The sequence below is a fragment of the Protopterus annectens genome, chromosome 13.part0, assembly GCF_019279795.1.
Source record: "Protopterus annectens isolate FY-2018-M chromosome 13.part0, PAN1.0, whole genome shotgun sequence".
NCBI classification, from domain to species: Eukaryota; Metazoa; Chordata; order Ceratodontiformes; family Protopteridae; genus Protopterus; species Protopterus annectens.
This window is the reverse complement of record NC_056747.1, coordinates 1306336008-1306480186: the sequence shown is the minus strand read 5'-3', so window position 1 is coordinate 1306480186 and position 144179 is coordinate 1306336008.

Here is a 144179-nt window from a genome sequence, read left to right as displayed (position 1 = left end):
CAAAGTAGATCATAAGCAACCACAACCTTCAAACATAGCACATGCAACGAATAGTATGCAAAGCTGGTGTGCCAAACAGTCACAGGCTCGAAGGAGAAACAACATGCCTGATACAGTCGTAATAGGTGTCTGTATAGGCAGACACACAGCTGTCCCACTCACCAGACTGAACAAGGGAAAGGGTAGAGTAAGCTGCTTGTAGGTTGCCACAAAATGCCACTTAACACAAGTATGCAGGTCACCCCAAAGCAATCAGAAATATGATGCACCCAATGTCCATGCTGGTGTGAATTACCTGAGATGTACCTCCCTGGTCAACATCAAATGAGACATGGATGGTCCCTCCGAGTATGTACCCCAGGGCAGGATGACACTGGCTGTGTGCAGCATCCAACCCTCACCAAGAATGATGCCACAGTACACAGAATGCTCATGTTTAACAGCTGGCACAGTTACAGCTGTCAGTCCAAGAGGGTGCAATGTGTGTCTGCTTGAGATGTCAAGCATGACAAGCCATGCTGCTGTTACAGGGATGGCTGTCAGCTGTTACCCATGTGCATCTGGATACTGGATAAGGCCTATGCTGCCTCCATAGAGCTGTATGTAGGCAAGGCCAAAAAGACTACCCACCACCCTAGAAAACATAAGTGGTAGGAAACATAAGGGTAATGCTGACCAATGCCAGATGTGTAAACTGCAATATGCATGCCCCTGAGACACTTCCCGTTATGGAGAACATTGATGCCTGTCCAGTGACAGAAGCCTGCTGCAGGCCTAGTGATAGCACACCAGCACTACTAGGTTATACCACATACCATGTGTTATGGCCCCAACACCTGCACCAAGACATCAAAGGAGGGGGAGTATCCATATGCAGCACAGACACCCATATAGCCAAGTAACTGACAATGCACAAAGCAGCGGACACCACCCATGTGCACATAACTTTAGTCAAAACTGCTGTACAGTCTGTAGCATGCGACAGAACACACTCTCACACACAAGAACCCCACCCAGACATCCGAAGACACTGGACAGTATGAATGTCCCACCAAATACCAGACAAGGTACACAAAGTACCACATAGGTGTCAAACCATTATGTATGCAAGGAGTCATCAGGGACCTAGGGACACAGGTCGACATTAATCTGTCATGTGACAGCCACAATGCCAATGTGGCTATGAAGACTGTTGATACTGGACACTATATCATGAAAGGATTCACATCAACATCAACAGAGGTCACTGTGCCGCTGTACTGTTCCCTTATCAGACCCATAATCTAGTACAATGACTCATATGGGATGTACCATACGTGACACCTGCAGCGGTTCAGAAGGCCTCATAGTTACCCCACCAACAGGATAAAGGGTGTGAAATATATGTCATATGCTGCCTGGCTGTAGACACCCCAGCTGACTGCAGTCACACACTGCCTACACAGAGGCATTGTATGTCTGTTGTACCAGGCCATGTCCAACACAGGAGTAATGGACATGCTACACCACAGGAAATCAAAGCCATTGGAGCTGTGAGAGTCACAGATGTCAACCTCAACACATAATGAAATAAGATGTGCTGGAGGGACAGATACATAACCCATAGGCTCCCCACACCCAGAAACAGGATCCCAATCCATGGTAGGCAGAGCCCCTCATTGACACCCCTCAACAGGAATATTGCCAAGTGGATGGATGACCGCACATGTATACTGGGGGTCCCCACTGTGTCACGACCAGACAGAGGCACAGTGAAGAACCTCATAAATGGCCATAATTGAACATAGCAAGGGGTGGCGAAAGACACACACACTCTAGCTAGGCTTACTAATGGCCTAGGCTGTCTAGCCTACTTTGAACCCATGAACCTATGAAGATACAAAACGTACAGGACACTATGGATAATCACAAGGCATACCCAACTGATGGTAGGAAACATGTTGGGCATCCACAGATATGCTCCGAATCACACAGATATTACAAACAACATACCAAACACACACACATATTGCTAACATACAACCTGTCAGGTGCAGTGCAAACACCCCCCCCCCCGAGTGCAGAATACCTATCCCAGCAGATGGTCCCCTGACATTGCAGATGCTGTGGTAACAGCCATCATCTGCAAAGCAGAACACACAGCAGTAAAGGTATGTGATGGTGTCCTGTGCTGAGGCCAACATGGACCCCAAGAGTAATGGAATGCAAAATCACACTACTGGCCAATGTCAGCCTTACCATAGGATATGTACCCAAAGAGCAGTGTACAACAACAGTGGTCCATCACAACAAAGGTGTTGCCTGAATGGATACTCCAAACTACCACCCCAGGATCCTGACAAGCTTGTTCTGCACAGCTATGGAAAGGATCAGTATGTACTGCAGACAGAAGGCTAATGTGGACCTACTGATACTGGACCCTACACACTGTGGCTGTTGTAACTGCAGAACCGGCCCCTAAACATGTCTGACCCATTTGAAGCAGTCATTAAGGTCATTGATGAGGGCTATGTGGTCCACACAGCGTAGCTGGACTGTGCACATGCTTCTAGACAATACCGTACGTGTTCAGTATGGATATGTTCACCAGCTTAAATATACACCCCTATGCCCCTATGTCAGTAGAGGGGTTGCAAAGCAGACCAAGGACAGAACTGACGTGGTCAGACATGCCGCATCCATGTCAGACTACAAAGCGGATATGAGTGGCATCCCACAAGGCCTGGTCTTGGCCCCCCCACCCCCAATCTGTATACATGTCCCATAGGTATAGGCCAACATGGAAGGACTGTGACTGAGCATGTATGCAGAGGAGTACAAACAGCCCACCATATCTGACCCCCAGCTGACACAAGCAACCCACAAAAGGGCCACCTACAAACAGACAACTGTAGCCATAGCCATGTCAGCAAGCTAATCGCAGAAATGTGTATAGACAACCACCGTGGATATACAGTAAGTGCCACAAATTACCACACAGGTGTTAACCCATGAGGTACCTAACATGTAATGTGAGACCTGGGTACAAAAGGTGATAAATATCCTGCACTGGACAAACATGTGTCTGTAGTGTTCGCAGAAACATGTACCATATACCCACCCAAACATGAAGGCTTGCAGATGTAGATAAGGGGAACTCACGCTGGCTCTGCAGCCATCCTCCATCAGCATCACAACTGACTACAATAGCCCCTGTGGGATATACCGCAGCAGACACCTCCATCAACTGTAAAGTCCACAACAGTACCCCACCAGGGTAGCAAAGACATGAACAGATGCCATGTGTTGCCTGAGTAAACAAACTGCAGCCCCACACACTGCCATCCTTCCCAGCTACAGGAAAGCTGTGCCTGATGTATGAAGCCATGTCCAACATGGAATGAATGAACATGTTGCACCTTGTACAATCTGAATGGCAGTGAGCTATGCACATGAGAGAACTGAACCCCAGCACTGACATACATAGGACAAGCTGTACAGAATGATCCATAACACAGAAGGCATCCCCACACTTCAGTAAACTCCTGGTACAGGTCAGCCAGAGTGCCACATATCGACACCCCTAAAGAGGCATCCTGATGAGTGTATGGGAGATGGTAGGCTACCCTGGGTATCACTGTTATGTCAGAGGTAGACAGAGGCACAGTATACCAACCATGACATATGTAATGGCAAACTCCAGTTACAATGTGTGTCGAAGGACAAACACACCCTGTGACTACCATCAGAAATGGCCTACGGAACATTGCTAGTGTTTGCCAATGTCCACCCATGTTGTGGAATACACTAGCAATGATGGACGAGCCTGGTGTAGGTAGTCCATATCTGAACATATGTGCACAACTGGCCCCTACACAGTCTGTTGTGCTCACTATAAAGATGTCAAGCAGTGATAGGACTAAAGCCCAGGATACTGTCCACCACAGTGAAAGTACCGAACCAGTACACTATACGGTACTACAGTGTTAGGTCATTATGAAAGTATGTTGAGAACTGTCTGCAAACTATCCCATGCAATTCCTGCAGGCACAGTATAATCCCTGTTGTGGCAGACATGAAGTAGTTGGCCATTTAGTACACAACATGACACCCAGCACACAATCATAAACGTGCGATAATGTCGAAGGTCACACACACCCAAATATGTGGTGGACTTCAGAGTGCAACATATGGAAAGCTCACACTGGGCATGCTCACACACTTTGATAAATGAGGCATATGTCAGACAACATGCCATGGAAAGGCTGAACTGGGCATGCTCACACACTTAGGCCATATCTCCATGTAGCAGTTGGCCACACATATCTGGTATTTGTACGTGTCAGTCCAGGAACCAACCACAGCACAGCAATCAGCCTAGTGCACACAGTAAATGACCACAGAGACATAAGTGATATAGTGGATCGTCATCATATGCAAACATCTGCCACAGATACACAAGTTGGTCATAGGAACAGGGAATGCTATGGCAATAAAGACCTGCAAACAGTAGAACAGCACAACAAATATTGTGCATCCGACAATTGAACATATGGGTGTAGAGGTCAATACTAGGCTTCTTGCCCCAGGGAATGACAGCTCAGCCAGAGTGTGCTTGGCATCTGCATCCCCAGGATAGTAGACTACCATGCCACTGTAAAGTAGGTCACAGAAGGCAACATGTGAGGCTAGTGAGCTGTGCCTCTGTCAAGCAGGGGCACCGTGGAGGTCTCAGGGATTGAATGTGCTAAGCCACAACCATGTTGTCGGTGTGTGCTGTAAGAGGGTTGCTGAGGATCTCTGACAGTAGGTGTCTGTCAATAACAGACTGAGGGGAGCCCTATCTGCATTCTCTGTACGATTCCACTGTCAACACTGTGTTGTAATGAGTATGTGTGAATGAAGTGCCGTGCTGGAACTGTCCACAGATGTCCTCCCTCTGTGGGCTACAGCTCTGCAATGTATTAGGTCACTCTGTCTGTTGAACGGCGCATATATGGTCAATGTACAGCTGACAGGTGTCTTGTTGTGGAGCAGTCATGGGTATATGTGAGATAGCATGACCAATGCAAATTGTACACATGCTCATAGGATGCAATTGTCAAGGATTATGCTGAGTGGCCAGTATAGTCCTCCAGCATGGGTCCTCTGAAGTCATCCACCCCAGTCTATACAAGTGTAGAGTCTGCTTGTGCTAAACACAGTTTGTGTGCAGTGACAACCTTGCCTGGGGGTGGAGATGAGATATGGATGTCCAGGGAAAGGTGGTTATGGTCAGATATCAACAATGGTGGTCTACCTCTGGTGTGGAACAGTGAGTTCCCACGTTGCAGATGGACAGGTGCAATATGCATTCACCCATGTGGCTGTGGTGTGTGGTTCTGCCATAGCACATGGACCCACAAATTGTAGTGGCTGTAGGGTAAAGTGGTAGAGGCCTGAGTAGTTCTCACACACAATATGCCTGTACCTGATGTTAACAACTGGAATGGTGTATGTGAATACCTGCATATCCTGACACTGTTCCCAGGGAAGATAAGTGTGTGTCCTGGATGTGGGTGTGGTGTTGTGTGTTACAGGTCCTGTGGTCCCAAAGTATGGTATAGAACATAACCTGCCAGTGTGATGTGCATATCTGACCCTGACGTAGGTGGCTGCAAATTCATATATATGCTATCCCCCACCTGACAGGTAGTACTACATCTACATACCTCTGTGGAAATAAAGATGTCAGCACCCTAGAAATACTATAGGTGCAGAACAGATTCCCAGTAATTCGGATAGTGTGCTCTGCTAATGCATCTCCCTCAAGTGTCATAATATAGTTAGGTAGGGGTTCAAATCCTGCAAATGCTCTGTGTGTTTGTGTGTGGGTGAGTGGGGTTTGTGTGTGTGAAAGGCTGTGAGAGGGAAATGTCCCTTTTGGCAACTGGGAAAACACACTACAGGATGCACATTCCCCTTACTAAACACTGATGATGTCAGCACCCTATAAGTACAGCAGGAGAAGGGAAACCTCCCAGTAATGCGAATAACGCGCTCTGCTAATGCGTCTGTCTCGAGTGTCATAACATAGTTAGGTAGTGGTTTGAATCCTGCAAATGGCAAGTGTGTGTGTTTGGATGAGGGGGGTTAGTGTGTGTGAGGGAAATGTCCCTTTTGGCAACTGGGAGAACACACTACAGGATGCACACTCCCCTTTATAAACACAGATGATGTCAGCACCCTATAAGTACAGCAGGAGAAGGGAAGCCTCCCAGTAATGCGAATAGCGCGCTCTGCTAATGCGTCCATCTCAAGTGTCATAACATAGTTAGGTAGTGGTTTAAATCCTGCAAATGGCAAGTGTGTGTGTTTGGATGAGGGGGGTTGTTGTGTGTGTGCAAATTTGTGTGGGGAAAATCCGCCTTTTGGCAACTGGGAGAACACACTACAGGATGCACACTCCCCTTTCTAAACACAGATGATGTCAGCACCCTATAAGTACAGCAGGAGAAGGGAAGCCTCCCAGTAATGTGAATAGCGCACTCTGCTAATGCATTTCTCCCGAGTATCGTAATGTAGTTAGGTAGGAGTTTAAAACCTGTAAATGGCATGTGTGTGTGTTTGGATGTGGGGAGTTTGTGTGTGTGCATTTCTGTATGAAAAACATGTTAGCTTTGGCAATCAGGAGATCACACTACCTGATGCACATTACCCTTTCAAAATACTGATGTTGTCAGCACCCTATAAGTATAGCCAGAGAAGAGGAACTATCTAGTAAACCCGAATAGTGCGCTTTGCTAATCGTCTCTCTCGTGTCATGACTTAGTTAGGTAGGGAATGAATCCTGCAAATGGCAAGTGTGCATGTGTGTGGGGGTAGGGTGTGTGTAAATGCAAGTGTGAGCACAGATCCATTTGGCAAATACTACAATACACCAGATGCTGCATATTCCCCAGTAAACACAGGGGATGTCACCACACTATCAGCACAGCCAAACAGGGCTAGTTGGCTAGTAATGCCAATAGTGTGCTCTGCTACTGTGTCTATTACCATTGTCAGAGTACAGATAGGTATGTTTTGGTAACCCACAACTGTCACGTGTGGTTGTGTGACACAGTATGACCTTGTGTGGGTGTTTGTACATAACAATGCATGCCATTGCCTAAACCAGCAATGGCATTGCACACATGATGTATGTGTGACACATACACATAAATACCTGTGACCTGCAGTAGTTACCATGTCTGACACATGCTTCGAGTGGATAAATGGTATTTGCAATGTATACCAATATGACTGTGTCTTACTGTGCAGGGTCATGCGTGGTATGTCCCTATACAGTGTGGGTGTCTATGGTGAAAGACCTACAGCAGGGGATACACACCTGGTCTGGGCCATATAGTGTACATGTTGTCGATGTACAGGTGCTGCATGTCCCCACCTGTTGTGGTAGTGGTAACATGTCATTCCACTGCAATTCGGTGACCACATGCTGTGAACCCTTCAACTAGTGTGTTGTAGCTACAGTAATGCTCACACACAATGTTTGGCTGGATGCAGTCCGGCCATATAAACACAGTTCTTGAGACTGACATATTGCCAGTGTTGTTATGGAGGATAGGTGGTCTTCTTGTGTATGGGAGGTTGTGTGTGCCAGGCTATGAACCAGATGGCAGTCCGACACACTGTCAGCTGCACATGAGTAGGCTCTGATGGTTTGTGCTGTGCCAACAACCTGGAGGTGTGTGTATCTGTGTTACCTTGGGATACCACCCCCCTATCCATGTGTGTTACATGTGTAGGGGACGACAGGCATAGTATGGGGCATAACCTGTCAGTGATGGGTAACACCTGTGAGCCATGAATCATGAATCTGGTACTGCACAGACATTGCAGTTCACCATGCTGAGGGCAGTGTCTGGTGCATGCATCTTCCGGTGTACACTGCTGTTGTTGTGTAGCAGCACTGTTAGTGTCCTAACCTGTGTGATACCCACAGAGGTCGCTATGTAAACCATGTCCTGCAGCATAAGGCAGTATGTGTGTACCAAGGAGCTTTGCCATTATACATCGGGCCATGGGTGTCACGTGCAAGATGACCCGTGCACATCATTGTGGCTTCCCTAGTATGTAAGCACACATTGACAGCCAGTGGATACCCTATGAATGACAGTGGAGACTGAGCATAATGTAGACATACAACACCCTTCCCACACATAGTGGTAGAATACCTGGTGAGGGTATGTTGGCAACCAACATCAGGCTCATACTGGCCTGTGCCACATGCTGAGAGATCCATTCTATGTTCCCTATCATGTAGTCCAGGGAGGTATGTCTCAGGCAGCCACACTGGCATGGTCAATGAGTGAGTCATATCTGTCCATGCCTATGACTGACCTGTATGCATGTGTGCTGTGGTGGACCATAGTGCCCCTGAGGCATATCACTGTGACCTTCACCAGATACAGCCTGTTGAGCGGGATCCCAGTGCAGCACACAAGACAGGTACCTGACACGTCTGTAGCAGGTGTGTTGTGTAGCCCTACAGGCTGTGAGTGTGTGGCACAGGGGATGTGCGTGCCATGTGTGGCATGTGCTCTGTTCCGACAGAATATATGCCTGTGTGCCAGCTGCGGAGGTGTGTGATGCCCAGGCAGGCTGCTATTCTGAGTCCCCACGTATGCCCCAGTGTGTTCAGTATGCTGTCAGTGTGTGTCAATGTCTGACTGGTATTGTAGTCACTGTAATATATTTTATTGATTTATTTATTTATCCTACATTTGTTGACTGGGATAGTCCGACTGGATGCATGTCCATTTCCAGGGGAGGCCCGTGGAGACAAGCTACGAGGGTAGCAGATACAGTATTACATAATACTAGCATTACATATTACAAACAGATTATTTACAGAGATTACATAAGTAAGCAAGTCAAACATGTTCCACAGGTTAATGTTAGACCTGAGCACAAGTCAGGATTAAATTAAAATTACACAGTAAAGTGGTTCACAGATTTTACATATTCGAGTTAGCCAGGCTTGATACATTGACATAGCCAGTTAAGTGACAAATGTTGCTTGAGTCTACTGTTAAATTGACCTAAGGTGGACAGTAGGGTAATATCAGCTGGAAGTGAGTTCCAGGATCTACTTACAGGGTTTGCAAAGAGAGAATCACTGGCTGTGTTATTAAACTTGCTAGTCTGAAGTAGTACTTTGTTAGAGGATTGAAGCGGTCTAGGATTGTTATAGGGGGTGATAATATTTGAAGTGCAGGAGTATTGTCTGGATTATAGAGGATTTTATAGGCCATAATACGTTGGTTATACTGTATTAGGCTGGGTATTGCAAGCCAACCAAGCTGATTTAGATTGATGCAATGATGTGTCCTAAAAGGCAGCCCAGTGGCAAACCTGGCAATGTGGTTGTAGCAAATTGAGTGTTTGTTAAGGACAGTCTTGTTCATATTCGAGAGTAGAGAGGATGCATACAGAAGGGTTGAAACAAGGTGTGAGCGAGCTATGGCACCTTTAGCTGGAGGGGCTAGGAAGGCTTTAATTCTGTAAAGTGACCCTAGTTTTCTATTGATGGCTTTGATAATCTGGTTAACATGTATGTCACATTTGAGATTATTGTCTATGATGACACCTAATAGTTTCGGAGATGGGTCAGGGGAGATTATTGTGCCATCAGTTGATGTTATGGTAACGGTGAAAGTGGTAGACCTACGTGTTGGTGAAATAAGAGCAGTTTAGTTTGATTGGGATTTAGGATCAGACGATGTTCAGAAAGTCAGTTTTCTATTGTATTAAAGGTGGTCTGGGTAGCTGAACATAACTCTACTGGAGATGTGGCTGAGCAGATCAGAGTAGAGTATTCAGCATATTGGATACAGCTGACTTTTGGGATGACAGTATAAAGGTCGTTAATGAAGATGGAGAACAGCAAGGGCCCTAGTATAGAGCCTTGTGGTACTCTGAGGGTGTTAGGTAGAAGGTTAGAGAGTTTGTTCTGCCAGAGGCCAGCCTGCTGTCGACCATGCAGGTAGGATTGAAACCATTGGAAGGCTCCAGTATCTAGACAGTCTTTGCAGGGTGTGGAGTACAAGTTGGTGATCAACCATATCGTATGCCTTTGAAATATCCCAAAAAGAGGGCTGCGGATATATAATTATTGTTGCAAGTATGGCTTATGGTGTTAGTAAAGGCTAGGAGGCCTGACGTAGTGCTGTGATGAGGACGTAAGCCATGCTGAGTGTCTGCCATAATGCGAGTTTGGATTAGGTGGTGCATGACTTGTCTATGACGAAAGTTTCCATAATCTTTGCAAGTGGAGAGAGTATAGCTATTGGCCTATAATTGGAGACTTCAGTAAAGCTGCCTCCTTTGTGAAGTGGGATTACATATGACATTTTCCAGATGGTGGGAAAGTTAGATTCTAACATGGTTCCTTTGATTACCTTTGAGACGGGTAAGCAATAGCATCATCTGGTTTTGATAGGTACTTGGCAGGGAGTTGATCAGCAGAAAGTGTAGTGGGTTTCACTGTTTCAATCAAGGTACGGAGAAGTGAAGTGGTGACTGGTTGGCAGCTGGACACAAGTAGTTTTCTAGGGTGCTACTTTCAGGACCAGGGAGCTAGGAGGTAGAGGGCTAGCTAGGGCCTGAAATGTCTCAGTAAAGAACTGGTCAAAACTATCAGGAACATCTTCAGGGTATTATCAATAGTAGCAGCAGGGATTGGGGTTGACGTTTGTCCAGGATGTAGTATATATGACATGCCACCTGACAGGGTATGGCATTACTGGGTTCAGAGAGACCAGTCCCCAGATTGGCTGTGTGGTGGCATCCCACACATGTGTTGTACGTTCCTGGCCAAGGGTGATGGCTGACTGCATACATGTGGCAGCTGTGACAATGACACATGACTCAGATAAACCACAACTGGACCATAGAGGCGATTCACAGGTTACCTTTGCACATGCTACCCTAGTAGTGTGATTGCCATGGTGAGTACCAACACATAGGGCCAATGGGGAACAACATACTGAAGGTGTGTATGTGTGGGTGTACCGCTACTGTTTCATAGCACTGACATATATGACTGCACACGTGGGTAAATGCCAGGTAAGATGTGTGCAATGTGTCACAGGCAACGTACTTGCGTACAGGACAGACAGTGACGTTCTGTCATGTGTAAAGTTGACATACGTATGCACGCTATGAAGATGTCACTAGAAGTCTACAGAAGCACTGTAACTCTGCATTGCAGGTGTAAGCAGTGTTCCAGGGACTAAGCGAACATGCATGCAAACAAAGCTACAGTAAACAGGGCTGGAAGTAGTGCATTGTACAACAAAGAAGGGGTAACAATAACAGTAAGTAACAATGCAAATATGTAGGCACTATCAACATGTATCCAGGAATACGCAGCGCAGATGCCCATGGTAGAACCGATATTATGTCATACTTATTCGTGATTTGGATTACATTGGTAATGCACACATATCTACATGCGCGAACATCCACATGGCATAGTCGTTGTGGGCAACTTGACACCATTACTGTACATGTCCACCATTGCATATCACTACTTGCGTTAGCTTTCCCCCTGTGCTACCCATGTATGCAGCTATCTGTTGACAACCTTACCACCGCATGCAATTATGTGCAGCTGTTATACTTTGGTATGTACTATGGGTGCAGATAACAATTCAGGACATTCATGCAGTTACTGCAGCAGGCATGCTGGGATAAACACACAGTCATAGCAGCACACTGTACTGTTACCAACATGATACTACTAATACACTTCTATGTAGTCACCCTGTGCATCAGCAACGTGTTTACCTGTTCCCACAATGATGTTGGAGATTGCAGGAGGTGGCACAGTGTCATCATATGCACAGGGTGTGGATTAGGTATGCCTGAGTCAGCCACTGATACCACCAATTGACATGTGTGTGTATGTGTGTTGGTGAGGGGCAGCAGTACAGGGTGGGGCAGTGTTGGTGCAGTGTGTGCATGTATGTGGTTGCCCTAGGTGTTAACATTTTGCATGTGTGTATGCACGCACACAGTTCCACCTCATGGCTGCCATATACAGGGGTTTGTGGACAGCCACAGACTGCACCTGGCAGGCCATACAGATCAGTGTCTGTGTGCACGGACATGGTACCTGTGCCTGGCAGGGGTGCTACGGACCGTATCCAGTACAAAGCCAGACTGGGTATTGTCATCAGAAGCGGGAGTGTGTTGACTGGACACAAGTCCCTGTTGGGACTGTCCAGAGCCACGTGCGTGGTCTCCTGGGGCGTTCGATGACAGCACAGACCCAGCATTGCTGGGGCTGCTGCTGGCACTATGGGGCGTCTTGAGCCTGTTGTCGCGCCGACTGCCAGCTGCTGCTGCTGCCGGCATACGGCCACGTCGACGCCACAAACGCCCACCATTGCCCTGGCTCATGGACATCTGGTTGTGGAACTGCTGTAATATGTCCCCACAATGTCTGTCTATGACATCGGTGAAGTTACGGATAGCATCCGCAATGTCACGCATACTGTCTGTCATGGCTGTGCGACATGCTCTCAGCTCCCTCAGTCCCTGTCTGGTGTACCTTTCCATACGTGACTGTGCCTGCATGACAGTCCGAAACATAGCTGAGGTTGACAGACCTCTTTGGGCACATCGGCCAGAGGCAGTAAGCCCACGGATGCTCCCACGAGAACCCATGGGCAACTGTCTGTGTGGTACCATCAGAGGACCCTGTCCATGGCTGCTGTGTGGATGCATGTGCCACAGGTACCACATTACCCTGGTCTATGCCCACTGTATCCTGTCCATCACCTAGGGACAATGGTGACAAAGGATGTACAGGCAGGAAGACTGTGCGCAATAATGGGGTTGACAGCTGTGTACTGTCAATTGGCTGACCAATGGCAAACCCTGACACCCCTTCCTGTACCATTACACAAATATCATCATTACCAGTAGCCGTAGCATAGGATTCAGGTTCCCTGCTGCAGGTCACCAGAGCAGCCCCAGAACCTGTGGGATGAAGACAGGAAACACAGTTTACAGTCTCCAGACATTGTTACCAGTGATGCACTTATACACACATGCACACATGCACACAGGCACACATGCACACATGCACACATGCACACAGGCACACATGCACACAGGCACACATGCACACATGCAGACATGCACACGTGGACACATGCACACGTGGACACATGCACACATGCACACATGCACATGTGGACACATGCACACATGGACACATGCACACATGCACACATGGTCACATGCACACATGGGCACATGCACACATGCACATGTGGTCACGTGTACACATGCACACATGCACACGTGGACACAGGCACACATGCACAGATGCACACTGGACACAGGCACACCTGCACACATGCACACATGCACACATGCACACATGGGCACAGGCACACCTGCACACATGCACACCCCGCAGTATACACACAGAGCACTACTGAGTTACACTACTGTTACTAGCATTATCAGGACTATTATAGGTTATGTTAAACACACTCAGCACACAGCATGGATGGCCTATCTTGCTGTAACCCTGGAGAGACCTGCAGAAATGATGAGATCAATGTCAGTGGGCATAACTGTGCCATTGATATTGCATATAATACAGTGTACAGAACAGTCAGGTGTACATATGGCATATTACCTGCATGCTCCATGTCGTGCTGCTGTGTGGAACCAGCCTCCATCATAATGCAGGTGTGCTGCTGTTGGTGTTCTGGGGCTGGAGCCACAACACTTAGGAGTAGCCCCTCCAGTCTGGTGAGGGGGGGGGTGTGTGGCCACCCCACCTCCTGTGGCGACCTGTTGCCTGTGGATATCTGATGCACGCTGCCAGACGCTTTGGATTAAATCACTGCAGTGATGTCATACCTGCTCATATGTCCTGTTATGCGTGCCAATATCATTTACCCTACGGACAAGGTCTTGCCACAGTGCGGCCCTCTCCTGCTGATTCTGACTGGTGTGGGAAAACAGGATGTCATACTCCTGCACCAGGCTCTGGTGGATCTCCTCATCTTCCGCCACAGAGTAGGCGGGGTTACGCTGTTGCGCCATCTCCCTGGAAGAGAACGCAAACAGGATATCAGCAGACCATGTCAGCAATATATGGCACACATACTATACATGATACTCATGTGTAGTGATATACTACTACTCCCATATGTTGCATGTGTGTGTGTTGTGGTGGATACACAGGTACATGGCCAGATAGTGCTCAGCCAACACCTGTGCAACAATACCTGCCACATTCCACACAACATAGTAGCATGCCCCATCGGTCAGCACACACTGACAGGTGCAATGCACAACCTCACTCTGGGGGTTCATCCCAAGGTACTGTATGTGGGACACCGTCCACTACTGTGATGTGGACAGACGTTACTCGGCCTGGATATACATATTCCACCACCACCACCAGCACAGTAGACTACTTTGATATGTATGTGATTAGACAGTTATTCACTTGCTGGGACTGAGATGGTATCCATGCAGCACACTGGGGCAGTGGAAGACACAAGCCACACTGCTGACCCCTTTGCAAATGCTTACCACGGACATGCCACTGATTGCATGGAACTTGCACACACATTTCTAACCCAGACCCTATGCACAAAGGTTAGGCATCCTGTCCGGTGGACCCCAGACAGAGGCAGATTATATAACAATAGCAGGAGGCTACTGCAGGACAGAGCACATTCACATTAAGGGAAGGCATCTGTGGTCAGCACTGGTACTATGCTACGGTCCGTCATAACAACGGCCACGGCCTACTCTGGGAGGGAAATGGACACAAACACTATGGATGACCACAAGGCCTTCTTCAGTTATGTTACACATATGGACCACATGCCTCAGATATGCTCTGTGTTAATCCACACCTACTTAACATTCACCAAACACACGGATATTGGCAACAATCTTGCAGACATGTTCGGTGCACGTATCCCCCCTCCTTCTCCCCACCTTTAAAATATTTATCCCAGCTGGATGTAACCTCCCTATCATCTCACATGTCCAGGTGAGGGCCGCCCTCAGCAGAGAAGAACACACAGCATCACTGTGACCTCATGGTACCCCTGGATGTGTGCTACCGGCACTCCGAGAGGACATACAACTGCATATAACACTGATAGTTTATCTTGGCCGTACTACAGGATATGTACCTGGACAGTGGCATACAGCAACAGTGGTCCCACACCACTAAGGTGGCACCTCAACTGACCCTGGGAATTACCACATCATATGCATAACGGGCCTGGTCTGCTAAGCTATGGAATTATGCAGTATGGGATGCATATGCAGTGACATCGGGTACCTGCAGACACTTGTTCCCAGCCAGTGTGCCTTTGGGATGGGCTGATCCTGACTTTTGAACCTGGCTGACCTTTCAAAGCAGTCACTACAGCCATTGCTGGGCCAACGCACAGACAACTGCTGCCAGGATCATGGCCTAAGACTGATTGACATGTAATGTAGGGTCATCCCCTTTTGGTGGAACTACGTACACACAACATATCACATGGACATACCTATGGATACAGACCTATGACACATTTGGAGGGTTCACAGTATGCACACTATTAACCTGCTACTTTGCATTACCTCTGTTTGTCGCAGCTGGTTGCGTTACCAGAGCTTCTGCTTGCTGCTGCTACTGTCAGTGCTGACAGCTTCGGGTGACAGAGTCACAGTGTCTAATTTTTTTTTTTTTTGCTCTCTCTCTCTCTCTCTCTCTCTCTCACTTCTCACTCTCCCTCTGTCTGCTTACAGACAATGCAATGAATGTATTGCATGTGGGGAGTGTTAGCACTGGATGCTCTTGTAGGTATCTGCATAGGTCCATGTGATGGCCTCTGTACCAGTTGTAAGCCAGCATTTGCTAATTGCATACAGCCAGTTGTGTACTGATTGCAGTTCTCACTGTGATTTCAGGTCAGTGCTATAAAAGGGTATGTGGGATAGGCGTTGCCCTTTCAGATTGTGAGGGCGGGGACCATGCTGGTATGCTGTGGACAGTGTTCTGTGAGTGTAAAGGTTAGTATCTCTCTCATAATTCAGGCTGTGTTGTATATTCACAATTCTCCATTCCTCTCTCATGTTCCCTGTAGCAAGTGTGTATGCACATTGACTCCTACAACTATATATATGTACTTTAACTGACCTTATTATCTACAAGCTGCCCACTAGCATGGATGTTTGTTCACACACTACTATTATGGAAATCCAGTAGTTTTGACAGTAATTTTAAATGACATGCTTTGTGTACTACACATCCTATATTCCCTTTACATTCATCCCTACTATTACATGTTATATTTATTTTAGCACAATGTTTTTGTATAAGAGTCATGGCTTAGTGGTAGGTCGTACAGACTAGTGTTTCCAAGGTCCTGGGTTCAGGACTGACAGTGGGATTTTATTTTGCTTTTGAACTGAGTACAGGACCTGTCAATCAAAGTGACTAAGGCACTTTTAAGCAGTTGTAACCGGGTTAGTGCTGGTTTGCGCGGAGCTCACGCATGCGCACTGGCGTTTAGCTCCGCGCACACAAGCGCACACCCGCTTTCAACCGCTTAACGTGCTTACTCTGGCACACCCGCTATTTTCTTTGAAAGAAAAGAAAATGGGGAGACAGGAAAGTGGTGAAAAGGGGTCACAAAGAGGGTAAGACAGTAGGGAAACAAGCTTGGGATGTGCAGGAGGGATGTAGGTAAGGCCCATAGCTGCCCATTTCTTCATCAGCAACAGCTGTGCATATGTATGTAATTTGGTGTGACATTTGAAACCTTCCACCCCTGAGAGGTGTCAGGACAACAATAATACTTGTTGTACAGCCAATTGTAATTGATAGGTTCCATGTCCAGCAGATATGTGTGGAATGGGCAGCTATGTATGGGGCATAATTTTTTGTGGGTACAGAGTGCCCTTTTTTTTTTTTTCAGGTGAGAGTGGTATGTCAGGTGAAGGAAGTCGGTACAGCTGGAGAGGTAGGTTGGGTAGGTAAACAGACAAGACAAACAAGATGCATACAGGGGCGGTGTATGACATGTGTGGGGGTTACACAATTGACTGGGACGGAGGTTTGGATATCCAGAGCCCATGAGCCCACAGATGGCAACAGTGGAACTGATATCCCCACCCATAGGCAGTTGCCACTGTTCCTTCACTGCCCGGGACGGGGCTGTGCTGGGGGCTGGGGGCTGTGTAGGTGGGGCAACAGGCATGACCGTTAGTTGCACCACCCATGCCTCGAGCTGACGTAGGGGCTCAAGAACAGAGTCCCGAATCTCCCTACGCACCACAGTCCGGACGCTACGGAGGGTGAGTGGTGGTTCTCCTCTGGCCACACTTGCAGAGAGGGGGTGAGCCCCATCCCCTGCAGCGCTTCCACCCGCAGGTAGCACAGGGCCACCGGAGGAGGGTCCGGACTCGGCACTAGTGCCAGGTGCACTCACCAGCTGAGGTGGGAGAGGTGGGTCCGCTGGAACCCGCCTTCCCTGTCGTCCTATGTTTTGCATTATGTCATGACAGTTTGGGTTAGTGACATATAATACCATTCACAATTAGTTGTAACAGCATGCATTAGTATTCCCATTAACCAAACACCCAGATATTCACACCATTGAACAGCGTGTATAACACATGCATAATTTGAACAGAAATACACAGTCCAACAACATGCAGGGTTAATTGATGGCAGCAGGCCATCAGGTGCGGATGTATGAACAGGGCAGATGCATCAACGGACATGCAAATATATATGACCCAACAGGACAAACGTCCAGGGGTGTTAATTGTGATTGCACATACCATTTTCACATGGAATGGGTTATATGTGGTTATAGGGTGGGGTAAAGAAAGTAATATTAACACCTTCAAATAACAATACATATGCTGTACATTTCTAATAGCTACAATTATATACACACTACTGTTCTAACTACAGTTTCCTATATGATAACTATTTCAACTTGGTGATAGGACTGTTACTGCAACATCAATATACATTTTAGTGTTCTTCATACACATTCATATCTAGCTTTGTTCAGCTACATCATCCTGCTACATTTGCTTTATATAGCTGTAAACAAGTGTGGATGTTTGGTATATCAGACAATCATCCTATATGCATATTTCAGACTGAGAGCAACATATCCAGATTTTGTGATACACATTCCAGATGCAGCAACACTTTGAACAGATTTTGCTGTTTGGTTTTGAATCTCACATGCATTTCATTCTGTCTTGACTGCAGTATACTTTATTCAGGGGTTATTACTACTGTATTGCTGGATTCATGACACTTTCTCACACTCTCTCACTTGCTTTCATTTTACTATTCAGGATGGTACTTACTTCTAGGCTTTATTGACATGTTTTACCTGTAGTTATTACAATCCTTTCCAGCAGTCTCACTTCTGTCATGTTTCAGTATTTCCACAGGGATATATTTCACACATGTGATTTCATCATCTTCTGCAGCTATACTTTTCAGCCTGCTGCAGGTTGTGTACTATTTTCTTACAGGTAAGGCATTTTTATTTCAGAATATATGTCAGACAGTTTCATTTTTCGGTTTAACTTACAGGATGAAACACACTTTTGTAATCAAGCAAGACTTGCAGACACTTTCACACTGTTACTTGCAGATTTTATTCCTTACTGACTACACTGCACTCATTTGCTGACTGTCATACTTTTATATTTCTTTACAGTTACAGGTAGTGGATTACTGACCTGCCTGGTGGTGCAACCGCACCAGCCTATCGCCATAGGCTCTGCGGTTCACAGAACGGACACCTGCAGCTGTAATATAAATGAAGTAATATTGGAATACACATCTCCATAATATCAGCTAGTTTAATTTCTTACATACATAATTAAATATTACTTACTCAGTAGTGGGGCGTTGGGTGTTTGCCGGGCCTCCTGGATCCAAAGGTTCAGTTGGTCCTGCTTGCATCTCTTCAGGTCTGCATGGTGGTGACTGACCTGCTCACCAGTCCTTGGAATCCCTGTGGCACTGGTGAGATCATGAGCCAACCGGTCCCACGCCTCGGCCCTGTATGCTCCCCAGGGTACCTGGCCCTGCATGAGTTGGGCCTCATGATTATGGACTAGGAGCCAGACCATGTACCTGGACTCCTCAATAGCCCACCTCTCTGCTCGGAAGCAACTACCCTCTCCTACTCCTGTCATTCTGCCTGCAGGTCAGTTCTACAATCGTTTATGTTGTGTATTCCCGCCTATGGGGCTTATATAGTCCGTTTTTCCCGCACATATCTGTGATTGGCCATTTTGGAATTGTTTCAACTTCAGTAAACCTGCATTGTCATGCTGTAGTTTGTATTCATTCCTATATATTAGCTATTATTGCATTTCTAGGTACTGCTGTCATGGCTTAGTGGTTCTGTACCTTGACTATGGTGTATAGTATCCTGGGTTCGAACCTGGCCACTGCTTTTTATTTTTCATGACTGTCTAGACATGCTGAGGGGTGTGTCTGTGTAAAGGCAGTTTTGATACAGCTTGCTCAATGTTGCCCGTCGGTTAGCTTGTTTCGCAAGCGCGGCTCCGCGACAAATGCGCTGCTTTAAGCCTCATTTGGCTATTGGCACGCATATTACGCTCAGCTCAGTTAGGGGCACATAGATTTAGCGTGTTAGACCACTGCTCAGCTACGGCCACTCATTTTGCACCAGTTAAACCACTGCTCATCTACGGGCAGATGCACTCACTCTGTTAAACTGTAGCTCAGCTATGAGCACATCTGGCATTTTTTATTCTTTTGTTACCTCACATGTCTTCAATATAAATGGGCTATTTCATTACATTTTACATATATTTTGACTTTATGTGTACATATTTGTCAGGGACTTGTTTCCTGCTTATTTTGAAAAAAAAAATTGGTGTTGTGGGGGCTCGAACCATGAGTGGCTGCTCTCAGCCAACATCTCTACCGCTACGCTATTGCTTCCTGGCATATTTTGCATATTTAGTTCTTATATGCTTTCCCACTGACTGCTAACTGTAGCTGCGCTACGGGCATGCCAGTGCAAATGAGCGCACTCACGGTTAAACATTTTTACAATTTTAAAAAATATATAAAACGTGTTTATTTATATGTTTTCTGTTCATAATCTGTGGGGGCATGTGTTGTGTTCTTTTTATTCACATTTCCGTGGACTCTGTCATGGGTGTTTACTTTGGGTACTTTTCTTCTTCTGGGGGCGTGTCCGCTTACAGGGCTCGGCCTATGGACACGCCCTCTACTGACTTACATGGACCGTGTTGGCCTTAAGTGTGATTCAGCATGCTCTCATTAATATGCAGAGCATGCTGACATCACTCCGTTTAACTGCAGCCTCCGTGTATGAGTTATAACTCTTACACGGAGGCTTCGTGAATCCTGCCCAAAGACTTGCTTGAAAAATATTCATAGTTATTGATATGTTCATATGTTCATAGGCAAATACTAGGCTAACTGCCTTGAAAAGCCATTTTAAGCCTAGCCAGTAACCTGATGTCAGAATCAAATGCTGTACCTTGTGTTTATGAAGTCAAGATCTTAACCATTATACCAAAGCCACCCCACCATGGTTGATAATTATACATTACCCCCAATGAGAACAACTAGGATCATACCATAGATGATTTTAGGTAACCCATGCATGGAGTAAAGCACCCAGGAGCTGTACAGGAGGCAGTCCTGGGGTACACTTTCTGTTTCCCGACCACAGATCAAAGTTGTGCCTGGATATGGACAGGGATATGTATAACTTTGATGTATTGATCAGCTATGGACCTATGTAAATAGCAGTTTGTTTTATAATGGATTTGTTTATTTATTGTTTTAAAACCAAATAAAAAAACAAACCTACACGTAATCTGTAAGTAATGAGAAATTGCTGTCAAAGCGCATTGTACATTAACAAAGTTATGGAAAGATTATCACAATTCAGGCATCCTGACAGCTTTTTGGGCATATCTATAACAGAATCTGTCCAGTAAGCTTAAGGACAACCATAGAATATAAATGACTTTATCATTATATAAAAAGTAAAAATGCCAACTATCCCAATGTAACCCGCCTGTGATTCTTAATACATATTTTCAGAAATCTGTCCAGAAACATTACAGACAACTATGGATATTTCTGTAATTCATTTACTAACCAAATATACTTGCTTCAAAACCCCATACTCTTTGTAATACATATCTTCAGCAATTTGTGCAGTAAGCTCACAGACAAGTTTGGATATCTCTTTAAGTCATGTACTAATAAAATATGCCTGCTTGCACTTTCAGATTCTAATGGAATCTATAAAATGTCTAATAAAAAATGAAAGGTGACTGACAATCATGGCCCCCATCACCACAGTTAACATTAGCTAACAATGAGTTCAGGACTTGTGTGGGAAACACAAGTAATGCACACACCCAAGGAAGAGAGAGACAGAAAAGAAGATGTTAAAAAACCCCCATTAACCTGCCACATGCATAATTTGAACGGAAATACACAGTCCAACAACATGCAGAGTTAATTGATGGCAACAGGCCATCAGGTGCGGATGTATGAACAGGGCAGATGCATCAACGGACATGCAAATATATATAACCCAACAGGACAAACGTCCAGGGGTGTTAATTGTGATTGCACATACCATTTTCACGTGGAATGGGTTATATGTGGTTCTAGGATGGGGTAAAGAAAGTAATATTAACACCTTCGAATAACAATACATATGCTGTACATTTCTAATAGCTACAGTTATATACACACTACTGTTCTAACTACAGTTTCCTATATGATAACTATTTCAACTTGGTGATAGGACTGTTACTGCAACATCAATATACATTTTAGTGTTCTTCATACACATTCATATCTAGCTTTGTTCAGCTACATCATCCTGCTACATTTGCTTTATATAGCTGTAAACAAGTGTGGATGTTTGGTATATCAGACAATCATCCTATCTGCATATTTCAGACTGAGAGCAACATATCCAGATTTTGGGATACACATTCCAGATGCAGCAACACTTTGAACAGATTTCGCTGTTTGGTTTTGCATCTCACATGCATTTCATTCTGTCTTGACTGCAGTATACTTTATTCAGGGGTTATTACTACTGTATTGCTGGATTCATGACACTTTCTCACACTCTCTCACTTGCTTTCATTTTACTGTTCAGGACGGTACTTACTTCTAGGCTTTATTGACATGTTTTACCTGTAGTTATTACAATCCTTTCCAGCAGTTTCACTTCTGTCATGTTTCAGTATTTCCACAGGGATATATTTCGCACATGTGATTTCATCATCTTCTGCAGCTATACTTTTCAGCCTGCTGCAGGTTGTGTACTATTTTCTTACAGGTAGGGCATTTTTATTTCAGAATATATGTCAGACAGTTTCATTTTTCGGTTTAACTTACAGGCTGAAACACACTTTTGTAATCAAGCAAGACTTGCAGACACTTTCACACTGTTACTTGCAGATTTTATTCCTTACTAACTACACTGCACTCTTTTGCTGACTGTCATACTTTTATATTTCTTTACAGTTACTGGTAGTGGATTACTGACCTGCCTGGTGGTGCAACCGCACCAGCCTATCGCCATAGGCTCTGCGGTTCGCAGAACGGACACCTGCAGCTGTAATATAAATGAAGCAATATTGGAATACACATCTCCATAATATCAGCTAGTTTAATTTCTTACATACATAATTAAATGTTACTTACTCAGTAGTGGGGCATTGGGTGTTTGCCGGGCCTCCTGGATCCAAAGGTTTAGTTGGTCCTGCTTGCGTCTCTTCAGGTCTGCATGGTGGTGACGGACCTGCTCACCAGTCCTTGGAATCCCTGTGGCACTGGTGAGATCATGAGCCAACCTGTCCCATGCCTCGGCCCTGTATGCTCCCCAGGGGACCTGGCCCTGCATGAGTTGGGCCTCATGATTATGGACTAGGAGCCAGACCATGTACCTGGACTCCTCAACAGCCCACCTCTGTGCTCTGAAGCAACTACCCTCTCCTACTCCTGTCATTCTGCCTGCAGGTCAGTTCTACAATCGTTTATGTTGTGTATTCCCGCCTATGGGGCTTATATAGTCCGTTTTCCACATATCTGTGATTGGCCATTTTGGAATTGTATCAACTTCAGTAAACCTGCATTGTCATGCTGTAGTTTGTATTCATTCCTATATATTAGCTATTATTGCATTTCTAGGTACTGCTGTCATGGCTTAGTGGTTCTGTACCTTGACTATGGTGTATAGTATCCTGGGTTCGAACCTGGCCACTGCTTTTTATTTTTCATGACTGTCTAGACATGCTGAGGGTGTGTCTGTGTAAAGGCAGTTTTGATCTGCTTGCTCAACATTGCCCGTCGGTTAGCTTGTTTCGCTGTAGCTCCGCACAAATGGGGTACGCTGCTTTAAGCCTCATTTGGCTATCGGCACGCATATTACGCTCAGCTCAGTTAGGGGCACATAGATTTAGTGTGTTAGACCACTGCTCAGCTACGGGCACTCATTTTGCACCAGTTAAACCACTGCTCATCTACGGGCAGATGCACTCACTCTGTTAAACTGTAGCTCAGCTATGAGCACATCTGGCATTTTTTATTCTTTTGTTACCTCACATGTCTTCAATATAAATGGGCTATTTCATTACATTTTACATATATTGTGGTTTTATGTGTACATATTTGTCAGGGACTTGTTTCCTGCTTATTTTGAAAAAAAAAAATTGGTGTTGTGGGGGCTCGAACCATGAGTGGCTGCTCTCAGCCAACATCTCTACTGCTACGCTATTGCTTCCTGGCTTATTTTGCATATTTAGTTCTTATATGCTTTCCCACTGACTGCTAACTGTAGCTGCGCTACGGGCATGCCCGCGCAAAAGAGCGCACTCACGGTTAAACATTTTTAGAATTTAAAAAAATATATAAAACGTGTTTATTTATATGTTTTCTGTTCATAGTCTGTGGGGGCATGTGTTGTGTTCTGTTTATTCACATTTCCGTGGACTCTGTCGTGGGTGTTTACTTTGGGTACTTTTCCTCTTCCGGGGGCGTGTCCGCTTACAGGGCTCGGCCTACGGACACGCCCCCTACTGTCTTACATGGACCGTGTTGGCCTTAAGTCTGATTCAGCATGCTCTCATTAATATGCAGAGCATGCTGACATCACTCCGTTTAACTGCAGCCTCCGTGTTTGAGTTATAACTCTTACACGGAGGCTTCGTGAATCCTGCCCAAAGACTTGCTTGAAAAATATTCATAGTTATTGATATGTTCATATGTTCATAGGCAAATACTAGGCTAACTGCCTTGAAAGGCCATTTTAAGCCTAGCCAGTAACCTGATGTCAGAATCAAATGCTGTACCTTGTGTTTATGAAGTCAAGATCTTAACCATTATACCAAAGCCACCCCACCATGGTTGATAATTATACATTACCCCCAATGAGAACAACTAGGATCATACCATAGATGATTTTAGGTAACCCATGCATGGAGTAAAGCACCCAGGAGCTGTACAGGAGGCAGTCCTGGTACACTTTCTGTTTCCCAACCACAGATCAAAGTTGTGCCTGGATATGGACAGGGATATGTATAACTTTGATGTATTGATCAGCTATGGACCTATGTAAATAGCTGTTTGTTTTATAATGGATTTGTTTATTTATTGTTTTAAAACCAAATAAAAAAACAAACCTACACGTAATCTGTAAGTAATGAGAAATTGCTGTCAAAGCGCATTGTACATTAACAAAGTTATGGAAAGATTATCACAGTTCAAGCATCCTGACAGTTTTTTGGGCATATCTATAACAGAATCTATCCAGTAAGCTTAAGGACAACCATAGAATATAAATGACTTTATCATTATATAAAAAGTAAAAATGCCAACTATCCCAATGTAACCTGCCTGTGATTCTTAATACATATTTTCAGAAATCTGTCCAGAAACATTACAGACAACTATGGATATTTCTGTAATTCATTTACTAACCAAATATACTTGCTTCAAAGCCCCATACTCTTTGTAATACATATCTTCAGCAATTTGTGCAGTAAGCTCACAGACAAGTTTGGATATCTCTTTAAGTCATGTACTAATAAAATATGCCTACTTGCACTTTCAGATTCTAATGGAATCTATAAAATGTCTAATAAAAAATGAAAGGTGACTGACAATCATGGCCCCCATCACCACAGTTAACATTAGCTAACAATGAGTTCAGGACTTGTGTGGGAAACACAAGTAATGCACACACCCAAGGAAAGTGAGAGAGACAGAAAAGAAGATGTTGGGTATGGGTGAAGAAGGAAAATCTGAGGGAAAGTCAGAGAGACATGGACAAGTCTTTTTTTTTTTGGTGGGAATAGGACGTTTTTTTTAAGAATAGAAAGAAAGGTAAACATATGGGAAAAGGAGGAGAAGGCCATCACAGCAGGTATACCCATAGAACAAATAGCATGACACAAGACAGATCAGGTTGGAAAACAAGAATAAGTTCAGGTAAGTTACACAGACAGCGCTCTGCACATCATGGGCAATGAAAAGTTGTCAAACAGGGTGGGGATGCACACCAGCCATGGTTAAATGAAAAAAAAAAACATATCTGCATATGTAGCACCATGTTATGACATGTTGTAAACTGTGTGACAGTCATACCTGGATGTGTATGACCCATGGTATATGTGTGTTCCAGTGTAATAAAGTAGGTTTATAGCACATGTTGGATATTCAAGTAGTCAATCAGCAGTGCAAGTATAAGCCAAGCAACAACACAGATGAGCAAATGCAGCTGTAACAATGCTAGAGAACTCCAGCAGAGGACAGAGCCAAACCTATGACCATGCATGTAAAGGGAAAACAACCAAACACAGTGCCAAACAGAAGCACTGCAGAAAAAGCACCAAAATGTCTGCTAAATTCACAAGTAGGCTTACACAATCCAAACAAACATGTAATGGAATGTGTATATGTTACACACACATCATGTCAAAGGCAACACACAGGTATAGGTGCATATGTATGACTGTCAATGGCCTAACTGGAACTTTCATGAAGTCAAGGTCAATACACATACACACACACACACCAATGACATATAAGAGTATTTACAAAAATAAAACACAACAAAAAATGTATATCAGGTTGTACATATAGATTTCAACAACATACAATGGTTAACAAACAAGTACAATCAGAACAAAGATGCATTGCAAGTGGCGGACAGCAACTTGTGTGCTGATGTCCTGCAGCTGTAAAATGGCCATACATTTGGCACATATTCACTGTGTCAACAACATAATACATGGCAACGGTCAATAACATCAACAAAGGCAAACATATATGCAAAGTATAGAGAGGTGGACAACCTGGGCCCACATCAGGAAAAAGCAGGACAAGGTAAGTTGACACACTGCAAATGCATATGTACAGCACACAGCATGCTGTAGAAGCCAATCCAAAATACATTTAAGCAAATGGAAAATTTCTTCCACATAGGCAGAATGATTTCTGATGTTCACAGAAATGGAGATGTGCAAATCAGACAAACACAATAATGTGCAATCATATAACATCAATATGCATAGGTAAGCAAGCTAAGAACTTCAACTACATACACATATTCTGTCATGCAACTGAGAATACACATTTGTAGGTGTATGTCACCCACCCTGCTCATTACTGAGCAGAGGACAATCCTAGGAGCATCATTACAGCACATCAGCAGTAAGTCAGTGAGCGCTCACACGTTAAAGGTACAATGTGTGTCACTATGGATCTGACTATGTGCAGGCATATGTACAATCCATTAATGTGTACAACTACTTGTGGAAGGTATGAACTTATATGAATAAATAATGGATGTGGAAATTTAAGATACAGCAAACACGGCATAATGTACTGTTATTGAGTAAATTATCTGTACCACTGTGTATAGATTAATGCTACATTGATTTTTGATGCAGTCAGAAAAGACCTGCACAGAAGTATGATACACTTGTAAATGATCCCACATGGTATCAGCATTGCTAACACCTGTTGCATGAAACCACATCATGCCAGTGGGACATCATGACAATTGTCATCCAAAATGCATGGGAAATGACATGTCTTTCTTTTGCACATACATTATAGGGTAATATACAAATCTGAACCATGCCACAGTGGTAGGGCTAGAGTATGGTCAAAATCTGTTTTTGCCCTCAGTAAAACACATGTTTATAGGGTAATTCTTGCAGCACTAGCTGCAAGCTAACTGCCACAATGCATGGACAGCTGAATGTGGGAGGAAAGTGTAACATGTCATGCACACATTGAAACATAATTAAATGTTACATGACTATAGCCTTTACTAGGAACTGCCCCTGTCTCCATCTCTCTGCTCCCACCCTGAAAGGCTTGCTATGCTAGAAGAACATCACTCTCACTACGGCTTACATGGACAGCCCTAACTATTTTACTGTCCTCTAAAATCAGTTAATTCCAAGGTTATTATCTTTATTTTACAATCTGTCTATCTCTGTGTATACTAGAGAAATGCAACTGCACTGAGTCTATAGCACGGTTGGCTTTCTATTTTAATTTTTCAATTTAAACTCTTCTCTCCTAAAAATTGGCCTATAGACTATAACTACACCAGCTCAATACTAAAATTAAAGCCTTGTGAATACAAATAAGTATTTTACATTGCCTAAAGTACTTAACATTTTATTTATGGGCTCCTGGAATCTTGTGGTCTGGTTAAGCCCTGCTCTGCTCACCCTCACTATACTCAGGCTTGCTCCACACCCCACACTGCCCCCTATTCCCACCTGTCCCCAGTACTGCTAAATTTAAACTACCATAGCCATGCCTTCTTTATCATAGGTTCATAGGTTGGTACTAGGCTATTGGCCCTAGGGCCTATACAAACCTAGCCATAACAATTCCCTGGCTATGTCTTCCCACACTATTTACTTCCCTGGACCCCTGTCTAGCAGGGTGACTGACGTGATCCCTGGGGTAAATTTCCTTTCTCCCATCCAATTATCAAGGTTCCTTTTGAAGAGAGCCAAAGATGTGCTCTGCTTGACATGTATGGGCAATCTTTTCCAGAGTCTGGGGTGTGTCTGGGTCAGGAACCTATCCCTCCAGCATGTTTTGTTTATTGTGATGACAAGGTTTAGATCCCTAGAGCATGTGTCTCTGAGGGATTGGGATTTCTTTAAGTGTAGCATGTCCAACAGCTCTGGGTTTGACATGGCCTTGTATGTTAAGCAGAGATCGCCTTAGAGTAGACGATATGCCACAGAGTATAGCTGGAGGTTTTTAAGGCGGTCAGCATAGGGCATCTGCTTTAGGCCTGTGATTCTTTTAGTGAGGTATTTCTATGGCCTTTCCAGTTGTTGCAGATGTCTTGTGAGGTACATACCAAATGGGGCATTGTATTCTATAATGGGCCTAATGGGGGATAAGTACAGTGGGACAATGACCTCCTTCTTTCTGGATGAAAAGCCCTTAGTAATGAGGTGTGCCACATTGAAGGATTTCCTGACTGTTGTGGCGATGTGGTTATTGAAGGTGAGACCACTGTCCACCTGTGTCCCTAAGTCTCTTATCACACTTTTGGTGTTTAGTGTACTACCACATATATGGTAATTCATGGGTACATGTTTTTTTCTCAAAGGGGATAACTATACATTACTTAGTTAACCATCTGCTTACACATCACAAGGGAGTTTTCCACTTCTGTAAGCCAATCCTCTCTCTCTCCTTATAAAATCCTCTCCAATATAACTAGCTGTAAAATGTCACGCCCACTTGAAACCTTACCGCCAAAATACGTACTAGTATTTTCTCTATTACCTCTGATGATTGTTCTCTACCTCCTCACCATCTATGAAAACAAGTACTACCTAGGATTCGATTACCCAAAAAGTCAAAAAACCTCCACAATATCATCAAATATGACAGACCATTTAATAATTCCCCCTACAACTAATCCCCACACCCTATAACCTATCATCCCATTAGATCAAAAATAACAACTCCAGAACTAAACACTATCAAAAACTAATAAATAAATTCTTAAAGCTCATAGTCAGTCTACACTACAAACTAATAATGGATGGTGACATCCACCCACATCCTGGCCCATCTTCATCTGGGAATGTTGGCCTCCATTTTAACAACCCCACTGCCAAACAACCACTTAATAGACCCCTTGGTTCACTTCTGGCCCTTCACTTAAATATCAGAAGCATAAATAAGAAAGTCCGCAATCTGCACGACCTCATAGCAGTACATACCCCTGACATATTATGTCTTACAGAAACCTGGCTAAAACCTTCAACTGCTAACAATGACATACTTCCACCTGGGTATAACATTCTTAGACTGGACCGGTCTATTAGGAAGGGAGGAGGGGTAGCTATACTTTATAAAAATACACTAAATGTTACCAGAGATTCCCTAAAACCACCTCTATTCAATAATGCAGAAATTATTATACCAAATTACGAATTAATAACAACAAAAGTATAAACATTATTTGTATCTATATCCCCCAGGCAATAATACAAACACTCTAGAAGATATACTCTACTGGTTATCAAATACCTACCCACAAGAATCCCTCATTCTTGGAGACTTCAATATAGATTGGAACACCTGCTCCTCAGCAACTCCAACTACCCACATAAATAGAATTAGTAAACCCTCTAACAAAGAAAGTATCCTAGACAGGATATATATCAATAGTCATCCCCATATGTACAAGTCTGGGGCACTCCCTAATGACTTAAGTGATCACTCTCCAACCTTCATTATTAAGCACAAAGCTGATAACCCCACAAACCCACTTGGAAAACAATTAGAAACAATAAGAACTTCAATCCCATCAACTTCCAAAATGAACTTAAATTATGCAACTGGGCAATCCTAAAATAACTGCCACGTGAGGATGCTGTTGCCTACTTTAACACCAAATTCCTAACAATCCTTGACTCACATGCCCCTGCACATACTATTAGAACTAAAACAAAAATTGCACCATGGCTTACAAAAGATAGCAGAACAAAAATCAAACTTAGAAATAAAGCCTGGACCATCTGGCAAATAACTAAAGCTCCCCTAGACCAGCTGAAATATCGTCAGTTAGGAATGACTCAAAAAATCCATTCTGCTAGTCAAAAAAAACTACTACTATAATCTTCAACAAAAACACCAAAACAAACCTCAAAAGTTCTGGGCAGGTCTAAATAGACTTCTTCATCCAAGTCAAACTACTACTCCAACTCCATCCACTTCTACCCCAAAACCCCCATAAGACATTGCTAATACCTTTAATAGTTATTTCACCAAGACTATACAGACCCTTGCCAGTCAATTAACTCCCATTTGCTCTAATTCCCTTACAGCTATACCTTCTACGTTCCTCTCCTTTAGCTTCCAACCAGTCTCTACCTCACTTATTAGACCTCTTCTTAACAAATTAAAACCTACCACCTCAGCTGCAGACCTCCTCCCTGCAGAATACCTACAAAAAGCTGCAAATGCCATAGCATTCCTGGTCTCCATTTTGATCACTAGAACCCAAACAGAAAGCTCCATCCCCTCCATCTGGAAAAATCTCATGTTATACCACTCCATAAAAGTGGCAGCTCTACAGAACTGTCCAACTATAGACCCATTGCCATTCTCTCTCCACTGGCTAAAATAATGAAGAGTGCATCCATAACCAACTCTTTTACTATGTAAATCGTACCTGCAAATACAGCTGGTGCAACAGGCCATAAAAACAAACTGCAATTTCAAAAATAGGCCAGCACCAAAAGAGTGAATAAAGATCCAAATTATTTATTGTGGCACCCCAAACAGAATGTTAGTCATACTGGTTTTGGCAGTGATGCCTTCTTCAGTGACAAATACCTCCTCTACTACCCAGTTTTATAACCCTACAATACTTAAGTCATAATATCTCTCTCTCTCTAGTCCCTGACTCACTACCCCCCTCTATGCTTTCACCTTTCTATACCCTACCCTTACTCCCTAACCTTTACCTCCATTTCATGGTATCTGTCTCCCTTACTCATTTTCCCTTCTTTCTCTGCCAGGTATTCTGAATAAACTTGTTCGTATTGTTACTAGCTCCTTTCCTAGTTTGAAAAGGGCCTACTACTCTTCTGATACCTTTACATGAAGTCTATGGATTATTCCACTCTGCTGTTCCTAGACCACATCATCTCTACTTAACAAGCCTCTAATACTTGCTTTGCCTTTTTTTACATTCCGCTCTTTTGAATGTTTCATTTTTCTCCTTAACTATCGTATATATAGTAGTACTGCACACAATACTGACTTTCACTAAATGTCCTGTTATCTATCAAAGTCTGTCAACCTTACCTTACTAGTCTTACTGCACACAATACTGACTTTCACTAAATGTCCTGTTATCTGTCAATGTCTGTCAACCTTACCTTACTAGTCTTACTGCACACAATACTGACTTTCACTAAATGTCCTGTTATCTATCAAAGTCTGTCAACCTTACCTTACTAGTCTTACTGCACACAATACTGACTTTCACTAAATGTCCTGTTATCTATCAAAGTCTGTCAACCTTACCTTACTAGTCTTACTGCACACAATACTGACTTTCACTAAATGTCCTGTTATCTATGATAGTCTGTCAACTTTACCTTACAAGTCTTACTGCACGCAATACCGACTTTCACTAAATGTCCTGTTATCTATGATAGTATGTCAACCTTACCTTACTAGTCTTACTGCACACAATACTGACTTTCACTAAATGTCCTGTTATCTATCAAAGTTTGTCAACCTTACCTTACTAGTTTTACTGCACACAATACTGACTTTCACTAAAAGTTCTGTTATCTATCAAAGTCTGTCAACCTTACCTTACTAGTCTTACTGCACACAATACTGACTTTCACTAAATGTCCTGTTATCTATCAAAGTCTGTCAACCTTACCTTACTAGTCTTACTGCACACAATACTGACTTTCACTAAATGTTCTGTTATCTATCAAAGTCTGTCAACCTTACCTTACTAGTCTTACTGCACACAATACTGACTTTCACTAAATGTCCTGTTATCTATCAAAGTATGTCAGCCTTAACTTACTAGTCTTACTGCACACAATACTGACTTTCACTAAATGTCCTGTTATCTATGATAGTATGTCAACCTTACCTTACAAGTCTTACTGCACACAATATTGACTGTCACTAAATGGCCTATCTACAAAAGTATGTCAACCTTACCTTACTAGTCTTACTACACACAATATTGACTTTTATTAAATGTCCTGTTATCTATGATAGTCTGTCAACCTTACCTTACTAGTCTTACTGTACACAATACTGACTTTCACTAAATGTCCTATTATCTATGATAGACTGTCAACCTTACCTTACTAGTTTTACTGTACACAATACTGACTTTCACTAAATGTCCTGTTATCTATGCTAGTCTGTCAAATTTACCTTACAAGTCTTACTGCACATAACCGACTTTCACTAAATGTCCTGTTATCTATGATAGTCTGTCAGCCTTACCTTACTAGTCTTACTGTACACAATACTGACTTTCACTAAATGTCCTGTTATCTATGATAGTCTGTCAACCTTACCTTACTAGTCTTACTGTACACAATACTGACTTTCATTAAATGTCCTGTCATCTATCATAGTCTGTCAACCTAACCTTATTAGTCTTACTGTAAACAATACTGACTTTCACTAAATGTCCTGTTATCCATCATAGTCTGTCAACCTAACCTTACTAATCTTACTGTACACAATACTGACTTTCACTAAATATCCTGGTATCTATCATACTCTGTCAACCTAACCTTACTAGTCTTACTGTCCACAATACTGACTTTCACTAAATGTCCTGTTTTCTATGATAGTCTGTCAACCTTACCTTACTAGTCTTACTGTACACAATGCTGACTTTCACTAAATGTCCTGTATTCTATGATATTCTGTCAGTCTTACCTTACTAGTCTTACTGTACACAATACTGACTTTCACTAAATGTCTTCTTATCTATGATAGTCTGTCAACCTTACCTTACTAGTCTTACTGTACACAATACTGACTTTCACTAAATGTCCTGTTATCTATGATAGTCTGTCATCCTTACTTTACTAGTCTTACTGTACACAATGCTGACTTTCACTAAATATCCTGTATTCTATAATAGTCTGTCAGTCTTACCTTACTAGTCTTACTGTACACAATACTGACTTTCACTAAATGTCCTGTTATCTATGATAGTCTGTCATCCTTACCTTACTAGTCTTATTGTACACAATACTGACTTTCATTAAATGTCCTGTTATCTATGATAGTCTGTCAACCTTACCTTACTAGTCTTACTGTACACAATACTGACTTTCACTAAATGACTTGTTATCTATAATAGTCTGTCAACTTTAACTTACTAGTCTTAGTGTACACAATACTTGACCTTCACTAATTATCCTATCTATGATAGTCTGTCAACCTTACCTTACTAGTCTTACTATACACAACACTGAGTTTCACCAAATGTCCTGTTATCCCTGATAGTCTGTCAACCGAGCCTTACTAGTCTTACTGTACACTATACTGACTTTCACTAAATGTCCTGTTATCTATGATAGTCTGTCAACCTTACCTTACTAGTCTTACTGTACACAATACTGACTTTCACTAAATGTCCTGTTATCTATCAAAGTATGTCAGCCTTAACTTACTAGTCTTACTGCACACAATACTGACTTTCACTAAATGTCTTGTTATCTATGATAGTCTGTCAACCTTACCTTACAAGTCTTACTGCACACAATATTGACTTTCACTAAATGTCCTGTTATCTACAAAAGTATGTCAACCTTACCTTACTAGTCTTACTACACACAATATTGACTTTTATTAAATGTCCTGTTATCTATGATAGTCTGTCAACCTTACCTTACTAGTCTTACTGTACACAATACTGACTTTCACTAAATGTCCTATTATCTATGATAGACTGTCAACCTTACCTTACTAGTTTTACTGTACACAATACTGACTTTCACTAAATGTCCTGTTATCTATGCTAGTCTGTCAAATTTACCTTACAAGTCTTACTGCACGCAATACCGACTTTCACTAAATGTCCTGTTATCTATGATAGTCTGTCAGCCTTACCTTACTAGTCTTACTGTACACAATACTGACTTTCACTAAATGTCCTGTTATCTATGATAGTCTGTCAACCTTACCTTACTAGTCTTACTGTACACAATACTGACTTTCATTAAATGTCCTGTCATCTATCATAGTCTGTCAACCTAACCTTATTAGTCTTACTGTAAACAATACTGACTTTCACTAAATGTCCTGTTATCCATCATAGTCTGTCAACCTAACCTTACTAATCTTACTGTACACAATACTGACTTTCACTAAATATCCTGGTATCTATCATACTCTGTCAACCTAACCTTACTAGTCTTACTGTCCACAATACTGACTTTCACTAAATGTCCTGTTTTCTATGATAGTCTGTCAACCTTACCTTACTAGTCTTACTGTACACAATGCTGACTTTCACTAAATGTCCTGTATTCTATGATATTCTGTCAGTCTTACCTTACTAGTCTTACTGTACACAATACTGACTTTCACTAAATGTCTTCTTATCTATGATAGTCTGTCAACCTTACCTTACTAGTCTTACTGTACACAATACTGACTTTCACTAAATGTCCTGTTATCTATGATAGTCTGTCATCCTTACTTTACTAGTCTTACTGTACACAATGCTGACTTTCACTAAATATCCTGTATTCTATAATAGTCTGTCAGTCTTACCTTACTAGTCTTACTGTACACAATACTGACTTTCACTAAATGTCCTGTTATCTATGATAGTCTGTCATCCTTACCTTACTAGTCTTATTGTACACAATACTGACTTTCATTAAATGTCCTGTTATCTATGATAGTCTGTCAACCTTACCTTACTAGTCTTACTGTACACAATACTGACTTTCACTAAATGACTTGTTATCTATAATAGTCTGTCAACTTTAACTTACTAGTCTTAGTGTACACAATACTTGACCTTCACTAATTATCCTATCTATGATAGTCTGTCAACCTTACCTTACTAGTCTTACTATACACAACACTGAGTTTCACCAAATGTCCTGTTATCCTGATAGTCTGTCAACCGAGCCTTACTAGTCTTACTGTACACTATACTGACTTTCACTAAATGTCCTGTTATCTATGATAGTCTGTCAACCTAACCTTACTAGTCTTACTGTACATAATACTGACTTTCACTAAATGTCCTGTTATCTATGATAGTCTGTCAACCTTACCTTACTAGTCTTACTGTACACAATAATGACTTTCACTAAATGTCCTATTATCTATGATAGTCTGTCAACCTAACCTTACTAGTCTTACTGCACACAATACTGATGTTCACTAAATGTCCTGTTATCTATGATAGTCTGTCAACCTTACCTTACTAGTCTTATTGCACACAATACTGACTTTCACTAAATGTCCTGTTATCTATGATAGTCTGCAACTTTACAAGTCTTACTGCACACAATACTGACTTTCACTAAATGTCCTGTTATCTATTAAAGTATGCCAAGCTTACCTTACTAGTCTTACTACACACAATATTGACTTTCATTAAATGTCTTGTTATCTATGATAGACTGTCAGACTTACCTTACTAGTCTTACTGTACACAATACTGACTTTCACTAAATGTCCAATTATCTATGATAGTCTGTCAACCTTACCTTACTTGTCTTACTGTACACAATACTGAGTTTCACTAAATGTCCTGTTATCTATGATAGTCTGTCAACCTAACCTTACTAGTCTTACTGTACACAATACTGACTTTCACTAAATATCCTGTTATCTATCATACTCTGTCAACCTAACCATACTAGTCTTACTGTACACAATACTGACTTTCACTAAATGTCCTGATATCTAAGATAGTCTGTCAACCTAACCTTACTAGTCTTACTGTACATAATACTGACTTTCACTAAATGTCCTGTTATCTATGATAGACTCTCAACCTTACCTTACTAGTCTTACTGTACACAATATTGACTTTCACTAAATGTCCTGTATTCTATGATAGTCTGTCAACCTAACCATACTAGTCTTACTGTACACAATACTGACTTTCACTAAATGTCCTGTTATCTATGATAGTCTGTCATCCTTACCTTACTAGTCTTACTGTACACATTACTGACTTTCACTAAATGTCCTGTATTCTATGATAGTCTGTCAGTCTTACCTTACTAGTCTTACTGTACACAATACTGACTTTCACTAAATGTCCTGTTATCTATGATAGTCTGTCAACCTTACCTTACTAGCCTTATTGTACACAATACTGACTTTCACTAAATGTCCTGTTATCTATGATAGTCTGTCAACCTTACCTTACTAGTCTTACTGTACACAATACTGACTTTCACTAAATGTTTTGTTATCTATGATAGTCTATCAACCTTACCTTACTAGTCTTACTGTACACAATACTTGACTTTCATTAATTATCCTATCTATGATAGTCTGTCAATCTAGCCTTACTAGTCTTACTGTACACTATAATGACTTTCAATAAATGTCCTGTTATCTATAAAAGTATGTCAACCTTACCTTACTAGTCTTACTACACACAATATTGACTTTCATTAAATGTCCTGTTATCTATGATAGTCTGTCAACCTTACCTCACTAGTCTTACTGTACACAATACTGACTTTCACTAAATGTCCTATTTTCTATGATAGACTGTGAGACTTACCTTACTAGTCTTACTGTACACAACACTGACTTTCACTAAATGCCCAATTATCTATGATAGTCTGTCAACCTTACCTTACTAGTCTTACTGTACACAATATTGACTTTCACTAAATGTCCTGTTATCTATGATAGTCTGTCAACCTTACCTTACTAGTCTTACTGTACACAATGCTGACTTTCACTAAATGTCCTGTATTCTATGATATTCTGTCAGTCTTACCTTACTAGTCTTACTGTATACAATACTGACTTTCACTAAATGTCCAGTTATCTATGATAGTCTGTCAACCTTACCTTACTAGTCTTACTGTACACAATACTGACATTCACTAAATGTCCTGTATTCTATGATAGTCTGTCAACCTAACCTTACTAGTCTTACTGTACAAAATACTGACTTTCAATAAATGTCCTGTTATCTATGATAGTCTGTCATCCTTACTTTACTAGTCTTACTGTACACAATGCTGACTTTCACTAAATATCCTGTATTCTATAATAGTCTGTCAGTCTTACCTTACTAGTCTTACTGTACACAATACTGACTTTCACTAAATGTCCTGTTATCTATGATAGTCTGTCAACCTTACCTTACTAGTCTTATTGTACACAATACTGACTTTCATTAAATGTCCTGTTATCTATGATAGTTTGTCAAGCTTACCTTACTAGTCTTACTGTACACAATACTGACTTTCACTAAATGACTTGTTATCTATAATAGTCTGTCAACCTTAACTTACTAGTCTTAGTGTACACAATACTTGACCTTCACTAATTATCCTATCTATGATAGTCTGTCAACCTTACCTTACTAGTCTTATTGCACACAATACTGACTTTCACTAAATGTCCTGTTATCTATGATAGTCTGCAACTTTACAAGTCTTACTGCACACAATACTGACTTTCACTAAATGTCCTGTTATCTATTAAAGTATGCCAAGCTTACCTTACTAGTCTTACTACACACAATATTGACTTTCATTAAATGTCTTGTTATCTATGATAGTCTGTCAACCTTACCTCACTAGTCTTACTGTACACAATACTGACATTCACTAAATGTCCTATTTTCTATGATAGACTGTCAAACTTACCTTACTAGTCTTACTGTACACAATACTGACTTTCACTAAATGTCCAATTATCTATGATAGTCTGTCAACCTTACCTTACTAGTCTTACTGTACACAATACTGACTTTCACTAAATGTCCTGTTATCTATGATAGTCTGTCAACCTAACCTTACTAGTCTTACTGTACACAATACTGACTTTCACTAAATATCCTGTTATGTATCATACTCTGTCAACCTAACCATACTAGTCTTACTGTACACAATACTGACTTTCACTAAATGTCCTGATATCTATGATAGTCTGTCAACCTAACCTTACTAGTCTTACTGTACACAATACTGACTTTCACAAAATGTCCTGTTATCTATGATAGTCTGTCAACCTAACCTTACTAGTCTTACTGTACATAATACTGACTTTCACTAAATGTCCTGTTATCTATGATAGTCTGTCAACCTTACCTTACTAGTCTTACTGTACACAATGCTGACATTCACTAAATGTCCTGTATTCTATGATATTCTGTCAGTCTTACCTTACTAGTCTTACTGTACACAATACTGACTTTCACTAAATGTCCAGTTATCTATGATAGTCTGTCAACCTTACCTTACTAGTCTTACTGTACACAATACTGACTTTCACTAAATGTCCTGTATTCTATGATAGTCTGTCAACCTAACCTTACTAGTCTTACTGTACAAAATACTGACTTTCAATAAATGTCCTGTTATCTATGATAGGCTGTCATCCTTACTTTACTAGTCTTACTGTACACAATGCTGACTTTCACTAAATATCCTGTATTCTATAATAGTCTGTCAGTCTTACCTTACTAGTCTTACTGTACACAATACTGACTTGCACTAAATGTCCTGTTATCTATGATAGTCTGTCATCCTTACCTTACTAGTCTTATTGTACACAATACTGACTTTCATTAAATGTCCTGTTATCTATGATAGTCTGTCAACCTTACCTTACTAGTCTTACTGTACACAATACTGACTTTCACTAAATGACTTGTTATCTATAATAGTCTGTCAACTTTAACTTACTAGTCTTAGTGTACACAATACTTGACCTTCACTAATTATCCTATCTATGATAGTCTGTCAACCTTACCTTACTAGTCTTACTATACACAACACTGAGTTTCACCAAATGTCCTGTTATCCCTGATAGTCTGTCAACCGAGCCTTACTAGTCTTACTGTACACTATACTGACTTTCACTAAATGTCCTGTTATCTATGATAGTCTGTCAACCTAACCTTACTAGTCTTACTGTACATAATACTGACTTTCACTAAATGTCCTGTTATCTATGATAGTCTGTCAACCTTACCTTACTAGTCTTACTGTACACAATAATGACTTTCACTAAATGTCCTATTATCTATGATAGTCTGTCAACCTAACCTTACTAGTCTTATTGCACACAATACTGACTTTCACTAAATGTCCTGTTATCTATGATAGTCTGCAACTTTAAAAGTCTTACTGCACACAATACTGACTTTCACTAAATGTCCTGTTATCTATTAAAGTATGCCAAGCTTACCTTACTAGTCTTACTACACACAATATTGACTTTCATTAAATGTCTTGTTATCTATGATAGTCTGTCAACCTTACCTCACTAGTCTTACTGTACACAATACTGACTTTCACTAAATGTCCTATTTTCTATGATAGACTGTCAGACTTACCTTACTAGTCTTACTGTACACAATACTGACTTTCACTAAATGTCCAATTTTACTATGATAGTCTGTCAACCTTACCTTACTAGTCTTACTGTACACGATACTGACTTTCACTAAATGTCCTGTTATCTATGATAGTCTGTCAACCTAACCTTACTAGTCTTACTGTACACAATACTGACTTTCACTAAATATCCTGTTATCTATCATACTCTGTCAACCTAACCATACTAGTCTTACTGTACACAATACTGACTTTCACTAAATGTCCTGATATCTAAGATAGTCTGTCAACCTAACCTTACTAGTCTTACTGTACATAATACTGACTTTCACTAAATGTCCTGTTATCTATGATAGACTCTCAACCTTACCTTACTAGTCTTACTGTACACAATATTGACTTTCACTAAATGTCCTGTATTCTATGATAGTCTGTCAACCTAACCATACTAGTCTTACTGTACACAATACTGACTTTCACTAAATGTCCTGTTATCTATGATAGTCTGTCATCCTTACCTTACTAGTCTTACTGTACACATTACTGACTTTCACTAAATGTCCTGTATTCTATGATAGTCTGTCAGTCTTACCTTACTAGTCTTACTGTACACAATACTGACTTTCACTAAATGTCCTGTTATCTATGATAGTCTGTCAACCTTACCTTACTAGCCTTATTGTACACAATACTGACTTTCACTAAATGTCCTGTTATCTATGATAGTCTGTCAACCTTACCTTACTAGTCTTACTGTACACAATACTGACTTTCACTAAATGTTTTGTTATCTATGATAGTCTATCAACCTTACCTTACTAGTCTTACTGTACACAATACTTGACTTTCATTAATTATCCTATCTATGATAGTCTGTCAATCTAGCCTTACTAGTCTTACTGTACACTATAATGACTTTCAATAAATGTCCTGTTATCTATAAAAGTATGTCAACCTTACCTTACTAGTCTTACTACACACAATATTGACTTTCATTAAATGTCCTGTTATCTATGATAGTCTGTCAACCTTACCTCACTAGTCTTACTGTACACAATACTGACTTTCACTAAATGTCCTATTTTCTATGATAGACTGTGAGACTTACCTTACTAGTCTTACTGTACACAACACTGACTTTCACTAAATGCCCAATTATCTATGATAGTCTGTCAACCTTACCTTACTAGTCTTACTGTACACAATATTGACTTTCACTAAATGTCCTGTTATCTATGATAGTCTGTCAACCTTACCTTACTAGTCTTACTGTACACAATGCTGACTTTCACTAAATGTCCTGTATTCTATGATATTCTGTCAGTCTTACCTTACTAGTCTTACTGTATACAATACTGACTTTCACTAAATGTCCAGTTATCTATGATAGTCTGTCAACCTTACCTTACTAGTCTTACTGTACACAATACTGACATTCACTAAATGTCCTGTATTCTATGATAGTCTGTCAACCTAACCTTACTAGTCTTACTGTACAAAATACTGACTTTCAATAAATGTCCTGTTATCTATGATAGTCTGTCATCCTTACTTTACTAGTCTTACTGTACACAATGCTGACTTTCACTAAATATCCTGTATTCTATAATAGTCTGTCAGTCTTACCTTACTAGTCTTACTGTACACAATACTGACTTTCACTAAATGTCCTGTTATCTATGATAGTCTGTCAACCTTACCTTACTAGTCTTATTGTACACAATACTGACTTTCATTAAATGTCCTGTTATCTATGATAGTTTGTCAAGCTTACCTTACTAGTCTTACTGTACACAATACTGACTTTCACTAAATGACTTGTTATCTATAATAGTCTGTCAACCTTAACTTACTAGTCTTAGTGTACACAATACTTGACCTTCACTAATTATCCTATCTATGATAGTCTGTCAACCTTACCTTACTAGTCTTATTGCACACAATACTGACTTTCACTAAATGTCCTGTTATCTATGATAGTCTGCAACTTTACAAGTCTTACTGCACACAATACTGACTTTCACTAAATGTCCTGTTATCTATTAAAGTATGCCAAGCTTACCTTACTAGTCTTACTACACACAATATTGACTTTCATTAAATGTCTTGTTATCTATGATAGTCTGTCAACCTTACCTCACTAGTCTTACTGTACACAATACTGACATTCACTAAATGTCCTATTTTCTATGATAGACTGTCAAACTTACCTTACTAGTCTTACTGTACACAATACTGACTTTCACTAAATGTCCAATTATCTATGATAGTCTGTCAACCTTACCTTACTAGTCTTACTGTACACAATACTGACTTTCACTAAATGTCCTGTTATCTATGATAGTCTGTCAACCTAACCTTACTAGTCTTACTGTACACAATACTGACTTTCACTAAATATCCTGTTATGTATCATACTCTGTCAACCTAACCATACTAGTCTTACTGTACACAATACTGACTTTCACTAAATGTCCTGATATCTATGATAGTCTGTCAACCTAACCTTACTAGTCTTACTGTACACAATACTGACTTTCACAAAATGTCCTGTTATCTATGATAGTCTGTCAACCTAACCTTACTAGTCTTACTGTACATAATACTGACTTTCACTAAATGTCCTGTTATCTATGATAGTCTGTCAACCTTACCTTACTAGTCTTACTGTACACAATGCTGACATTCACTAAATGTCCTGTATTCTATGATATTCTGTCAGTCTTACCTTACTAGTCTTACTGTACACAATACTGACTTTCACTAAATGTCCAGTTATCTATGATAGTCTGTCAACCTTACCTTACTAGTCTTACTGTACACAATACTGACTTTCACTAAATGTCCTGTATTCTATGATAGTCTGTCAACCTAACCTTACTAGTCTTACTGTACAAACTACTGACTTTCAATAAATGTCCTGTTTTCTATGATAGTCTGTCATCCTTACTTTACTAGTCTTACTGTACACAATGCTGACTTTCACTAAATATCCTGTATTCTATAATAGTCTGTCAGTCTTACCTTACTAGTCTTACTGTACACAATACTGACTTTCACTAAATGTCCTGTTATCTATGATAGTCTGTCAACCTTACCTTACTAGTCTTATTGTACACAATACTGACTTTCATTAAATGTCCTGTTATCTATGATAGTCTGTCAACCTTACCTTACTAGTCTTACTGTACACAATACTGACTTTCACTAAATGACTTGTTATCTATAATAGTCTGTGAACCTTAACTTACTAGTCTTAGTGTACACAATACTTGACCTTCACTAATTATCCTATCTATGATAGTCTGTCAACCTTACCTTACTAGTCTTACTATACACAATACTGAGTTTCACCAAATGTCCTGTTATCCCTGATAGTCTGTCAACCTAGCCTTACTAGTCTTACTGTACACTATACTGACTTTCACTAAATGTCCTGTTATCTATGATAGTCTGTCAACCTAACCTTACTAGTCTTACTGTACATAATACTGACTTTCACTAAATGTCCTGTTATCTATGATAGTCTGTCAACCTTACCTTACTAGTCTTACTGTACACAATAATGACTTTCACTAAATGTCCTATTATCTATGATAGTCTGCCAACCTAACCTTACTAGTCTTACTGCACACAATACTGATGTTCACTAAATGTCCTGTTATCTATGATAGTCTGTCAACCTTACCTTACTAGTCTAATTGCACACAATACTGACTTTCACTAAATGTCCTGTTATCTATGATAGTCTGCAACTTTACAAGTCTTACTGCACACAATACTGACTTTCACTAAATGTCCTGTTATCTATTAAAGTATGCCAAGCTTACCTTACTAGTCTTACTACACACACTATTGACTTTCATTAAATGTCTTGTTATCTATGATAATCTGTCAACCTTACCTCACTAGTCTTACTGTACACAATACTGACTTTCACTAAATGTCCTATTTTCTATGATAGACTGTCAAACTTACCTTACTAGTCTTACTGTACACAATACTGACTTTCACTAAATGTCCAATTATCTATGATAGTCTGTCAACCTTACCTTACTAGTCTTACTGTACACAATACTGACTTTCACTAAATGTCCTGTTATCTATGATTGTCTGTCAACCTAACCTTACTAGTCTTACTGTACACAATACTGACTTTCACTAAATATCCTGTCATCTATCATACTCTGTCAACCTAACCATACTAGTCTTACTGTACACAATACTGACTTTCACTAAATGTCCTGATATCTATGATAGTCTGTCAACCTAACCTTACTAGTCTTACTGTACACAATACTGACTTTCACTAAATGTCCTGTTATCTATGATAGTCTGTCAACCTAACCTTACTAGTCTTACTGTACATAATACTGACTTTCACTAAATGTCCTATCTATGATAGTCTCTCAACCTTACCTCACTAGTCTTACTGTACACAATATTGACTTTCACTAAATGTCCTGTATTCTATGATAGTCTGTCAGTCTTACCTTACTAGTCTTACTGTACACAATACTGACTTTCACTAAATGTCCTGTTATCTATGATAGTCTGTCAACCTTACCTTACTAGCCTTATTGTACACAATACTGACTTTCACTAAATGTCCTGTTATCTATGATAGTCTGTCAACCTTACCTTACTAGTCTTACTGTACACAATACTGACTTTCACTAAATGTCTTGTTATCTATGATAGTCTATCAACCTTACCTTACTAGTCTTACTGTACACAGTACTTGACTTTCATTAATTATCCTATCTATGATAGTCTGTCAATCTAGCCTTACTAGTCTTACTGTGCACTATATTGACTTTCAATAAATGTCCTGTTATCTATAAAAGTATGTCAACCTTACCTTGCTAGTCTTACTACACACAATATTGACTTTCATTAAATGTCCTGTTATCTATGATAGTCTGTCAACCTTACCTCACTAGTCTTACTGTACACAATACTGACTTTCACTAAATGTCCTATTTTCTATGATAGACTGTGAGACTTACCTTACTAGTCTTACTGTACACAATACTGACTTTCACTAAATGCCCAATTATCTATGATAGTCTGTCAACCTTACCTTACTAGTCTTACTGTACACAATATTGACTTTCACTAAATGTCCTGTTATCTATGATAGTCTGTCAACCTTACCTTACTAGTCTTACTGTACACAATACTGACTTTCACTAAATGTCCTGTTATCTATGATAGTCTGTCAACCTAACCTTACTAGTCTTACTGTACATAATACTGACTTTCACTAAATGTCCTGTATTCTATGATAGTCTGTCAACCTAACCTTACTAGTCTTACTGTACAAAATACTGAGTTTCACTAAATGTCCTGTTATCTATGATAGTATGTTATCCTTACCTTACTAGTCTTATTGCACACAATGCTGACTTTCACTAAATGTCCTGTATTCTATGATCGTCTGTCAGTCTTACCTTACTAGTCTTACTGTACACAATACTGACTTTCACTAAATGTTCTGTTATCTATGATAGTCTGTCAACCTTACCTTACTATTCTTATTGTACGCAATACTGACTTTCACTAAATGTCCTGTTATCTATGATAGTCTGTCAACCTTACCTTACTAGTCTTACTGTACACAATACTGACTTTCACTAAATGTCTTGTTATCTATGATAGTCTGTCAACCTTAACTTACTAGTCTTACTGTACATAATACTTGACTTTCACTAATTATCCTATCTATGATAGTCTGTCAACCTTACCTTACTAGTCTTACTATACCCAATACTGAGTTTCACCAAATGTCCTGTTATCTCTGATAGTGTGTCAACCTAGCCTTACTAGTCTTACTGTACATAACACTGACTTTCACTAAATGTCCTGTTGTCTATGATAGTCTGTCAACCTTACCTTACTAGTCTTACTGTACACAATAATGACTTTCACTAAATGTTCTGTTATCTATAATACTCTGTCACCTAACCTTACTAGTCTTACTGCACACAATACTGTTGTTCACTAAATGTCCTGTTATCTATGATAGTCTGTCAACCTTACCTTTCTAGTCTTATTGCACACAATACTGACTTTCACTAAATGTCCTATTTTCTATTATACACTGTCAAACTTACCTTACTAGTCTTACTGTACACATTACTGACTTTCACTAAATGTCCAATTATCTATGAAAGTCTGTCAACCTTACCTTACTAGTCTTACTGTACACAATACTGACTTTCACTAAATCTCCTGTTATCTATGATAGTCTGTTAACCTTTCCTTACTAGTCTTACTGTACACAATACTGACTTTCATTAAATGTCCTGTTATCTATGATAGTCTGTCAACCTAACCTTATTAGTCTTGCTGTAAACAATACTGACTTTCACTAAATGTCCTGTTATCTATCATAGTCTGTCAACCTAATCTTACTAGTCGTACTGTACACAATACTGACTTTCACTAAATATCCTGTTATCTATCATACTCTGTCAACCTAACCTTACTAGTCTTAATGTACACAATACTGACTTTCACTAAATGTCCTGTTATCTATGATAGTCTGTCAACCTAACCTTACTAGTCTTACTGTACACAATACTGACTTTCACTAAATGTCCTGTTATCTATGATAGTCTGTCAACCTAACCTTACTAGTCTTACTGTACATAATACTGACTTTCACTAAATGTCCTGTTATCTATGATAGTCTGTCAACCTTACCTTACTAGTCTTACTGTACACAATACTGACTTTCACTAAATGTCCTGTATTCTATGTTAGTCTGTCAACCTAACCTTACTCGTCTTACTGTACACAATACTGACTTTCACTAAATGTCCTGTTATCTATGATAGTCTGTCATCCTTACCTTACTAGTCTTACTGTACACAATACTGACTTTCACTAAATGTCCTGTATTCTATGATAGTCTGTCAACCTTACCTTAATAGTCTTACTGTACACAATACTGACTTTCACTAAATGTCTTATCTATGATAGTCTGTCAACCTTACCTTACTAGTCTTACTGTACACAGTACTGACTTTCACTAAATGTCTTGTTATCTATGATAGTCTGTCAACCTTACCTTAATAGTCTTACTGTATACAATACTTGACTTTCATTAATTATCCTATCTATGATAGTCTGTAAACCTTACCTTACTAGTCTTACTGTACACAATACTGAGTTTCACTAAATGTCCTGTTATCTCTGATAGTATGTCAACCTAGCCTTACTAGTCTTACTGTACACTATACTGACTTTCACTAAATGTCCTACTATCTATGATAGTCTGTCAACCTTACCTTTCTAGTCTTACTGTACACAGTACTGACTTTCACTAAATGTCCTTTTATCTATGATAGTCTGTCAACCTAACCTTACTAGTCTTACTGTACACAATACTAACTTTCACTAAATGTCCAATTATCTATGATAGTCTGTCACCCTTACCTTACTAGTCTTACTGTACACAATACTGACTTTCATTAAATGTCCTGTTATCTATGATAGTCTGTCAACCTTACCTTACTAGTCTTACTATACACAATACTGACTTTCACTAAATGTCCTGTCATCTATTATAGTCTGTCAACCTTACCTTACTAGTCTTACTGTACACAATACTGACTTTCACTAAATGTCCTGTTATCTATGATAGTCTGTCAACCTTACGTTACTAGTCTTACTGTACACAATACTGACTTTCACTAAATGTCCTGTTATCTATGATAGTCTGTCACCCTTACCTTACTATTATTTTTAATGTGTGTGTTATTATCTACTATAGTCTGTAAACCAAGCGTTACTTTTTAATTGTACCAAGCGTTACTTCTTAATTGTATTTTATTGTCTGTATGACTGGAGCTTTTCTCTCCGGGCCTCTGCTGAAAATGGACATGTATTCAGTTGGACTATCCCAGTCAACAGATGTAAAATAATAATAATAATAATAAATAATAGTAACACATAAGCATATCAGATACATGGTGTGCATGCCTTAGAGTACATATACAGTCCATTCAATTATATGACAGTTAGCATGTTGGCAGGATAACACAATTGGAGCACACAGACAATACAGACCATAGGGTCCAAGCTGATGGGGCTGAGCCTCATGAGTGATCTCACAAGCTATCTCCCTGAATGAATTGCTCATAGTCCATACCATATCCTGGAACAATGTTCTTATTATTTTCCTCATCTGTGTTTAGAACACATCATGACTTCCCAGATCTCCTCCTGATAATTGTCTCTGTTCTGGTTTTGGCATAATCTCGGGATGCAGCAGGCATGATGGCTCAGGCAAGTGCAGGTCCAGCTTCCTCATCATTGTCATCATGTGAGGAATCTAGCAGTGGCCTGGCATGTGCTCGTCTTCAGCGTCTGATAGGTGAGCGTCCATGGATCCAGAGGTCAAGATGAACAGCAACAGAAATTAAAATCAAATGTCTATCATGCAGAACATTGCCATGTAGATCATAGTTGATCTTAATATGAAACTGATGTGCATATCTACAATATAACATACATAAACAACATACCATCCACTGGTAGGTTGTGCGAATGCAAATATGAGACTGAAGGTGTAGTATATACATCAAATTTCTTATTTAAAACACAGTTCAGTTTTAAATGTTTCAAACATTAGCAAGTAGCAGAGCTATATTCAAAACAGCTGCCATTGATTGGCTCCTAATGCACATAACACATTCCGTGTGTCACTTTACCTATAGTTACGGACATGAACAATAACAGAACATGTCAGGTTGAATCTATCCATCACAATGTGAGCAGTACAAACAAAGATGTGCAATGGCATGCATAACACAGCTTACCAGTGGGAATCATGACATCACCTGTACATTTGAATACTGGCCGGCATGAAGCATGACAAGCACATGTAATATATCCTGACATTTGAATGGCAGCATGCCTGACACTGCCTCATGACACATTAACATAACTGAACTTTGAAAAACAAATAGCTTGCAAATGTCACCATGACATTATGATTGTGACCTGCAATGTTGACTAATGTTGCCTGCCTCACTAGTGTTCATCTGATGTCTGGCAGTGTGTCATATTTCCCTTTCCTTTACCTTTACATGGGTTCCCTCAACAGTTATGTTTGTATGTGAGTGTAAATGTCAGCTTCAGCTGAGATTTCTCCCCCACTCCCCACCTGATAGCCCAAAGGAAATACTGTATACACATTCCACACAACCATCGCTAGGGAACAGCTTTTCAAAGTACTTTCCAAGGCAAAATACACGGCATCAATAGGCCCCCAAAATATCCAAGAATGCTTACTACATAGCATGAAACATGACTTCTCTGGTTCACTTCAATCACTTTTCAACTGTAGCCTACAGTCAGCTTTTGTGCCCAAATAATGGAACATGGCTATAGTCATTTCACTTACACAAAGGATTTCAAAACACTGATTTGGGAAAATACCGGTCCATAAGTCTGACTGGCCTCATAGGTAACCCCATGTAAATGGACATGATAAATGAGGACATGGATAAAATGCAAACACTGGCCCCATCACAGGTTGGCTTTGTAAAAGGAAGGTCATGCATAATAAATGTGCTGGACTTCATTGAGAGTGTCACCAAAGCAATAGATGTGGCCAAGACTGTGCACACAGCTTACAAAGACCTGTCCAAGGCTTCTGAAATAATACCCAACTCAGACATAATAGAAAAGCTCAGTAAGAAAAGCAGAAACTATTTTATCTCCCTGCTGTATAGCCAAATGGCTCACTGATATGACCCAGGAGGTCAAAATAGATGAGACCATATCCACCAAGTCACTAGCAGAGCCCCCATGGCTCACTGCTTTTTGGCATGTATTTTTCTGAAGTGGAAGTAAACAGTGAATGTTTATGGCTGACTAACTTTGCAAATCATTGCAAGCTGGAGGTTATCATTGATTCCTATGCAGACACAAGCACTCTTCAAGAAGGCCTATCTATGAGTAACAGATGGTGGCAAAAGCTATGCTGTTAAAATCAATTGGAGAATTACATAATTGTACCATTTGGAAAGTCAACCATCACAGATAATTAACATATTGATAATACACCCCCCACAGTCAATCCAGTGATAAGGAATCTGCATATGTATGCAGATAGTAGCCTTACCTTTGATCATCGTGTGGCCAAAGTAGTGAGGAAATCCTTTTGTGTTGCACAAGTTTTGAGTAAGGGCATGGCAACTAGGTCCAAAGAGGTCATTGTCACACTGTGGTCTGCCCTTATCACAACAATCACAGAGTACAATGCGCCTTTCAGTATGTACCTGACCAGGCATATGTAGGTACTACAACTACCTCAGAGTTTATTTTATTATTTTATTTAACATTTCTTTACTGGGAAAGTCTGAGTGGGACAGAGCCCATTTTCAGTGGATACCCAAGGTGAAACACCCCAGACACATGTCTTTGGAATGTGGGAGGAATCCAGAGCACAGGAGGAAACCCACATGAATGCACAGAGGATATGCAGACACCACACAGAAGGCACCCCAGCTTATAATCGAAAAATAGAATGTCTTGTTGTGAGGTGATAATGTTAACCACTGCACCACTGGATATCAACAAATATAAGGTGCAACAAATCTGGCTACACAGAATGCCTTGAAGACATTTCCCTCTACTCTGTCTGACATACATTTGTGAGGGGTGATGCGATGATTGGATTACAAGGCAACAACAAACAACCCAGTTATGACTCTCCTGCATAGTCATAGCTCAAACAGCACCAGAAATACAAGGTCTAAGGACCAGAATTTTGTCTGTGGTTTAAACAGAACATGATGGAGAGACAGATATGTGTCCCACAGACTGCATATTCTATGAACAGGCTTCAAATCCATGTGAAGCTGATTTTGTATATTACACAATTTAAGGACAGTCTAAACCAATATACAGTGATTTGTAAATTTACACCAGGACTGTCATGCTTGTCCACTTTGAAGAGAGGTACCTTATAAATGCCTGCCCCTCAATGTCCTATTTGTAAACAGACCATCATTCTTCTTTCATGAAAACTTGTCTAGGCTTAGAAAGGCCCACCCGGGTCATTACTCTAGTAACAATCTATGAATGTAAAAATCTATAAATTGTAGTTTTTGCATGTAATGATGAATATGAACAGCCACCAAGGTCATTGTTAAAATTAAGAGAAAGTGAGATGACAATATTGTGGAAACTAGCCAAGGTATGTGACAAACATCTGAACCAGGCAGGATGATAACTGGCAAAATACGCATAATATAATGAATACAACAGTAACAAATATTTTATATGTTCAGTCACCACAACCTATGACATATGAGTATGTAATATACATTATTCTAAGAGTATTGTATACGTACAACTATATGCATTACCTTCCTACAATTAGTACCAATCAGTAGCCTGCAAAATGCAAACATCCTAATGATGACTGCTGATAATAAACTGCTGCAAATAAATGTCTGCCTATACAAGTGTCAGTAAACCTAGGCTACAACTGTTTTAACAAAAACACCCAAGATGCTGTAGTCAGTACCAATGTTGAACTGAAGGGCTTGCTGATTATCAACTCTTACAAAGAAACGTCTATCTGCACAAGTGTCAACAAACCTAGGATACAAGCATGTTGCAACAAAAACACCCACGGTGTTGTAGGCAGATGCAATACCAATGTTGAACTGAAGAGGGTGCCACATGGTCAGCAAATGACCATGCAAACAAAAACACAACAGGCACCCATGCAGTCTGTGAATAAAAGCAGGCTACACACAACAGATCAATCACTGAAAAGCACAGCCACACAGCCATGCATTATAAGCATCAGTCTAAGCACTAAGACTCATACTTAGAATATATGTGACAGATACACCAACCCAACTGTTACGGTGTAGATTTCAAAAAATGTGTGCTGAAAATGGCTTAATACTACATGACTTTTCAACACTTTGGGATTTAAAAATCACAGTTTTACTTGCCTTACTGATGCATGGTGGGTATTCCAGTATTCTAAGAAATATACATGGTAATGTGAAAAAACAGGGTTTTAACAAGGATCAGATGCATTTCATTTAAAAACAGAAAAAGTAATTAACATATGTCTCTCCCTCCACTGCACAGTTTTTGGTCCTGTCTTCATCACCTGAAAAAAGAAAGGAGAAACTATGAAGGGTGTATTCCTCAGATAACAGTGATATATATTTACCAAAGCATCTTCTAGAGAAATTCACTTCTGAAGAGCAGTACATGATCACCATATATATCTTTGATGTTACATACAGGTCTTAACATCTTTAAATGTAGTTTGGAGGACATGAGATTCAAACCTGCAACTGCAATGTATAGCCTCTAACTCTAACATTGACAACTACCTGCCTAGCTAATCCATCCTTACTGCAAATTGGAGTTATGAACGCAGTGAAAAGACTTGGTGTTATGACATTACCTGGATGTGGGATGGTCTTCTAATATGGATCCTGGTTTAGGATTCCAAAGAATGAACATGTGTTGTGCATGTAAGTAAAGAGTTAGCAAAAATCAATTCAGGTCAGAAACATTAACAGTAATAGAAAACATGCATTCCTCAGACAGTGGGACAGTGTCATGTTCATAGGTTCATAGGTAGGTACTAGGCTATTGGCCCTAGGGCCTATATACGCCTAGCCAAAGGTACCCTGGCTTTCGCCACCCAAGTAAATTATTTTCCTGTGCCACTGCTGAGCAGAGCCACAGAAGTGATCCCAGGGGTGAATTTCTATCTCCCATCCAACCATCAAGATTTTTCTTGAAGAGTGCTAATGAGGAGCTTTGTTTGATATAGATAGGTAGTTTGTTCCAGAGTATGGGAAGTCTCCGGGACAGAAATCTATCCCTCCAGCATGTTCTGTTTATTGTGGTGATGAGGTTTAGGTCCCTAGAGCGTGTAGCTCATAGGGATTGGGATTTCTTTAAGTGGAGCATGTCTAAAAGCTCTGGGTTTGACATAGCTTTGTGTGTTAGGCAGAGATCGCCTCTGAGTAGGCGATATGCAACGGAGTAAAGCTGCAGTTTTTTGAGATGGTCTGCATAGGGCATCTCTTTGAGGCTGGTAATCCTCTTTGTGAGGTATTTCTGTGGCCTTTCCAGTTGTTGTAGATGTCTTATGAGGTACATACCAAAAGGGGAATTGTACTCTATAATGGGTCTAATGAGTGATGAGTAGAGGGGAACAATGACCTCTTTTTTCCTGGATGAGAAACCTTTTATGATGAGGTGTGCCACATAGAAGGATTTCCTGACTACTGTGGCTATGTGATTATCAAAGGAGAGACTACTGTCCACCTGTGTCCCAAGGTCTCTTATCACACTTTCGGTGTTAAGTAGACTACCACCTATGTGGTAGTTCAGGGGTACTGAGTTTTTACCAAAAGGGATGACAATGCACTTTTTGGCATTGAGCTTGAGGCCATGGCTTTGACACCAGACATCTTTCTCAGCGAGGCCCTTTTGTAGGATGCCCACATCTTTTGGAGTTTTGACTATCTCATCTGTGAACTTCGTTAGCCAAAGACCTTCTGTGTTGGCCTGTACTTCAGAGAAGTAGATACCAAACAGGAGAGGACCCAGGACAGAACCCTGTGGTACTCCACTTGTCACTGGTCTGAAGTTGGATTTGGAGTCTGCTACTTTCACAGTGTGGGTTCTGTCAGTGAGCCAGTTGGCAACCCATCTTGTGACATAGGGATTTATACATAGTTTAGTGAGTTTATCTATAATTCCAGAGTGAGGGATGGTGTCGAAAGCCTTGGCAAGATCTAGATAGGCTGTGTGAACCACCTTACCTTCATCTATGGCTTTGGTGACTGCTTCAAAGAAATCTATCAGGTTTAGGAGACATGATCTGCCTTTTACAAACCCGAACTGGGTGGGGTCCTGAGTTTGGAGATTACCAATGTCATTGTTTATAAGTTCCATGATGATACGCTCCATAGCCTTGCAGACCAGGCTCATTAGGCTAATAGGGCAGTAATTTCCGGGGTCTGTGGTGGCTTCCCCTTTGTGGAGTGGGATAACTGTTGCTGTGCACCATTCAGTGGGCACATAGCCTGCCAGGATGTTGGCAATATCAGTTGGTTCTGTATATTTAGTGCCATTGTGCTGTAACTCAGAGCAGATCTGAGTGTTGCCATTGAGATTCTTGACATAGCTATAGAATGCTTTGTGGTTGTCTTTAGAGTCAGTGGTGATTTTGTTTTCATAACTAGTTTTGGAGGATCTTATGAGGGATCTCAGCTTCTTACTGAGGCTGACCAGGGAGTTTCTCCAATCATGGGATTTTACTCTTTTTTGCAACAGTTTCTTTCTTCTGTTGTAGAGTTTGTTTATGGCAGGGGACCACCAGATTGGCTTCCTTTTTTTGGAAGATAGCATCTTGGTTCTATTAGGGATTGCACGATCCATGCACTCGTGTAAGTGCTTATAAAGTGCATTTGTGTAGGATTCAGCAGTCATACCTCTATTGTCCGTCAGCATGAGTGTCGTGAAGTTTGCCACTTCTGTCTTAAGAAGCGTGAAGTTGGCTTTGGAGAAATTTTTTTACTGTGGTTTCCCTAATGGGGGGTGGGGGAGGGATGTGGATGTCTAGGGTGATTAGCTTGTGCTTGGATCTGTCCAACGAGGAATTGACCTCTGATGTGGAGCACCGGTTGGCCATGCTGGTAATAACCAGGTCTAGGATATTGCTACCCCTGGTGAGGGTGTGGATAAGTTGATCCATGGCATTGGAATTTATGAATTCCAGGAAAGGTTGAGCACAAGAGTTGGTGCATGAGTAGTTTTCCCAGTTAATGGTAGGGTAGTTGAAATCACCCATTATTAGGGTGTTAGGTTGTACTCTAATATTTTCCAGTGTATTAAGAAATGAGGAGTGGGAATCCTGAGGCATGGTGGGGGATCTGGAGCAAGCTACAATTTGGATTGTGGTCTTGCCCAGAGTTAGTTGCACTTGGATAATTTTGGATGCATTATGCTGAGCAGCTAGCCTGGAGGTGTGGATATCCTTAATGAATATGGACACACCTCCACCTTTAGTGTTTCAGTCCAGGTTAGGTGGCCGAAAGGTGTGGTATGAATTTTAGCCTGGTAATGCAGGGGTACTCTCTGGAGCCTTGAACCAGGTGTCTGTCACTGCACAGATGTCGATGTTCTCCATTTTAAGGAGTGCCTTGAGAGAGTGCATTTTGAGGTTTAGACTTCTAGCATTGAGTAGCAATACCCTCAGATTCAGATGTATCATAGTGCTTCTGTTAACAGAATCATAAAAGTTGCTGTACAAGTATGTGTGAGAACTAAGATAGTCCTTTGGCAAAGTGTACAGCGCTAACAAATACATACATCTCCCCTGTTCTGCATTTCATGTGTAAGTCTGCCCATCCCACTCCCTGAAAAGATGAGGATGATGTTCTCGAATTGAGTGCAATAATGATAAAACAAAATTTAATAGTACTTTTAAAAATAATACCATATTGCCAAAACATTTGTCAGACATATAACGGTCTGTTGCAAAATTTACTAATGCTGCACTTAGAGAGATGCTGTTAACAGAGCATCATGGGTTACGAATATATTCATAGGAATTAGACAATAGCTGAGCTGTTTGTAACCATGCACAAAATAAATGTTAATATCAAGAAGTGGAATATTCCTCTCTATATAACTGCTATGTGTGAAGTAGGCCAAGATGACAGTTTCAGCTATGTTTCCCCTCTGTGGATTGGAACCCATAGCACACCAGAATGTAAGCATGCTGTCTGGTTTCCTTATACACCAAGCTGACAGGCAGCACATGCTTCTGCTTAACAAACAGGTACTGCTTTACTAACCTTGCAATTAAAGAAATTATGTTAACAGAGCACTACAGATTACAAGCATATTCATAGGAATTCTCTGAATAACCAAGTTATTAATAACCATCATCATCTTCTTTCGCCTGTTCCCGTTAGGGGTCACCACAGCAGATCATCTGTTTCCATTTCTTCCTGTCCTCTGCATCTTGCTCTGTCACACCAATCACCTGCATGTCCTCTCTCACCACATCTATAAACCTTATCTTAGGCCTTCCTCTTTTCCTGTTACCTGGTAGCTTCATCCTTAGCATCTTTTTCCCAATATACTTAGCATCTTTCCTCAACACATTTCCAAACCAATGTAATCTTGCCTCTCTGGCTTTGTCTCCAAACCTTCCAACCTGGGCTGACCCTCTAATATACTTATTCCTAATCCTGTCCACCCTCATCACACCCAGTGCAAATTTTAACATCTTTAATTCTGCCACATCCAGCTCTAACTCCTGCCTTTTTGTTAATACCACTGTTTCCAACCCATATAACATAGCTGGTCTCACTACCCTCTTGTAGACCTTCCCTTTCACTCTTACTGGTACTCATCTGTCACAAATCACTCCTGACACTCTTCTCCACCCACTCCATCCTGCCTGTGCTCTCTTCTTCACCTCTCTTCCACACTCACCATTACTCTGAACTATTGATCCCAAGTATTTAAACTCATCCACCTTCACCACCTCTACTCCCTGCATCTTCACCATTCTTCTATCCTCCCTCTCATTCACACACATATATTCTGTCTTAGTCCTGCTGACCTTCATTCCTCTTCTCTATAGAGCATATCTCCATCTCTCCAGGGTCTCCTCCACCTGTTCCCTACTCTCACTACAGATCACATTGTCATCTGCCAACATCATAGTCCACGGGGACTCCTGTCTGATCTTGTCTGTCAACTTGTCCATTACCATTGCAAATAAGAAAGGGCTCAGAGCTGATCCTTGATGTAATCCCACCTCCACCTTAAATGCATCCGTCACTCCCACTGCAGACCTCACCGCTGTCACACTACCTTCGTACATATCCTGTACCACTCTTACATACTTCTCTAACACTCCCGACTTCCTCATACAATACAACAACTCCTGTCTAGGCACCCTGTCATATGCTTTCTCTAATTTCACAAAAACAGAATGCAACTCCTTCAGACCTTCTCTGCATTTCTCCATCAACATTCTCAGAGCAAACATTGCATCTGTAGTGCTCTTTCCCAGCATGAAACCACACTGCTGATCACTAATCATCACGTCCCTTCTTAACCTTCCACTATTCTTTCCCATAACTTCATGCTGTGACTGATCAATTTAATCCCTCTGCAGTTACTACAGCTCTGCACATCACCTTTATTCTTAAAAATCGGTACCAAAACTCTTTTTGTTACCATGCACAAAATAAACATGAATATCAATAAATGGAATATGCTTCCCTAAAGAACTGGTACGGGTGAAGAGAACAATTTATTGATATGTTTTCCTTATGTGGATTGGAGCCCACAGCACACCAAAATGCAAGCATGTGAGCTGGTTTTCTTATAGACAAAGCTAACAAGCAGCAATTACTTTGTCTTAACAAACAGGTACTGCTGGTGTTTATTTGAATTCTTGCAGAGAATGGATAAATATGGAAACTTTCTTCTAAAGGTATAACAGCTATCAACACATAACTGAAAATATGTTTCTAAGCAGTCAGAAAGGTATTTCTTCTGGCTTAAATAAACAGGACTGTATTAAGAATATTTACTTTATTAGAAGGAATGAATTAAAGATGTTAAGTATGAGTTTTTATTCAGACATATACCATGACAGTAGGTGATACTGTGGTACTATAATGGACAACTATGAAAAAGTGCGGTCATTGGAGGCCTCAGTGCTCTAGGCATCAGTGATGCAGAAGGACAGTGAATGTAAGAAATTATGTCATTATAGGTTGTAAAAATCAAATGTACATCTACAAAGTTCATAATTATGTATATTTTAAACATTATTAAACAATTTAACAGCAAAGGAATCAGACCTATACTTAGACGGAGAGCAGTTACCGTGTCCACTTAATTATCCCCATGAGTTAATTGTCACAATATCTAGTTACTGGTTATAAAAACATCCATCTGATATGTATGGGACAAAAGTATATCTCTAAATTCCACAGGAATGCTAAGGTACACATAGTACTTTAGGGACCCATGGGCTGTCTCCACACCGTGGTGACCCTCGGACGAAGCTCATTAATGTCACTCCAATGCAGATAATCATAGCCGTGGTCAACCTGTACTCCCTGTATGTCTTTGGTGCTCATTTGCAGTCCAGTTCCAGATATCTATCATCACAAAGTTCCTTGGACTGGCTATCATCTGCTGCTGCACTCCAGCATTGATGGACAGCATCTGTGTTGTCTCCTTGTCTGTCAGTTGGGCACACAGGCACATCTCAGCCTCCTTAAAGCAGCCATCTCGATCATCCAATGGAAAATGTAGGATACATGTAAAATCTGCAAAATGCTCACTGAGGTCCCACTCAGTTTGCAGGTAGCTATGGTCTGATCTTTAAATGTATCAAAATCAATATTTGAAAGTGGTGCTGATGTGGAATCAAATCCCTGGAAGATGACTGTCACATGCCAGACGTGGTACCACTTATCAATACCTATTGGGTATTTATTATCAATACCTATTGGGTATTTATTATCAATACCTATTGGGTATTTACACATTACACACTGGAGTTAAGCTGCATGTAGCCAGTTTACACGGAGGTGCATAAATGGTATTGCAAAACCTAGACATTTAATGAACTTCATTAATTATGTATGGTGCAAATGGTACTTAAGGTGGTTGCATATTAGGTGCTCTTACTTTCAGTGGTTCAGAGTGAGAGGTGCATCAGCAAGTGGTAGCATTTCTGTTTTGGTGAATATTACATCTGTTAAAGTTACTCATTCTCAAAGGTACCTGTTATTTTTTTTAAATGTGTGCTTTAACAGAAATTGTTGCAAGTTACTGGACTGATGTTTTATGCACACAGGCGGTGCTATTTTCATTAATTGATTTCAGTGCTATATGCAGATGTATAGACAGATTTACTTCACAAATGTGAACAGTATATAAAGACAGACTTACAGATGATCCATATTTCTTACTAGTAATTCCTTACACTCTGTGGTGTAACTACAGAAACTATGGATTCTGACATTATCCGTATGCACTATATTCGTTAAACTATGGATTCTGACATTATGTACTATATTCGTTAAACTATGGATTCTGACATTATGCGTATGTACTATATTCGTTAAACTATGGATTCTGACATTATGCGTATGTACTATATTCGTTAAACTATGGATTCTGACATTATATGTACTATATTCGTTAAACTATGGATTCTGACATTATGCGTATGTACTATATTCGTTAAACTATGGATTCTGACATTATGCGTATGTGCTATATTCTTTAAACTATGGATTCTGACATTATGCGTATGTACTATATTCGTTAAACTATGGATTCTGACATTATGCGTATGTACTATATTCGTTAAACTATGGATTCTGACATTATGCGTATGTACTATATTCGTTAAACTATGGATTCTGACATTATGTACTATATTCGTTAAACTATGGATTCTGACATTATGCGTATGTACTATATTCGTTAAACTATGGATTCTGACATTATGCGTATGTACTATATTCGTTTGATGTTACAGGAATTTTTTCATTGAGGGTTCATGACAAAAGTCTTATAACTACTGGCTCAATAAACAAAGGATCTGTACTGTCCAAGGCCTGCCTACAGATCCTGAGGTTTTCCCACACTTTCTGTAAGTTGTTAGTTTGTGTAGTATTTGCATGTGAAATGCATACAGACTTAGGTGGTGTGATGCTGTTGTCTTTGAAATTTCATTCAACAGATATGTAGTGGAAGGGATTGCAATCTCATCTACAGCCTCTAAAGATATTACAAGTCGTGTTTATTTTACAACTGGTATGTATGCAGGCATCGGTGTTACTTTTTATATATGTCACACTAGTATTTGTCACAGTGTTTACAGACTTTTGTACTGCACAGGAGTGCATACTGTTTATGTTGACATATGCTGTCCACAAAATCTTCTGCATAACTGGGCTCACACAGGAATATGATCATGTGCATGTCACTATATTTCAGATGGCCAACCATCCTAGAGTTGACAATTCCTCCCCACAGGAAAATGACATGATAATGGATGTTCTCTGACAACATGGACAAAGACTCCTTGGCTGTTCTGGGAATGCAGTTTGGAGAAATGAAGTCTAGACTAACTTTACCAACATAATAAATGTGGTTGGAGGTCACAACAGATCCCATGAGGCCTGTCGATGATGCTGTTCAGACATGGCCCTCCATGCAGTCAACATGTTGAGATGATATGAGAGACTGAGAGATGTCACTAGTGGTGGATCATCATTGATCCCCCCGTGGCATCCCAATATTTCTGGTCTCCATGCATGCAGCAAGAGGGGAGTGATGCATACCTGTGGGTGGGATAGAAGCTGGAGTTCCACCCAAACATGTATGTCTTTCCTACATTGACATGGCTGAATATAGAGAAAATCGCTGCATATTGCTGTAGCATGCATATTCATGTATTGTCATTTTTGATTTATAGCAGCAGATTTCAGCCATGCACACAGTTCCACACATAAGTTTAACTACATGTAGTCATACAACTGCAGTACAGACAGAACACTACAACCAACATGTGTAATGCTGTCTGCATTAATATTCACAGGTCTATCTACCTCTGGACAATACCAGGGAATGACAGGTGAGTGTTTCCATACATTGTTACTATGACCACTACCTGTTATTGCCTTAGCCTCATGTCATGGCACTGCTGTTTACTGTCACACTGATATTCCCCCAACATTATACACTACAGGTACATCCAGTGGGTGCCAAGCTATGCAGATACAAGTACAGACAGCCTAGGTATGTTACTGCAACAGATCCATAGTTTGCAGCAATGTGTAGCAAACCTGTGATACATGACATTAATGCAACAGGTTTTCAACACAGGGCCATCTGGGTAACAGATGCAATGTCTGTTATGTGAATATCTGCAGCCCCTGTTACTGTGTTGTATATTCTTGTCTCAATATTCTGTTACCTGCATGCATAACTGTGTTGCCTTTCTCTTTGTCTTCCCACTGCATGATCCATAGTACATCCCACAAACTCTAGACAGCGGAAGTCTGTCAGTGGTCGGTGGTATGCTGTTACCTATCTTTCTTACAGGTCATTGCTGTTGTTCCTGTTGTTGCCCTCCATTAATACTGGGGTCTCTTTCCATTCCTAGGCCAGACTGCATTGACCTCATCAACTGCACAAACAAGTGGTATGTCTATGTAAATCATATCTGTTTTAACGGTTTTCAAATGGGTCATGCTGGCAATCATGTGATTAATAATGCTGATTTTTTCACTGCAATAGTTGAAATTTATCCCTCTTCAACAGCACCGTCTTCTCAGGAGAAGTTGTCAGGTGAGTATTTTGTTTGTATTCATCACATATGTCATGTATGTTGGCCATGTAACCTAGTTGTATACTCCGTGTTATATAGATTGCATGAACCATACATATCAAAGACTTCATGTAAAGTCATTATTACCTGTAATATTGCGGTGAGATATATGTCATATGTCTATAATGATATCCATATATCAAGCAACAGGAGCTGATTATGAATCCAGTGTACTTCAAAAATTTAACAAGACAGAAGAAAAGCAGTGTTCAGAACCACAAGAGAACTGACTTATGAATGCTTTAATAACACACAATTAAAAATGCTAGTAAAACTTTTGGCGGGTGGCTTCATCAGACTTGTAAATAACATCAATCTCACAATCCTTTTAAATAAACAATAAACTCCTGTCACATAAAAAATGAAATTAAGCTAATAAATTGAATGAATGCACCTGCTGTTGTAATTCCATCAAAAGAGGTTTTAAAGTGACAGTGCAATTTAGTCCCAGCTGTACGTGAGCTCTAAGTCCCAAAAATCCATTTTAAACTCTTCCATTTGAGTTATGTGTACTATGTCCCCACTTTGTAATGGTACGTAAAGTATTTTTTAAAATCATAAATTTAAAATTGTGTGTTTGACCAGTGTCATTAACATGTTTAAAAAGTGCATTCTTAGGATTGCCTCAATTAATATCATACAAATGATTACTTATTCTTTCTTTCAGCTTTCAGTTGCTCACACCTACATAATACACTGTGCATTTTGTGTATTTTGCCATATTAAATTACAGGTATTACAATTACCGTATGCTTGAAGTAGAAATGATTTGCCAGTGACTGGATGTTTAAATGTTTTGTCAGTATATATATATATCTATATTTAAAGTTAACACATTTATTACATTTGTAGGTGCCTTGTTTAGAACTGTTCAATATAAAAATATTCTTAGGTTGTTCCTTACAGCATATTTGAGTCTTCAAGGTGGTATTTCTTTTATAACAGAAATCTGGTTTATCATTAAAATCAATCCTTAATTCTGTTGTGTCCAATAGAATGGGTCAGTTTATGTATTATATTTTGCACTGCTGCTATATTTTTATTAAATGCTAGCTTGCATCTCTGAATATTATTCTTCCGTCTGCATGTAATTTGTACAGGATTTCCATTAAAAAAGATCGACTGAGCTGATGTATTGCATACTTCCTTAACATACCGCTGAGTGTGATAAATATAATCATTCTACAGCCTCTGTTAATGAAATCTCGAGCTGTATTATCTAATGGTGTATCCATGTTATCAGCTGTGCTATTTAATTTGGAAACATGCAGCATCTAATTTTTCACCACATTCCTAAGGACAAATGAAGGATACATGCTAGTCCTATGAAGGTAGAAAGTTCGCTTGACAGATTTTTTAAAAAGCATGGTATCAATACACCCATGCTCATCTTTTATTAAAGTCACATTCAAAAAGTTAATAATTTGTGATGAAATGTTCTTTTTAAACTTCAAAAACTGCATGATTTATGATCTATACTCACAGAAATGAATAAAAGTATCTAATGGAACCTGACAGACTATAAAAAGGTCATCCACAAATCTTCTGTAAAACTTAACCCTACTGTGATAAGGATGTTCAACTCCCAAAACATGTTGCCTTTCCCAAATAAACATCACTATGTTGGGGTATGTGTTGGCAACTGGAGTGCCCATCGCTACACTTTTTCTTTGTTTGAAAAAGAAAGATGTTATTTGTGAGTACCAAATGCAATAGTTCACATAGGAAATCTATGTGTACTACCGCCTTCAAGAATCAACTATGCTATAAGGAACAATCTAAGAAACTTTTTATATTTAACAGTTTTAAAACAGGCGGATACAAATGTAATAAATGTGTTAACTATGAATATATATATATATATATATATATATATATATATCTAGGACGTTTGCTCGACTGAGCAAACGTCCGAATCCATAAAACCCGAACACACTTTAACGAAAGCGCATTTATCGAAAAATCCCTTTCATTAAAGCGTGTGACAAAATTTAAAAAAAACACTAAATTTACCCCCCTACTTTAATATTCTCCCTCCGAGACTGCACTACAATGGAGAAAAGGGAAATTTCCCTTACCTGCACAGTAGTACAGCCTCGGCAACAGTCATACTTACACAAAAGTGCTTCTTCAGTGAAAAGCACATTCGAGTAAGTATGCCCGGCCATTTGGATTTTGGTCGTTTGCTCAGTCGAGCAAACGTCCTAGATCTATATATATATATATATATATATATATATATATATATATATATATATATATATATATATACACACACACACACACACACACACACACACACACACACACACACACACACACACACACACACACACAACACACACAGACACACACACACACACACACGCACACATATATATATATATATATATATATATATATATATATATATATATATATATATATGTATATATATATATATATATATATATTTTTTTTTTTAAATCCAAGGCACTAGAAGTACTTCTTAAGTAAGGTAGCCACACCAAATAGTTCCAAGAAAGGCTGTATAAGTGCTTAGCTATCAACAAAACAGAACTTCATCAGATTCAAAAAAGTCACATCATTTCCCTTTCTTTAAATACCCTTAAAGGTCATGTGATCCACAGAAATTACATAAACATTCTTCTTACATTGTAAACAGTACTCAATCAATAATAAAAACCTTTTCATTGTACTTTAAACAAAATAAAACAGCATTACTAAAACTACTACCTGGAACCTCCTAACCTTGTATTTTTAATATAACTTTAGTATGAATAATAATAGTTAATGTGCAATTCCCGCCGACATACTTAAACTACACCCCCCCATCTAAAAACTAAAACCTAAAAAACAACCACCCACGCAATAAAATATCCTTGCATTTATGGTCACATTCAGTGGTTGTGTTTTTAATCTGTTTATTCTTAGTTGTTAAATTTAAATTTAAATGTTTTCTGCTCTAAAATTAAGCAAACTACTAATTAATATTCTATCATTTAGGCCAGGCTTCATGGTTGCATTCAATAACACCTGCCAAAAGGTCTCCCTATATTCAAGAAACTTTGACCAGTTACCCCCTCTCTCATGTTTTTAACCTTCTGCAACACACAAAATCTATATTTTTTAAAATCCTTACATAAAACACTGTGCCTATATAGGGCATTAGTACTCTCCTGTTTTTAATAGCATAATTGTGTTGGTATACCCTCTTTCTCAATTAATTTTTCGTTTTACCTATATAATAGGCTTTACATGTTTGGCATAGGGGAACATACAATACCCCCTTTGTCCTACAGTTGTAATTACCTTTTATCACAAAATGACCCTATCATAACCTTCAATGACCACATTTTTGGTGTCGTACATAAATCTACATTCCCTACAACTTCCACACATACTCATCTTTCCCAACATCAATCTATCCTCTCTGTTCTGATATCTTTCAAAAGGGCCTTAATATTGTGTCCCTTTCTATACACTATCCTTAGGCTAGGGCCTAACTTGTCAATAAGACCAAAGGCACCAAACACTCCACTCCAATTTTTCACCAATATCTTTCGAATTTCTGGTGAGTGCTCATTGAATGTTAAAGTACAACTAAACGAGCCCACTTGTGTGTTTTGGCCACCCACTGGTACATTAGGATTTTTTTAACAAGGGTGGATACCATTCCATCCTTCTATCAGTAACATACTTTTCCTGTCCCTCAACCAGTGTTTTAGGGTACCCTCTAATGAATAACATCTCCTTCAAGATGCCAATCTCTTCCACAAATTTTTCATATTCACTAGTTAGTCTAGATACCCTTATCATTTGCCCTTTGATAAGGTTCCTTTTCTGCCAAAATGGATGTTCACTCTCAAAATGCAACAACATATTTGAGTATGTTGGTTTTCTGTAGATTGATGACTCATAACTTCTGCTACCTATATTTTTGTAAAGGTGTACATCCAAATAGTTAACCATTTCCTTTCCCTTTGTACTTGTGAATGTTAAAAAAATTAGTTGTATTATTAGCATACTCGAGGAACTCATCTGCCTCCTCATCACTCCCAATCCACAAAATCAAAATATCATCTAAAAATCTGTAGTATCTGTAAATATTGATTCCAACACAAATTTGGTCTCCCTGTACCATAGGACAATATTTGCAAAAATAGGAGCTGCTATAGCTCCCATCGCCACTCCTCATGTCTGTTTAAAATATTCACCCTGAAACCAAACAAAGTTATTACTAAGTACCAGTTCCATAAGGGTTGATAGTACATACACTGAGTCATTGGAAAACTTAGTATCCTCTCTAAGCACATTCTGGAACATTTCCATACCTTCCTCATGGGGGATGCGCAAATACAAATCCTTAACATCAACGCTTAAAAAAATCACCTGCTCATTGAATTCAACCCCTGCCAAACTCCTCAACAGGTGCCATGAATCTTTCAACATGTGATCTTTTCCATCAAATTTTTTTTAAAATGAAAATCAACCATCTTGGCCAAGGGTTCAGTTTTACTTCCTCTCCCTGCCACTATAGGTCTCATTTGTGGATCTACAACAGATTTATGGATCTTGGGGATCCCAAAAAATGAGGGGACCTTTGGATGTTCAACTTTCAAAAATTTAATTTCCTCATCTGTAAAGCTGTATTCCTGGAATAGGTCCTCCAGAATAAAATCCAATCTCTTGATAAAAATATTAATCTCATTCAGGGAAGCTGGACTAAAATATTCACTGTTATTTAAATACCTTAACATTCTACTAGTGTACTCATACTGGTCCATTATAACAACTCCACCTCCTTTGTCGGGTTTCATAACCCTAATGTGATGATTCTTCATTAATTCCCTCAATACACGGTCTTCGTCTTTAGCAAAATTATCACACCCGTGTTTTCTATGCTTACTTAATTTGTTTGTGTCTTTCGGCTTTTCCCGGTTAGGGGTCGCCACAGCGGAACTCCATTCTGCTAATGATTGGCAGTAGATTTTTATGTGCTGGCTTGCCGGGCCTAACGCACAACCTTCAATGAAGGAATGCCCATTCACGCATGTCGCCACACAGAAGACGCTCTAACTGAAAATCGAACGGGCAACATCTAACTGTGAGGCGACAACGCTACCACAGCACCACCACCGCAGTAATATTACTTAATAAATTCCTAATTTCCATTTCAGTTAATTTTTCAAAAATGGCAACTGGGGGAAGCAAAGTGGGGGTTGTACTTATTCCTTCTTGACACAGGATTATTTGTCCATGTGTGGTCAGTGTCTTCACTCCTATCATTCTTTTCCAACAATATTTTTGAATTAATTAATCTAGAGAACAATTCAATATCTAAGAAGGTGTCCACCCCATAGTTCTGTCCCTTAGGTACAAAGGTGAACCCTTTTGACAGTAGTTCACCATGATGTATTTCCAAAACCTCATTAGTATAATTGTATATCTTAAGCCCTCTATATTCACTAACCTTAACATTTCTTTCATCTGCCTCTGAAGTACCCATTATCACATCAAACTGCTCAGTTTCAATAGGCACAAGCATATTAGCTCTATCTAATATCATCCCTGGACTTTCAAGTAGGTGTGGTACATTTTTACAAACATCTTGAACCATAATATCATCTTGCACTGTTCGGTATACGTTATCAACATCATAATAATATTCAGCCCTTCCAGACCACAACAGAGTGTCATTTACTGGACCATCCACAGCAACACAATCCTCACAGTACACAGGGCTGCTTGCTGTAGGTACTTTAATAAAGTCATTGATAGTCATTACCGTTATGTATTCAAATGGCTCACTTACTGCTGGTGATATCGCAGGGGTCCCCCTTGCCATCTGCCCCGACCCCCCTGCTGAGCTCGATACCTCCCACGGTTCTGGCCTTTCCTTTGTTTCTAAGCATCCACTGGCCGTATATGCTCTTCAACTTGCTGAGCATCTCGGCATTTCTTAAAAATCCTGCCCACCATTGATATTAACATTTAAGTCATTAAACACTTCCCTATTATTGTCCTCCTCTCCAAACAGTAAATGGGTGTTGTGTTCCTCCACTTTTGCAAATGAAACCCTCAGCTGTACATTAGTCCTAGGGTTGGGATATGCCTTCTTATGTTTGTAATCTTCTTCATCTCTCTTAAATTTTATACCTTTCCTGGCCTTAATAGTTTTTTCGTGCTGCTCCACTCTTCCGAAAATACTACGGTACAGCCCTTTGTTACAACTGAATGCCTCGTGTTCAGTAACCTCTTTTTGTAACTGAACAATTTCCTCTTTAAGCTCCATCAACTGCCGTCAGTTGTCATGGATCAGTAACCGCATATATTCAATCCCCATGTGGTCAAACAGTTCCAATAATTCTTGATGTAGAACTGAACTGTTTACCAGGTTATTCGGAAAGTTCCACATCCTCAACCCCTTAGGCACCTGACGCACCTTAATGCAGTCCTCAAAAAATGCTATATCCAATTGTAACCCTCTAAATCTGTTTAGGGTTTTCTCCAGATGGTAAATCTTTTGTCTTAAATCCACCGCAGGTTCCGATTCCGTACCCTCACCAGCTTGAGAATTAATCGTTGGCTTCGGTTCCTTATTAAGCCAACTCAGGAAGTCACTGTTGTTAGTCAAGGGGGTTAGCACAGGCAAATTCACTTCCTCTTGAGGCCTCCTACTCCTACCATTATCACCTATAGGGGGAACTCCTTCCACCAACGCCCTCGAATAGGATACTCCTCCAACAGATGTTCCACCATTAAACGAACAAATATTATCACTCGTTCTTGTCAACCTCTCGTTCTTGTTGGCAAAATCCTTCATATTGTCACATACCAAGTCCACCTTAGCATTAGTTTCATTTATTAATGCTAGTAGTTAGGTTAGGGTAACTTCTTCCTTGGGCTGCATGCTTTTCTTATTAGCCAGTCAGAAACACAGTCAGTGTAATTCTAAAAACAGCGGGATTGCACAATTCCAAGTTCACAGGTGCACTCTCCTTACCCGAAACCTTCCTCGTGCTGACAACAAAGTTCACAAAACCACAGAAACAAAAAGAATGTCCAATAACCTTAAATCCAAGGCACTAGAAGTACTTCTCAAGTAAAGTAGCCACACCAAACAGTTCCAAGAAAGGCTGTATAAGCGCTTTTGGTCCTGTATTAGCTATCAACAAAACAGGACTTCATCAGATACAAAAAAATCACATAATTTCCCTTTGTTTAAATACCCTTAAAGGTCATGTGATACACAGAAATTACATATACATTCTTCTTACATTGTAAACAGTACTCGCTCAATAATAAAAACATTTTATATACAGATATATATATATATATATATATATATATATATATATATATATATATATATATATATATATATATATATGGTTTACTACTGGCATGTCGAAACAGCATCAATCGACCGTTTAAAATGTTGACTCTAAATGTGGAATTCGACATGCTGAAAAGTAAACCAATATGAAAATGGATACATTGACAACCATGGTTCGATGAATTCGACATAGCAGGAGGTGACGTTACTCACCTCCTACTATGAACATTAACATAGCATTAGACTGTACAGTCAATTGTACGTTAATTGTACTGCTTTTCAGGGGGGCTATACCCCCCTGCACCCCCAGGTCTATATCAAGAACTGTAAATGAGCTAACGACAAACACCTATTCATCGACTTATATATGTCGAATCCCAGTTAACCGAACAACCAGATCACTAAGTTTTTTTTTCTATGGGAAAAAAATGGTTGGTTGTCTCTGTGGACTTGCCCTTTTCCCCACTGTAGTGTGATCTCAGAGTTGGTATATTTAGTTAGGGGGTGTGTGGGGGGCACAGCCCCCTACTTTGTAATGTTTTTACTGGTGTGTTGCGTTCAGTTGGCCTACCAATTTCTTTCCCTGGGTAAGAAATTGGTGAGCTGGCTGTTCAGTTATCTGGGAATTTGACATATATGTATCAATGAAAAGGTGTTTGGCACTATGCCATTTCAAGGTCATTATATAGACCCTCACCCCCATGTGAGGGGATGTGCCCCCTCACACACACATGCCCCCTGCAAATTAAATATACCAACTCCAAGATCACACTTCAGTGAGGAAATGGGCTAATTCCCTGTTCCTCACTGAACCGCGATCCCCCTGCACAATGTTGAACCCAAATGCTTGATTGACACTACCCATTTGCTGTAGTGTATTCGATCAAGTTGGGTTCAACATTCTGCCCACTTGGAAACTGATGCAGTTTCCAAGTTTTAATTGTAAACCATATAAATATATCTATATATATATATATATATATATAGAGAGAGAGAGAGCTAGATATATATTTTATATATATATATATATATATATATATATATAGAGAGAGAGAGAGAGCGAGAGAGAGATAATATATACATATATATATATATATATATATATATTTATATATATATATACATAAATATATATATGTATATATATATATATATATATATATATATATATATATATATATATATATATATATATATATATATATATATATATATATATATTGACAAAACATTTAAACATCCAGTCACTGGCAAATCATTTATAATTCAAAAATATGGTAATTGTAATACCTGCAATTTAATATATATGGCTAAATGCACAAAATGCACAGTGTATTATGTAGGTACAACCAGTCAAAAGTTGAAAGAAAAAATAAGTAATCATATGTATGATATTAATCGCAGCAATACTGGGAATGCACTTTTTAAACACATTAATGACACTGGTCAAACACACAATTTTAAATTTATGATTTTAAAAATACTTTATGTACCATTACAAGGTGGGGACATAGTACATTTTACTGAAATGGAAGAGCTTAGATGGATTTTGAGACTTAGAGCTCATGTACAACCAGACCTAAATGGCACTGTCACTTTAAAACCTCTTTTGAAAGAATTAAAACAGCAGGTGCATTAATTCAATTTATTAGCTTAATGTAATTATGTCACATGGTTTTATTATTTGTATAAAAGGCTTGCGAGTTTGATGTTATATACAAGTCTGATGACGTCATCTGGCAAAGGTTTCACTAGTGTTTTTCACTGTGAGTTATTAAAGCATTCATAAGTCAGTTCTCCTATGGTTCCAGAGACTTTGTTTTTTTCTATCCTTAATGATATCCAGTATGTGATGTAAGCACATTGTCCTGATTTGTATCACCTGTCTCTTCTTTAACACATCAGCTATCTGTATTCTCCATTAACCCATCCTGGGATCATGATTTGGGATCTGATGTGACTCAATATGGTGGCATGCCCCCCAGGACACCAGACATTGATGTGGTAATAGTCTGTCCAAGATGTTGGCAGTGATGCTGATGCAGCTTTAGCCTCAGATGTGGAGGGAAAGTTGTCTGGCCAGTCTGAGAATGATGGAACATCGGATCATGTACAGGATGAATCCGCTGAACCACAGACCCAAGATGCTGATGTTGACAGTTTCCCACAACAACTTGATACTGAGCATCACAGCGGACATAGGCATGCAGATGGTGTGCATGGCCAGGAGTCAGAGGGTGTCCGCCTATTCCTCCAAGCAAAGGAACATTCCCAGCAATGTCATGGATTAGATGTGTGTCCATGCCACAGATCGTGTTGCACACCCATTATGTGTACTGCATGATGGACAGGAGCACAGACATGGTGAGGTAATGACATCATTGGTTGCTCAAAATCAAAGTGTGCTAGCTGTGGCACACTCAGTATAAACCATGGCCTCTACAGTACTACAGGAGTACTGTAGTACAGTCAGAGTTTTTGGTAGCCTGACTGTGGTTAGCTAATTACAACATGGGAGAAAAGGCAGGTCAACTCTCAGCAGAACCACCATTACCCATCTAGCATCAGTGTTTATGGCCCAGTGTCCACACACATCTGCTGCTGGCCCATCAGCTGTGGTCCAGCCAGTCACAACAAGACCTTCAACTCACAGTGATGTTCCTTCACCTTAACATGGTGTTGTCACCCTATCAGGCTACTCTGTGGGGCAACCTGACCCAAGTGTTTCTGTACATGGTAGGGGCAGAGAAGACCTTAGTGTGAGCTGTTAGTGTGGCCAGCCTAGACTGTGTTAGAGTGTGAGTCCAGCAGTTTCATAAACACAGCTGACTCCTTGCACTGCATTACTAGCTTACTGTGATATATTTTTCTGGTGATATGAAAATTTCTGCATTATGTCCTGTGTTGTTTCTCTTTTTTTATGTTATTATATATAGTACAGATAAGAATGTGTTGCACTAATGTGTGTCCCTTATTGTTTATCATACACCGCTACAACAATCTGATTGTGCATGCATACCTGTGTCACTTGTGCCCTAAGCTGATGATCCCTGTTGTGACTGATTTGTATATAGGTTCATAGGTTAGTACTAGGCTATCGGCCCTAGGGCCTATACAAGCCTAGCCATAACAATTCCCTGGCTATTTCTTCCCACACTATTTACAATGGTGTATGTATGATGGTCAGTGTGGACATCTAGTGGGTACCTGCCATTAGATACAATCTGTGCTGCTGTGCTGGGGCAACATCTGAACATCAATGATCAGTCTGTGTACTCATGTACCCGTGGCTCATCATGACTCAGAGTTGTGGGTCAGATGCTGCCATGCTGCCTGGGCTTGCACTTGTGGGCACATCCTACATTGCCTACACCTGTGATTTCTGTCCCCTGTTTCCTCCTGCGCCTCCTTTGATGCCTGTGAGATGTCTTCTTCAGAGATCTGGGGGTTCTTGGGGTAGTTCACCCACACCTGCATCTGGAAGGCCCCCATTTGCTCTAGTTAGTATGTGCAGCATGGTGCATGCCATTATTGTCTGTGCTGTCGTCTTGGGTGTGTATTGCAGTGCACCTGGATGTGTCCAGACATCTGAACCTAGCTTTCAGTACACTGAACACACTTGCTATGGTATTTATGGTTGTTGTGTGTGCTCTACTGTAGGCCTCCTCTGCAAGGTTGGATGGCTCAGAGTGTGAGGTCATTAGCCACAACACAAAAGGATAACCACAGTCAGCTGTTGTGGGGAAGAATAACACATTTTGTCAACATGGATATTGCTGGGATTGGTATCCTTAACTTACATCCTGGCTGTGTTCCTGTATTTACCCAGTAGCAGTCCCTCAGGTATTTCACCTTGCTGGAATACAGTCCTCAGTCTACTTTCCTCCATATAAAAGCAGTATGGACACTTCCAGGGTATTTTGCCATGATGTTTGTTATCCTGCCATCTGCTGCTCACACAACCTGGCAGTTGATGGATGGTCAGCCCTTTCTGTTTATGTATCATTCTCTGCTTCAGGATGTACTGGTGGCTTGATAGGTATTATTTGGTATTATTTGCAATCTATTGCACCATGTACATGGGGAAAGTTTGCAATACTGTAAAACTTGTGCCTTACAGTTCTCTCCATGGGGTAGATGGAAAGTGTATTTAGTCATCCAAATTACTGCACATTTTTTCCAGGAATTTTGCAAGGATACGTCTGGTTGCTGCCAGTGACACTCCCACAGCATCCTCCATGTGCCTCTGGAATGTCCTAGATGCAAGTACACCCAGACTGAGACACACTTTGGTTTCAGGGGGATTGGGTTTCCTCACAGGGTCTGCATAGACGTGTGGAGTACACATGCTGCAGACAGCCTGCACCAGTTGACTGTCTAGCTGATACATGTTTATTATTTGCTGGTCTGACAACTAGTTTAGTTGCAGCCTTGCTCTGACTGTAGTTGGCTGATTTCTAGGGTGCACAGCTACAGCCTCATTTATGCTTTATCACTGCAGCCTGTTGCAGTTCATTAACTGCAGACTGCATTTTTATGTTGTATTTTTTATATTGCTATGGAATTTGGCAAAATCCATAGTAGTAGCTTTTATTCCTTGAGATCCTTAAAGCATATGCCAAGGATTTCAGAAACAGAGCCTGCATGGCAGTTTGTCACATTTTGCGCACAATGTGTCAGGATCAGACAGGTGTGCACTGATTCCATAATTATCTTATGCTGAATAGCTAAGTAGTTTGTGTGCCTTCAATGTGTCTTTCTGCAGCAGGTGCACTGAAATGTTCCTTCGGCATACAGAGTTGTCCACAAATAGCTTCCTCGAACTTTACAGAATCTGGCCCATTTCTTAAGCTGTGGCAACCTATAGTGCACACCTGAGAACTTTGCATGTGTGCTGCTTAAGTATACTAACTGCAAGATCGCTGCATGTTATGGGAATAAGAAATCCCTGTGATACTGCAATCTTAAAATATAATTAGAAATCCATGGAGTCACTCAGGACTAATGATGGCTAACATGGTGGAACAGTGATTGGGCAAGAAGCCTGGCACAGCCACATAGTTACAGCGTCTAACATAATGCTTTTCCACATGATAAAACAGGAATAACTAGCTTATCTATAATAGTTCAACATACAGTAATATCAAGTAGCACAAAGTTTAGGGCTTTATCTGTAATGGGGACTAATCTGGATTAATGCATGTCCAAACAGGGCTCCTGGTATACCTAACCATAAAGGCACACAGATCCTAAGTAAACATGCTTCAGTAAGAGCAATACAAAGTCGTTCCAGAGGATGCAAGCAAATAAACTTATTAGGGAAATGCTGTCATCTCACTTGTAGCCTCACAATGCACAGATGTAAACTTAAATGGATCCTGTCATTGAAGTTAAGGTGAGACAGACTAACACAAATAATTAGATTACATATGGATAAGTCACAGGGTGGGGGAGGGTAAAAATCAGGAAAAGGTTAAGGAAGGCTGATACAGAAAAGGTGGAATAAAACAGAGTAAGACTCAGGAGATAATAAGACTCACATTGGTTATAACTCTGAGCTGAAAACCTACAGATCTAGCATAAATTCCTTCAGCCTCTATTCATATACAACTAGGACACTGCGTAAGTCTCTTAGCTTTTGTTTGCTAACATGTTCTTCCCTTTTTAAAGGACCTCTGATCTCAGTTCAACTGGCTGTCCTTTGATGAGAAGTAAAGTATGTAAGTGAGAAGACCAAGCAGATGACAGCACAGAAAGCAGATATCTCATGCCAAATACAATAATCATGGAATAAATTGCATATTAGGTCAGTTGTTAGATTAAGTGACTTTTTTCCTTTGATGTACACGTGCTTCCTCAGAAGTCTTATTGTTTCTAATGTGATAACAGAAGATGTGATACCTCTCCAAACATTTGGGACTTGGACATTCAAGGCTTTGTTATTATCTGTAACTTAGCAGCAGGAAATGAATAGGTAGCTAGCTCCATGGCACAAAAGGATAAAACACTATGACCCAGATGACCTGAATTTGATTACTGGCATGGCCTCTTTCTGCAGGTGCCATGCATTGTGGAAGGAATGAAGAGGCTTTGCCTGCTAGCCTTCTCAAGGGTGTGTGTGTGTGTGTGTGTGTGTGTGTGTGTGTGTGTGTGTGTGTGTGTGTGTGTGTGTGTGTGTGTGTGTGTGTGTGTGTGTGTGTGTGTGTGTGTATGTGTGTGTGATGCATAAATAGGAATTTGCCATTTAGTTATGTCCTCCTGGAGATGTGGACTTGGAGTGGCTGTCCAGCCTGGGAGTGGATGGACAGGGAAATGTGTCAGTAACAGGGCAGGCTCATCCTTGTAGGCCACACATCATTGTCTGCCCATTTACTGATATGGCATCTGCATGCAAGGCTAGCTAGGGCTGGCTTATCCTTATAGACCACACCTCCTGCTCAGTTACGGGTGTGACATCTGGATCCAAGGCTGGGTAGGGCTGTCACAGGGTAGGCTCATCCATGTAGACCACACCTCATTACCTGCCCAGTTACAAATGTGACATCTGTATGCAAGTCTAGGTAGGGCTATCACAGGTTGGGCTCATCCCTGTAGGTCACACCTCATTGCCTGCCCAGTTATTCCTGTGATATCTGTATGCAAGGCTAGGTAGGGTTACAATACAAGTAGAAATAGAAGTTCTGTACTTACCACAATGTTCCATGTGAGTCGTTTATCTCGCCTTTATTCTCACTGATGGGTTCGGAGCCGATAGCAAAACTCAAGGTTTGCCAGTAGCTCGAGACCAGCCCCTTATCCCACAATGCACTGCTGGAATTACCTCAGATCTTGTTTGCTGCGAGTATATATACCCTTTTATTTATTTATTTCTGCACGGAAGCACTCCCAAAGGGGAAGAAGAAGTATTGAATAAGCACGATGGTATCAGCCTCTAAGTCAACTGTCAGCCAGGAGGGGGATGGAGGGAAGGACGTGAGAATAAAGGCGAGATAAACAACTCACATGGAACGTTATGGTGAGTACATAACTTCTATATGTGAAGTTGTTAAATCTCGCTGTTTATTCTCACTGATGGGTAGCGTCCCTAGCACCCTCAATCTTGGGTGGCTCAGTACCGTGGAACCAAAGGAAGACCTGTCCCTGGAAGCCTTATCCACTTTGTAATGTGTGATAAAGGTATGAGGGTTAGACCAAGTGGCTGCAGCACAAATATTGTCAAAGGGCAATTTAGCTTGAAAGGCAGAAGACATAGAAATGGCTCTGGTAGAATGAGCCTTAGGCTTGTGTGTCAATGGCATGCTTGCATTCGCATAAACAAAGGATATACAATCTGATAACCATTTAGATAGGGTTGTTTTAGCCACTGGATTACCTTTTCTGGCCTCCGAAAAGGATACAAAAAGTTGATCTGATTTTCTGATATCCTTAGTTCTGTCAAGATAAAATCTGAGCTGTCTGTGTACATCAAGTTTATGCAGCATGTATTCCAATTTGTTGGAATGGTTGCGAAAAGAGACTGGCAACTCAATGACCTGATTGATATTAGACTCGGAACAGACTTTAGGCAAAAAGGAGGGGTTTGTTCTGAGAGATACTCTATCAGCATGGAAAATCATGTAAAGAGGCCTGACAGATAATGCTTGAAGTTCTGACACTCTGCGGCAGAAGTAATGGCTACTAGAAATATAGTCTTCCAGGACAAATGTTTTAGATCACAAGAAGATGCTGGTTCGAAGGGGGGGGGGAGAATTATTTGAGACAGCATAAAATTCAAATTCCAGGGAGAATAAGGGATTTTGACAGGAGGTCCCATGTGAAAAGCACCTTTAAGAAAAGCCTTAGATAACTTATGGCCCATAACATTCAACCCATCAAATCAAGGTGGAAATTTGATATGGTGGCTAAATGGACTTGAACTGTCGCAGCTGCTGCTCCTTCTTTAAAAATCTTTGTCAAAAATTCTAAAATGGATGATAGAGGAGCTCAGAAAGGGTCAATTTTCTGTATATTGGTCCAAATTGAGAACCTGTTCCACTTACTGCTGTATAGTTTCCTGGTGGGTGGCTTGTGAGAAGACAAAAGGATTTGTCTTGTATCATCTGAGAGTGAATGAAGCCTGGGAATTAGGGGAAGTGGATTAGCCAAGCAGTCAATTTTAGGGACTGCAGTGAAGGATGGAGGTCCCCTGATGGGTGTGTCAGAAGGTCCAGAACTGGGTCCAGGATCCATGGATCCTCCAGTAGATGATGGTGAAGGAAGGCGAACCAAATCTGTCGAGGCCAGTAGAGAGCTATGAGGATAACTGTCCTTCCCAGCAAGTTTGCTTTCTGTAAAACCTTGGGTATCAGTGGAATAGGTGGGAATGTATAAAGGAGACGTGGAGGGTCAATCGTGTACGAGTGTGTCTCTCGGGGAATGTCCCGGAGGTGGTATTAGGGCAAAGTAGCTTCTGCATTTGGTATTGATGTGACTGGCAAAGAGGTCGCAGCAAGGCTGGCCCCATTTGTGGAAAATTGAATCCGCAACTCGTTGGTTGAGAGACCACTCGTGAGGCAACAGTATTGCTCTGCTTAGCTTGTCTGCTATCACATTGGATTTCCCCGGGATGTGCACTGCTATCAGAAAATGGTTGGATGACACAGCCCATTGCCATACCCTGAGGGCTTCTCGACAAAGGGGGTAAGACTTGGTTCCGCCTTGTTTGTTCAAGTACCAGACCACCGACATGTTGTCCATCTGGATTGCAATTGTCTTTAGAGGAAGAGAGTCCTGAAAGTACTGCAACTCCAGAAGTACCGCTCTCAACTCCTGAACATTGATATGCAGATGTGACTCTTGATCTGTCCATGTGCCTTGGGCAGTCTTTCCCTGAAAATGCCCCTCCCACCCTATCAGGGAAACGTCCGTGGTCACAATGGCTACTGGGGGGGGAACAAAAGGTCTTCCGAGTGTAACATGAAGAGACATCAACCACCACCGAAGGTCTCTCTTGCAAGAATCCATGATGAGAATCATGTGGTGCATTGGTAACTTTTGGTAAGACCACTGAGCGAAAAGGAGCCATTGAAGGATTTGCATACGCATCCTTGCAAGTGGTATAGCCAGGATTGTTGGCGCCATCAAACCTAGCACCTTCAAGACCTCTGCTGCTGTAGCTTTGTTCTTTGACACCAGTGAGATGACATCTTGGTGAAGAAGTGAGACTCTTTTGATTGGAAGACGTAGAGTGGTGGTTGAGGTATCTAACTCTGCTCCTATAAAAATGGTATGCTGCGATGGCAATAAGGCAGACTTTTTGAAGTTGATTGTAATGCCCAATTGATGGCAGAGTGTCAGAGGATATTGTGTTGCCTGAGTCAATTGATGCCTGGTGGTAGCAGTGAGGAGACAATCGTTTAGGTATGGAAACACCTGGAATCCCAGACGCCTCAGGTGCATTTGGTGAATACCCTGGGGACTGTGGTGAGACCAAAGGGTAGAGCTCAAAACTGGTAATGATTGGCTCCCAGTCGGAAATGCAGGTGACCCCTGGAGCATCTGTTCATCTTTATGTGATAGTACACATCCTTGAGATCTATAGAGCACATCCAATCACCTTTCCCTAGGAAGGGAAGAATGGACCGAACCGTGACCATTCGGAACTTCTCTTTCTTTACAAATTGGTTGAGTCTGCTGAGGTCCAAGACAGGTCTCCAGTCCCCTGTTGTCTTTGGTACCAAAAAGAATCTTGAGTAAGTTCCGAATACAACTTGGTCTGCTGGGACTGGTTGGATGACTCTTAGCAATTTTTGGATCTCTACGATTGCTTGTTCCCTGAGACTGGGTGGAACATCTGGAATTCTGTTTACAGGAGTAGGAGGGGAAGAGAACGGTATGAAATAACCTCTGGAAATGATGCTTTGTACCCATGTATCTGATGTTATGTTTAGCCAGGCTTCTGGGTACAAAGACAAGTGACCCCTGACTGCCTCCAGAGCCGGACAGCCGGGCCTCCTTTCAGGAGCGCTGGTAGGGCTGACCAGAGAACTGGCCTTTGTCACCCTGTTGCTGCAGACCCCCTCTGCCGCGTGGGCGGCATCTTCCATTATAACCCCTCCTCTGGCTCTAGAGGGGGTTTCTCCATGTGTGTCCTGAAAGGCTCCCTGTGCTTTTCAGAACCACATTTTCCCACCCCTAGGGCCCTTGGGATAGGGCCGAGTAGGGGTAGAAAAACAGACTCCAATGGCAGATAGGGTCTTGCCTTCCTGCTTCCACCTGGTTAAAGTTTCCTTTACTTTAGGCCCAAATAGAGATGAGCCATCACATGGGGTGTTAATAAAGGAAGACTTAAAGGGCTCTGCAAAGGAACAGAGATGCATCCAGGCTTGTCAACGCAGAGCAATGCCTGAACTAGTGGCTCTACTCGAACCATCAGCTGCATAAGATATGAGACGCATGGACGAGTTCACAACCTAGTATAGGGTAGCAAGCTATGTGTTGACTTTGTCGGCAATCCCTGCAGCTACCATACCCTGGAAAGTATCTCCTAGCTCTTTCAGGAGATCTCTTTGCAGTCTCGTAAAATGGGTTAAATAGTACAGCGATCGCAGAGAAAAAGCCACTGAACTAAACATGTGTTTCCCATATCTATCCATGATCCTAGAATCTCTGTTAGGAGAATGGATAGATGCAGATGTTTCAGACACTTCCTTTTTGGTGGCTGCAGCTACCACCATGACATCAACAGGCACTCTTTTGGACAAAAAAGCTTTGTCCTCTGGGGCAGAGATGAACTTATTCGGCTTCCGAGGGACAGGTTCCATTGCCTCCGGTGACTCCCACGCCTTACGAGAGATCAGCTCCATGAGCTCCTCATAAGGCGGAGACACCCAAGAAGTGGAAGGTTGAGACCCAAAAGCCTTCAAGAGCACTGACTTATCCTCAGTAGGGGTTTTGGACTGCCAATCGCCCCTCTGACTAAGGATCTCTAATATCTCCGCAAAGGAGATATCCTCAAAGAGGGATCGAGGGGACCCTTCTGACTCATCCAAGTCAGTGTCGGTGTCAAAGACTCCTGTGGGGAGTCTAAGTGCCTCCTTTGGCACAGTCTTTTCCTGGGTACCTCCTCAGTGAGGAGATCTGGGGAGGTCTCGGAAGAGCAGGGGATGCCCTGTGGGGCCACTTGAGGCTCAGGGTCTCTACGCTTAGGGGGACCGGTAGACATAGAAGCAGTCACAGGAGCTTGAGGGGAAAAGGAAGCCCAAAATTATGCTGATGATGTCTTAGGAGACAGGACTCTCCTCATGGCATCGAAAGCACCATGGCTCTGACGAGAAGGGGTAGATGGATCCAGAGGGACCATCCAATCCTCCTGCACTGAAACCATGGGCTCTGAGCCCGAGGTAGTAGCTGAGCGAGCCGAAGCCCCGAGAGGAAGAGTCGGCACCAACAAATCAGTCCGACTATCCTCCCTGGACCAGACAGGAGAGTGTCAGCTCTTAGCATCCTCGATCGGCACCGAGGACGTCCAAGTGGATGGAACCGATAACACTGGTGCGGGTCTTGATTCCATAGGTTTGACAACTATCGGTTTGGGCTCCTTCGGCTCCACGAGTCCAGTACGGCTCGGAGATGGAGTAGTCAAGTCCGGTACAATGGTCTTCGGCTCCGACGAAATGGCCGGGGCCGACAACAATTTAGCAAGTCCTGGTGCCCGTAGAAGCTTCTGCACTAGCCAATCCATATCCATATCAGAGAGGCTGACTGAAGACTTCAAGGAATGCACCGAAGGTGCTGACTGGAGCAGAGGAGATGAGGGAACCTCAGAGACCGGCTCCAAGACTTGGAACTGACTCCAAACCAAAGGGACACTCGGTTCTGAGGACTGTGGAACCGATGACCCTGTACCCTCTGATTTTTTTGCCTTCTTGGTTAGTTTAGAATCTGAAGATTTAGAAGATTTTGAAGAAGTGCTGGCACCTTCCTGGCTACCCAACGCCTCAGAGAAAGTATGCTGCAGCAACCCCCTGTCAATGAGTTTTCTTCTTCTCTCTAAGAGAACTCTAGATGAAAAAGAGTGGCAAATACTGCAAGAGTCTTGGAGGTGTTTAGCCCCCAGACAGTAAACACATTGGACATGTCTGTCCATGACGGACATTTTCTGTCCACAATCTGGACATTTCTAAAACCCCGATTCGGGGTGAGACTTTTCCCTCTCATCCAACATGTTATCAAAAAACACACCACAAAATTAACCTGTATAGATCAAATACAGGGCTAACTAAGCCCACACTAAAAAATATACTAATAACAAGTATAAATTGTTAAACTAAATAGAGCTAAGAAAGGGCCCAACACTAAGAAAAACTAAGCCAGCACAGGGCACTATCTCTACAATCTAACCTACTTAAAAGTATATTATTTTTAACAAGAAACACCCACACATGCTAAATAAGAATAATCTCTCAAAAAGAAGTAGAAGAAACTTTTTTAAACTTGCGATTTATCAAAAAATGGTCCGAGCTGACTGGATCACTGAGATCTCTTTTGCCACAGCAAGTTAAATCTGAGGTAATTCCAGCAGTGCGTTGTGAGATAAGGGGCTCGGTCTCAAGCTACTGGCAAACCTTGAGCTTTGCTACTGGCCGTGTCGGAGCCGAGGATCAGCTCCGAACCCATCAGTGAGAATAAACAGTGAGATTTAACAACCTCACATCATCTGTCTTCTTTTGCATCAGTAATGGCTCCCAGACTGTCCCACTGACTCATCTCACAGGGAAAGCTAGTTCTTGTAAGTGAGGGGGGGAGCACTGGTGTCTCTGACCAAAACTACCGGATGAACTGTATAAGGTTCAGGGTCAATAAAGGCAATGGGCCACACCGGGACAACTGTATTTGCATTGAAACATTAAAAAAGGAAGGGTTTGGATCTATACAAAAAAATCACATTCCAAGATGGGGCATGGCCTTCCATTTTCCTTCCAACATGGATACATTACAACATGCACTAAATAAACTCTGTAGGTTGATTTGCAATATCACTGCCAAATATTAGTGAATGCTAAGTCTTTACAGATAACAGAAGGGGTATTATTAAGTTACTAATTCTCAAACAGTTACACCAGTATCTAAATACTGCAAAAGGTCTTCTCTGCCTCACATTAGCAGTGGTACCAACATTGAGGATAACATACTTAAATTAACCCATTAGTAAAACACATGAAGCAAATAATCCAAGAAAAAAAGTCACAGGATGCCTTCTCCTTGAAAAGAACCAGACACCAGGCAGAGTAAGGTTACAAGCGCTTTTGTTCCCTTTATTCACACTCAATACAAACGGAACTTCATCAGATACAAAACCTTACACACTTCCCCCCTTTTTTATATACAATTCAATTGCTTAATCACAATCAATTAACTTAAATGAATTAATTAGTTAAATGTGCTCTCAAGTTAAAAACACATTAATATGTTCTTTAAAATATATTGCTATGTATAATACATAAATAATTCTCCTATAAAAACACATAGGAGAATTATTTATGTATTATACATAGCAATATATTTTTAAAGAACATATTAATGTGTTTTTAACTTGAGAGCACATTTAACTAATTAATTCATTTAACTTAAATTAACCCCTTTTTCTCTAGACACAGTTGATGGGCTGCTCAGAATTTATTCTTGCTTTGGGGGTTCATTTACACTCCATGTATGCAATTGCTCCCTTTATCATAACTTTAGACAATGACTCGTAACCTACTTAAGAATAAACCATAAATGTTTTGACTCTGATCCACACAAACTCACTGAAACACTCCCTCAAATTATTTCCCCTCCTTTTCTGCCTTCACAAAAGATAAGAGTACCCCTCCCCAGATTAACAAAAGCAAGTTGGCTGTCCTGCAGCATTTTGTATTTACTAATAGTTACACAAAGTGGTGGCTGTCCATTTGTGTACCACTCAGTTCCGTAAACATGGAAGCTCACAGCAGCTGCCTACCCATTTCCTAAAGACAAAATGTCACTGAAAATATACTACTTTGTAATCAACTCTGTCAATAATCAACTATGCTAATAACGAAAGCACATGTAACTGAGATATATGTATGTCTGTACTTGCCATTGGCCTGGGTTGTGGCTGAAAAAACATCCTTGGACCAATTTACTTACCTGGTAATCAAATAAATAACATTTCTCTTAGCAATTCCACCAAGCACACAACAGCAGCAAAATGAGTATGTGACTATCATAATTAATGAACTCAGCATGTGTGGGTGAAATGTATAGTTTTTCAATTCATAGCCAACAATGTCCTCATGGCCAAAGTACCCCTTTTCAAGGATGACTCACTAACATCTCTGATTAGGTGACTTGCTCACACTGACTTGGTTTGCATGCAGAAACTGAAGGAATCAGACAGAAGACTACAGAAAAAAGCTTGTTAGCAGGTCTTCCTATAATCCGCTGTGCTAAACAAACAGAGCTGGCAGATTATTATGGCAGATGGCAGTTCCTGTTATAATGCTCTGTGTTGGTGAGAGACAAGGCTTCTCAAGGTCATTAATGAAAGGAATGATACAGGGTCTTCAAAACAACCCCTTAAACAAATAAGGGTAATCTTAAATGAACTCTGCAGTGGGCATTCGTTCATGTTTGGCCAGTGCTATTCTTGAATAAAGCTGAGGATTAAAATCTATGCAGTTCAGCGACCTGCAGGACATGTCTTACTGCATTGTTTGCATTACTGTGTCTCAGTAACGTTATTTCGTAGGGGTGAGACCTAACCTGTAAAATGAAATGCATGGTTTATAGTTCACTGTTTATTGATTTTAGCCTTTGTTTGCAGCTAACACCCACTACACACAGCTGCTTGGTATCAGAGGAATCCTGGTGGCTTTAGCATTTGTTTACAGGTAACACCCACTACACACAGCTGCTTGGTATCAGAGGAATCCTGGTGGCTTTAGCATTTGTTTACAGGTAACACCCACTACACACAGCTGCCTGGTTCCAGAAGTAGCCTGGTGCCTTTAGCCTTTGTTTAAGGGATAGCACAAGTAAGAGGAGGCTTGCTAGATGTGACTGGCTACTGACTTTACACCCACTACTGCCAAGAAAAGCCAAGATGCCTCCATTCGTATTTGCCTGCACTTGGTTAGGGGGGAAGTTTATGATGCCTCCTGTTTTTTTTTCAGTTCCCTGCCCTGTAAGAATATTACAAAGTCTAAAACAGAGGAAATTAAACAGGAATAAGAAAGAAAAGATAAATCACATGAATGTGGCAGCACTGAACATTCACATCCTGTGACCTCTGAACCTACAAGGCAACCTTGTAACAATAACCTATTCATTATGAGATATCTCCATGGCGTCAGTGCCTGACAGTTAAACAAGGAACATGAGAATATGAACCATGCCAGATATCTCCATGGTGACAGTTCCTGACAGTTAAACAAGGAACATGAGAATATGAACCATGCCAGATATCTCCATGGTGACAGTGCCTGACAGTTAAACAAGGAACATGAGAATATAAACCAAGCCAGGTATCTCCATGGTGACAGTGCCTGATGATTAAACAAGGAATATGAGAATATGAACCGCGTCAGGTATCTCCATGGTGACAGTGCCTGATGGTTAAACAAGGAATATGAGAATATGAACCATGCCAGATATCTCCATGGTGACAGTGCCTGATGATTAAACAAGGAATATGAGAATATGAACCGCGCCAGGTATCTCCATGGTGACAGTGCCTGAAAGTTAAACAAGGAACATGAGAATATGAACCGCACCAGATATCTCCATGGTGACAGTGCCTGACAGTTAAACAAGGAACATGAGACTATGAACCGTGCCAGATATCTCCATGGTGACAGTGCCTGAAAGTTAAACAAGGAACATGAGAATATGAACCGCGCCAGGTATCTCCATGGTGACAGTGCCTGAAAGTTAAACAAGGAATATGAGAATATGAACCGTGCCAGGTATCTCCATGGTGACAGTGCCTGATGATTAAACAAGGAATATGAGAATATGAACCATGCCAGATATCTCCATGGTGACAGTGCCTGAAAGTTAAACAAGGAACATGAGAATATGAACCGCGCCAGATATCTCCATGGTGACAGTGCCTGACAGTTAAACAAGGAACATGAGACTATGAACCGTGCCAGATATCTCCATGGTGACAGTGCCTGAAAGTTAAACAAGGAACATGAGAATATGAACCGCGCCAGGTATCTCCATGGTGACAGTGCCTGATGATTAAACAAGGAATATGAGAATATGAACTGCACCAGATATCTCCATGGTGACAGTGCCTGATGATTAAACAAGGAATATGAGAATATGAACCGCACCAGGTATCTCCATGGTGACAGTGCCTGACAGTTAAACAAGGACTATGAGAATATGAACTGCGCCAGGTATCTCCATGGTGACAGTGCCTGAAAGTTAAACAAGGAATATGAGAATATGAACCGCGTCAGGTATCTCCATGGTGACAGTGCCTGATGGTTAAACAAGGAATATGAGAATATGAACCATGCCAGATATCTCCATGGTGACAGTGCCTGATGATTAAACAAGAAATATGAGACTATGAACCACGCCAGGTATCTCCATGGTGACAGTGCCTGATGATTAAACAAGGAATATGAGAATATGAACCGCGCCAGGTATCTCCATGGTGACAGTGCCTGATGATTAAACAAGGAATATGAGAATATGAACCGCGCCAGGTATCTCCATGGTGACAGTGCCTGATGGTTAAACAAGGAATATGAGAATATGAACCGCGCCAGGTATCTCCATGGTGACAGTGCCTGATGGTTAAACAAGGAATATGAGAATATGAACCGCGCCAGGTATCTCCATGGTGACAGTGCCTGATGGTTAAACAAGGAATATGAGAATATGAACCATGCCAGATATCTCCATGGTGACAGTGCTTGATGGTTAAACAAGGAACATGAGAATATGAACCATGCCACACACAAACTGTGATCCTTCAGTGATCTTACAGTTTCCAAAGTCAAACCAGAAACTTGTTTATGCCTGACATTAACAAGTTTAACTTAATTTGGTTAAAATTCTAACCATTCAAGAGTTGCATTGACATCTAGTTCAAACTGCAATAATAATTGTATACATTAGGTTCATAGGTAAGAACTAGGCAATCGGTCTGCAGACCATTTCAAGCCCTGCCAAAAACCCTGTTCAAAAATTCTCTCTAGCCAAAAGGCTAAATATGTATTTATTTTAATCTTGTTAATTGGAATGGTTCAATGCCCCTTTTCAATAACAGACTGGGCCAATAGTGAAGAGACACAATAGTATAGACATATTTCATTAAAAAACAAACAAAAAACATAAACATATACATAGAAGATGTGTAAACTGCGGTAATGTGAAGCAAATACAAACATCTGCATAGTATGAGTAGTAATAAAGTGCAGCAGAATAGCTAATAAACATAGTTTTGCTTGTTTGATATACATCAGTGAGACCTATGTACAACATAAACATTTCTTACAAGTTATTCAAAGGTGTCCCTGCCACCAGCATGTGGAATAAGACTGTTGTCGATAATCATCATCCTGGTTTACACATAATTCTTTTGAGAAACACTGTTCTGAATGCCTCTAGCACTGTGACGGCTGTACATTTTTATTGTAGAATCAAGCAGAAATAGAAGGCACTAGATGAAAGCTAACATAGTTGTATGGAAGGGAGATTATATCCAATAAATTTACTACTGCTGTTTGGAAAGCAAGAAAGCACATGTATAGCAGCCTGTACTGCCTGACTTTTACAAGGCATTCTCATTTATTGTGTTAGGCAATCAGAGTGGTATAAGCCCTGGAGGGGTACACTGAATGCATACAGGACTCACAAGAGCACAGAAGGTAGCAGTTAAAATATCAACTCTAACAAAGAGTGCTCACATTTGGAGAATTTTTGTTTTGAGACTACTCATTTTTGATAAGTTTATAAGATGAAATGCAAAGTAGCTGCAAATCAACAACCATGACAGACAGTGTTGATGTAGGGAAGTTCTATACCGATAATGCTGACATAAGAAAGTAATATACAGAATATCTGTGCCTTACTGAGACTCAGAGACCTGTCAGAAGCAGAGGAACATAAGTAACTACAAAATAATACAACACACTTGGGAAAGACAAACATGAAGACAGAGCATACAGAGAGGACGGAATACCATGGATGTGAGGAGGGGAGACGTGCATATGGGGCCCCAATCAATGCAGATCATGGATATGAGGAAGGGAGTCGTGCATATGGAGCCCCAATCAATGCAGACCATGGATGTGAGGAGGGGAGATGTGCATATGGGGCTCCAATCAATGCAGACCATGAGTGTGAGGAGGGGAGATGTGCATATGGAGCCCCAATCAATGCAGACCATGGATGAGAGGAGGGGAGATGTGCATATGGGGCCCCAATCAATGCAGACCATGGATCTAAGGAAGGGAGAGTTGCATATGGGGCTCCAATCAATGCAGACCATGGATGTGAGGAGGGGAGACTTGCGTATGGTGTCCCAAGCAATGCAGATCCTGTCATGTACTCTTTTTATTGTTTTGATTGATTTAGAAGAGGATTTCTTTCTGCTGTCACTAAATGGCAACAAAAGATGTGGTAAGAATCAAATCTGTGATATGAATAGATAAGTCCTGACTGCAGTCCAGTTGATCCATGATGTCAGCTAGTAGCCAGAACACTGGAGAAGCTGTACATGGAGCAGAGAGGGCATGCTGCAGTGGAACCTGTTTGCTCCCACCTCTGTCTCTGAGGTGGGGGTGAGGGATGCAAACTGATAATGCAGACTCTATGGTAAAATTCTTGAGGATAATCAGGGATTACTGAATGTGCTTGTCTTTAATGGGGCAGGACATTTAAGGATATGACTACTGCAGAAGTGGAGGTCATGCCCTTGTGCATGTCTAGTATACCTCTTCACTAGGGATGGACTGGGCATGACTAAAGGGGAACTGGTACGGCCAAGTGGAGTACCACAGAGTCCCAGAGTAGGATAATGGCATTTCCTCTACCATCTGACCTCTCCCACTTGTAAGAAACAAATAGGTCAGAGGTCATCTCCTACAAGAATGAATGGGATAACTGGGAGGGCAGGGAGTTACTTGATAGTCACCAAAGAACCATAAGTAAAAAAAATGTTCCCAAAAAACTAAAAAAAAACACAGCAATCAACAAAAACAACAACAGCAAAAATGGATGTTATTAGAATATTAGAAGATTCATCGTCATGAAGCACCATTTCCCTTCATCCCCAACAGCCACATCTGACTACGGTAAATGACAGAAAGAAGGTAAAAAGTTACCAGATGAGCTGTATCTCAGGAAAGGCCTCCGTAATGTATCTACTCTCAGCAGGGGACCCTTGACTTCTCTATTTATGCAGTTTGTGCTGGTAGTTCCCTAACATAAGTAGTTTTACTGAGGCCTTCTAAATTCACAAAACTTGCTAAGGGCCTCTGAAATAGTAAAGTTAGCTCTGGTGTAAGAGACCACAACCACTGTAAAAAATGTGACCGTCATAGCTCCATATTACAACTTCAAGGAGGGTGTCATAGCTCCATATTACAACTTCAAGGAGTGAAACTGCAATCACTTATAGTACAAAAATTAAACTGAAATTTAAGTCCAGGACAGCAAACTCTGATACTCACTGTGACATAAACAAAGCATGTTTATAAAGGAGATTTACCCCCTGCAACCACAATGGGTGAGCTTTGCGCTCCACACCACTGCCTAACTGTGTATATATATATATATATATATATATATATATATATATATATAGAGAGAGAGAGAGAGAGAGAGTCCCTTCATATGATTGAGAGTGCAGAACCTCGAACCTCTGATCATCGAAGACCAGAGGATCAAAGTTCCAGAATATCGAACCTGGTGAATGGAGATCACTGTACAGTACGGAACAGGAGCTTTACTGTTTTCTTCACTGTTGTGCAATCTTGGAATTGGTATATTTAAGTAGCAGGGGGTGTGGAGGGTACAGGGGGGCTTGCCCCCTTGCAGGAATGTGAAATTGGAAGTTTTCACATTTTACTTTTTTTTTGCAGATTCAATATATTCTGGAACCCCAATCCTCTGGTCTTTGATGATCAGAAGTTCGATTTTCAGAATCTCGATCATATGAAATATACATATATATATATATATATATATATATATATATATATATATATATATATATATATATATATATATATAGGGGTCTATGTTAAATGTTCGAACATCCAAAATGTCGAACATTACATGGTCGAGACCAAATGTTCGACATTTGGATGTTCGAACATAATAAAAAAAAAAAAAAAAAAGGAAACACAGAATAAAACACTTTAACAGTGTAGGCAGGGGGCAAGCCCCCCCCTGCACCCCCCCCTACTTAAATATACCAACTCCGAGACCACACTAAAGTGCAGAAAAGGGAAATTCTCCCTATCTGTACCGTATGGTGCCATTGAAAGTCTGTCTTTGAGCACTCAAAATTTCGAATGTTTGGTCTCAACCATGTAACGTTTGAAATTTTGAGTGTTCGAAGATTTGACAGGTACCCATATATATATATATATATATATATATATATATATATATATATATATATATATATATATATATATATATATACATATAGGTTCATAGGTAAGTACTAGGCTATCTGCCCAAGGGCATCTGTAAGCCTAGCCAGAATGTGTTGGCGTTTGCAGCCCCCTTAGATTAGTTCCCAGTGCCTCTGTCCAGCAGAGCCATTAGTTCCCTGTGCCTCTATCCAGCAGAGCCACTGCGGTGATCCCCAGGGTAAATTTTCTGTTTCCCATCCACTCGTCAAGATTTCTCTTGAAGAGTGTTAGTGAGAGGGTCTGCCTAACGTAGACTGGAATCCTGTTCCGAAGCATGGGGACTCTCTGGGGCAGGTACATAATACTCTATGACCTCGGACTTGGTATACATGTATACCCTCACATTATTTATTATTTTATACCCTCACATTCTGTATTATTTTATACCCTCACATTCTGTATTATTTTATACCCTCACATTCTGTATTATTTTATTTCCACCATGGTGAAGTTGTCAGCTGTGGTCCCTAGAATACTACCTGGCCATCACATTAAAGAAGGAAAAGCTGACCAGATGTTGTAATTTTAAAGTGGAGTCCTGTGTGTAACATTGCATACCACTTCTTAACAAAGACACTGCAAATGAAGGTAGTTCAGAGGAAACAAAATTGGTCTAATGATGCTGCGCTTTGAAATACTTCTGTCTTGTCTGTATTTTGTAAATTGTACAGTTAATTAATAACTGCCTCCATTCTCCTGATTGTGCAGAGGCCCTCCCACCTTACTGTTTTCTTATTCTCATGACATTTTGTTAGAACACATGCTCCGCAGTCCTGATCCATTTATCACGTGACTATAACTTCCTTATAAAAGCATAATTTTCCATGGATATTTTTTTCCAGATGAAAAACGTTTTTTTAAATCTGCTTTTTGTGCTCCTCCCCCATCTAGTACCATCTGATGCTATCTGAGTCTCTACACGGCTGAAAGGAGTTAGGGTGCATGGTGGTATAAAGCAGGCTTACCCCTTGGGAGAGTTAGGGTGTATGGTGGTATAAAACAGGCTTACCCCTTGGGAGAGTTAGGATGCATGGTGGTATAAAGCAGGCTTACCCCTTGGTTGCGTTAGGGTGCATGGTGGTATAAAGCAGGCTTACCCCTTGGTTGAGTTAGGGTGCATGGTGGTATAAAGCAGGCTTACCCCTTAGTAGAGTTAGGGTGCATGGTGGTATAAAGCAGGCTTACCCTTTGGTTGAGTTAGGGTGCATGGTGGTATAAAGCAGGCTTACCCCTTGGGAGAGTTAGGGTGCATGGTGGTATAAAGCAGGCTTACCCCTTGGGACCACTTTACAGTGGTACGTAGCTGTACACGTCTGCCTTTTCACATGCTTCTATCCAAGCTGCTCTTGGTTGCCTGCTCTGCTTGTATATCAACCCCTTTGCAGTCTTTTGGTCTCATCTATAAAACAGATGATTTTCTACTAGATTTCTAAACATCACTATTAAACAATGGAAAGACAAAAGTACTGCTTTTAGTACTGATTCCTACAGTCCCCACACATAGGCCTCAATCCAAACCTGGCAGTTATGTCCTTCACAGTGACTGAGTCTACCATTGGCCCAGTCATTTTCTTCCCTCTAGCTCAGCTATCTGTGGGCGCCAAAGTGGGATGAGAGCTGTGGACTGGACCATCATAAGGCAAGGTACAGGGTACTCCTCCTCCTCCCCTCTATGGTTGTTGGCTACATTACTGGGTACTTGACAGCAATGTGCATCTCCAAGACAAATGTGGGTCCTTCGTGAGATAGAAGTGATGCACTTTGCAAAGTTAGTAACTTAAGGGACAAGAAAAAAGTGGGGTCCCTGCTGGGTGTGGAGAAACAAGTCAGAAAGGACTTTAAGAACCTGGATCATATAGCAGGTAGAACAGGGTAAGGGACAGAATTTTGTGTTTTCTATTATATACAGCTGACTCAAGCTATTTTTTGTTATTCATGGTTTGAGAAAGATATTATATATATATATATATATATATATATATATATATATATATATATATATATGTATATATCTATATCTATATCTATATATATATATATATATATATATATATATATATATAAAGTATTTGGTAGGAAGGTTTAATGAAATGAATCCAACATCTCAACAATATTTGGACTCAGAACAGTTGAGTTGAAATACTTGTACTGTAATATGGTGAAGGCAGACCCCTTAGGCATGTTATTTTTTTTATTTTTTATTTATTATTTTTTTTTTTAGGAAGGAACTTGTTTAGGAGCTTTGCAAGTGATGGAATGTACCTGTGTTACATACTTTGAATAATCCTACACAGAAATAAATGCACCTGTGTTATATACTTTGAAGAATCTTACACAAAAGTACCTGTGTTATATACTTTGAAGAATCTTACACAAAAGTACCTGTGTTATATACTTTGAAGAATCTTACACAAAAGTACCTGTGTTATATACTTTGAAGAATCTTACACAAAAGTACCTGTGTTATATACTTTGAAGAATCTTACACAAAAGTACCTGTGTTACATACTTTGAAGAATCTTACACAAAAGTACCTGTGTTATATACTTTGAAGAATACTACACAAAAGTACCTGTGTTACATACTTTGAAGAATACTACACAAAAATGAATAGTGCAGCAGGGAGCCACTTTACTGCCAAGTACAAACCAATTTGCATTTATACTCACTCATTTACAAATATAAACAAAGCCTTGGTTTAATAAAAGACTAGTGGGATGAGTTGTTGGGTTACAGATAACAGATATTCAGTGGGATAGTATTAGGGTCTCTTGGAGAGAGTTCCTTCCTGCACCAGCCCTGGGTTTCATTCAGTTTAAGCTGACACACCTTTGGAAGATATCTCAGTTTCCATGCAACAGAAAGGCCTGCCAAAGACTAGCTCTTGTTAAAGATGTCTAGTAGAGGGAACCGACTATCTCCGTATGGCGTGGTTATGTCCTTACAGTGGAGAACTTTGGAGGAGAGTAGACAAGGCAACAACATGGGTCTTGAGCAAATGTCTGCCTCCTTTTGTCCCTTGCAGATGTATTCCTTCCTGGCTTTTGGATTTAGAGGACTATCATGCCCAATTAAAATGTCTGGTTAATATTTGTTATTCTTGCGTTCATGGTAATGATTTCCAGAGGCTGGAATAAAGGCCTAACTGGTGTAAAGGCGTTGTTTATCTATGAACATAAGTTTTGACACTGTTTTAAGGATTCTTTTGTAGCATCTAAATTCAAGAATTATTGTAATGTTCTCTTGCTCTATTTTACAAATAACTTAGTATTGCTTAGTCAGAATTCTGATTTGAATGACAAAAGGATGGAACGTAGCAAACCAACAACTAATAATTCACTAAAAAATGCTATAAGAGTCGTAGGAAGACTTGCGAAAATTAGTTATAAAAGGATTTGACCCATTTTAATGTAATGCGGTTTTTTTCCTATTTTTGGTGTGTGCTTTTGGAATCAAACTCTTATTCATAAAATACACATTACAATAAAAGCTGTTTCTCAAAAAAGTAATCACTGCAACAATGGTAAATGTATAATAGAAAGACAAACAAGCATTGTATGTGTGTCTACCTACTTTACTATTCGCTTCCTCCAAACTGAACGTTTGTTCCCATGCTATCACTTATCAACTAACACTTTTATCTAAAGATCTTTTATCCCTGAGGAAAACCTCTGCTATTATAAACAACCTTTCTATATATGTTTTCCTTTGGTATTGTATTTAAATTCCTGATACTATGTATGTAACTAAATGTTTTTCACTAGTTTGTTTAATTGTACCACTGCAATTAATGTTTTTTTGATGTGGAGCTTTTCTCCCCGGGCCTCTGCTGAAAATGGACATATATCCAGTTGGACTAGCCCGGTAAACAAATGTAAAATAAAATAAAATAAAAAAAATAAATTAGTAAAAGATACTGAATGACTAATATTTTGACAAACTGTTTTAAAAATGAAAGACCTGTGTATACATTTATTACAAAAAATAAGAATGAACATGGAAATAGAAATGCATTGATATCTATTATATCTGAACAACGGTTCCATGCATTGTTTTCTATGAACTGTTCACAAAAAAGTACTATGAAACTTAAAACTTACACAGTTGAGAGGGTTTATCTGAGTTAGGTGAAACAACAGGTATATTATGCTTCAAACAGCACAGAGGATGTTTATCCTTACTTGATGTAGTGTAAAGGACCAGCGTATGTGTGTGATGAAATGGCTATAAAAATTAGTTAACTTTATAAGCCACAGTGTATCATATGATTAAATCAGTGCATGAAGTCCTTGATTTAGATAAGAAAGCATTTTGGGGGAAACAGGAAGTGTTGCACAATGAGCAGTCATTATAGAAAATCATGGTGTTGCATCAGCATTTTGTAACGTAGGTCATTAATATCGACAGTAAAAGAGAAGAAAAGCATAAGAAAGGCAATATTGTAGTTAAGCAGACCATAACGAATGGGAAACCCAGGTGGTTCCAGTTGAAAAACAGAGAATTCCATGTATATTTCTACTGATTATCAATCGGTAGCACATTGTTTTATTACTGTGTTGTTAGCAAAGCCTGTATTCATCAGGTTATGTACATCATACAATGTTAGTAATGGTGAGAACCACCGTTAATACTGCAGTCTGATTAGATGTGCTGCTTGATGCTTGTATTCTGTGCTCATTTAGGTTACTTATATAGGAATGACGGTGAGAGAGCGTGGTGTCTAGTGTACTTTTTGCTGTATTTGAACTGTGTCTACAGTTTGATTATACTATTTTCTACAGCATAATGCTGCAGATAGGGAGTGGGAACAATTTTTCACTATTGCAGTGTTTGCCCTTTCTCCACGGGGTGTGACTTGGAGATTAGTCCACCTGAGTAAGGATATGTGGGCAAGTGAAGCCCCCAGCATGGAAGTGCATGGAAAATGTATGTTTTCTGTGTTTTATTTTTCTATGGTGGTGTTTTTATTATTTACCATATTAGGTTAGATATTTTTGGTTCAATGTAGTGAGATGTGATGTACCTACCTTCAATGCATTATTATAGATCCTTATAAACTGACCACGAGTTATGCTCCAGGCAATAATATTTACCTTCTCCTTGAGTGGAAGAGATAATGGCCATGATGAATGTTGGAACTGTGTTATCAAAAATACATTTGGTCTCTGCTTATCAATAAGTATTACTTGATGGGTCTAAAAAGCATGTTTTCAGTAATACACACAGAGGACTGTTTATTAATAGCAAATTACCACCAGGTACGAATTCTGCACCATCTAGTTTAAAAGAATAATGGAAGCCATATTTAAGGATTTCACTAGAGGAGTATATATTTGGGTGAACTGATGATTGCTTGAAAGACAGGAACTGAGCATCTCAGTAACTTTTATATTTATATATATATATTGTTGCAAAGAATACAGTATTAGGAATTGTAAATTACAGAATTACAATGTGAGTTTTTTTAATTTAAAAATGAGTGTCAAGGATATGTGCTGGACAGGAAAGGGATACATCTTTCAGCAGAAAAGGTGTGCTAACCCCCTATTTTCATTGGCACACACTTATATATGGAAGAGTTATGGAGTAACCATTTGAAATGCTGGGACCTGCAATAGTGACTCCCATAATGTAGAGAATGAATGGCCAAATAAATGAACTTTCATAATACTAAGTCTGAAATGTCCATTCCTCAGAATAATCCCTTTTCTACAATGCATGATGATCTCAGAGTTAGTGTATATAATTCAAGGGGTGTGGGGTTTCAGGGGGGAAAGCCCCTTACAAAAAGAAGTTTAAAGGAAAAGAATGATGCTGAAGATTTGCACTTCTGAATTTTCAGTCTTTTTGACATGTAGTCACTCGGTTTTCTAGTGCTGACATTTCAACAGAGTCAGCTGAGGTGTTTCTTGACTTGATTACTGTATAAAGTTCAGGCCCCAAACTATTGTGTTTGCAACACTATAGTAGCCGCTAAAAGAAAATTGCTGCCAGTGTAAGTGACCTAATCTTGTGTAAACCTGCACATATTCTGAAAAGCTTGTTCTCAGTGTAAGTGACTTAATCTGGTGTAAATCTGCACCGATTCTGAAAAGCTTGTTCTCAGTTTAAGTGACTTAATCTGGTGTAAACCTGCACCGATTCTGAAAAGCTTGTTCTCAGTGTAACTGACTTAATCTTGTGTAAATCTGCACCGATTCTGAAAAGCTTGTTCTCAGTTTAAGTGACTTAATCTGGTGTAAATCTGCACCGATTCTGAAAAGCTTATTCTCAGTTTAAGTGACTTAATCTGGTGTAAACCTGCACCGATTCTGAAAAGCTTGTTCTCAGTTTAAGTGACTTAATCTGGTGTAAACCTGCACCGATTCTGAAAAGCTTGGTCTCAGTTTAAGTGATTTAATCTGGTGTAAACCTGCACCAATTCTGAAAAGCTTATTCTCAGTGTAAGTGACTTAATCTGGTGTAAACCTACACCGATTCTGAAAAGCTTCTTCCCAGTGTAAGTGACTTAATCTGGTGTAAACCTGCACCGATTCTGAAAAGCTTATTCTCACAGTAAGTGACTTAATCTGATGTAAACCTGCACCGATTCTGAAAAGCTTGTTCTCAGTGTAAGTGACTTCATCTGGTGTAAACCTGCACCGATTCTGAAAAGCTTGTTCTCAGTGTAACTGACTTAATCTGGTGTAAACCTGCACTGATTCTGAAAATAATGTTCTCAGTGTAAATTACTTAATCCGGTGTAATCCTGCACTGATTCTGGAAAGCTTGTTCTCAGTGTAAGTGAGTTACTTCGGTGTAAAGCATATCTATAAAGCAGGTTTACACTGGAGGCCAGATTCTACAAGTCTTGCTCTCAGTGTAAATTACTTACTACAGTGTAAGCCTACCCTGATTCCAAAAGACTTGTTTGCTGTAAGTAACAGATAATGAACTCTTAATAAACACAGATAGCTTTGTTTGTGAGGGGTACAAATATTTAATATGTATAGAGGCCTCACTTTAAAAAAAAGCACGCAGAGTGTAAGCATCACACTAACACACCACATGCTGTACACAATCCTGGCACATAATATTATGTCATATGCTGACATTGTACCGAAATCCTTACCTAAGCCTGCAAGTCCCATGAGAATTAAATCTCTGTAAAAGTCAGTATCAAATATCACTTCACATAATATCTCACTTTTAACAAAATGGCACCATGAGACAGAGACAAAGGGCCTCATTTCCGGGCCACCATACCACTCTGCAAACAAAAAAATGTTTTAGGAACTGGTGACTCCATAGTGAGACAAAGAATTTGTCCACTTACTAGGCTGGAAAAAGAGGGGTTAACAGTGAATTGTCTTTCAGGTGGCAGGATCTCAGATGTCTCCAGGCACCTTAAGACCTCACACAAAATGAACATAACTACCACACGATAGTCGTGTATATGAGAATGAATAACCTGGGGCAAGAAACCCTGAGGGAGATGCAGAGAGGCATGTCCGAGTTCTTTAATATGTCACAAATGCAGGCAAGACCTTCATACCGACCAGAATCCTTTTCTCCATGAGTGATGCCTAGATATATAAAAAAGATGATTGGCTGCAATAACTTGCTAAATAATAAATACTTTATGTCATTCTATGGAGATCCATTATGAGTGAACATGGGACAAGATATTTTGACAGTCCTACTTGCTTTGCAAGGGATGGTCTGCATCTGTCATTCAAAGGCTTCTGCATACTGACTAAAGCCCTTGCTGCCACTATAGTGCCTTTTTTAGGCAAAGTTTAGTTAATGAATATTCCAGTATTGCAAATGTATTGATATCGGTATCATAACAGGATCAAATCAAGGTGGTTCTGCTCAATGACGGAAGTCTAAACAACAAGCTGCCCAACCTATAGGTGTAGTCACTGAAAAAGGCTTTACATATCCAAAACGTACTGTAGATCAGTGTGGATATTAAACCTAGTCAGCCATTGGAGCTAGATAACACTTGCATATAATTTACTGAGCATGTGCAGGATCACTGCCGTTTTGTGTAGTCAGCCAGTGTGGATAGCTATAAGCTTGAAAGGAGATGCACATGTGAGTGTGTTAGAAGTAATGAGTCAGTCAGTAAGCATATGAAGTTTACAGTATATGTACAAATTACAGCTCCTGATGTGTTTGTGTAATAAACTTAGATGCATTCCGTGCCTCAGTGTCTCATTTGAATACAGGAGACATGTGACATGGTGTCAGAATGGGGTCTGAAGTTGAAGCAGCTCACAAACCATGAGGCACGCGGTTAGAAGTGGAGCGATATCCAGGAGGGAACTCGCAAACAGGTCAGCAGTTATTCGAAGGTACTTAAATTCGTTTCAAAGGATTTTCCGTCACAAACATGTGGCATAGCATTCAAAGTGTTTAAAGTAATTTCCGAGATATTCAAAATGTCTGAAATAGCAATATAATGGTTAAAGTGTTTGAAGTATTCTCCAAAGTGTTTAAAATGTTCAAAAAGGCAAAAAATGTCTGAATTTTTTCGCAATGTGTGACTTTTTTTGCATTAACTCAAAGTGTCCAAAGTGTCTGGAGTGTTTGAGATATTTTCAATGTTGAAATAAAGCATTTTTGGAGATTGTTGTGCATCTGAGCAAAATTACAAGTACCAGGTCTATACTTTTGTTTAAAAGCAATTTGTTATGGCAGAGGGATTTTGCAGACCTGAACTACTGGTGTTTGATAATAATATTGCTGAGAACTGGCGAGTGTTTGAGCAAGAATATATTTTCATACAAGCTGCATTTTCTGATAAAGACGCACATACAAAAGCATTTATACATCTCAATTTAGCTGTCTCAGAAGTCATTGAGTGAGAATGTTTATTTGTGTAAGCACCTGTTGTGTATGGAGGGGAGGGGGAAAATTGCCATAGTGATACAGGCTGAAACGTGCAAAGACCCTGACTGCTTAAAATGTAAATGTAGAGAAATGTGTAGCTCTCAAATTAATATTACATTGGAAAAACTTACATTTTGCATAAGAAATTAAAAGCCTGGTGAAACTATTGCAGCATATATTGCCAACTTAAGAAATAGAGCAAAAACTTGTAGATTTGGTGATCTAAGAGATGAGTTAATAAAAGACTGTCTTGTATGTGGTGTTAATAATGATGCAGTGAAAAAGATTTTGCTTATAGATAGTTCATTATCAAAGCCAGCCAGATTTGTCAAATACATGAGATGACAGAAAAGCATACGGATATGCTTACAAATGAGAAAAGCATATTTGCAGTATCTGCTAGTGCAAATGTTGATAGTGTAAAGCAGAAAGTTAAGATGACAAAGAAATTTAAACCAAAGGGAGCCATACCCGACCTCATTGCTAACTGTCGCAATTGTGGATGCAGTCATGAACCTAAACGGGAATATTCCTTGAAGACTATACAGTCGAGGTGCTAGAGTATTATGTGTGTTCCTCTTTCAATTGTATTAAACTTAGAACAGCAGTGTTTTTTTTTGGATCCCTGGTTGTATGCACAAAAGAAACAAAATATGTTGAACATCAACAACAACAACTAAACAGAGCTACTTCAGTGTAGAAACACATGAAAGCACGGCTAAAGATCTTAAATATTTAACAACTAGAGAAAAGAGAATAAGGTATGTATGAGCTATGAACAGCAAATAAGTAAATAAAAAGGTACGTTATTAACAGTGGCTTTAAGGTTTAGGCTCATCTACAGAATTAGTAGATGAGTGACCTGGCTGCTATAGGTGGTGCAAGAGAGATGTTAGGAGTTGTTTTATTTGTACAGAAAAACAATGGTAAGCAGGTGCAAGGCTACTGAGTCGTAAGATGGAAGAGAATTGTGAAGTAAGTTGGATGAGGTCTGCAAGAGAGAAGGTTTAACAGACAGAATAAGTGAAAAGTTTTGGGAGGAGTGGCTAAACTGAGTTCATAAATAGAGAGGTGTTAGCCAGAAAAGATTAGATCTAGCATGTCAAGAAGGACGGTCTCACATGCATGGGTATTTATGACATTTAGAGGATGAGGTTTGGTGAGTATTAAGGAACTGAGGGATTATGTCATCCTCATGCATGAATGTATCTGCCCATACTCAAACAAAAGGACTGATGACCAGGCTTGCACCCTCAGAGAAATGGATGTCCAGCCCTGTCTCCTAGACAGATGAATGGGCAGCTTTGCACCCCTAGAGGATGAATGATCAGCTCTGTACCCCTAGATAAATTAATGATCTGCCCATACTCAGACTGATGGATAACCATCCCCATTTCCATAAAGGGATGCATGGAAAACCCTTTACTTGTAGAAGGAGGGATGGATGACCAAAGACATAACCTGAGAGATGTCCACATTCCCTTAGACAGATGGATGACCACACGCATTCCCTGATAGATGGATGACCAGAGACATACCCCTAGAGAGATGGGTGACCAATCACATACCTCCAAAGAGATATATGATCAGACACATACCCAGAGAGAGACGGATGACCAGACACATACTCCTAGAGAGAGAGAGATGGATGACTAGATACATATCCCTAGAGAAATGGATGATTAGATTTGATGCATACCCCTATACAGATGGGTGATCAGACACATACCCCTGGGGATATGGGTGACCAGAAACATGCCCAAAGACAGATGGGTGACCAACTGTATAACCTTAGACTAGTGAGATGGATGACCTTGCCCATATACCTAGAAATATTTATGACCAGCCCCTACACCTGGACAGATGAATATACAGTCCCTTACTCTATAGATATGGATGACCAGTCTCATACTCCTACAGAGATGTAGGGCCAGGCCCTCTTACCCCTAGATGACCAGTCCTGTACACCGAGAGGGATGGATGACGAGGGCCATCATACCCCCTACAGGGAAGAAAAATCAGGTACATACTCCTCCATGGAGGGATAGACAAACACCCCAAAAAGGATGCATGACCAGCCCTTTATCTCTAGAGGGATTGATGGCTACCCCCCGTACCCCAAAGGAGAGAATAACCAGTCACATACATGTAGAGGGATAGTTAACCAACCTCACGGCTGTAGAGAATTGGATGACCAGTCACATTCCCTTAGAAGGAGGGATAGCCACATAGTCCAGGAAAGATGGATGGTCAGCCTTAAAAACCCTAAGTAACTAAGCCTTAATAACCACAGCTACAGACTTGCAAACCCTAGAAATAATATCCCGACTACCCAAGAAAACTCCCACAGTGAACCTGTAAGCTTGAAAACAAAGTAGCATTTTGAACCACATATTTTGCAAATGTATTGTCTTTATTACTGAGGATACTTGCTTCCCACAGAAAATTAATTAAAAGTGAGAAAACTGTAGCTTCTGAACTGTAATGTGTGCATAGTAGCACGCACACTCACCCAGTAAGACATGATCTTATATATAGTTTCTGAAAAAGTAAAAAAAAACATAAAACTTCTGCCTGGTCCCAGGTGTCTTTATTTGTGATATGTGGTGCCTGTGTTGTTCACATGAGATATAAGACATGTGCAGAGTTTAGATTGCATCCATTCCTTCTTTACAGACATGATGTCTTGATGATTTGCCAACAACATCTAACAAGCCTGGCAAGGTACAGCCAACAATGCCTGATTAAATCTGGAGACAGTTTACAGTAAGTGCTTCTTCTGATGTCAAAGTCAACATCAACAGCACTGTGGCAGTGATCCTTGGCCATTAGTTTAAGCAACCCCTGTGTTTGGATAACTGATTTTTAACTTGCCAACTCCCATACCATTCTGGGCCAGAGATTCCCTAATGGTCAAAAGAAACCCTACAAAAGTACAATGAAAACACACCATCAGAAAACAAACATTCCCATTATAGTTTCCTACTATTCTCTATCCATCACTTTTCACAAAGAGACAATAGGAAGCAAAACGTCTTCATCATTGCCTAAACCTGTGAAGCAATTACATCCCTGTATTCACTAAACTCCTGGGAACACTAATCTGATCCAAAAATGCTTCCTAACTACTAAAGCTAAATGAAGGGATTTTATCTTGAATCAGACATGCATCTGTCAATGTTTTCTTTAGAAATACTGCATTTACTCAAAGGTTTCAAGGTAGACTCTCCTTTTTGTCTGCTTTTTGCAGTTTCTCCTCCTTCCATAAAAAGACTCATCAGACAATTTTATATGGACCATGATCAACACAGGACTTGGACCCTGTCTTTCCACATAAGGACTATTCCTTTTTTGCATGAGGTTTCAGTAAGTAAACTGCACCATACCAGCAGATCTTTATATCCATGTCTGTTTATCAGGTCTATATTATATATTCGAACTTTCAAAACTTCGAATCCCATATGTTTGACAACATATGGTTAAAGTTTGAAAGACTGAATATACAATTAAAAAAAAAAAAAAAAGAAAAACTTACCTTAACGGTGCGAGCAGGGGGGCCAGCTATCCTTCACCCCCCACCATGTGGGGGCTGTGCCCCCCACACCCCCCTACTTAAATATACCAACTCTGAGACCGCACTTCAGTGCAGAAAAGGAAAATTCTCTCATTCTGCCATTACGTTCAACCTTCGAGCTCTTGAAATGTCGATCATATGGTGTCGACCATATGACATTCGACATTTCAAGCGTTCGGTTTTCTAATAGAAACCCTGTTTACCATAGTATTTTCTGCTTATAGTCAGTATCACACATTAGCTTTTGCTTTCTATCAAAACTCAAATAGTGAGAGTATCAGATCTAACATTACATGTATAAGTATGAGCCCTACAAACCTCCTGAGTAGTGTGAGTGTCTAGGTATATGTACATCTGGGTTTGTGTTGTCAACATATTTCTGTCATAACTTTAATTACTCTTCTTGGTATAGTAACCATACTAAGTGTCACGATACCTTTAAGTACTATTCTTGGTGTAGTAACTATACTAAGTGTTACTATACCTTTAAGTACTATTCTTGGTGTAAAATCTATACTAAATGCTGCTGTACCTTTAAGTGCTATTCTTAGAGTAGTAACTATAATAACTGCTGATGCATCTTTAATTAGACTTCTTGGTGTAGTAACTATACTAAGTGCTGCCGTGCTTTTAATTACCATTCTTAGTGTGTTAACTATTACTAAGTGCGGTTGTATCTTTAATTAGACTTCTTGGTGTAGTAACTATACTAAGTGCTGCCGTACTTTTAATTACCATTCTTAGTGTGTTAACTATTACTAAGTGCGGTTGTATCTTTAATTATACTTCTTGGTGTAGTAACTATACTAAGTGCTGCCGTACTTTTAATTACCATTCTTAGTGTGTTAACTATTACTAAGTGCGGTTGTATCTTTAATTACTTTCTTTGTTTTGTAACTATACTGAGTACCGTTGTACCTTTCATTACTTTTCTTGGTGTAGTAACTATTCTAAGTGTTGGTGTACTTTTAAGTACTGCTTTTAGTGTAGTAACTATACTATGTGCTGTCGTAACTTTAAGTACTCTTCTTGGTGTAGCACTAACTATACTAAGTGCTACACACTATATGCTGCATTTATTTAAAAAATATTGCTTTCTCTTTTCCATATACAAGTTCATTGACCTACGAGTGGCCGTAGATATTGCTGTTGTACTGAACTTAATTTTTACAGCACTACATATTTATTTATTTGTTATTTTAGTAGCTAGTCTTGTCTGATGATCTTTTTCACCCATACCTAAACTTACACAAGGCAAACCAAACAAAATGAAAGTTACATGTTCTTGTATTCATGGTTACAGCCACATAATACATTAGAGGATTGTAACATAAGAAATTCATCAATGGATGGACCTCTCTTCCCTTTTTCCATTCCTGAGGACACTTTTCTGCAAATCATTTGCCCTTCAGAAATCCCCCAAACCCAATGCTTCCTGCTTTGTCTGTGAACAATTGGGCTAGTTGTTCTTTGCTGCCAGAGTAATACCCTATTAAACACCCTGAAGAACTCTTGCCATACCCCCATATCTGCTCGCATTTCTGATGTGATCCTACCCTGTGATGTGGCTTTGTTCACCCCTGTCCTTTTGCTGCCAACCTTTATTTTTACATGATCCCTCTCTCCTTCCTCCTCTTAAACCCACTTCCTGCCATCCTGTCCTCCTCAGCATGTTACGTTCCCACTGTGCTGGTGATTCCTTGGCCCTCTCTCATTTTTAACCCCCTGCTGCACCACTTCTTGTGATTGCACTGCTGGTGGATGCGGTTTGCATTTATCTAGGGTAAACCACATGCATGCAAGGCAAACAAATGCACTGGATCCAAAGTTACAATGAGGTTAAATGCTGTTGCATGGTACTGTCCTAGTTAAGTAGTCTGTTGACTTTATAAATTTGTTTAAGGCAGAGAATGACTTAGTAACCAATGCAAACCTTAAATCATGCTATAGCAGCCATGTATGAAATACTTGAAACCATAGCTGCCAACATCCAAACATTACAAATCACAACAGGGGGTAAGAATGAGGGGCAGTTTCTTATGTTCACTACATAAGGTCAATGTATTAGACACTATATAGTTAGCATTAGGGAATTTGTGTATAGGCTTAGTTAACACATTTAATAAGGTAAATATCCACAGACAGGACAGACTTTATGAGGAACATCAGTAAGAGCTAGGAGAACCAAGGCTAAATCTGAGCACAAAAAATCATAGGGCTTCTCCTAAGTTATAGCAATTTAAATCTATGCTTGAAACATTGGAACTTTGGACTTGCAAAGTTGGTAAACTAGCCCAGGCTAACCCCACCTTGTACTCAACCTAAACTCCATCATCAAAGTTACACTCCCTTTACTTAACATTTCTGCACCCTAATCTTAGGCATATTCTAGGTTTAGGTTTTTGCTGAATCTAGTACTGTTTGTGACCTTTGGAGCTTGTAAAACAGTTAATCTTTTGTCTGGAGAGGCCACTCTCTACTCTTGTGGCAGGAAGGCACAGTTTGGATGATCTAGCTAGAGTTCATGTTGCAGGGCTTTGTTTAGGGTGTTTTGATTGGACAATTTGAACGTTGGTTGTCTCCTGTTTTTCTGCTTTAAAAACCTGGGTTTGAACTGGTTTGTGCTTGTTTGCTCAAAGCTGCAGTGAGTTATGCCTTCTGCCTTGCTCTACTGTTTTCAAATACCTGCTGAGAGACTACAAATAAGTCCTTATTTTCAACTGTTTTCTGAAATTTCTGATTAACTACAATAATATTTGTTGCATATCTGTTTGTTTAAACTATGCAACTGTATTTTACTGCATTTTTTAGATTGTCTGCTAATTGAATTCCTCTAACAACTGCAATTACTGCTTATCTGCTTGTTTGGTTCATTTTATTGTTTGCTGCACTTGAAAAACACTAGCATAGACTAGATTCAGGTTTTTGCTGACTCTAGTACTATTTGTGACCTTTGGAGATTCTAAAACAGTTCATCATTTGTCTAGAGAGGCCTCCTGTACTCTCGTTGCAGGAAGGTACAGTTTGGACTGATCTAGCTAGAGTTACTGATGTCCTTCATGGTTCACTGTTGCAGTCATCACTGTAGGATTCTTCCTGCCAGCAGCAGCCCCCGATCGGCCAGAATCCCAAAGTCTGGATCAGGTGACAGCTGAGGTAGCATTTATCCTGACGTCAATGCACTGGAAGGTATAAGACCTCAGCTGACGCCATTTCCCCAGTCTTTCTTGCCGCGCAGTGCCCTTTGCAGTTCACTGATGCCGGTTGGCCTGTTCCTGTTTGTTTTTGGATCTAATCCCAGGATTTTCATTTTTTACAGATAAGTACCCCGTTGGGGAGGTCTTTTTCTTGCTCCAGTCAGATGTCAGAAAAAGTTAATAATTGTATTTCTTGTGGGAAGCAAATACCTCATAGGGATTTTCACTCTTCCTGTATTCCTTGCCTGGGTCCTGACCACGACGTTGCTAATTGTGTGTTTTGTGCTAGATTTAATCAGCGTACTATTAGGCGTAGATATAACTTTGCCTTTTACTATTTTGGAAAAAGGTTTAATTATAACATGCCTTCAGATTCTTTTCCAGCTTCTGGGGTGTGTAAGAGGCACAGGGATGCAGAAAGGCCTCCAAGGTTCACAGCAAAGGATGTTACTCAGTTATTGCCAGTTGCTGGTTCGACGGTCGTCAATGAGGCACCTTTGCAGCCCCTGTCGTCCGCCTCTTTTGAACCAATTGCCTGTACCAACTCCAGTGTGGAGTTAATGGGGTCTTCAGAATTGCCAGGGACTGGACCTTCAGATACTGCTCCCTCAGTTGGGTCTGGAGCCGGTAGGCAGGTACCGGCTTCTGAGGGAGTTCTCAGGCCTTCACAGATTCCTGTAAATGTGGATTCAGGTTTACATGCTAAGTCAAAGTCTAAGGCTCCAGCTAAAGTGAAGTGGCTAGCACAGCCACCTTTTGATCAGAGTCCTAGGCCTCAGAGGCAGATGCTTAGGATGGCTGAAGATCTCTTAACTATGATCAGGGGTTCTCATCACCCTCCTGACAAGAAGCCTGGATTACAGTCCGATTATGATTCTTCAGACCAAATTTCTGTTTCTTCTGCTTCTTCCCTTGAGCAGGATTATTCTTTTCCTCTTTATGAGGATTCTGATGCTGAAGATTCCTTTCCTTCCACCTCTCCTCCTGAGGATTATTCTTTTGGTGAAACTTTGCATGATATGAGGGTGCATTTTCCCTGGGAAGGGCAGGAATTCTCTGAATCCAAGAAAAGGCTTAGGGATTTTCTTCTTCTCCCACAGCATAAGCCTCTGGCTATTCCCCCTGTATTGGACATTGTTGATGATGTTTTTACAGAAGCTTCTCTCTCTCCTGATTCTTTTCCCCCTACTCCGGCCAAACCGGATAGGTATTATAGGGTTCCAGATTCTCATAAATTTCTTTTTAAAAATCTTTTGCCTGATCCGGAAACAATTTCTCAGGGTCCTAAGGGTTTTAAAGCGGCCTCTGCTAAAAATCCTATTCCCTTTGACCGAGAGTCCAGGGCTTTGGAGAGATGGGGTAAAAAGGTTTATACTTCTGCTACATTGTCTATTAGGGCTTTAAACTGTCAATTTCATATGCTGAAGTATCAGCAATACCTTTTGTTTGTATTTCAACAAAAGATGTCAGCTGTGTCTATTGGTGCGGATAATCAGGAGTTACAGGATTTATTGCATGCTATTGAACAAGTGGGTAAACATACCCTGCATTGTGGTTTTGATTCTTTGGAAGCTTCTTGTAGGGCTGCAACAACTGGCGCTGTTATTAGAAGACATGCTTGGTTAAGAGATCAAAGCTTGCCAGATCAGATTAAAGCCAAACTTTTGGATGCCCCTTTGCAGCACGATGTTCTGTTTGGGTCCAAAGCTGAAGAGGTATTGAAGAAAATGGAAGACAAAGCCAAATCTATGCAGACGGTTAAGGATTTTCTACAAGTGCAACCTCCTAGATTTAGCAGACACTGGCCAACTAAACCTTGGTCCTTTCTGGGCTCGGACAGGTCTCAGAGAAGCAGATTCATGCATTCCAGAGGTAGGGGACAGTCACAGTCCCATTTTAGGAATAGGCAGTGGAGTGCCCCCTCTCCCAAGGGAGGTGAAGATAAGTCTCAACCCTACCGAAAACAGTCTTTATGACTCTCCCTTTCTGGTTCCAGGGGCTCCTCTCCTGGAAGCTCCTTTGGGGGGAAGGATTTCTTTTTTTTTATCAAAATTGGAGCCACATAGCACGGGACAAATGGGTTTTGGACATAGTCTCAAGAGGTTACAGATTTCATTTCCACACTATGCCAAAACCGAACAGTTGGCCAGAACTGCCAAATCATCAGAGGGCAGAGACAGAATGGCAGGTTCAGTCCCTCCTGGCTGTGAGGGCCATAGAATTGGTACCAAATTTAGAAATAGGGCAAGGTTTTTATTCCAGACTTTTCCTGGTTCCCAGGAAGGAAAATTCGTGGAGACCAATCCTGGACCTCTCTGTACTAAACACCTTCCTAGATATACCAAAATTCAAGATGCTCACTCTGCAGCAGCTGCTGCCTATGTTGGGCAAGAACGCTTGGATGGTGACTTTGGACTTAAAAGATGCTTACCTACATGTTCTTATAAGGCAAGAGTGCAGAAGGTATCTGCGTTTCAAAGCGGGCTCAAAACATTACCAGTTCTCTGTGCTGCCCTTTGGCTTATCTACTGCGCCCAGGGTCTTTACAAAGTGCCTGGCACCAGTAATGGCATTTTGCCGACAGTCAGGGATTCAAATTTACCCTTATTTGGATGACTGTCTTCTTCAAGTGGACGACAAAGACACTCTACTTCGGCATCTAGCTTTTGTGCAGTGTCTTCTTCTGTGCCTCGGTTTCACAGTGAATCTAAAGAAATCAAATCTGGTACCCACACAACAGATTACTTTCCTGGGTGCTCTTCTGAGTACTTCAACCCAGATGGCTTCCTTGACACCAGACAAAAAAGTGCAACTGGCTTCTTTTTTCCGACACCTGGCTTCAATGAAACAGCTGACTGCAAGAAAAATTCTGCAGACTTTGGGTTACATGACCTCCTGCATTCTGCTAATACCATATGCAAGGCTGCATATGAGGAAACTTCAGTGGTACCTCAAGAGTGTCTGGTCTCAGCATTACCACAGTTTGGAAACAGTGGTCACAATTTTGCCTTGTCTCCAGTGAGAGTTTCTTTGGTGGGCCGAAGCCTGTCTACAGAACAAGGGGAAGCCTTTTTGTCCTCCGCCAACCAACCAAGTTCTGACAGTGGATGCTTCAGATTATGCCTGGGGAGCCCACATGCATGGGAGATGTCTTCAGGGTGTTTGGACGAAGGAACAAATGCACCTGCACATAAATTTGAAGGAGATGCTAGCTGTACAGAATGCTCTGATAGCCTTCAGGGACCTTCTTCTACCAGGACAATTGTTGATACGGACAGGCAACACTACAGTGATGTGGTACATCAACAAGCAGGGGGGCTCTCACTCTTACCCCCTGTGCAGGTTATCCATGAATCTCTGGTATACTGCTCTGACCTGCAGTGTCGACTTACAGGCGCAATTCCTGCCAGGGAAAGACAACACTCTGGCAGACACATTGAGCAGATGCATTTCAGATCCACACGAATGGATGTTGGATGTTCAGATATTCAGGATGATTATAAAGGCTTGGGGATGTCCAGACATAGATCTCTTTGCATCCCCTAAGAATCATCAACTTCCAACATTCTGCACAAGGACCTACCACAAACTAGCATGGAAAGTGGATGCCCTCTCATTCAGTTGGAAACACCTCTCAGTTTATGCTTTTCCTCCCTTTCCTCTTCTACCTCGGGTACTTCTGAAGATAAAACAGGACAGACCACACATGATTCTACTGGCTCCCAAATGGCCTTGGCAATTCTGGTATTCCACTCTGATAACCTTGGTTCAGGAACCTCCCTGGATTCTGCCTCAAATCCCTCATCTACTGTCTCAACGGGACGGCCGGATACTGCACAGTCATGTCAAGACTCTGCATCTAGCTGCCTGGTGGATCCAGGGTCTGTAAACACCTCTGCCCTTTCCAGACAGGTATTGGATGTAATCCTTGAAGCTAGACGGCCCAGCACTAGAAAATCTTATGCAGGGAAATGGAAAAGATTTTGCTCCTGGAGTCAAGTCCAGGGTGGTGATTCTTCTTTTCCGAACATTCCTCTGATTTTACAGTATCTGACAGAGTTATTACATATGGGCCTATCTTTTTCGTCTATTAAGCTTCATGCTTCTGCTATTTCTGCACATTACGATACGGATCCTCCGATTTTTTCTCATCCGTTACTTACACAATTTCTTAGAGGGGCTAAGAATATTCTGCCCCGTATAAGGGCTCCTGTTCCCACTTGGGATCTTAACTATGTTTTGGAGAAATTAACTTTGTCTCCTTTTGAACCTGCAGCTTCCATGGATTTAAAATTTTTGTCTTGGAATACTGCTTTTCTTTTAGCTCTTACCTCTGCTAGAAGAATTTTGGAATTGCAAGCTCTCATGGCTGTGGAACCCTTCCTTATTTTTCATCCGGACAGGGTATCTCTATGGACTAATCCCACATTTATGCCCAAGGTGGTTTCGGCAGTGGCCTTGAATCAGTCTATTCATTTGCCTACCTTTTATCCTAATCCTCAAAGTGAGGAAAAAAGTCTTTTGCACTCTCTAGACGTGCACAGACAGCTTTGTCTATACCTGGACAGGACCAAAATATTCCAGAAATCTGATCAGTTGTTTGTCGCTTATGCTCCTACTGTTCAGGGGAAAGCAATCACTAAGCAAACTATTTCCAAGTGGATTGCCCATTGCATCAAGTTCTGTTACTCTTATCATGGCAATCCGGTTCCTGTTAATGTTAGGACTCATTCTACCCAGGCTACTGCTACTTCAGCAGCTTTTCTTTGTGGGGTTCCTACCAAGGATATTTTGGTAGCTGCTACTTGGAGTTCTGTACATACTTCTTCTAAGCATTACAACCTCCCTCTCTATTCTAAATCCAGGGCAGGTTTTGCTTCTGTGGTTTTGCAAGGTTTTGTGACCGCTCCCTCTGTTTCTCCTCCAGCCACCCTTTCTTAGCTTTGGGACTCAACCCTACAGTCATGACTGCAACAGTGAACCACGAAGGACATAGTACAGTTGTGTACTCTTACCATAAATGTAGATGTTCGAGTGTGTTCACTGTTGCAGTCCGGGTTACCCTCCCTCCTACCCCCTCTTTTGTTTTTTCCTTGAGTATTGTCTGTTATGAGGTATTTTGGCTGCTGAGGTTTTGGGCATGGTTTCTTTTTTAGTCTTTTCTTTCTGGGCACCTGACTTCTGGGGCAAGAAAAACTGGGGAAATGGCATCAGCTGAGGTCTTATACCTTCCGGTGCATTGACGTCAGGATAAATGCGACCTCAGCTGGCGCCCGATACAGACTTTGGGATTCTGGCCGATCAGGGGCTGCTGCTGGCAGGAAGAACCCTACAGTAATGACTGCAACAGTGAACACACTCAAACATCTACATTTATGGTAAGAGTACACAACTGTACATTGCCTGGCTCTGTTTAGGGTGTGTTGATTGGATAATTTGAATTTTGTCTGTTTCCTGTTTTTTTTGGCTTTAAAAAGACTGGGTTTGAACTGGTTTGCTCTTGTTTATGCCTGTTTGCGCATCATACAGCATCATGCATTACTGCTCACAGGGATTTCCGGTTACAGATGTCTGCTCTCTAGCCTTGCAAATATTACCTAAAGCAGAGGTCTTCATACCTAAACCTATTAATACCTTTCCTTGCTGTATTCCCTCTTCAGCTGTTATAGCCAGACCAAGATTATTCCTAGGACCATGAACTTACAGTTTCCCTTCTTTTCTCCTACCAGCCTGGTTGACATCAGTGTACCTGAGGCAGTGTAGGAACTCCCTCATGTACACTGACAACTTCCCACTTTTAAATCATTCATGTACCATTTGTAAGAGATGCACCTACATTATGAATCTGGAATCACAGCTCTCTCACGCAATAGACAGTAATACAGAGTGGGTTGTCAGCCCACCTACCACAACTCCTACTCATGACACAGAGCATACACATAGACCAACATATGCGGAAGTACTCACAAAATGTCTACCTAATCACCAGAGATCTACAAAACACATACATACCAAACCAACCATAACACCCAAAACACACAATACATAGTACCACAAGCACGTGTCTCACCAACAAAGCCCATAAGGCAATGCACATCCACTTCAAATATCTTAGTCACAGAAGACTCTATAGTGAGACACACAGATGTCCCTCACACTAGGATGAACAAGGAGAAAGTCATGGTCAGCTGTCTTTCTGGTGCCAGGATTCATCAGATCACTCAGGCACTCGAGTCGCTCAACAACATGCTGGTATGAATTACTTGAGATGTACCTGCTGGGACTACATGGTGAGAGACATGATGGAGTTCTCTGATTATGTGTCACAGGTAGGCATGTCCCTAGCCAGGAGCAGCATATTACCCTCACCTTAAATGATACCACAATATAAACAGAAAATCATTGACTTCAATAACTGGCTTAGTTTCTGGTGTCATTCTAAGGGGATCCAGTTTCTGTCAGCCTGGAATGACATGATTGATAGACCGTGATGCTTTTCCAGAGGTCTTCATCTGTCACTCCTGGAATTTTGGCTACTAGCAAAGGCTCTTGTCACCCCCATAATGCCTTTTCTAAGTAATGTCACAATGACAAAATTCCCAACCTAAACCTTTCATCAAGAAACAACCTCAAGGTTATGCTGCTAAATGCTAGGTGTCTTAGTAAAACTGCACTCACTGGAAGCAGTCCTCACCTTGGAAGATGCTGAGATCTGTGCAGTCATGGAGACCTGATTCAAGGTTGTGGAGAGCACCCCAGCCATACCAGGTTACACCTCCTTCCACACATTCAGACCACAAACTGAAGGCATGAAAACTAAAGGAGGTGGTGTATCAATATTCATTAAAGATAAATACACCTCCAGACTGGTTAAACAGTATGACTCCCTGGAGACACTTCAGGTGCAATTAACTGTTAGTAGGACACCTATTCAGGTCATTGCCAGCTACAGGACCCCCTCCATGAAACAGAACACCCACTTTGCCTACTTGGATCTACTGGAATCCATCAAGATACATCTGAATACAAGGTTCTGGGTGATTTTAATTACTCGTCCATTGACTAGGTAAATTACTCATGCTCAAACTCACTTGCCCAAAGGTTCCTCGAGTTCATTAACTCCAACGCCCTGGACCAGCTGGTGAATACCCCAACTAGGGGCGCCAACATCCTGGATGTGGTGCTTACCAATATAGGGGACTGCTATAGCACCCCCACTGTGAGGTCTTTCCTTGTCAGATCTGATCACAAATCAGTCTCATTCAAAGTAACTATCACATCTGACCTCCTCCCCCCAGCAACAGCTAAACTAAAAAACTTCTCCAAAGCAGATTATATCCTTCTAAGGGATGGTATAAATAGCTTCACTACACCTCCCCCTCAGATGGAACTGATAACTATACCTGGTTCTACACCAATGCTTTTTACAAACACCTGCGTAACTGCATTGACTTGGCTGTACCTGACAGGATAAAAAAAGCTCCTCCAGGAGCAAACCTGCCTGGTGGACAACTGCCGTTAAGAGGCTTTACGACAAGAGGAGGAAATTGTTGTCCAAAAGTAAGAGGAAGCGTGGTCTAAACTGGAAATACTCCCATGTCAGCTTAAACAAGCAAATAAGCCTTCTTGTCAAGTCCTCCAAAGCAAACTACAAATCCAAATTAGCGTCTTCAACTAAGGACAGCCATAAGGTGTGCTTTAGTTACATCCGTAGCCTAAAAGGTAAGACCTAGATATGTGCCAAACTGGTAGTTAATGATACCACATACCCAACCTGTGGACATAAACCTGTTTGCTGACAGGTTCTGTGAAAACTTCACTCCACTGTCCCCACCACACATACCCCATGATATTCCTTCCACATGTCCCCCACCTTGTATCTCTAGAGAGCAGGTCATATATGCTCTCTCTAAAGCCAAAAACACAGCATCTATGGGACCTGATAACATCCCAGGCTGCATCCTACATGGGCTTCAACAAGAACTAGCAACACAATGCCCCTTTTGGTATGTACCTTTCCAAGCACCTGCAGCTTGGGAGAACACAAGTTCCTCACAATTCAAGGTCTTCAGCATCTGTCCTATGTGGATCAGCTAAATCACTGCCACTTTATTCTATTCTGTTTCATACAGACTACTCAGAGGCAATCTCTGCCTTGCGTATAAGGCAATCTCTGACTCTGCTTTACTGGAAATGCTGTATATCTGTAAGTCCAGTGGCTCATAGGTTACTCGCTCTAAAGACCTTAACCTGGTATGTGACATTAATAGACCCTGCTGGAGGGAGAGATTTGTCTCCCAGAGGTTACCACAACTGTGGAACAGACTCCCAATTCATGTAAAGAAGAGGACCTCTTTGGCCCTCTTCAAGCGCAATCTGGATGATTCAATGGGTAACCATAAATTCACCCCCAGGGTTCCACCTGTGTCTCTCTTGGACAGGAGCAATAAGTGCTGATCATGGAAACAAGGGCAGAACTCGACTAGATTTGTAAGGGTCATAAGGGCATTAGCCTAGTAACTTCCTATGATCCTATGCAATTTTATATCTCTGTCACTAAGAAATCTCACTACATATTCTCCCACAACTATCATTTACACTGTTCTTCTACAGACTGCCATTCCACCCTCTACATATTTGCTTTCCTGCAAAACTCCCATTTCTCAAATAACTTCCACTACCTCTCTTTTCTTTAAAGCAGGTCTATACAAGCGCTCTACCTCAATCTTCCTCCTGCTAAATCCCTTGCAACCTTTCCTTGGACCTGTATGTGATAAGCACATTACATAGTACACCCACAGAGTATCTTTATAATTTATCTGTAACCAGCTACCTCACGGGAAAAACTGTATTTCCTTAAATTCATAGGCTACTGTAGGTTATATAATGTTTTCTAGATGCATTCAGTCATACAATTGTGTTTTCATGTAATCTCAATATATTTTACAAAATGACAAAATGTCTTTCTTTTTTGTCTTTAAATATACTTGCCTAATACGTAAAGCTATTCTGCCTGGGCCTCCAGGGAAAATGGGATAATTCTCAGTGGAAACTTCCTGGTAAACAAAGACTAATAAATAAAGAAATTTCTTGGATCTAAGAGGTACCTTCAAATTTGTGTCTGTCTCCTCACTGTACTTAGAATTGGGTACTTAAGGCGATTGTGTACTATTTCTGAGGCATACTATTTACAAAACTATACACTTTCTCCATGGCTCTGCCACATGATGGGGTGATATATTTGCCTTCTCCTTTTTTCTCCTTTGGGAGAGTGTGGGACTTGCCCTCATGGATGTCGCATGTCTATGCAAGCAGACAAGTTACTCCTATATTATATTGTTTCTCCACTCATAGTCTCATTATACCTACGGTTGTCAACATTTCAGATGCTCAAAGTTGGACATTTGTATAGAAATGTGCAATGTTGTACAACAAACTGGTAGTTAATGATACCAGATACATCTCGGTAATGCGAAAATACAAACACGTTTATATTATTTCAGCTGTTTCACTTGTTATTAATAAGGTGTTTTGGAAGCATTATTAGAAGAAACTTATGGAGTTTTTTTCTTGTAAAAATCACAGGATATTTGCAATTTCCCTCTTTTTTCAGGGAATTCAACCGCCCACCTTGTGACAGCGTTTGTTTATTCTCCCGCAGAGGTACTGTTTGTACTGAGGGCGCCTCTCGACTTCTTAGCACGAAAAATCTGGATAAAGCCAAAAGGGCAAAGGACCAAATCAGGAACGTATTTTAAAAAAGTGCTCTTATAAACTCAGAAATTTACAAAAATAACAGCATTCGTGTTATTATGCATTTTCTTAATAATTTATTTAGTGACCAGTCCTCGTGATTTGCCATAAATTGAAGAGACCAAACATGCGGTGTAAATCTGGACGGTTCAGAGGAGGCGTGCTGCTAAGTACGCATGGCCTCTGCACCCCCGCTGCGTTTTCTACGGAGCCTATGGTTTCCTGCCAGGCTGACAGTTGCCAAACACTTGTTAGTAGTGTTAGGTGTGCAAGCATGCCTTTTATTTGTATCCGTCCTTCTACATGTTGGCCCGTCCATGTTTACTCTGCCGCACGGCCGTGCCATCACACCCCTTCCCTCACCCCACAAATGAATGACTGGAAGCCCAGGATCTGTACCCAGAGGGAGCTTTTAACATAGTCCTTTTGGTTTTCTTCATATAGAGTATTAAATACCAGGGGTAAGAGTGTATAAATGCTCGTTATCGTTAGGCAAACTCTGCCTCGTATCTGGAAGAATGTTATTCCAAAAATAGTAAAGTGCTGTTTTTGGACCCTCTGTTACGATTTTTAAAGCTCGATACTCTGGTTTTAAATGCATATAGGTTGGGATGTATGTCCTACAGCCTTTACGGGGTAAAACGAGATTAAGGGGAAACAAGGAAAAATAAAAGGGGAACTCTTTCACGTCACCATGACAACGCCGGTTCCTAACACCCTCTCGCTCTACTGAAAGTCTTACCTTCAGGAAAACCTGAACAGTTCTCTTTGATTGGCATAGCTCCTGTATAAATTTGACCAATTGTCTATACGAATATACAAAAGGAGTGTTCAATGTTCTTATTATTACCAATCACGTATAGGAGAAGGCGGAGCGAATCTTCGGAGGTTGGTTTAGAGTGCGTCGGAATTTCTTCTTGCTTAACTTTTTTTATATTTCTTGCTTTCTTTTAAGGAATATGATGTCGCAGCTCGAAAGGTAAGTAATAAGTATTAGTAATAACGCTAGGCTGAATGAATATCCCAGTCTCTGCTTCGCTCCTCAAAAGGTGGCATGACGTTTTATTTCTACAGATTTTAAAATCTGTGGTGTTAAGTGTTCTGTAACCATGGTAACCATAACTTCCGTATTTTTGTTCTGTAATTTCTTCCTCCCTTTGCATGGTTTTGGTTATTCTTTATGTGTGAAACTACACCGTTCCTATGCATGATAGCAAGAACAGAGGACGTTTATCATGTCAGTTAAAATGCAGCTGCAGAAGATTAATGATTTATTATTATTATTATTATTAGCATTAGTATTATGATCATAGTGTGTATTTCTTCAAGACAATCCTAACACTATGCTTGTTTCATAGGGAATGAGTTTGTTATAGTTTACAAGAATTGTGTGACTATCATAGATCTCAGCTCTCCCTGATTTTGCAGAATTTCTTGATTTTGCCTAATACCGTTGGTCTGTTCCTTGTAAAAGTAGTGGCTTTCGTCTGGAAAACCACTGATTGTAGTCAGTGAATAATGTCAGACATATACTATATATGCTTCAGAAATACGCACCAATGTCAAACCTGATAGTCTAGCAACTTTCTAAGTAGGTATCGCAAATGTTTCAAATCTGTTCCTGATTTTGGGCTTTTGTCTTCCATTATTTTTTGGTTTTGTCCTTGACTCTTGTGCTGAGAGGCTGACAAATAAGCTTAACACTGATTTTTATTTTATTTTCTCTGTTTATTCTAATTTGTTTTATATTTATTGAATTAACTTACAGTGGTGCAGTGGTCAGCATTGCTGGTTCACAGTGCTTGGTTTTCTGGTTCTACTGTTGGCTGGAGTGCCTTAGGAGTACAGTCTGAATACCCTCCCCATAACCCCATGAGTTTTCATTGGGGTCTCTGCCTTCCTCCCATCTCAAATACATATTAGGAGTGTCTTCAAGTTGCGCGCGTGTGTGTGCCTGTGTGTGTGTGTGTATGTGTGTGTATGTGTGTGTGTGTGTGTGTGTGTGTGTGTGTGTGTGTGTGTGTGTGTGTGTCTGTGACTCCACTAGACATCCTGGGATGGATGGATAGATTACATCCCTGGTGCTCTGCATTATACCTTTTGAATACTGGATAAGGTTGTGGCTACATATGACTCTGAAAAGACTAAAGTGGGTATTAGAAAATTAAATCATATGCTTAAGTATTAAGTTTATTACCAATAATGACGCATACCAGAAATGTCTAAATGACTTGTATAAAGTAGGTGCAATAGCAGTAACATTTAAGCACAAGCATATTATCAGATCTCACCAATCAAAATTTAAACAGCCTTTGTTTCTGGTAAAATTATTCTGGCAATAAAGACTTTTTAGAAGTTGTAGACAAAGGAGTAATACTCCTGGCATTACAAGAAGATCTGATAATGCTTTGAAATGTTATCTCAACAATGGATGGACAACATTTGGGAAAGAAATATCATGAACTTAAACATATATTAAATGAAGATAATTATACAATTGTCACAATTACTGAGTCATCAACACAAGGGACTTACATTTTCTGGGATTTATAAAATATGAGTGCGTATGACAGGGATCTAGAGAAAGTCAACACTTGTAATTGCTGATAAAATATTGAATATTTGATAGTTGATCTCCACAATAGTGGTATGATCATTCCATAAGGATCATAATATGTTATATTAGCTTGATGTCAGTCCTTGGTAAATGCTTTTACTGGTGTGTTATTGATTTTTTTTAAATAAGGGAGGTAATCTGCAACTATTAGATATTTTCATCATGAGTTCCTAAAAGACAGAAAAATACTGACAAATTTGATTGAGTTTTTGCAAGAGATCTGTTGTGCTGTAGTGAAGGCTTAACCGCTGGTATTTATATGCAACCAAGGCATTTGATTCTTTATTCCGTTTGATTATTCATAAAGCAATGGTAAAGACAAAAATCAACCCATACATTAGAAGTAGGCTATGTCTTGGCTATCACAAAGATCAAATCAGTTGTTACTCAAGATAAAAACTCAAGAATTCCTTCATTGTGGGGTGCCACTTTTTTTAAATTGTTTTTGCAACTTTCTCCAAAAAAAACATTGTTGGATCAGCAAACATGCTGATGATCTAAAGATTGGCTTCATGATGACCAACAAGGATGATGATTTAATTATTGACATGTATATGTTGGAAGTTAACACTTGGGCTGAATATGTTGGTCTAAGATTTAATATAGACAAATATTCAGTAATGTACCTTGGAAATCTTAAATTAGTTTCCCAATGTATCTCTCATAATTAGCTTTAAAAGAAGTTGAGGTTTTCAAAGATTGGATTGTCTTCATTTCTGGAAACCTTTCTTTTGGAAAGCATGTTGAAGCTATAAGATGTAAAGCTATGCGACAACTTGGAACTATGATTAAGAATATTAACCTTAGAGACAGTAGTTGTACGAATGTGTTTTACACCACTTACAACATACCTAAACTTGAGTGGAATAATATATTTTGCATTTATAATTAGAGTCAACTAAAATGTCTTGAGAGTGTGCAAGGAAGAGTTATCAAAAAATAATTCTTATTCCAAATGTCTGTTACAAAGGAAGGTGCAGCATTCTTAATGTGTATACCTTCCTTTACAATGTATAAGAAGTAAAATAGTCTTTGGAACTAGAGTGTTGCATGATCCGGTTTTACAAGTAAGTTTGAATATAAAACATTCTCATGGAACTTAAGGCACTATAATTTAAAAATGCATATCAGTTTGTTTAATACTAAGTTGAGGCAATTGTTCTTTACTTTAAGAATCCAGCTTTGTAGAATAAATGTCCTGCATGGATTAGATCTTTAAAAAACCTGCATGCATTCAGAAGTAATTTAGATACATGGGTTGGGAACCTGACTTATGATTCAAATCTCATGGAATCAGTGTTCACAGATGGTCTTTGACTGGAATGTTGAAACCATACTTATGCACTTATTTGGAAAATGCACCACTTTTTTATGTTCACTAACAAAACAGAAGAAGCTTTGTGATTTCTGGATGAAAGTGCAGTGTATAAACCATACATAAAAGTAAACTGTGTTAACTACTTAGAAATACCAGTAGTATTTAAGCATAAGCATAGTATTGTGCTCCACGAATGAAATAATGAGTGAGCTATGAAGCAGTCACTCCTCATTATTACTTTAAAGAATGAATGAGCTATGAAGTCACTCCCCTTTATTCCTTTAAAGAACGAGTGCGCTATGAAGTCACTCCCCTTTATTCCTTTAAAGAATGAGTGAGCTATGAAGTCACTCCTCTTTATTCCTTTAAAGAATGAGTGAGCTATGAAGTCACTCCCCTTTATTCCTTTAAAGAACGAGTGTGTTATGGAGTCACTCCCCTTTATTCCTTTAAAGAACGAGTGTGCTATGGAGTCACTCCCCTTTATTCCCTTATAGAATGAGTGAGCTATGGAGTCACTCCCCTTTATTCCTTTAAAGAATGAGTGAGCTATGAAGTCACTCCCCTTTATTCCTTTAAAGAATGAGTGAGCTATGAAGTCACTCCCCTTTATTCCTTTAAAGAATGAGTGAGCTATGAAGTCACTCCCCTTTATTCCTTTAAAGAACGAGTGTGCTATGGAGTCACTCCCCTTTATTCCTTTAAAGAACGAGTGTGCTATGGAGTCACTCCCCTTTATTCCCTTATAGAATGAGTGAGCTATGGAGTCACTCCCCTTTATTCCTTTAAAGAATGAGTGAGCTATGAAGCAGTCACTCCCCTTTATTCCCTTAAAGAATGAGTAAGCTATGAAGTCACTCCCCTTTATTCCTTTAAAGAACGAGTGTGCTATGAAGTCACTCCCCTTTATTCCTTTAAAGAATGAGTGAGCTATGAAGTCACTCCCCTTTATTCCTTTAAAGAACGAGTGTGCTATGGAGTCACTCCCCTTTATTCCCTTATAGAATGGGTGAGCTATGGAGTCACTCCCCTTTATTCCTTTAAAGAATGAGTGAGCTATGAAGCAGTCACTCCCCTTTATTCCCTTAAAGAATGAGTGAGCTATGAAGTCACTCCCCTTTATTCCTTTAAAGAATGAGTGAGCTATGAAGCAGTCACTCCCCTTTATTCCATTAAAGAATGAGTGAGCTATGGAGTCACTTCCCTTTATTCCTTTAAAGAATGAGTGAGCTATGAAGCAGTCACTCCCCTTTATTCCCTTAAAGAATGAGTGAGCTATGAAGTCACTCCCCTTTATTCCTTTAAAGAATGAGTGAGCTATGAAGTCACTCCCCTTTATTCCTTTAAAGAATGAGTGAGCTATGAAGCAGTCACTCCCCTTTATTCCCTTAAAGAATGAGTGAGCTATGGAGTCACTTCCCTTTATTCCTTTAAAGAATGAGTGAGCTATGAAGCAGTCACTCCCCTTTATTCCCTTAAAGAATGAGTGAGCTATGAAGTCACTCCCCTTTATTCCTTTAAAGAATGAGTGAGCTATGAAGTCACTCCCCTTTATTCCTTTAAAGAATGAGTGAGCTATGAAGTCACTCCCCTTTATTCCTTTAAAGAATGAGTGAGCTATGAAGCAGTCACTCCCCTTTATTCCCTTAAAGAATGAGTGAGCTATGGAGTCACTCCCCTTTATTCCTTTAAAGAATGAGTGAGCTATGAAGCAGTCACTCCCCTTTATTCCCTTAAAGAATGAGTGAGCTATGGAGTCACTCCCCTTTATTCCCTTATAGAATGAGTGAGCTATGGAGTCACTCCCCTTTATTCCCTTATAGAATGAGTGAGCTATGGAGTCACTCCCCTTTATTCCTTTAAAGAATGAATGTGCTATGAAGTCACTCCCCTTTATTCCCTTAAAGTATAAGTGTGCTATGAAGCAGTCACTCCCCTTTATTCCTTTAAAGAACGAGTGTGCTATGGAGTCACTCCCCTTTATTCCTTTAAAGAATGAGTGTGCTATGAAGTCACTCCCCTTTATTCCCTTAAAGAATGAGTGTGCTATGAAGCAGTCAGTCCCCTTTATTCCCTTAAAGAATGAGTGTGCTATGGAGTCACTCCCCTTTATTCCCTTAAAGAATGAGTGCGCTATGAAGCAGTCAGTCCCCTTTATTCCCTTAAAAAAAGAGTGTGCTATGGAGTCACTCCCCTTTATTCTCTTAAAGAATGAGTGCGCTATGAAGCAGTCACTCCCCTTTATTCCCTTAAAGAATGAGTGTGCTATGAAGTCACTCCCCTTTATTCCTTTAAAGAATGAATGTGTTATGAAAAAGTCACTCCCTTTATTCCCTTAAAGAATGAGTGAGGTACGAAGCAGTCACTCCCCTTTATTCCTTTAAAGAATGAATGTGTTATGAAAAAGTCACTCCCTTTATTCCCTTAAAGAATGAGTGAGCTATGAGGCAGTCACTCCCCTTTATTCCCTTTAAAGAATGAGTGAGCTATGAAGCAGTCACTCCCCTTTATTCCCTTAAAGAATGAGTGAGTTACGAAGCAGTCACTCCCCTTTATTTCCTTAAAGAATGAGTGAGTTACGAAGCAGTCACTCCCCTTTATTCCCTTAAAGAATGAGTGAGTTATGAAGCAGTCACTCCCCTTTATTCCTTTTAAGAATGAATGTGTTATGAAAAAGTCACTCCCTTTATTCCCTTAAAGAATGAGTGAGGTACGAAGCAGTCACTCCCCTTTATTCCCTTAAAGAATGAGTGAGCTACGAAGCAGTCACTCCCTTTATTCCCTTAAAGAATGAGTGAGCTACGAAGCAGTCACTCCCCTTTATTCCCTTAAAGAATGAGTGAGCTACGAAGCAGTCACTCCCCTTTATTCTCTTATAGAATGAGTGAGTTACGAAGCAGTCACTCCCCTTTATTCCCTTAAAGAATGAGTGAGTTACGAAGCAGTCACTCCCCTTTATTCCCTTAAAGAATGAGTGAGTTACGAAGCAGTCACTCCCCTTTATTCTCTTATAGAATGAGTGAGCTACGAAGCAGTCACTCCCCTTTATTCTCTTATAGAATGAGTGAGTTACGAAACAGTCACTCCCCTTTATTCCCTTAAGGAATCAGTGAGTTACGAAGCAGTCACTCCCCTTTATTCCCTTAAAGAAAGAGTGAGTTACGAAGCAGTCACTCCCCTTTATTCTCTTATAGAATGAGTGAGTTACGAAGCAGTCACACCCCTTTATTCTCTTATAGAATGAGTGAGTTACGAAGCAGTCACTCCCCTTTATTCCCTTAAACAATGAGTGAGCTGTGAAGCAGTCACTCCCCTTTATTCTCTTACAGAATGAGTGAGTTACGAAGCAGTCACTCCCCTTTATTCCCTTAAACAATGAGTGAGTTACGAAGCAGTCACTCCCCTTTATTTCCTTAAAGAATGAGTGAGCCACAAAGCAGTCACTCCCCTTTATTCCCTTAAAGAAAGAGTGTGCTATGAGGCAGTCACTCCCTTTTATTCCCTTAAAGTATGTGTGCTATGAGGGAGTCACTCCCCTTTATTCCCTTAAAGTATGATTGAATTATGAAGCAGTCACTCCCCTTTATTCCCTTAACGAATGAGTGAGCTATGAAGCAGTCACTCCCCTTTATTCCCTTGAACAATGAGTGTGCTATGAGGCAGTCACTCCCCTTTATTCCCTTAAAGAATGAGTGAGCTATGAAGCAGTCACTCCCCTTTATTCTCTTAAAGAATGAGTGAGCTATGAGGCAGTCACTCCCCTTTATTCCCTTAAAGAATGAGTGAGTTACGAAGCAGTCACTCCCCTTTATTCCCTTAAAGAATGAGTGAGCTATGAAGCAGTCACTCCCCTTTATTCCCTTAAAGAATGAGTGAGCTATGAAGCAGTCACTCCCCTTTATTCCTTTAAAGAATGAATGTGCTATGAAGTCACTCCCCTTTATTCCCTTAAAGTATAAGTGTGCTATGAGGCAGTCACTCCCCTTTTTTTCCCTTAAAGAATGAGTGAGCTATGAGGCAGTCACTCCCCTTTATTCCCTTAAACAATGAGTGAGCTACAAAGTAGTCAGTCCCCTTTATTTCCTTAAAGAATGAGTGAGCTACGAAGCAGTCAATCCCCTTTATTCCCTTAAAATATAAGTGTGCTATGAGGCAGTGACGCCCCTTTATTCCCTTAAAGAATGAGTGTGCTATGAGGCAGACACCCCCTTTACTCCCTTAAAGAATGAATGAGCTACAAAGCAGTCAATCCCCTTTATTCCCTTAAAGTATAAGTGTGCTATGAGGCAGTCGCTCCCTTTTATTCCCTTAAAGTATAAGAGTGCTATGAGGCAGTCACACCCCTTTATTCCCTTAAAGTATAAGTGTGCTATGAGGCAGTCACTCCCCTTCATTCCCTTAAAGAATAAGTGTGCTATGAGGCAGTCACACCCCTTTATTCCCTTAAAGTATAAGTGTGCTATGAGGCAGTCACTCCCCTTCATTCCCTTAAAGAATGTGTGCTACAAAGCAATCACTCCCCCTTATTCCCTATTCTGGGAGGTTATGTTAGCATCTGATTGCTGTTTCAGAGTTCTTCAATAGCCAAAGGTCCTGTCCATTTCCTCGGTTGCAAAGCTATATAAAACAGCTTCTGGATAGTCCCTTGACTAAAACATATGGTTGTTCTATCACTGTTCCTCATTTGCCGGAGAGACTGTCATATTTCCACAACTGTGGAACAATAATATGATTGAATCTAGATGGCACTTTGTTTAAAAGTGTCTGGTGTAAGGACTGTTTTCTGAGTTGTATCCAAAATTGCCAAGTCCAGACATTTGTGTAATAACCGTGGCTTCACCCACTGAATCATGGATTGTACATTACTCTTGCCAGTTTCTTAGATTAGCAAACAGGGACTTAAAATAATGATGCTTTGTTGAGGCATAACATATTAGCAGTCAATTTGATATAAAATGTAATTTATACTTTACTTAGTTATGAACTATATAATTATATGCACTAGACTATGGTGATAGTTATATGCAGATATTTTTGCTTGTCTATATCTTTATAGTTTCTTGTAGTTCTAAAGCTGTGATTTAGAATGGTTCATATACTCATTTGTCATGATGATTTGCTACATTTTTCAAAAGTATTTTTTGTCATTTTGGAAATACAGCAGTATTCTTGCTTAGTCTGTGAGAGTGTATGGAACCATATCCCCTTGACTGTTTTAATATGTAAAGATTCCAAACCTCCCTTTATCAAGACATCATTTGAGATTTGCAAGTTTTGTTTGACAAAAATACAAGTGTGTCAGCACACTGGTTCTTGAATGCACAGTGACAGACAGGTTACCAATGCCCTCAGGCTAACAGCTTAGACTCAACTACTTATGCACTTCTCCCATGATGCCTCGATGAAAGATGTTTGCAAATGTTTTTGTACAGATTTTTTTCTGTTTTGTCAGTCTCATAAGATGGGTCCCATATATATTTGATGTTAAACTTCTGCTGTTTTGCTTCTTGTGTTCCATGACTGTTTAAAAGACATCTACACTCTATTTCCTTTCCCCAAAGAGTATTTTCCTCCCTACAGAATAATGCTCATACTTCAGTATTGAAAAGCATGAAGTAGCATTCTTTCTTCTCTTTAGACTTTCTAACCTAGACAGTTTCTTCACTGTATAAAATGTTGGGGCCAAATGTAATCTCATGCGACTTTCTTTAGGAATTTGCCTTCTCTACTCTTACATCATTTTGACTATTTCATCATAAAGGTTCTTGATAAAGAACAACACACATAAAAAAAGGTAATTATAGATCTGATATTGTTAATCCTCATTCATTCCTTACGCATGGGTATCAGTTCCGAGCTCGGAACCGAGCCAGCCATTTTCCAAGCTCGCGTCAGCTTCAAACTCTTGAGCTAAGCTCTTACCCACAATTCCCCTCTCCGTTACCTCAGATTTCGTTTGCTGCGTTGCCATCCGGTCGTGTCAAGCTACTTCTCTTGAGCTAAGTACAGTCAATTGTTGTTTAATTGCTTTACAAATTACTTTTCTGTTAGAAAAGTTAGTGTTTTATTGTCTCTTGCCCTATCGCATCTAGTGTTCATAATTTCAGGTTTTCTTCTCTGTCCTTTACTTATCCTTTTTACCGTGATGTAATTTCTCCTTACCATCATTGGTAATCCCTTTCTTTTCTTTTTCATACCTTCGGGTACTCTCTTGTACCATTGTTGGTACTTTTCTTTTTGTTAATATGCAGATAAAAAGGCTAGTCCAGGGTTTAAGCGGTGTTCTGATTGTGGACACAAACTGCCTACTTCTGATGCACACTCTTTGTGTGTTTATTGTTTGGGAGCTTCCCATTTATTTGTTGAACCACCTTGTACTATATGTGAAAACTTTTCTAACAGAACTTTGTTAGAAAGGAAAAACAAGCTGATACTGAAGGGACTTCTAAAATCTCCCTTTTCAGAGGCTATTTCTGGGTCAGAGGTCTCAACCCCTTCTAAAGCCCATAAGAAAATGCATGTTTCTACTAAGGCTAAATCCTTGCCTTCGTCCCTGGCTGGGGACTCTCAACAACCAAAATCTAAAAAGGCTAAAATTTCGGCTCCGGAGCTCTCTCAGTCAGCCCCAGTGCTTTCAGTGCCCAGACCTTCAGCACCGAAGCCTTCGGCTCCATTAGTGATTTCGTCTCCATCCTCTCCTGCAGCCTTCTACATATCGGCACCGAGGGGCTCCTTAGTTCAGACCTTTACCACTGTATCACCACCGACAGTTCAGTCAGTGCAGACCTTGACCACGTCGGCAATGAGATGTTCCTCGGAACCGAGGCCTTTATTACTGACTCCAGTTTTGTCGGTTCCAGTTTCGGCACTGACAACCACTTCGGCACCGACCCCTGTGTCGGTGCAGGCAATGACATTGGCACCGATGACCCCTTCGGTGCAGACTACAGTAGTTCAGTCTTTCTTGGCACCATTGTCCTCGGTGCGATCAATGAGATGGGCACCGAGCCTGCCTCTTTTGTGGACAGGCCTGTTTCTCCCTCAGTCTCAGTGAGGTCCACTAGAAGTCTTTCTGAACATGACGTGTTGCGTCTTGTGGACCAGGCATTCTTGGCCCGAGGTATGCCACCCCCCAGGAACTATCCTTCCTTGGGAGTTGATCACCCATCTCCAAAGACACCTTCTTATTCTCCTCCTTCATTGCCTTTGAAGTCCATGGATATTGTACAGTCTTCCCCTTCTGGGGTTCCCTTTATGGATCTCACTAAGGAACCGCAGTTGCCTTCATGGCAGGAAAGTTTTGCTATGACCCAGGATGTCAGCTGTGATACGCATAGCTTGCTGCTCCACAGCCATCCAGAGACTCTGAGACGGCAGGCTGAGCTACTTAGGGGAAGAGTGCCCCCTGTCCTTGACATACACTCCTCTCTGGGTGGACCAGCCTTCCAACTGATGGAGAAGGCTTTCGCTGTTGCTGGCAATACTGGACTGTCTATACCTTCGCCCTGCTCTGGTACACTGGTTTCACAAGTCGCACCTAGCGGACGCCGGGTGCAAGGGCCTCAGGACATATTCTCTCAGGAATCCCATTTTCCGTTGTCTTCCCTAGCTTCTCCCGCTGAGGAGGTCCACCGGAAAAGTTCGTGTAAGAGGAAACACATGGACTCCACAGAGGAGTCTCTCACCGAAGACACAGATTTCGATGAGGGGGAAGGATCCCCTCGGTCACCCTCTGAGGTATCCTTTGGTGGTATCCTTGAAATCCTGAAACAGAGAGGTGACTGGCAGCCCTCTAATCTGACCCCTGAGGAATCTGTGTTCCTGCAGGCTTTTTGCGCCCAGCCCCCTACCTCCTGGGTTACTCCACCTGTCAATGAACTTGTCAAGTTCATCGTGCAGTGTGCTTGGAAGGCCCCTGATACAGTTGAAGCTATTCCCCAGAGGCCTGATAAGATCTTGTCCCCTCCTGCTTCAGATCCCCATTGGTCCAAGGGTCTTCCTGTAGATGCCTTGGTGGTGGTGGCTGCAACAAAAAAGGATCTGGCAGAAGAAGAAAGCCAGACTGTCCATCCACCTAACAGAGAGTCCCAGGCCCTGGACAAGATAGGGAAGTGCACTTTTGCTTCAGTGACCTTTGCTATCAGGTCCCTGAATTATATGGCACATTTTACCAGGCTTCAAAGGGATCTGGTTTCTGAGCTCTCTGAAACCTTTGCTGGTGCAGTGCCTGATGAGGTCTGTGACAAAGTGGCCTCTCAGCTGGCCACCATTGGGTCTATATCTAACTCCTCTATGCAGTTGATATCTCGCGCATCAGAAGGAGCAGCTAGAGTGGCGGGTTCAGCTACGGTCTTGAGAAGACACGCCTGGATGCACTTGTACAACTTCACGGAACCTTTTAAGTCTTCCTTTCTTAATGCCCCCATTGAGCCATCCTAGTTGTTTGGGCCCAAAGTTAAAAGCACACTGGCCAGATGTGAACAAGATGGTAAGACCCTTTCTGTCATAGATGTCCATTATTCTTCCCCTCAACGTGCTTTCTCCCAAAACCAAAAGAGTGGGAAGATATGGTTCAAGAAATCTCAGGGTCCTTTCTGTGACACACAGGCCGAGTTTTCCCCCAGAGGCAGAGGTGGAAACTCACAGGGAAGACACTCCTTCCGGGGCAGAGGGGGACCGCGTAACCAGGGATCCAGGGATTCTTTCCCTGGTCAATCCTACCAGTGCTCCTGAAGAGCGGCCCAACTCCTTTCCTCTGGAGGTGGTTGGGGGATGTTTCTCCTTGTACCCTTCTGCTTGGCTAACCATCACCACCGATTCTTGGGTACAAAGGATCTTAACCAGAGATTATCATATCCCATTTGACCTTTGTCCTGTCCCATCAAAAAATCTTCCCGACGTTCCACTGAGTCAAAGGGAAGAAGCAGCCCTAGAGATAGAAAAGCTGCTAAGAAAGAGAGTCATCCAAATAGTCCCTCCAGACCAGATAGAATCCGGATTCTACTCAAGACTATTTTTGGTGCCAAAGAAAACCGGGGACTGGAGACCAATTTTGGACCTCAGTGTATTGAACAAGTTTGTGAGAGTACAAAAATTCTGGATGGTCACTATACAGTCTATCCTCCCGCTTTTGGAAAAAGATGATTGGATGTGCTCTATAGATCTTCAAGATGCATACTACCGCATAAAAGTGGACAGACCATCAAGGAGATTTCTGCACTTCCATGTAGGAGCCAGTCACTATCAGTTCAGAGTACTGCCCTTCAGGCTCTCTACAGCCCCCAGAGTGTTCATAAAGTGCATGGCAGTTGTCACAGCTCACTTGCGACTTTAAGGATTCCAGGTGTTTCCGTACCTAGACAACTGGCTCATTTCCGCCCCCACCAGACACCTACTGGAAAAAGCCCTGGCATACTCTCTCCTCGCTGCTCATGGGCTAGGCATAACCATAGACTGGCAGAAATCCAATCTCACCCCATCTCAGTCGACAGAATTCATAGGGGTTACCTTGGACATAAAAACTGCAGAGCGGCTATTCCAGAGCACAGAATTTTAAGGATAAAGCAACAACTAATTCCAATCCTTTCAAAGGAAAAATCCATGGCTCACTCGGTTCTACAGCTGTTGGTTTCCATGGCAGCCTCCATCACCATTGTTCCCCTGGCCAGGTTTCACATGAGGCTTCTACAATGGCTACCAGTCACCCAATGGTACCCTTTTCAGCATCCTCTTTCAGCCATGACTCGAGTAACCCATAGGTGCAAACAGAATTTAAATTGGTGGATGACACACAATCTCTCTCAATGGTCTTGCCCCTTTTCTCCACAGCAACCCAAGGCCACAGTAACCACGGATGCCTCCCTGATGAGGTGGGGGGGGCTATGTCAGGGACAGACTGTCCAAGGCACTTGGTCCCAACCAGAGGCCCATCTGCATATAAATGTTCTAGAGCTGAGGGTAGTGCTTCTGGTGTTGCAAGCATTCCATCCCCTGCTGCCATTTGGGACAGTTGTGATTCAATCAGACAACATGGTGGTGGTCTGGTACATCAACAAGCAAGGTGGAACCAAATCTTACCCCCTTTGTCGAGAGGCCATGAGGATATGGCAATGGGCGATGGCTACCAACCATTTTCTTCTAGCAACGCACATTCCCGGGAGTTCCAACGTGATAGCAGACAGACTCAGCAGGTGCATTCTTCAACCTCATGAGTGGTCCCTGAATCCTTTGATAGCGGCAGAGATCTTCTGCCACTGGGGCCATCCTTGCTGCGACCTCTTTGCATCCCTGGCCAACTACAAATGCAGCAACTACTTTGCCCTGATTCCCCCTCCGGGACAGTCACCCAGGGACGCTCTAGTCTACGATTGGCCCTCGGGTCTTCTCTATGCATTTCTGCCCTTTCCTCTCATTCCCCAGTTTCTGAAGAAAGCCCGGCAGTTGAAGAGCAAGGTAATCCTCATAGCACCATATTGGAAATGACAGATTTGGTTCCCATTCCTTTGGCCTCACCTACTAGATCAACCATGGATCCTCCATCCAATCCCGGAGTTGATCTCACATCCACTGAACCTGATTCATCCTAACCTGAACAGCTTGAAGCTAACAGCTTGGCTACTCCAATTCCCTTGATTCCCAGGCAGAATGATCTTTCTTTACCAGTACATGATATTCTCATTGCTTCTCATAAGTCCTCCACTAGAATTACTTATCTGAGCAAGTGGAAAAGATTTACCTATTGGCTGAAAGATAAACAAGTTGACCCCTTTTCAGCACCAGTGTCGATAATACTAGACTATCTGGCCGACCTGTTTCAATCGGGTCTATCGGCCTCTACCATTAGAGTTCATTTGGCTGCAATTTCTAATTTTCATGAGGGTCTCCAAGATTCCTCTCTTATGTCCCATAAATTGTGAAAGACCTTCATAAAAGGTGTGAATCATCTGAAGCCACCTTTTAGAGAACCTACTCAACCATGGGATTTATCATTAGTTCTACAAGTTCTGACAATGGCACCTTTTGAACCAGCCTCTTCTTGCAACCTCAAGTATTTGTCATGGAAAACCTTGTTTTTGGTTGCTATTACTTCTGCCAGACGTATTTCTGAACTTCACGCTTTATGTATCAAGAGTCCATACTTGATTTTTCATAGAGATAGAGTGTCTCTGAGAACTAATCCGTCATTTCTGCCTAAAGTGATCTCTGAAATGTCCATTAATCAAGCCATTGAATTGCCAGTTTTCTTTCCCAATCATTCAAACAGAGGAGAGTATTGCCTACATACCCTTGATATACACAGGCAAATCCATTTTTACCTAAACAGGACTAAACCCTTTTGTAAATATGACCAGTTATTTTTGGCCTTTTCTGGACCTAGATTAGGATCGGCTGTTGCTAAGGTCACATTAGCTAGATGGTTGAAGGACTGTGTGACCTTTATTTACACACAACGTAATATCTCATTGCCTACCACTGTGAAGGCTCATTCAACAAGGTCGGTGGCAACTTCTGCTGCCTTCCATGCCAGAGCTTCTTTACATGAGATCTGTGCAGCTGCAACTTGGGCTATGCCTCATATTTTTATCAATCATTACAAATTGGATTTGGCTTCCAGGGGAAGAGCATCTTTCGGTTCTATGGTGCTCAGGAATGTCCTTCCATGAGAGCCTCCCAGGAATAGAGGTAGCTGGGGACTCTGTCCCATACGTAAGGAATGAACGAGGATTAACAGTATCAGATAAAGAAGTTATGTTTTACCATAATGTTCCATCTGTATTGTTGATCCCCGTTCAGTCATTACGACCGTCCGTCCTTCCCCCTCCTGTGGTTTCTAGTGGATCTCACCATCCAGATCTCTTAGGTTATTTGACCAGAGGTAGCCTGTACCTTCTTTAACTTGCAGACTCAATCTGAGGTAACAGGGAGAGGGGAATTGTGGGTAAGAGTTTAGTTTGAGAGTTTGAAGCTGACACGAGCTTGGAAAATGGCCGGCTTGGTTCCGAGCTTTGAACTGATACCCGTACGTAACGACTGAACGAGGATCAACAATACAGATGGAATGTTATGGTAAGACATAACTTCTTTTTCTGTTTATACTCATTGGGGGTCATTAAGCATTTCAGGCTCTAAGAATTCACATCTACAGCCATTTGTAGTTGCATTCTTTCTCTCCCCTGAGGAATAAATTTACTGAACTTTTGGTTAGTTCTGAATGTTATGTATATTTCCAAAACAATGCATAATTTAAACATCTGGAAATCTGTGCAAAGAAAATAATAGTTATAGATAATTGGGAAGCATGATATAGGTTACTATGCTAGTCACTGTTAAATCCCTTTGTGCGCTTGTTGTTTTTATATAAAAAGACAGATAATTTGATGCTAAATGGCTGTTACTGTGTAAAGTAATTTCTTCGAATACCATGTATGCATTTGAATTTCTCCATTTTACTTTGATTATTTCTATGGATACTTTAATCTGTGTATACTCATGATTCATAAATGCATTGTTTCATTTACTGTTAAATTGCTATTAAACAAGATGCAAGAATAGATATTAAACCTTCTGCTGGCAGGACTAGGCACACTGACAAGACGTAAGAATAGATATTAAACTTTCTGCTGGCAGGACTAGACACAATGACAAGACGTAAGAATAGATATTAAACGTTTTGCTGGCAGGACTAGGCACAGTGACTTTTTTTTTATCTGCACTGCCACTTATGATTGACTAATTAAGTGAGGCATTCTACGGCAAGAAATATAATACTATGGCTGAATGAGGGGAAGTAAGGTGGGGAAGGACTACCTGAGAGAGGACCTGAAACTCAAATTTCATTTTTTAAAAATGCTATGTTATCTCAGTTATAGACTCTGACCTCAGCCACCACATGTAAAGAATGTACACTGTAGCACAGTGTTTCTTTATTACTTCACAATAAGAAGTTTTCTGGTTCGAGTCTCAGCTGTGGTGCCTTCTGTGCAGAGTCTGCATAACCTCCCTATTTTCTGAGAGAGTTCTACAAATACTCCAATAGCTCTATAAGACACGTAAAAGGTGAACTGCAGACTTTAAATTGTCCCTAGGTGTGCATGCAGTGTATGTGTGATATGAAGGAAATGCCTCACAGTCTATGTCCATTCCCTATTTGCCTAGTAAACTCTGTGGATGGTAGTTGCTCTTCATAATTTAACTATAGGAGACAGGCATGACTCATGAAGCATGCATAGAATACATATGTAGGAAGGCAGGTTTGTAAGAATCACAAAAAATCAGTGACTAATACTCCTATTTGTTGAAACAAAAACATCCTTATTGAATTGCCACTGATGCAATAAGTACTCATACATTTATATAAATGAAAACAAACCATATTGACTTGATTTCCCATGCCTACAGAAAACCACTAAGTCAGAAATGAAAAACAGGGATAAGCCTGGGAGCACTGGCACAAAACCAAAACCCCCTCAACTAGACAGAAATTCCTAGAACTACGCAATAGAGTCAAAAAGCTAATAAAACAGGAGAAATTCCCATATACCAGTCTGCCCTAGACTCCTCACAACATAGCCCCAAACAATTCTGGTCCTCCATAAACTCCATCCTCCACCCAGGTAAAGTCAGTACCCTTCCTTCTAACATCCCTCACTCCTCAGAAAATATTGCTACCTCATTCAATACACACTTCACACAAACCATACTATCACTAGCTAAACAACACAAGCCCCCTCCCCTCCAACCCACACCTTCAACTAGTAATCTCCCCACTGCCTTCTCTTTTTCTCCTGTACCTACCTCCAACATAAAAAAAACTCTTAACTAAACTTAAACCCATCAAATTAGCAGCAGACAACCTCCCAAGTGAATACCTACAAATCGCAGATGATGCTCTGGCCTACCCAATATCCATCTTGATTAACTGATCTCCATCAGAAAGTTATGTTCCCACACTGTGGAAAGTATCACATATAATTCCCCTCCACAAAGGCGGACCCTCCACAGAACTAACCAATTACCACCCCATAGCTATTCTCTCTCCACTCTCCAAAATACTAGAGAGATGCATACACTCTCAGGTCTCAGACTACCTCCTTACTAACAACCTCCTTTCCAATACTCAGCATGGTTTCCGACCAAACCATAGCACCACCACCACTGCCTTACTCTCCTTTACTAACACTATGCTTCAGCATAAAAACAATGGCTATCTCTCCTCTGCTACTTTCCTAGACCAATCTAAAGCATTTGACATGGTCCCACACAAACAACTTATCTCTGTCCTCAATAACCTATCCTTCTCTCAATCAGTCACCAACTGGTTTCAGAGTTGCCTGTCTGACCGCCAACAATCCGTTGTATGGCAGAATGACATATCTCCCCAACTACCTGTCTCCATAGGGGTTCCCCAAGGATCCATCCTTGGACCCCTACTGTTCTCTGTTTACACCAATAATCTAGCCTCTGCCACCAAACATGACACACTCATACAATACGCAGATGACTCAACCATCATCTGCTCAGCCCAGTCCTTACCCAAACTGCAAAAAGTCACACAGGAAGCCTTTTCCTCTGTTGAAACTTGGTTATCCGATGCCCAATTAATACTCAACCCAAATAAAACTAAACTACTCATCTTCCAACCCACCAAACATACTCAAAACAACTTTCACTTTAACATCACAGCAAAAGACAACACCACTATATACCCAACTGAACACACCAAATTGCTAGGAGTGGAAATAGACAATAAACTAAAATTTGACATTCACATATCCATGACCATAAAAAAGTCCACAAAAAACTAGGAGCGTTATGCAGAAATAAGCAACTTCTCACCAAAGCAGCAAAGATTTCAATAGCAAATTCCCACCTTATCTCCACCCTACTTTATGCCTCTCCAATACATACCAACCTAAGGCAATGCGATCTAAACAAGCTAGAGACCTGCTACAACAAAATTGCCAAATTCGCCACAGGGGCATCCTACCATAGTCACCACTGTCTCTCACTTGCTGAACTGGGCTGGCTTGAACTCCCTCACCTCCTTCAATGGTATCAACTCTCACTCGCCCATAAACTAGTAAACCATCCACTAAATGTCCCATCCCTCCAGAATCTACTCCAACCCTATCGCACCACCAGACCACTAAAATCCAGCAACAAAAATCACTTGCAGATCACTAAAGCCAATAACTCTGCTGGTGAAGCACTATTCTCTTGCACCATAGCCAAATTATGGAACTCCCTCCCACCCACAATTACCTCCATACCATCATGCACCCACTTCAAAACTTTACTAAAATCGCACCTAAAACATGCTGGCTATGCCCTTGCAACTCCCACTCTAATATCACCCACCCCATCCAACCACTACCTTTCTTTCCACTCCACTAACTACCTTGATTATAGCAAGCTCAGATGCTCATAAGCCTAGTTCTTATTATACAGCAGGAACTTCTTATTGTAACATTTGTTAATGTCTGTTATGTACTTTACAGATAAAGATTCTAGTTGTCTACTGATGTACTATGTTCTTCATCTGTAAATATGTTGTAAGTAATTGCTATGTTAAATTGTTAATCGCTATGTAATCCAATATAACTACTGTCTGTTTATTTTAACTGTTGAGCTTTTCTCCCCGGGTCTCCGCTGAAAATGGACCTACGTCCAGTCGGACACTCCCGGTCAACAAATGTAAATAAATAAATAAATACATTTCAGACATTATACATCACATATATTCTATATAGTCATTGTTCATCAATCATTGCATAGCTTATTCAATGCCTGCCTTCCCTTAAACCTCATTCCTCCTCCAAAATGTTATTCTGCATGTATAGTTCCCACAATTCCCATTTTTTCTATGTAGTTTGCTCCTACCCTTTTCTAAAGATCCTACTTCCAGTTTTTTATCTCTGTTACTATATTCAATATTTCTAATACTGTTGACCTTACTATGTTTAGGCAATTCAGATCCTGTATCACAGCTCAAAAAATAATTTTCTTAGTTACACCAATTTGCTCACCCAGTATTTCTGACAGAGTAGTCTGCAGGGAATTTTTAAAGTTTGCCAACTCATTACAGTCCCAAAAAATATGTTCCCTATTACCTCTTTCTTACCCATCACACCTCCAACGTTTGCAATCTAATTGAGGACAAATTGTTTGGGGTTTAGTTGGGGCTATAAAAATACCTGTGCAAACACTTCCAAGCAAAAATCCTAAATCTTGTAGACTTTGTTGCATATTTGGGAGACATGCATATATCCTCTCATTGTTTCTTTGTGAATTGCATTTCCAATGTCTCTTCAAAATTGTTTCTAACCTTCTCTGATTGATTCCTATAGTTATCATGCAATATTTTATATGCCCTAATAATTATCCTTTTTAACAGCAGCTTCTGTTCTGGCCTCTTCTAAAAACTCTAATAGTGCTAGTCTTTCACCTAGGATCCTCCTATCCCTTTCTCTTTGCCTACACTCTGACGTCAGTCGTTGATATGGAAGGCAGTCTCTAACTTGCATTCCAAATAAATTCTTGGTGTCTTCTCATTGTGTTACCTTTCCCTCTCTAACTATTTACTTCCAATACCTTGGTTCCTTTGCCAGCTTTCTCCAGTAAATTCCAGCATCCTCTTGCATATTCTTTGTACCCCTAATTGTAGTCCTCCCTATCAACAGAATCTCCTTTCTCCATTTCCATGTTGGCTTAGTTCTTAGAATACTGTCTACTACTTTATGAATGCAATATTATATTCTGTATGGTTATTGCTATTCTCCTTAAGGATATGCATCCAAAATCCCAGTCTCTCCTTATTTCTTGAGCTTTCCTCCTGTTTCTTCAGCATCCTTTTCCACTTTGAATTCTAAATTTCTGCTTGTGCCGTGTATAGGAGCCTTAACTGCATAAGTCTGAGATATCCCTTAAAATCAGGTAATCCCAAACAACCTTGTGCTATTGGAAGGATCACCTTATCCCACTTGACTCTTGCCCTCTTCCCCTCCCAGATAAAATCCTTCAACTCTTTATTAATTGCTATCTACAGCTTCTCCTCTGGTTGATAAACATATGCTTTAAAGGGACTAAAATATTTTCACTAATTGTATCTTGCTATCCATATCCATAAAGGAGAGCTTCCAGTTTCTCAGTTTTTGTTTTATCTTTTTTAGTGTCTTACCACAAATTCTTAGCTGCCATAACAGAATCTTTTTAAGAAATACTCGTAAGTACTTCATTTTAAATATGGGTATTGCTAAACCAACAGCTCTTGCCTGACTGTTAATCCGATTGAGGGTTCTTAACTTTGCAGCATTTCTCAGTAAATCCAGTCTACGTGAATGGAAGTGTGACCTGACAGTAGAAACTGGGATGTTATAAGGTCATCAGCTGTGCCCTTACAGTGCATTATGTGCAAGTGGAAACTTTCCAAGAAAAAAAGATGATGTCAGCATGTGTGTCCCCATAAAGGCATCTAGGGTTAGAAAAAAAGTAAAATCAGTAGTGCTTAGTAATTATTGTGCTACTGGCTAGTTTGGCCTATTTCAAATAATTATTTTTTTTGTTTCTGTTTTTGCTTGCAGTGTTGGACTCAAGCCCATTCATTCCTTAGTAATGGGGATTCATCCAAATCCACCAGAGTGAGAACCATCCACAGGGATAGCAAACATTCAGGTAGCTACGAGTGTTGTTTTTGTCCTCAGCAGCACCCAGCAATAAGGACGTGTTTACTATTTATCCTAATACTTCACCTGGGCAGGAGGGCATGTGATCTGCATCACTGCAGTGGCAACAGCGTCTTTCCCTTAGGCACATGCAATGCATGCTTCCGTGCCCTTGCTCTATGAAAGCTACCACACATCTGCAGTTTGGTGCAAACCATGCCCATTCTCAGGTTGCACACCACCTTCATTCTCTGAAAGACTGCTACAACATATTCATATTGTATTCCTCCCCCAGGATGTCCACACCCATCCTCTGTATTAGCGCCATCAACCACCTGTGCCATTAGTAGAACTTGGTACGTATGGACCAACCACCTGTGCCACTAGTAGAACTTGGTATGTATAAACCAACCACCTGTGTCACCAGTAGAACTCAGTATGTATAGACCAACGGGTCTGTTTCTAATGATCGACTGTCACATAACCAACGGTCACATAACCAAGATGAAAATAACGAAACTTCATAAACCTGAACATGACTGTTTACTTGGGTAAATAAACACTTGGCCAACATGCCCTCTTCTCCACTGTAGTGTGATCCCTGAGTTGGTATATTAAGTTGGGGGTGTGGGAGGGGCATGGGGGGCATAGCACTTAGGTGGGTTTTACTTATCTCGGTGTGTTGTTAACAGTTGACCTTGTATTTACTTACCCTGATGAAACTCACCAGGTTTATGAAGTTTTGTTTTTTTCATCTCAGTTGTGTGAACATCAGTTATGTGAGCGTCGATCATTAGAATTAGACCAAGACCAACCACCTGTGCCATTAGTAGAACTCTATACGTATAGAACAATCACCTGTGCCACTAACAGAACTAGGTACATATAGACCAACCACCTGTGCCACTAGTAGAACTTGGTACATATAGACCAACCAGCTGTGCCACTAGTAGAACTTGGTACATATAGACCAACCAGCTGTGCCACTAGTAGAACTTGGTGCATATAAACCAACAACCTGTGCCACTAGTAGAACTTGGTACATATAGACCAACAACCTGTGCCACTAGTAGAACTTGGTACGTATAAACCAACCACCTTTGCCACTAGTTGAACTTGGTACTTACAGACCATAGTCAGGAGTTCACTGTTGTACACCACTTGAATTAGAATAAACACTAGTAGAAGTTGGTACATATAGACCATAGTCAGGAGTTCACCTCTGTACACCACTGGAGATAGAGTAAACACTAGTAGAACTCAGTAAGTATAGACCATAGTCAGGAGTTCATCCCAAACACTAGTGGAATTAAACACTATTTTTTCTTAATCTTGTTAAACCTACAGCATAATTCTGTTTCCGCATTTTGCAGTAAGTTGATGTGCAATAACTAAGTAAAAACTGCAGTCTTTTTTGCTATTGGAATACCCTGTCACACTCCAGAAATAGCTTTAGGCCCTAACTCAAACCTCTTAGACTAAGCAACATTGGTGCAGTAACCCATTTTTGTCTAAATGTCTTCAGTAAACTTTTTATCACAGGGGTTCTCTGACATAATTATTTGAAAGTAACATTAGATCATCTGCATTGGCTAATAACATAAGATTTTTTGTCAGCTAATTTTACTCTATTTATATCTGTGACAATGTTTTAGTAAGTGGATCCACTAAAGCCACAAATAGTGTAGCTGCTGATGCGCATCCCAGCCTCACTTCATCATTTAAGTTAATCTGAGTTAACTTTAATGTAAGCATATACATGACTCAGTATTTTTATTTTTTCACAGATATGACCAGATACTTTATAATGCTTCAGGTATTTCCATATAAACTTACTATGAAGCTAAGTCTGTGCTAGGCACTACACCAAAACCCAAAAGTCACAAACACAGTGCCTTCGACCAAAGATAACTCCTCCAAGCAAGTAATTGAAACTGATTTTATTAACAAAAAAACGACATTAACGCTTCTTCACAAATTACGTTTTCGTCCAACCAGGACTTCATCAGATAAAATTTTTATACCAACAAATCTGTTTATATACTTTTGACCTGTTAATTAATTAAAACTAAGCCAATAAAACCACACAATTCCATTTGAATTTGTCAAATCAAGTTAAATATAGTGGTTCATGAATATTAATTAGTTTAACGTGAAAAAGTGCATTAGTGCTTGCAATACTTTGCCTACCTAAAATCCTTTTAAAAACTTTAAACAGCAAATATATAAAATACATATAAAATACATATATGTGTTCTTTTCACTAATAAATATATAAAAACAATTAATTTACACATAAACATTTACTAACTTAGTTTACAAACTTACTATGAAGCCTAGCAAATGCCATCCTGCTATTGTGAAATATAATATTTAAAGATGTCTCTTTTTTAATAAAAGCTTTGTAAAATGTTAACAGTGGATTGAAATAGTTTGTTTGCATGTGCCATCTGTCTAGTGGGAGAAATACTATACTGATATGTGTGAAATATTACATTCAGCTGTGCTATAAATTTTAAATTTATTGTTTTTGCAATTATTTTATAATCTAGATTCTGCAGGGAGATGGGTTTATAATAATCCTTACTGTTGCCTATTTTCTTTCTTGCTGTATAAGGCTTTATAGGGAGGTGCATCTCAATTGGCAATAAAAAATAGTTACATTAGCTGAAACAAAGTAGGATCTGACAAGTCATAAAAGCAGTGATAAAACGTAGCAGGCAGCTAATATGTTCTTGAAGCCTTTCTCATCTTGAATGTTTTAATTATATTTCCAATATCATTACAACTAAATTTGGCATTATAAAAGTGACTTTTTTTGTTTCACCACTTTGAATACATTTTCTAATAGTATATTATCCCACACATTTGTCCCATTACATATATTCTTCCAAATAGCAGTGAACCTGCTGTAATAAAACATTGTTTTCTAGTGTATTCCCTTTATCATGTATACTGCCACCAAAAAGTCCCTAACCACTTCCTTAGTAGATCATTTAGCTAAATATTTCCTTCTTTATCATGGTACAATCATTTATTACTGTTTTGCATATGGCATATTTAAAATTTTCTAACTCATATTTAATAATTTTTCTTTCTAGTGGAAGATTCTTCCGTATATACATTCATATTTATCATAATTTATAAACAGTGTTTGTGGATCCAGCTGACAGTCTATCAGTTACTTTTAATTTATGAAACAATGATCTGTTTTACTACTCCAGTATGCATTAAACATTGTAAATATGTTTGCTTTCATAGCTTCCCATTTAGAGGTTAAAGAAACTGATTTACATTTTTTTTCAAAAGTCCTTAATAGACTGGCTTACATATTGCATTTCATTTCTGTGCAATAATTACTGTGCATAGAAGAAACATTTCTTAACAATGGACCTATTGATGCTTTATTGACATCTGAGCAGTTTATGGTCAGGCCATGGGAAATAATTCATTGCTACTGCTCGGGTAACTATGTCTCGTGTAAGTGATATGTAATTAGCTCTTGATACCATTCAGGTTCAATGTGAAATATGTGAAAACCCTTTCTGTTGAGGTAAATAAACTCAGCAGGTTTGAGCTATACCTTGCCATAAATTATTTGAATAGCTTAGCATGGTTGTATCTTAGATGTGTCCACTGTTTCTTCTGTTCTGTCCAATGGAGAGATTACTGCATTCCAGTTAGAAGCTAAAATTAAAGGTGTCATTTTTATTTGTTGTAGATAACATTCAATATCATCTATAAATGTATGATACTCATTAAATGGAGCTTATATTTAACCATTTAACCAGTAATTAGTTTGTAATTACACAGGTGAACAATCCACACTAATACTCCTTCTCAATGCTAACTAATAACCTACAGATACTAAATCAGGAACATTTATTCCCAACAGCATTGCTCCTGCACTGTGATGAGTAAAATTATTTGAAGTAATGAGTAGAATTATTTGAAACATGACTGCTTTCAATCAAGGATTCTTGTTTTAATATGCCAATGTATGCCTCAGCCAGATGAAGTTTCTTCAGCAGAAAAATGTCTACTTGTTTCCTAACATTTTAAGCACCTTGTTTTGTCTATGAATCATATGCATACTGTTAATATTTAATGGCAATATACCTAATTGTGCTAAAGGGATTTTCTAGGTGGTAACCGACATCACTCAATGTCTACCATCGTAACCTTACATTAAAACATAGTATTAAACAGTTAATTAAGATATTATTCCATTGCTCTCAGCTGCTTCAGTTTAGGAATCTCCTCTTGGATGTTGGTGATATAATGTCCATCTGATCCCACAAAAGATGGCATAGTTTCTGCTTGTGCTGATTTGTTGTGGCTTTGGCAGCCATCTGATGCTTTAGCATTGTTTGGTTGTCTGCATCTATATACTCATGAAATTTTGCTTGTCTTGTCTTCTATGAAAGGCAACCTGAGTTGCATCTAAGATGAACACTGGGAAGTAACCTTACACAGCAGTAGAGCATAACAAAGAGGAGCAGAAATCCAGACAACACTCTATATACATTATTTGTCAGTAAACAAAAAGTTTTAAGGAGAACATTCATGTAAAATGCCGTGAGTCACCATAAACCTTCACATGGGACTTAACATGCTAGCATCACTTCACCGGCACCATTCTCTTTACCAACACACCCCTCCCATGTGAGTGTGTGAGTGTGTGAGTATATTACTTTGCTGTTAACTGTATATATTGCTTGTGGAGTTGAAGGACCGTTGCTTTAAATGTATGATTTTACTCTGCCTTACTTGATGTACTAGTAGAATCCCTATGCTTTAAATGTATGATTTTACTCTGCCTTACTTGATGTACTAGTAGAATCCCTATGCTTTAAATGTATGATTTTAATCAGGCTTACTTGATGTGCTGGTAGAATCCCTATGCTTTAAATGTACAATTTTACTCTAGCTTACTTGATGTGCTGGTAGAATCCCTATGCTTTATTTAAATGCATGATTTTACTTGATGTACTAAATTCAAAGTCCGAGTTCAGTTTCTTGTCATTCAGACCATACAGCAACAGTGCACAGCTGAACAAAATTATATTTCTGCAAGCTCATGTGCAAACATAAAAACAGAAACAAATATACATAAACAACAACAAAAACAAGAACAGAGTCAAAGCCACCTGAAGGCACTAAAGCTGCATTAACCATGCTCGACTCATCACAGTGGCGATTACAGTGACTGTAGCAATCCTCACAATTCACACCACCAACACTGTCATTAGTTCCATCCTCAACACCATCAATGACCCAAGTCTCAGACTGGTCCCCTCCAACTTAACAGAATTTAAATCCAGAAGTCAGGTTTTAGCTACCTGCATTTGCATAACTGCCACCACCTGAAGCCTGAATTATTACAGTGACCAAGGTGACTACAGTGACCACAGCAATCCACTCCATCCAGACCAACCACACTGTCGCTAGCTCCAGCCTCAACACCAGCAATATCTCAAGTCCCAGACCAGTCCCTCTGGCTCAACAGAATTTAAAATCTAAAACCAGTAGCCAAAGTGGGTTTCAGCTACTTGCATTCGGCGTAACTGCCACTCTTGAAGGCCCAAATGGCCATGGTCAGCCCAGCGATCTCCAAAAACAAAGGAAGTCCACAAATTCAAGCAAAAACACCATGGCTGCAGACAACTGCACACCCAACCAAGTCAAGTAGATAACAAATGGACAAATCCCACACAAAACACAAAATGCACATCAGGAGCCAGAGTAGCCACTGTCACACAAGGTGCAACCATGTTAGTTTTTAATAAAATAAAATAGAATTCCTAGTAGAATCCCTGTGCTTTAAATGTACAGTTTTACTGCGGCTTAATAGATGTAATAGTAGAATCCCTATGCTTTAAACATAAGATTTTACTCTGGCTTACTTGATGTACTAGTAGGATCTCTATGGTTTAAATGTATGATTTTACTTGGGCGCACTTGATGAAGTGGTAGAATCCATATGTTTTAAATGTACAATTTTACTCTGGCTTACTTGATGTACCAGTAGAATTCCCTATACAACTTAAAATGTAGCAACTCTACGTGTATAGAAAAGTTAAAGCTGTTCTTGTCTAAGGGAAGGAATGCTTGAAATTGTGAAAGTCTGAATAACCGCATTTGCAGTTCTCTCCTGGTGGTAGTTTGATTTGAAATGAAAACAAATAATTATAAAAATATATTCCAAATAATACAAAAGAAAAGCCTTATTCTTAGTTACTAAATAACTAAATGTGTGCACTTTGGCATGGGGGGGAAGGTTAAACACTATACCCAATCCAGTACCACCACTCAGTTCTGAAAGTTTCAGCAAAGAGTCTGTAATTTCATTCAGATATGTAGACGTTCGCCCAGCTTCCTTGCTAACAATGCTTGCACAGCTCAGTCTGCTGAAATCCAAAGTAACTAGGAATATTAATGCCCAGTGATGCATCTCAAAATTCCTAACCCCTGAGAGAGAGATTCTGCAGACAACAAATTAATTTTGAAACTCAGCTTGGATATTGGCCTGCCCTTGTTAGCTCACTGTTGTTCTAAACATACATGTGACCTGCAGAGAGTCTCACATCAAATATGTATATTCCTTGTAGTTTCCTTTTCCTGTGCACATGACTGCCACTCCCTGGTATGCACAGAAGGTCTCCCCTTCCATAACTGGTCTGCCTCTGTCTGTCTTTCTTTCACATGCAAACTGCTTAACAGCACTGGTACCCCAGATCTAACAGCTATTCTCCCAAATACCATCCATCCCCAGTACTGTAAGATACCCACAATCATTCACCAAACATTAGAGAGACAAAAGCAAGGCGTGCCACTGCTCACTGCTATCCCCTGAGTAATACTGCACAGTCCTCCTTCTGGGTTAATGCAGCCCTTGTATATTCATTTATAAAAATAAAAGTGGCCAAACTTATGGGAGTTCTGACATGCTAAACTTCACATCTTTCTTATTGTAAAGTTGTTCCTCCTTCTTTTGGGTCTAGATGTACAACCAGACAGTCCTGTCCAGCGCCTTTCCATCCCAATTTGCAAAGGCTGTCTTCTTAATGCATGTTATGTCCACAGAAAGCCAGATTTTCAGCATTCATGGCTCAACAATTACTCCCCAGAGTTTCTTGCTATGACGCAGCACTGGCTTAATTAACACAATCAATCTAGAACTTTCAGGGGATACCATTACCTCCTTATGCCAGAGCTCTAAATAAAATGGTAGGAAATGGAACAGTTTTCCTATAGAAACCTTATACCAACTGCAAGGTGTCAGCATAGACCAGCTGTACAGATGACAATGTTCATAAATGTCAGCATGGTCCAGCTGTACAGATGACAGGGTTCCTAAGTGTCATCATAGACCAACTGTACAGATGACAGCATTCCTAAGTGTCAGCATGGTCCAGACGTACAGATGACAGTATTCCTAAGTGTCACCATAGACCAGCTGTACAGATAACAGGGTTCCTGAGTGTCAACATGGCCCATCTGTACAGATGACAGTGTTCATATGTGTCAGCATGGTCCAGGTGTACAGACAGAGTTGCTAGGTGTCAGCATGGACGAGCTGTAGAGATGACACTGTTCCTAAGTGTCATTATAGACCAGCCGTACAGGTGAAAGTGTTCCTAGGGGTAAGCATGGTCCAGCTGTACAGATGACAGGGCTCCTTATTGTCAGCATAGACCAGTGGTACAGATAACAGTGTTCAAAAGTGTCAGCATGGTCCAGCTGTAGAGATGACAGTGTTCCTAAGAGTCAGCATAGACCAGCTGTACAGATGACAGTGTTCCTTTGTGTCAGCATGGTCCAGCGTGTCAACATAGACCAGCTGTACAGATGACAGTGTTCATAAGTGTCAGCATGGTCCAGTGGTACAGATGACAGTGTTCCTAAGTGTCAGCATAGACTAGCTGTACAAATGACAGGGTTCCTTAGTGTCAGCATAGACCAGCTATACAGATGACAGTGTTCCTAAGTTTGAGCATGGTCCAGTGTTTCTAA